Source organism: Halichoerus grypus, chromosome 7 (genome assembly GCF_964656455.1).
Source record: "Halichoerus grypus chromosome 7, mHalGry1.hap1.1, whole genome shotgun sequence".
Lineage (NCBI taxonomy): Eukaryota > Metazoa > Chordata > Mammalia > Carnivora > Phocidae > Halichoerus > Halichoerus grypus.
The window spans coordinates 13,402,532-13,524,427 of record NC_135718.1 but is presented as its reverse complement, the minus strand read 5'-3'; the positions used below and the strand labels follow the sequence as shown (position 1 = coordinate 13,524,427).

Genomic DNA, 121,896 nt, shown 5'->3' with positions numbered 1-121,896 from the left:
AGGGGAAAGAAGGGAAGGTACAACCGCCTTAGGGACTGGCCCCAGTAGTATAGGGTGCTAGAGTTTGTGCGACCCTGGACTAAGTGCTCTCCTTGCACGAACTCAATCACGTCTCTTTGGGCCCTACAGCAACCCCATCAGGTACTACTAGAAGAGGAAATGGAGGTTTACAGAGGTGAAGCAATGTGTCAGAGGGGCCAGCGGTGGGACTGGACTTCAAACCCAGGCCCGACTGATGCTCTTAACCGCTCCGTTATGGCTTCTTTTTACGGTCACCCAGCAGCTCTGTGTGATTTGGCCGAGATCGCACAATGTTTGGGGCTAGGGAAAGTGGACTGGGGTTTTCCACTCCAAAGTATTGGGGCTTCCTGACTGTCCCAAATGTTTTTCCATGGTGCCTCCAGGGCTTGTCCAAATGTCTATGTCAGACCCCGAGGAAAGGGAGGCCCAGGAGGCTTGCATCTTGGGGACTGGCCCGGATGGCCATGGCAGCCCTTTTGGAAGGGTAAGGCAGATTCGACAGCCCGCACGAGTGCAGCTCTGAACCAGCCCAGGGGATAACTCACATTTCCTGGGACCCTCCTTGCCTTTCCTCATGCAGCCTATACCCCTGACTTATTCTGCTCTCTCTAAACTGGCAGACGATCCTGGTCTCCCCCATCCCTTTTACTGTGTCCCTGGGAGCTGTTTTTAGTTCAAGGCAGCCTTCCAGTCCCCTCAGTCCAGTACCCATGTTGTCAGGGCCTTTTGCTCATAGATGGAAACCTAGCAACAGGGTGTGCACATCAAGGGTGGACCACGGTGGGTGGTGGTCAAGCACATTCTGACCTGGCCACCCAGAGCACAGTGTGACATGACTTAAAATAAAATTTGGGTGGACATGGGATGTTCTGGGGCCCAGAAACCTTTGCTGTGGGTTGTCTGTAGAATGAGCATAACCCAGAGGGAGTGTGTTTTTCTCCCTTATTTCATTAGGCATATGGTGTGGATTTCTACCCTTGCTGGAGACAGTTGGAGCCTAAGAGAGGCACCCCAGGACACGGGTCTGTCACAGGGCTGGATAGTCCTGGACCCGGAGGTAAGCAGTGACCAGGGCTGATTCATGGGTACATTTAGGCACCTCTGAAAACCTTGGAATTAGGAGGAAAAATGGAAATATTGATCCCAAATGTATTTTTTTAAAGATTTTATTTATTTATTTGACAGAGAGAGAGACATAGCGCGAGAGGAAACAAGCAGGGGGAGTGGGAAAGGGAGAAGCAGGCTTCCTGCAGAGCAGGGAGCCTGATGGGGGGCTCAATCCCAGGACCCTGGGACCATGACCCGAGCCAAAGGCAGACGCTTAACGACTGAGCCACCTAGGCGCCCCCCAAATATATTTTTAATAGAACTTATTTTTTAGAGCAATTTTAGGTTCACAGAGAAATTGAGTACAAAGTACAGAGAGTTCCCATTTTCCTCCTGTCCCCAGACACACAGAGCCTCCCCCACTAACAACCTCCCACACCAGAGTAGCACCTTTGTGACACTCAATGAGCCTACACTGACACATCATTGTCTCACCCAAAGTCCATAGTTTACTTTAGAGATCACTCTTGGTGCTGCGCATTCTATGGGTTTGGATAAATGTATAATACTATATTCTGTACAGTAATGTACAGAGTAGTTTTACTGCCCTAAAAAGCCTCTGGGCTCTGCTATTCATCCCTGCCTCTTTCCTCACCCCTGGCAACCACTGATCTTTTTGCTGTCTTCAGTAAATAGCAATAGTTTTGTTGTTTCTGGAACATGATATAGTTGGAATTATACAACATGTAGCTGTTTTTAAGATTGGCTTCCTTTACTTAGTAAAGCACATTTAAGTTTCCTCCATGCCTTTTCATGGCTTGATAGCTCATATCTTTTAGGGCTAAATAATATTCCATTATTTGGTATATAGTTTACCCATTCACCTACTGAAGAACAAACATCTTGATTGCTTCCAAGTTTTGGCAATTATGAATAAAGCTGCTATAAGTGTACATGTGCAGGATTTTGTGCAGACATAAGTTTTTAGCTCATTTGGATAAATACCAAGGAGTGTGATTGTTGGATAAGAATAAATTTAGTTCTGTAAGAAACTTCCAAACCATCTTCCAAAGTGGCTGTACCATTTTGCATTCCCAACAGCAACGAATGAGAGTTCCTGTTGCTCCACATCCTTGTCAGCATTTGGTATTGTCAGTTTTTTGGATTTTGTCCATTTCAATAGGTGTGTAATGGTGTCTCACTGTTGTTTTAACTTGCATTTCCTTGATGACATATGATGTGGAGCATAGTTTCATAATCTTTTTTACTATCTGTCCATCTTCTTTGGTGAGTTCTGTTCAGATCTTTTGCCAATTTAAAAATCAGCTTGTTTGTTTTCTTATTAAGTTTTAATACCTAAGTATATCTTAGATAACAGTCCTTTCTCAAATGTGTCTTTTGCAAAAATTTTATCCTAGTCTGTGGCTTGTCTTCTCATTCTCGACATTGTCTTTTGCAAAGCAGAAGTTTTAATTTTGATGAAGTCCAGCTTGCAATTTTTTTTTTTTTTTTGGTGGATCATGCCTTTGGTGTTGTATCTAAAAAGATGATGCCAACCTGAGGTCATCTATGTTTTCTCCTCTGTTATCTTCTAGCAGTTTTCTAGTTTTGCATTTATATTTAGATCTATGATCCATTTGAGGTTAGTTTTATATAAGGTCAGTGTCTAGATTCTTTTTTTGTATGTGGATGTCCAGTTGTTCCAGCACCATTTGTTGAAAAGACTGCCTTTTCTCCATCATCTCCATATCTCTTTGCTCCTTTGTCATAAAATTTATTTTTTGACTACTCCCATCTAGGTTCTGGGGATAAAGCAGAGAAGAAAACAGGGTTGGTCCCTGCTGTTTGGAGATGATATCTGTGCACATGACTTTATTTTTTTTTCTTTTCCTTCCTTCCTTTTTTTTTTTTTTTTTAGATAGAGAGAGCATGTATGTGAGCAGGGCAGGGGAGGGGCAGAGGGAGAGGGAGAGAGAGAATCTTAAACAGGCTCTACGCCAGGCACAAAGCTGATGCAGGGCTTGGTCTCATGACCCTGAGATCATGACCTGAGCCGAAATCAAGAGTCAGACGCTTAACCACCTGTGCCACCCAGGAGCCCCATGTACACTTTCCAAGCTGAAAGGTGCCTGAGCAGTGACACTGGGTATGTACGCCTATTACCACTTTTGTGTCCCAAGGCTGGTGAGGTTGATGTTATACCATAAGAAACCAGAGGCCTGGACTTTGGTTTTAGGGAGGGACTGATTTGCTGGGGTCTTCAGCTGACATTTGACCCAGATCCCAATGGCTGCTGGGTGAGCACAGGGACTTTCACACTGTCTATATGGGAAGTTCTGTGTTCTCAGAAAGAACGAACACCCAGGAGAAAAGCCTCTTCAGGAATTCTTGCCCACCATCCTGGGGAGTGGAAGAAGACACGCTGACTTCTGTTCTCCACATGTCAGGGGTTGAAGGCCAGGTTGGACTGGTTCAATGGTGAAACTCAGAGGGATGGGAAGCCCCTCTGCCTCCTCCAGTTAGTGATAGGTGGAGGGCCCCAGTGTCATCACCTGTCAGATGGCCAAGTGGGGCTGGACGACCTTTCGAGTCCATCCACCTCTATTGTTCTATGTTTCTAAAGGAAGCTGAGTTGGGGGCATGGCCCGAGTAGTCACATTTGGCTCACCTCATTCATGATGACAAGTGAGGTGGGCCGACTCAGTTCACCCTTGGAAGAGTGATTTAATGAAGTCCCAGATGCCAGATGGGAGTGGTCCTGGGGGAAGGGCAAGATTGCTTTTATCTTTAACCAAATAAAAATCCCTGCCCAAATTATAGCTTTGATTTTAGGAGGTGAGAAAGCATCGTGGAGGTAAGTGACAAGATTTATAGGGAGGCTGCACACTGTTGTAAGTTCACCGCCATCTCAAAGGAAACTTTAGAACCTGGCAGAGAGGATTTTATGGGAAGGCAACTACGGTGGCTATTGATGTGGTGGAGTGTTCAGTGTGTGGCATGGGTGGACTGGTAGGAGAGATAATGAGCCCAATGAGTTGAGAAAGACACAAAAGGACATGTAACTCTAGTGTGTGTGTGTGTGTGTGTGCGTGCATCCATGTGCCTGTGTGCGCACACGTGTGTGCATGTACATGTGTATGCTAAACCAAGTAATAAAGACACTGTCCCCCAGCCCACATACTGGATCGCCTCAAGAGTCCCCTGACTGGTCTCTTGGCTCCCAGTATACCCGCTGCACAGACTGATCAGCCTAAAGCACATTTTCATCCCACTACTCCCAGATCTTCTGGGACAAACTTCTTCCTGTGTGGGCCTCAGGCCTTCCCTACATGACCAAAGCCTCCCCATCATCTTTGTGGTTTTCTACTTCCCTCTCACCTGTACACACCCACATGCGTGCACGCGCACACACCCACACACTCAGGTTGCCAGGCTTTTGCTTATGTTTTTGCCCATCTGCAGTTCTCTCACCCTCCTGTCAATCTATCCACATTGTCTTCTTTCGGGGGGGGCCCTAGGGGGAGAGAGAGAGAGAATCCCAAGCAGACTCTCCGCTGAGCACGGAGCCCGACGCAGGGTTGATCTCATGACACTGAGATCATGACCTGAGCCGAAATCAAGAGTCAGACACTTAACCCACTGAACCACCCAGGCGCCCCTCCTCTGTCTTTTTTTTTTTTTAAACAGCTTTATTGAGATACAATTCACACACCACACAAATCATCTCTTTAAAGTGTAAGATTCAATGGTTTTTAGTATATTCACAGATACGTGCAACCTTTTCACAGTTAATTTTAGAACATTTTCCTCACCTCAAAAAGAAGACCCATGTCTTTTAGCTCTCACCTCCCAATCCCCTGGCTCCCTGCTACCAGACCTAAGAAATCAGTAATCTACTTTCTTTCTGTATAGATTTCCCTGTTCTCTTCACATGAACAGAATCCCACATGTGGTTTTTGTGTCTGGCTTCTTTCACTTAGCAGAATATTTTCAAGGTTCATCCATGTCATAGTGTGCATCAGTACTTCATTCCTTTTGATGGTCAAATAATAATCTAATTCTCCCTGTCTTTCAAGGTTCAGCTTGGTCCCCACCTCCTGCAGGAAGTTGTCTGTAACTCTGCGGGCATTCCTGACCTCTCCCTGGGATAGTCACAGCGTAGCATGGGATTGTTCCAGCGCCCCGTGAGAGCCTTCCTTCCCGATGGGCCTGCAGCAGGCCGGTTCCCTGGGAAGCAGGCTCTGAGATGGAGATCGGTGAGCAAGAATTTTACTGGGGGATGCTCTTGGGGTTAACCTCATGGGAGAGCGATGGCTGCAGGAGGGGCAGAGGGAGAAGGGGAGCTGCAGAGCGATCACAGCCAAGGTCCTCACCCCCAGGAGCTCTAACCTGGGAGGGCCCTCTGAGCGGGCCAAAGGCTGGCCTTCATAATCCCAGGTCAACAGTCATCAGAAGCTGCTGCTCCAGGAACAGGGCACGATGTTGGACTTTGCCCAGTCAAGGGCAAGTCCTGGAGAGGCACTCAGCCGACAGCTGCAGCTGGTGGTACTACCAGCAGCTGGAGGAAGGAGGGCACAGGGCATCCATGATGGAGCAGAGGCCCCTTGAGGTCGGGGCCATGTCATCCTTCCTGCTTGCTTCGCCCCTCTCCTGGCACCTGACTTTTGCTCGAAGTCAGGCCCTGTGGTCAGACAGAAACGGACTCAAATCCCAGCTCTGCCACATACTAGCTGAGGAGCCAGAGAAAGTCCCCAGCTCCCTTTAAACCGGAGTTTCCTCATCTGTGAAATGGTTATAATGATAATAACAGTCCCACCTTTAGAGTTATTGTGAATCCAAGTGAGTTGGTGTTTGTAAAGTATTTCAGTGTTGGTTCATACTAAGCTCCCCCAAATGTGAGCCATTGGTACTATAATGGTATTATCAGAAGGTGCTCAAAGCCATCTGATAATCGATTGACTTAAAGAGGTGGAGGCAGATATAAACTAAGAGGCAACAAATGAACTGGATGTCCGCATTGAGAGGTCAGTATTCTAAGGTAGAAAATTGTTTTTTTTTTTAATCAGGGAATATTTCAGACATCCAGAAAGGCACAGAGGTTTACTGAACATTCATGTTCCCACCATCGAACTTGATTTTCAAAATTACAGATATATGTGAAGACTATTGTGTACCCCTCCCCGGTATGCACCTGTCCCCAAGGTGAACCTTGATAGCTATGTTTATCATCCCAAGGAACGTCTTGGTGCTGTTGCTGTATATGTATGAATCTCCAGAAAATATCTCATCTCCAGATAATATCTCGTCTTCTGTATGTTTTAAAACTTTATGTAAATGACATCATAGCGTATCATCCTTCTGATTTTTTTACTCAACACAATGCTTGACATCAGACATGAGATTTGCCCATGTTTTTACAGGCAGCTCTGGTTTGTTTATTTTCCTTATGGAATAAAGCTGAAAATGCTACTTGCAAGGCATAAGAAGCAGTGGGGGAAGAAACTCTTTCCAGCTGACCCGCTTGGCCCCATCTTCTTTCCAGCCATCTGCATCTTCTGGAAAGGTAGCAGAGCCTAGAGTTTAATCTACTGGAGCCGGATTCTGCCATTTGCTAGCTGGGACATACCGGGTGAGCTACTTAACCACTCTGTGCCCCCGTTTGCTCATCTGTCACATGAGAACAATAATACCTACTTCATAGCCTTGCTTGTAAACACTTGCTGCGGGAGCTGGTGGGCTGTTTCTAAGCAGGCAGTATGGAACACAGCTCCACGAAGCAATGCCCCAGTCAGGAGGGCCTGATTCCTGCCAGGTGGGGAAGGGTTGCTACATAGCCTGGAATTTTCCACATTTGAGGAAGCTGTGAAGCTGACATTTGGAAAGCTAACTGTGATTGTTCCTTTCCATATTTTGCTGGTGGTTCCTGGCACAGTTGTGAAAAGAGAGCCCCTAGTTTCCCACCCCACACTGCCTTTGAACTGTCCAGCTCCCTCAAGGCCACTTTTTTTTTTTTTAAAGATTTTCTTTATTTATTTGACAGAGAGAGAATGCACAAGTAGGCAGACAGGCAGGCAGAGGGAGAGGGAGAAGCAGGCTCCCCGCTGAGCAGGGAGCCCGATGCGGGGCTCGATCCCAGGACCCTGGGATCATGACCTGAGCCGAAGGCAGCCGCTCAACCGACTGAGCCACCCAGGTGCCCCAAGGCCACTCTTATTATTCCTATCATATAGGTAAGTAAATGGGCTCAGAGCCTTGAGCTGCATTGGTGGCCCCCCAACTTCTCTTAGTCATCTTCAGCTTGTTTTCTTGCCTGAGGACAGTGGCGGGAGCCTAGAGGCTGAGAAAGGAAGAGAAATAGTTTTCAGGGCCATGCGCCCTGTCGAAGGTATGACCTTGTATCTTCAACAATCAGATGGCAGAAAGTCATTCTAGAACTCGAGGTTGTGTGGTGGTGTTTTCTCGGTCTTCCCTTAAGGGCTTTAGATGAACCGTCAAAATGTATTTTCCAAATTCTCTAAAAAGCTGAGTAGTCAGCAGGGTGGGTGTTAGGGGAATCTGTGGGTGGGTGAGGAGCATGGAAGCAGATGGTGGCCAGCCAGCGCGGATTGCGTTCATCCAGATAGACAAGTTTTGGCTTGCCTCACCTTGAAATGGAGTTTTTACAGAGGAAAATATGTCGAGGTAAACAGATTTTCTCCTTTATGAGATGTCATATGACTATTCTTGTATACAGTTATTTCTTCAAAATAATTTGTAATGGCATAGCTCAGTACCAGAATCAGTTTGTGTTTCCATTATAAATCCAATTTTGGAGGGTGACGGTGTCGGTCATTTCATCTTCCTCACGGTTTAAACTTTATATTTTTCTCTTAAAAAAAAAAAAGGAAGCAGTTTGTGTATATGGTTTAAGAAACTAGGGACCTGGGTTTTGGGGGAATGGCTTAGCAATAGGAATTTAGGCAAGAACAAAGAGAGCAAATAGGTTTCAACTCCTTCATCAATTTTGATCAATTTGTACTGGATGATATGAGTGTCATGTGGAGAAGGATTCTGAGACCATGTTCCGCACCAACAGAATAGAGCAGTGATTGATTAGTGATGTCTGTCATGAATCTCTGGAAAGAAAGAGAAGAGAGCCCAGAGGGAACCCTGCAAACATGCATTTAAAAAGTAGAGTGAGTTTGGCACAATTTCTCCGAACAGGAATCCCTTACATCTTGATAGCACTTGATAGTTTCAAAAGCATTTTTCATTTGCTTTATTTTCATTTAACCATTATATCAACTGTGTGAACTCAGAAGGGCAAATCTGTCTTCATATTGATTAATTTACCCATTAAATGCTTATTGAGCCATTACTGTACTAGCCTGTGGTAGATTATCTGTAAGGATGACCACCACTAGTTCCTTCCCTTTCTGTTCTGGCATGTTGCGCCTCATCCAGAAGTGGAATCCACTTCTCTTCCCCTTGAATCCGGGCAGTTCTTGGTGACTTGCTTGGCTCAGAGGATGCAGCTGAAATGATGTTCTGGGACTTCTAATGATAGGTCTCAAGAGCTATTCAGTTTCAGCCTACATCTTCTTGAAACATTTGCTTTTAGAACTTCGGTCTGCCACATAAGAAATGTAGCTACCCTGGGGTGCCTGGGTGGTTCAGTTGGTTAAGCAGCCGACTCTTGGTTTCAGCTCAGGTCATGATCTCAGGGTCGTGAGATCGAGCCCTGCATGGAGTCTGCTTGAGATTCTCTCCCTCTCCCTCCCCCGCAGGCCCTCCCCCTGTTCTCCCTCTCTAAAAAAAATAAATAAATAATAAAATCTTAAAAAAAAAAAAAAAAGAAATGTGGCTATCCTTCTAGAAAGACCACACGGAGAGGCCATGACACTAGACAGAGGGTGCTGGCTGAGCCCAGCTTTCCTTCCAGCTGTCCTACAAAGGCACCAATTATACAAGGAGCCATCTTGGACCCCTCTAGACCAGCCCAATTGCCAGCTGGATACTCCTGAGTCACACCAGTTGAGACTGTGTGCAACAGAAGAATCACCAAGCTGAGCCCTGCCTAAATTCTTGGCTCACAAAATCATGAGGTGAAATGGTCATTAAGTGACTAAATTTTGGGGTTTTTTGTTACATAGCAACAGGTAACCAGAATATTGACACGGGAGTTTCCAGAGATGAGGAAGGCCCAGTTTCAATCCACAGAGAATTCCAAGTCTCTTAGGAGAGGTGGACACACGGACAAACTAATTAGAATTCAGTAAGACCAAGCATGCACAAGATAAAGCGAGAGCCAAGAATGGAGATGGGTAACTCTATCTTAAAGGTGGTGGGAATGCTTCCAGAAGGGTGATGTCTTTTTGGGCTCTGGTCCCATTGCTCTTGCGATGCACAGCTTACAAGAAGTCACTTTTTTTCTGGGAACATTCCCAATACAGAGAGAGGGGTCCCCAGTGGCCAAGTCTATATTAGGTGACTCTGCTTTCCTGGCCATAGCTGATAGATCCAAGGGTAGACAAGTTCTCAAGGTGAGCCAATCAAGTTCTATCTCACAGTAAACTAAACACTAGAATGGAGAGTCTTACAGGCTGGGCATCATTGGAACTGAATCATGGTAATAGCAGTCCTCTAGAGCAGGGTTTCTCAATCTTGACACCATTGACATTTTGGGCTGATTAATTTTTTTTGCTGGGATGAAAGGAGCTGTCCTGTGCATTGTAGGGTCGTTAGCAGCAGCCCTGGCTCCATCCAGTGGATGCCTCTAGCACCCCATATCCCAGTCATGACAATCAAAAGTATCTCCAGATATTGTCAAATGTCCCCTGGGTGGCAAAATCACTCCAAATTGAGAACCACTTCTTTAGAGTGACAGTCCTTAAATCACGAGCTTTCTTATCCCTGTCCATTTTGAAATATGGTAGGTAAACTCTTTTTTTTTTTTTTGAATCTGCAAGGCATCCCAGAGCCTTCTAATCATTCAGTGTCCATTTCCATATCCTACAACCTGAAGAATGTTAGTTCCTATAGTATTGAAGGTTGGAATGGAGTTTGCTACACAGACAAGTCTTGGGAAGGCATTTTAGATAAAGGTACTCTTTGTATGGAGGCATGAAACAGCACTCTGGAAGCACTGGGTATGGCTAGAGCTGTTCATAGAAGGTGGGTTGTGAGGTTGGAGAGGCACAAGGGTCAGCCCATGCTTTGCAGGCCACACTCAAGCTTACAGATCATACAACTGTGGCTCTGGGAACCTCCATAATTTACCATTGGTCAGTGCTTTCCATTGAACCAAAGGCCTCCTACCATCTTCCATTATCTCTAGATGGAAGGAAGGTTGTTTAGTGGCTCTTAAAGGCTAGACCTTGGGGCTTCAGAGGATTGTGTTCCACTGAGAATATTTCTCCATGTTGAGGAACCAATTGCTCCTAGATTTTAACCCTGTCCATGTTTCACTAACAAACTAAAGTGAGGACTGAAGTCATTTTTTAAACTTCGCTGAATCCCACATGTCTTCTCAGTGTGAGGCAAAAGTGGACTCCTTTAGGCTTGAGTCAGTTGGATAAAAATGTCTCATTGTCCACTTGGCTAGGTGAGCATGTGTTTGGTGTGTGAATGAGGATCCTTTGGGTCACAGAGATCTGGAACAAATTCAGACAACCTCAAATTACAGGGCTCATTGTTCTCTGCATTCTTTCAAGCAGCCATGCTGCAAGAGCCTTCCTCTCTTCCTCAGAGACTCAGAGACTCTTCGCTTCAAGTTCCACTGTTCTTGCCAATAGTAACAAATTCTCTGCAAATCTCAAGTTCAGATTCCCCAGGAGAGAGTCTGGTTGGTTGGGCTCTGCTCTAGGACAAAGCTTTAGCTCCTGGCCAACCATAAACCCTGCCTCTGGGGGCTGTGATCATGCCCAAGTGAACTAGGGTACAAAGCATGGCAGAACCCTGTGGAAAAACAGTCTCAAAAGAGGCCTGAAGGAAGCAGGACCCTTCGGCTGTCCCAGGGTCAGGGTAAGTGTCCTTGTCGAGCACAATTATGAGTGCTGGAGTCAGGGCTGAGCTGTGCTACTGATCTCCCTTCACAAATTTCCAGTGGTGGCTCTGGACCCAGAATTCCCATTTCTAACCAATTGGCCAAATCCAGTAGCCCTGGACCAGGGGCACCCAGGGGAGGCCACTTTTGAGAAGTTAGCTTCCAGGAATTAATTCCCTTGGGAAACTTTGTGGGTAGCTTACATCTCAAGAACAGTACTCATTAGGAGCTTGGGGAGCTGTTAATTGCCCTGTCCAGCCAAGACACAGTGCTGCCACTTGATGAAAAATAATGAAGCCACTCGAAGTTCCAGCTTCCTCCCTGTCTGCCTAGGTTCCCTCCCGCTTCCTCTCCTGCCTCTCACCCCAGGCGCTAGGGTCCCCCCGCCCCCGTTGTCCTGCTGCCCAGAGGTCCTTGCTGTGGTGTTCAGGAACCTGTCCCTGGGGCAATCATATTCTCAGAAAAAACTTACAGAACCTGGCAAAGGGTTGTTTTCCTGAATTAGACATGTATTCGTCTGCAAGCTGTGTTTACAAAGGTATCAAGATTAAATTATATAGAGCTGCTACTCATCCCATCTCAGAAAGTTAGGACCCCTCAAGAAATTCATCCAATCTTGGAAGAGCTGTGACTCTCTGTGCCCATGGCAACACCCACCTCCTGGAGTAGCCCCATTGCAGGCTGGAGCATAGTGCAGTGGGGCAGAAAGACCTGGGAGGCCAATGTGCTAGTCCCCGCTCTGATACTAAGCAGCCACGTGAGCTTCGGAAACAGGAGTGCTGAACTACTGATGTCAGACGTCTTTTCTAGCAGTAACATTCCATGGTCAAGTATCCGAATGCAGAGGACTTTAGACCCTTTGACGGAGATTTAGTATGTGAAACTGCTTCGTACCAGGGGCATTCTTCCAGAGTGTGGGTTAAGCTGGGAGGCAGGGCCCCCAGATCGTTGGGGAAGGTGGAATGGGGCAGAGGCCTTCCCTCTGCTCTCACCAACCAGGGGGCAGCCCCGAACCTGTGCTCAAGCAGCTGGCTTTCTTCCCTGGGACTTGGAACCTGGAGAGTGATCCAAAGACGTGGGCTCAGGTAGAGGTTATTCACAGTGGCAGCAGCTGAGCTGCCAATGCAGAGGCCATGGGGGGAATGTCCAGTGGTGCCAACCAGAGTGCCTCAATCAAGCCTCTTCTGTGGCATGAATGTGACTGTGTTCTCTCCGTTAACTTCCATGGTCTCCCCTCCCTTCTCTGCCTCTCACTCGATTTTGTGAACAACCCAATACCTTCAGATTTGGTGTTCTCTCCTTAGCTGGCCAGAGTGGATTTCTATTGTGTGCCATCAGGAACCTTCAGTCAGAACCTTGGTGAACCCATTACCCTGCAGTTTGCTGTTTAGGATTTGAAACCATTTTAAGGTCTTACCAAATTCCAGAAGGTTTCCAAGGTTTCAAAAAGGATCAGCGATCCCTCAACCCGAGACCACCATTGACCTATCACCTCCCCTGCCACCTCTGCTCAATGGGCAGTGGTTACACGAGGCGCTGTGTTGAGGAGGATTCTAAGGTTCAGACTCATTCGTGGGGTCTGCCAATGGGGAGAGGGGAGAGAGGGGCAGTGCTCCTACCAAGTGGATGTTTTCCATGCCTAAACTCAAAGGGGGCATTTCAGGGGCTTGGGGAGATATATTTTGTGTCCCGGGTCCCCTCAACTCTCCTGCCTTGGTGGAAGGCAGCTGAACTTCCTTTGTCACCATCTTTTCGCAGGACGGCCTTTCTGAGAAAGCACAGTGCAAAACCAAAGGTAAGATCAGCATCCCTTATGAGACCCAGCACCGAGAGACGGGGTGTGAGCTGCCCCAATGACGGCAGCTGCAAAGCCCAGGGGCCGGCCTCTGGAGTCAGACTATCAGAGCTCCAAGGGCCTTCAGAGGCCATCCACTCCAATACTCCCATTTCACAGACAGGAAAACTGAGGCCCAGAAAGAAAAAGACTGACTTCTCCATGGCTCTGCTGTCAATTTAGTGGCAGTCTGTGGTTTCACACATCAGTTAGTTCTTGGCCAACATACTTCTCACCTCACTATCATCTCATATCTACTCAGCTCCTTATTAGTCACCCCACCTCTGGAATACCCCAGTGGCTATTGTAACACATTACCAAAAACTTAGTAGCTTACAACAACACAAATTTATCTTAGAATTCTATGGGTCAGAAGTCCAACACAGGTCTCACTGGGCCAAAGTCCAGGTGTCAGCAGGCTGCTTTTCCTGCTGGAGGGGAGAATAATTTCCTTGTCTTCTCTGGTTTCTAGAAGTTGCTCCCATTCCTTGGCTCATGGCTCCCTTTGTTCATTATCAAAGCCAACAATGGCCAGTGAGTCCTCATATCACTGTGACACTGACTGGTCTGCTTCCTTCTACTTTTATTGGTTCTTTTTTTTTTTTTTTTTCATTTTATTTATTTTGAGAGAGAGAGAGAGTGAGCAAGAGAGAAAGCACAAGCCAGGGGGAAAGGCAGAGGGAGAAGCCGACTCCAGGCTGAGCAGGGAGCCCGAAGTAGGGCTGGATCCCAGGACCCCGGGATCATGACCTGAGCCAAAGGCAAACGCTTAACCAACTGAGCCACCCAGGTGCCCCTTCCTTCTACTTTTAAAGACCCCTGGGATACGTTGGGCCCACCAGATAATCCAGGATAATTTCTCTACTTTAAGGTCAGCTGACTAACAACCTTAATTCTGTCTTCAACCTTAATTCCCCTTTGCTATTAAGAGAGCATATTCATAGTTTCCAGGGATGAGGACAGAAACATCTTTGGGGGCCATTATCTTACCCTCCACACCCATGTTCTAAGGTCAGGGTTTTTCATCCTAAAAAATGATTTTTGAACCTGTTACTTGCCCCCAGTGCCACCCAGTCCTCCTGTTAGATTCCATGCTAAACTCCTCAGAGGAGGGTCTATTCTCACCACTTCCTATCCATCATCAGCTGCTCCTTTTAAAAAAAATTGATATATTATTCACTTACCATAATAGTCACTTTTTTAAAGCATACAACTTAGGGTGGCTGGGTGACTCAGTTGGTTATATGTCTGACTCTTGGTTTCTGCTCAGGTCATGATCTCAGGGTCCTGAGATCGAGCCCTGCGTCGGGCTCTGTACTGGGTGTGGGGCCTCCTTAAGATTCTCTCTATCCCTCTCTTTCCCCTTCTCCCCCCACCCCTCATGCTCTCTAAAAAACAAAGTGTACAATTTGGAAGTTTTTAGTGTATTCACTAGGTATGCAACCACCAACACTATATAATTCCAGAACACTGTTGTCACCCTAAAAAGGAAGGCCATACTAATTAGCAGTCAGTCCCCATTCCTCCCTTCCTCAGCCTCTGTCAATCACGAAACTACTTTCTCTCTATATGGATTTACTAATCCATCCTAGACATTTCATGTAAATGTAATCACAGGATATGTGACCTTTCGTGTGTGGCTTCTTTCACTCAGCATCATGTTTTCAAGGTTCACTCACACTTAAACACCTCGCAGCCTGGCCTCCGCGGACCTGCCCCATGTTTCACCTGCTGAGCTCCCCCAGGCTTCCACTATGCAGTCCCCAAATTCCACAGCCCTTCTCAACCCTCAGTGGGTCACAGGTGGGATCTTCCTCCTCAGGACATCTCATCCTTGGCTTCCATCATGATGCCCCTTCTCAGTTATCCTTCTCCCTCTGTGCTCTTGCTTCTTCTCCTCTGGCCCTAGTCTCTCCTTGTCTTCTGAAAGGATCTGCACCCCAATGTTCAGTCCTAGGCTCTCTGCTGTTTCCTGTATCCTAGGGGATCTAGCAGCCCCGGGTGGGCTTTTTGATGGGCCCTCCCTAAGACCGTAGATGACACTTTATACACATCATAGCTTTTCGTCAGCTTCGCAAATGGGTCTATGAATAGTAAAGTGTTAAAAGTCATAGCTATGTAACCTTTCTGTCTTTGAGAGCTGAGTTAGCCAAGGCTCTTTGGGTTGCAAGAGACAGAAACCCAACTTAAGGTGAGTTGAACAAACAGGGAATTGAACAACTCACATGCCTAGAGTAGCTCAAAGAAGTGAAGGAAACACAGCAGCTTTGGAGGTTTTGGGGACTGGATTCAGGAACACATTGCTGTTAGGATTTTCCCTCTCTCGATTTCTCAATTCTGCTGGCTTCTGCTTGGCTTATTCTCTCCAGCACATTAGCTTTCATCCCATATCACAGAAGATGACACCTGGCAGCCCTCAATTTCTTCCCACTTGGGACTCAAAGACAAAGCTCTTCTCCAGTTCCAAATTAAAAATCCTGAAGAAGGACTCTGAACACCTTATGTTGGGTTGTACACTCACCATTGGCACAATCATGGAGCTGTGTGCTAGGATGGAGTAGACCCAGGCCTGCTGTCTACTCTTGTATGTTGTGGGGCAGAAAGCAGTGATGGCGGGCCTGCCAGATGCCCATGATGGGAGAGGAGGAGGAGCAGTTCTTCAAAGCAGTGTGTTTGTATATACTGGACAGTGAAAAATGGGAGATGTCTCCTACAAGACATCACCCACACCCACTGCTTCTATGAGTCCACCATGTGGATAACTTCTACAGTCCCCAACTGCCAGATGCCCATCGATGTCTACCTGGTTGGCCCACTGGCACCCCCGAACTAAGCTTCCCTGGTGTCCCAGTCTTTATCAGCGGCACCACCCCCAGCAAGTCTCCCAAGCTTTTCCTAGTTCCTTGCCCTCATGAATGGTTATTCCTGCTCTATCTGGATACTTGGCCAAGTCCCACCAATCTTAGCCCTTCACTGTCTTTCCCAGACATTGTTCCCATCCCTAGTGTCCTCGCTCTAGGTCAGACCCTCCCCATCTCTCCATGGCTCTCCCTGCCACAAGGCAGATTTAATCACCATCTGTGGGGCCTCCACTCTATGCCAGAGATGTGCTGAGTATTGGTTGTTTTTTTTTAATTCTCATAACATTTCCATGAGTGGAATACTGGTATCACTAGGAAAATGAGGCTCCTTAAACAAAGGGCTTGTGAAAGGAGGCAGGGGTGGTTGAAAGAAAATTTGAACTTGGGTCTCTAATTTTAAGGATAGTGTCAATTCTAGTTCCCTTCCACTGTCTTTTCAAATAGTTGCCAAATGAACTTATGAAAGATCGAATCATGCTGACTTCTTTCGGCTCAACAGCTGTTGTGAAACCTTTCCAGTTTACAAATAAGAGCCTTTAAGCAGCCCTGGGCCTTGCCCATCACTCACAAAGGGAAGTGCTGCTGAACTCACTCTGATATGGGGACTTCCCTGAAAGCTTGTGGGGCTCCTCTCTCCCACTGGGGGCCTGGGGGTTGAGGGAGGGTAGAAAGCCTGTTTCCAAAAAGAGTTCAGCAAAAGAATCCAGTGTTAAGCACTTAACACTGGGTACCTGATAACCAGCAAACATCTGATAAATTGGGGGTGGGAGTGGGGCTGCATTGTCCTGGCTACCCCACAGAGGGTGGGTGCAGGGTGGCCTCTTCTGTCTTTGTTGAATTGTTTACCTACTTGGCTTTTCAGTCTCTCCCCACTCCCCCAAAATAAGCTCCAAGGGAGAACCTTGCCTGTTTTCCTCTGAACCAGGGCTAGACCCATGAATAGGTGCTCAATAAATATTTGTTGTGGATGGATAGGTGGAAGGAGGGATCAGATGGAGGGATGAGAGAAAGAGTTTCTAGTTCAAGTCCTAGAATGAGATATTTCGAACTGTTTTTACATCTGGTTATTCTACTCAAGTTGTGCCCAGATGGCAACCCAGCAATGATGGGGCCTCTAAACACTTACTTTATGGGCTCCATGATAAATGCTCTGCCTTCCCCACCTCCCACAGTTAACCCAGCTGTAGAACTGGGTTGACCTTGAATGAAGTGGTGTTTCCAGCTGCAACTTCACAGCCATTGATCTGGAGTTGATTAAGCCAGCATTGTGAAAAGGAAAACTATAAGAATGGGAGGAAGAACCCCAAGTACTGAGAATTTCACACCATCCATTCACTCTCTTTGCTCCACGCATCTCGTGTGTGGGCGCTTTAAAAAAAAATAAACAATTAATGCACTGCCATGGAGAGAGAAGAGGAATGGGGTCCAACTTTGTCTCGGCAGAAGGGCGGACTGGCTGCCCAGGGCCCTGGAAGGGCATTCCTGGCCCTCCTCAGTTTTAACTGGATGGTCTGTCCATTCCCCCCAGAGTGGGCAGCTGAGCAGGGCTCAGGCAGCTGGGGCTTTGTGAGGGGTTGTAAACTCTTTGGATCTGCCTTTGGTTTGGTTTTGTTTTGTTTCTGTGGCAGTTCCAGCCCTTGGCAGGGCCCCCGGAAAGAGCAGAAAACTTGGGTTCTCCTCTTGGCTTTGCTTGGCTGAGCTTGACTGGGCAAATGACCTCACTTTTGGGGCCTCAGATCACTCATCTGTAAAATGAGGCGGTTGGACAAGAACAGAGGTTTCTAAACCTTCTATTATTTATTATTATTATTATTATTAATTTATTTTTTGCCCTGGAATTCTTTAAACAAAAACGAACTGGGTCACCTCTCTCCCTACAATATATTAAAACAAAGTTGGAAAAAAAAAAGATGGGGTAGGGAGAAGTAGCATGGTCCCATACTCCCCCATGCCAATCTCCAGTCTGAGAGGGGGTCCTCTGTGGAACCCCCAGCTTCTGCAGCACACAGTTTGAAAACTACTTCAGATTCCCATCTGGCTCTAATTGGAATTCTCTCTCATCTGAAGGAGTTTAATGTTTGCAGCACCTAAGAATTGTGAATGGCTGTTAGTAATGGGAACCTGACAAATAAGGAGAATAGGGGGCTGTTTATTTATTCACTTATTTGGTAACAAAGTTCATAGGGAGGCATTGCAGGGCTAATGTGGCAGCTCTAAGCATCATCTGGGAGAAGAGACCCAGGCTCCTTTTATCTTTCTGTTCTATCATTCTGAACTCATGGCTGCCCTTCTCAAATTTGACTCCTAGTCAAAACATGGCTGCAGAAGTGCCAGACATCACTTTTGTACCCTAAACAAGAAAAAGGAGGAAGGGGAGAAGGGCAGATAGGCACACACCAATTCTGTCTACTCCCTTTAAAAACCTTTCCTGGGAGCATCAGCTGGGATTCCAGCGGGTATCTCCTTGGCAAGAACTGTGTCATGTGACTACCTTGGGCTTCCGGGGAAGCCAGCAAAAGTTATCATCATTATTTTTTAAATTGAGGTATATTGGCACCCAGCATAAAACCAGGGCTCTGCTCATAATGATGATGAAGAGAACAGATACTGGCTAGGCCACAGGAAATACAGCCACCACAGCTCACATCTACTGAGCCCTTACCAAGTACCAGGCACCATGCTGAGAACTTTGTAGGCTTTATCTCTTTTAATTCTCATAACTTCCCAGGGAGGTCAATGCTCATCTTTCCCATTTTATAGCTGAGGATGTGGAGGCTCAGAAAATTAAGTGACTTGGCCAAGATCCCACAGCAAAAAGATGATGAAGCCAGGATATTAACCCAGGCACTCAGATGCTTGAGTCCAAACCCTTCATCACCAGATTATACTGCTATGGTGGAGACCAAGAATAAATTACACCCTAGGCCCTTCAATGCTGTTTCAGCATCTTTAAAAAACAGAGCTGCGGCGGGGCGGGGGGAGGGGACACAGAGCACTCTACACAGAGTGCTAGAGCCCCGCCTTTTCTGCTCCTCTCAGTGTCCCTGTTGTGTTCCTCCTGGTAAGGAAGGCAGCTGTGACACACTGAATTCGCTATGATGCATTTACCGGAAGGTAAGTATTTTACATACGGTTTGGAGGCAGTTCAGGGGAAACATTTTCAGGGATGTGACTTGCAGGCATGATTTATGGAGCAGGGTTAAAAGAGCTAAATATATATGGGCTGGCACAGTATGAGAAGTGAGAAGGGGAGGGAGGAGGGTGGCACAAAAGGAAAACACGGAGCCAGCCCCAGTGTTCCAGAAATTTAGGGGAGGGCTGCAGCAACACAGGGCAAAGGGGTCACAACTCAGATCCAGTTGAAAATGGAAAAACAACAAGCCCTTGGCTCCCTCAACCAGATGTTTCTTCAGCTCTGCGAGGGGAGGTGGTGGTATCTCCTGCTTCCTGGGAGTCAAGGGGCATGAACAGAAATGGAGCCGTTCGCTGTGGGATAATCGTAGAGGCAGAACTCAGAAACGGTCTCCCAAAAGGAATGGGCAAGGTCTTTAAGTCCAGTTTTGTATTTACAGACCACCTTGGCAACATTTTCCTCTTTTGATCATGGCAACAATATTATTCGCATTTTGCAGATGAGAAACCTAAAGCAGAGCTGGCTCGAGTGCCAAGTTCAGGTGATAGGACACACGTCCCGTCAAGGGCAGATCCAGGAATGGGGAGGGCGGCAAGAATGGCATCTTGACTCCGTACAGCTGCTGGTACCTACTAGGTGCACAGTAAATGCCATCTGTCAGCATCTAACACGGCTTATAACCAAATCCATGGACATATTCCCTTGTCAGGATTTCTCTTCAGGGAAGTTCAACTTCTGTTTCTGTCCATTCATCAGGAGAAATACTTACTGAACAGAAAGTGGAACATAGCCCTTTGAGACTAAGGAGTAATGCGGACTAATGTCTCACAAGCCAACACTGAATGAGAGAGTTACTAACCTGGGATTTTATTTAATAATGGACTCTTTCTTGTTATGAGGGGGGATTCCTGAGGTGTTGGTAACATTCTATATCTGGATCCATTTGTGAAATTCATTGAGCTTTATTATTTGCATGTTTTTAATTTTTATTTTTTAAAGATTTTATTTATTTGACAGAGAGAGAGAGCACGCACAAGCAAGGGGAGCAGGAGAGGGAGAAGCAGGCTCCCTACTGAGCAGGAAGCTGGACCCAGGGCTCAATCCTAAGACCTTGGGATCATGACCTGAACTGAAGGCAGACACTTAACCGATTGAGCCACCCAGGCGCCCCTATTTTCATACTTGTTAAAAATGTTTTATTTATTTATTTTAGAGAGAGAGAGCATGTGAGCAGGGGGAGGGGCAGAGTGGGGAGGGACAGGCGGAAAATCTCAAGCAGACTCCATGCTCAGTGTGGGACCCAATATGGGACTTTATCTCAAGACCCTCACATCATGACCTGAGCTGAAACCAAGAGTTGGATGCTTAACCTTAACTGACTGAGCCATCCAGGTGCCTCTTATTTGCATACTTTTTATTAAAGTATACTAAATATATAGAAAGATTATTTTTTTAAAAAAAAGGCATCTTCAATAATTTAAGGTCCTAAGTTGGCATTCTGGTTAAGACTATGACGAGGCAGGGACCACTTAATTTCACTCAGTTTCCTTTTTAGAAGGAGACTTTTAGATTTTTAACTGGGCACAGGGCCGGCTAGAATAAAAACTACAGCTTCCAGCTTCTTTTGTAACTGAGTATGGCCTTGTGACTAAGCCTGGCTAGTGGGATGTAAAAGAATGATCGCATGCAACTTTCAAGAAGTTGCTTAAGGCAGGTGAGATGCCCTTCTTTCCTTCTCTTCTCCTTCCTGCTGGCTCAGAGGTAGACAAGGTGGCTGGAGCTTGGCAGCTATCTTAGTCTGGGAGGAAAAACCCATGCTGCAAGCAGTGTCACTTTGGATGGCTGCTCCTTGAACATCATGGAGCTCTCACAGCAGCCCTGAGCTATTTTCCTCCAGATCTCTTTTTACAAAAGTGAATACACTTCTCCTTCATGTAAGCAACTGTTTTGTGGTTTCTGTTACTTGTAGCCAGACTTAATTTCAATGGATATGTATGGTGGGCACCAAATTCAGGTTACTTTGAGGAGGGGGAGGAGAGAGTGTGATGAGCTTCAACATTATTGGTTAAACCTTTGTTTCTTAAGCTAGCTGGTGGGCACATGGGTATTAATTAGGATATCTCATAACTTGGGGGGTTTATTGGAGTATCACAAATGAAATCTTTTTCAAAGGCACTGGCAGAAATGGTGTCAAAGCAAGACCATGAGACATGTAGAAAAGAGAATCAACTGGTGGCAACTTTTGGCTTCATCCAGGTGCTATGTCTGAATTAGTTTTGGTGTTAGGGTCTGAGTGCAGCCTCTGAATAAGCCTCATGAACAGAATAAACAAGACTTGAAGGGGCAAAGGTGAGTTCAGCCTGTGGATACCCAGTGTCTGGAAGCAAGAAGGGAAGGAAAAGAAGAAGATTGGGTACCACTCCCTCCCCCAAGCTGCCAAGACCCTATCTAAGTTAGGTCAACAGGAAGCTCTCATTGCCAACAAGGCCTGATAGGGTCTCTTAACCCCACCTACCTTCATTTTAAGGAAAATAAAGAAGTATTTCACAGAACACATTTTCTTTCTTCTTCTTCTTCTTTTTTTTTTTTCAAGTAAGCTCTATGCCCAACATGGGGATCAAATTCACAATCCTGAGATCAAGAGCTGCCAGCTCTACCGACTGAGGCAGCCAGGCGCCCCCACAGAACACATTCTCATTGCAACAAATTCAACCAGATGTGATTAAAGTAAAACATGAACATACTCGCCTACTCAGATTGTATCCTACCCCTCAGAGCTGGCCATGCTGAACAGTATGTGAGCACGTGGTTGTTGGCAAGGCCAAAGTAAAGGCTGGAACCCCAGGGAGACCAGGCAGGTATCTCCAGCACCTGGGGGGGACCTCTGCCTGGATACTGCTCACAGATACTGTAGGCTATGGGGGCTGGGGAAAGGGCTCTGCTCTTGAGAGGGTAGGCCTAGGAACTACTGGAATGTGTAACTCTGGTGCATGCCTGGGATCAGGATGTTCCAGAAGAGGCTGACCTACTTCTTGCCTTGACTGGTCCTCAGCCTATCAGCCACACCTCACCAGGACAGGCCCCAGAGGCCAGGAAGCCACTTTCTCCCACATTTGTGATTCTCCTTAAAAAAAAATGGCAGCAGCTCCAAGCATTCCTGAGTACCATGGTGATAGACATCACAGCAACACATGGATAGACAGGCATCTTTGCGGGATATCTTGAGCCTGATGAATCATGTGTCAGGAAACAGGCACCCTAGACCTCTGAGTATTCAAGTTTGCAGTGGCAAGAACAGCTTGTGCTGACATGTCTATCTGTGCTGTGCCCAGGTAACTGTACAGTGGATCATCCCTCATCTCTGTTTTGTTAGAGGATATAGAAAGTTATGTTCATTCCATTCCCTGGAAGAGGAAAGGCGACCACATTGCTTGAGATAGGAATTGAGAGAGCCTGGCAAAGGTTTTCTCTTGACTTTTACAATTATAAACATAGAAAGGCATTTAGTTTTACTACTGAGTTATCTTTACTGAGAAGTTGGGAATGTTCTAGTAATTCAGACTCCCCTTGTTTGACTCAATACTGAGTAGTAACACTTAAAGGCACCAATATTGTTGTTAAATGGATTTTTGCATATAGTATCTCATTAAATCCGTTGTCAAATCCAAAAAAGATAATAGGTAAAATTATCCCCAAATTACAGATGAACAAACTGAGGCTGAGGAGGCTTACATAATCATCAGAAGTCACAGAGTTAATTAATGATGGAGCGCATATCTGAACTCAGACAGGTTGACTTCAGTGCCAGACCCCGTAGGTTTCATCAATAAGGTGTTCTGTTCTCTCTGGAATCCTAAGGAAGGGCCATGTGGACATTCATCACTGAAAGATCAGAAAGGCATCATTATAAGGGCAATTGGTATCCAGAATACCTTGGTCTTTTTGTGTCATGTAAAGAATATCTTGTCAGAGTGCCTGGATGGCTCAGTTGGTTGAGTGTCTACTCTTGGTTTCAGCTCGGGTCATGATCTCAGGGTTGTGGGATTGAGCCCCATGTAGGGATCTGTGCTCACTGTGGAATCTGCTTAAGATTCTCTCCCTTTCCCTTTCCCTCCCCCTCTGCCCTTCTCCCCACTCACATGTGCATGCACTTCCTCTCCCTAATAAAATCTTTAAGAAAGAAAAAGAAAATCTCATCTTTTTGTGTCATCTAAAATGCTGTTTGCTAGTAAAACAACAAAACAACCAAAAAAACCAAAAATAAAATGATCTAACCAGTGATTTAACTAATAAGGGCCATTCATTATTTCATATAACCAGAAGTTCAGAGATGGAACAGCTCCAGGGTTGGTTAACTTAGCAGTTCAATATCAAATGCAACGGTTCAGTGGCAAATGCAAGATCCAGGTTCTCGCCATATTTTTGCTCTGCCATCCTCAGCATTCAGTAGCCCTGCTTTGTCCATGGGGGATAATTCAAGACCCCCAAGACCCCCAGTGGATCTCTGAAACCACAGACGGTGCTGAACACTATATATACTATGTTTTTCCCTATAAGCACATACTTATAATAAAGTTCATAAACTCGGACAGTAAGACAATAACATAACTAATAATACAATAGAATTATAACAATATACTATAATAAAAGTTATGTAAGTGTAGTCTGTCTCTCTCAAAGTACCTTATTGTACTATTTACCTTCTTCCTGTGAAGCTGCGATATGGTAAAACGCCTATGTGATGAGATGACGTGGAGTGGCATAGACATTGGAACGGCATTAGGCTACTATTGGCCTGCTGACAATATGTCAGAAGGAGGATCATCTGCTTCCAAACCGCGGTTAACTGTGGGTAACTGAAGCCACAGAAAGCAAAACTGCAGATAAGGGGGACTGCAGTATTGACCTTTGCAAGCTTGTCCCTTCACCATCACAAGATGGCTGCCATCAACCTCACACAACAATGTCCAAAGGCCACAAGGTCCAAAGACAACATCCTCACATCCCTTTTGAAGAATATGGAGCAGACCTCCTTCTTTTATGCCATAACCGCGCCATGTGTACATTCTTAAGTCAATCACCAGCAGAGAGAATGGAATTACTACCGTGATTGGTTTGGTGCTTAACAAAGGCTGCACATTAGAATCACCTGAAGAGTTAAAAGAAAAAAAAGTCCCTACATCCAGGTCCCAGTTCTAGAAACTCTGTTTGAACTGATCTCAGCTCCATTCAAGGGTATCTTTAAAATCTCCCCAGGCACTCTACTCTGCAGCCAGGGTTGAAAACCCTTCATTTAGACCAATCAGGATTCCCTGGGGCTGGGGCTAGAGCGGGGAGGGGGCGGCCTGCCAGGAGACACATGGTTGCCTGATTCCTGAACAGAGCTGGGCTTCTAGTTAGCAAGAAAGGAGGTGGATTGGTGGACCAGGGACAGGGTTGGCTCTTGAGTAGGCGGCCAACATCTGCCTGCCCCCTTCTTGGAGGCCGGGATTCCAGCAGAGTTACAGCACACTTAGATTTCTTCTTTCCTGGCCATCAGATGCTTTCACTGATACCCTCAGGTTTCTCAAAGTGTGGTCTGTGACCGCCAGGATACCTTAAAAGGCAGGTTCCTGGGCTTCACTCCAGACCGGTGGCACTAGAACATCTGAAGGTGGGACCTGGGGCCTAGCATTGCCACAGAGACCCCAAGCGATCTCCTGTACATGCTCATGCTTAAGAACAGTTGAATTAGATGCTGTGGAAACAAAGTACGAGGGGTCAAAGTTTTCCCTTTCTCCAGGAAGAAGCAGCTTGAATAGTAGTTTTCTTAGTATTTTCTTGTGGGTCCCAGTGGTTTGGGAAAATGAAAAATGCTTGCCTGAAAGTTGGCTCGTGGAGCCAAAAAGAATCAGCTCTGAAGCTGAATATGGGGATGGTTGCTGAGCCACCGGGAGGTATCCTCAGCGCCAGGCCCATCCTCCAGCCCGGGGGGCCCCTGTGTGCTGGGAAGAGAGGCAGCCTGGCATGGCCACTGAGGAGGCTACATGGCTGCTCTCTGGGGTTGATGTTGGCCGTTCTGTACTGGCTCTGTGTGTGTGTACGAATGGGGTTGGTCCTTCAAGGTTCTCATGAAATACTGGAAGTAATACTCATTAAGCCCTACTCCTTGATGAGTAGATTCTGATCCTCGAACAAGTAAAAGGGAAACAGGTGGCTGAACACAATGACTCTCCAGGGCCGGCCTGTCCCAGATGTGGCCCTCAAACTTCAAGGCCTCCAGCCTCCCCCTGGTCCCCGCTGTGCATGGGATGAATCTCATCATGCCATGTCCCCGTGTTCTGGGCTCCCCACCACCCAGAACAGCCTCAGGTCCTTCAATATCTGCCCCCTTCTACCTCTCCAGCCAGGTGCCCCTCGGCTTGCTCCTTGGCTTCCCCACACTGAACCTGGGGGGGTCTCTCCTCTGCTCTACCGCCCTGAATCCCCTGGGGTTCCCTGAATGCCTCCACATCATGGTTTCCACTCCCCCCCACCTTGCCTGGCAAGCTCTGATCTCATTCTCTAATTCATACAATGAGGAGCTGGTTCAGGAAGCCAGTCCTGATCTCCCTCCTCCCTCCCGCCAATGCAGAACTCCCACTCCTACGTTGGTGCCCCAGTGACAGCTCAGGAAGACTTCCCCAGAAGTGCTTGCAGCCCCTTATTGCATGGGGAGGAGCACATGTCTCTTCTGGGGCAGGAGAGCCCCTCGGGCAAGGCTTTACTCTGTAATCCTGAGCCTTCTGAGCAGCAGGAACCCATCAGGTGCTTGTTGATGGAATGAAGGACACCTTGTGTTGCAGAGAGTCCCTCCACCTTCCTGGCAGCCAGAGCCCCGGGGAAATGAGTCTTGCCCCATCACCACTATCCTTTGACTCTAACAAGTGCAAAAAGCTAAGCTTTGCTGGGCTGAGTCCTCTAAGAAGCTGGAGAAGCTTCCAGAGCAGGAGTTGGTCTGCTGGGAAGGCTGACGGCAGCCTCTTCCTTGAGGCAGCGTGGAGGAGAGAAGGCAGGAAGGAGGGCAGGAGGAATGGGGGAGAGCAGGTGGAGAGGGCTTTCCAGAAGCCAGGTGCTTCGTAATGCAGCATCTTCTCTTTCTTCCCCATGAAAGCACCTCAACATGGGTGTCACTATTCTCCCAGAGGCCACTAGAATGTGGTCAAGTGTGAACTTGCTCAAGATTTCATAGCAGGAAAAGGAGGCCAGTCTGTTTTTAAATACATAGCAGGTTGGGCTGCTGCAAAAAGCTGTAAACAAAAACACTAGGTAAAATGTGTGTGCTAGAAACTTCTAGAAAAGGTGTACCCCTGGACAGGAGTGATTTTGAAATCAGACAACTTACTCCTTCTTAGCTGAGTGACCTTGGGCAAATGACTTCACCCCGCTGGACCTCAATTTCCTCATCTGCAAAATGGAAATAACAATGGGTGTCCTGCGTTTAATTCAAGGATTAAATGTATGTGAAGTACTCAGCTAAGCACGCAGTGGATGAGCTATATTATTAATGTTGTCGGTGCTGCTACTAGCATGCATTTTTGTCTCCTCCAGGAATCCAGCTGTGGGCTAGGCCTGAAGAGGGCAGGAACTGTAGCTCTCCCTCTTCTCTGCATCTCCAGGGCCCAGATGTTGTCTGGCGTGAAGCTGGCACTTGGTAAAGGTCTGAGGGTTGAATTCAGAGACTTGTTATTCTTCTCTGTTCCATGGCACTTTGCCCTTCTTCGAATCCTCTGAATATATTCTTCCCTTTGAGCCTTGCCAGATGCCTCGGGGGCAGGCAGGGCAGGTGAGACTATCATTCCCATGTTAGAGCTGCACAAAATTGAGGCTTACAGAGATGATGCTTCCTACCCCAGGCACACTGCTGAGCTGAGCTGAGCTGAGCTGAGGTCAGGCTCTTCAGACTGTGGGTTTTGTGGTCACTGTTGGTGAAAACCATCCACAGGGAGCAGAAGGTGTTGCAATGAGCTGAGTTAGCAATCCCCGGGGAGACACCCCCTTCCTTAAATCCCGGGGCTTCTTGCCCATAGATTCAGAAAGGGTTTCAGAGAAGGCCCGAGCCCTGGTCATCTGGTCACACTGATCTTGGCCCCTCTTCCTGCCTAGGCTTAGCCCTGCCCTCTGTCCGAGGTGGACCCCAGCTGGACCATCATGGCCCACCAGACAGGACCTGGCAAGCTCTGTGGGTTTCGGGACACTTCAGGCAGGGACTGCCCGGGGCGCTCGGAGGAGGGGAAGCAAGAGGGCTTGCCCAGCTGCAAAGACACCCGAGGTCTGCATCCTGGCCTGGCCGACAGCCTCACTGACAGGTTTATGACCAGCTTTTATGACTTCCAAGCTTAGTCACTGCTTAAGTCAGCCTGCTCAGAAACAAACACTTCACAAAGCTGTGACCCAGATGGTTCGGCAGGGAAAGGCACACCCCACCCCTTGGCCTCCGGAGCCAAGTCTAGGGACGTGGGAGGCAAGGAGTCTGGGTCGTTGTGCATTTCAGTGACCCAAACAGTTGCCCTTTATTTTCTTCAAGTGTCCATGACTGAGTTTTCTGCGGGTAGGAAGCAGATGCCTAACTGCCACCAGAGATAGCCTGATACGTGTCAAGGGCATTGGATCCTATCCCCAGGCCTTCCCTGAGAACTGAGCCTGGAGGGGTGAAGGGGGCAGGGTTGGTACATCCTTTGGTAGGCAGTTCAACCCCCTTCCTGACTTTCAGTTTACACACTGAAGATGGAAGCCCTAACTCTGACCCAAAGCAAACCCCAGATTCCTATTCCTGATGTTTTTCCACCCTTATCATCAACCCAGCGTGGCCTCTTTTAAAACCAGAAGCCTCTCCAGAATCTCTCTAGCCTCCACCCAGGTCTGCAGGCCTTCACCCACCTGGAACGGGTGCAGGCCCAGGTGGAGGGGAACACCCCTGGGCCCAGCTTGCCCAGCCGAGCCCGGGGGGGGATGAGGAGCCCTCACCTGGGAGCCAGCCTTCTTGCTGTAAGGACACAGGCCTCTGCTGGTGGCTTTCCCTCCAGCTCAGTGAGGGCTGCCTCCACAGGCCAGAGAAGAGGCGAGGTGCCAAGTTAACTGGAAACTGGCTCAGACCCAGAGTTTGTGGCTCAGAGCTTTGGATGGGAGAAAAGAATTTGGAGGAGTCCACTGAACTTGAGTTGGCTTATTTGTCCATTTTCTTGGCCGTGTGGCTGTAGGGCACTTGGGTCATAGCATCTGCTCTCATTCTCTGGCTGCTCATTTAACTCCTATCCCCCTGGATCAAGTCACTGTCGCACATGTCTGATTAGAACTGCAGAGCTTCCTTACCGATGTCCCGCTTGGAGGGACAGCGCCATTCCAGCTTCTGTGATGAATAATAGCTATCATTTTTATTCTTTTCCTCCCTGGGATTTTTATCTTCTTAAATACGATCCTTCCTTCACTTCTCTTTCTTTCCCTCCACACATACACTGGAGTTTTATTCTAAAAATTGCTCTTGGATGCCTGAGTGGCTCAGTTGGTTAAGCGTCCGACTCTTGCTTTTGGCTCAGGACATGATCTCAGGGTCATGAGATCAAGCCCCATGTCAGGCTCTATGCTGGGTGTGGAGCCTGCCTAAGAGTCTCTCTCCCTCTCCCTCTGCCCCTTCACATCCCTGCTCACGTGCTTTCTCTCTCTAAAAAAATCTAATAATAAAATAAAATAAAAAATAAAAGTAAAATAAAAAAATAAAAATCGCTCTTGATCTCTAGCTAATTATAATACTGTAATGCTGTTAAAGGAGGAAAATTTCACACACATGAAATGCGGGGCAGCATCACGGATAAGTTTACAGAACCACCGGGATAAGCTTGTGCACCGGGCTGTTCCAGGCTCTCTTGGCCAATTGGCAGTTCCATCCCATCTGAACCTATGTAATCACAGGAGTGCATCCCTGCAGCGTTTACTGGAGCAGAGCCAAAACCTACATTTTGGACTTTAGCCCCAGATTCCTGGGCTGCCTCACTCAGCGGCTCCTGTCTAGCTAGTAAGGAAACCCCTCCTATTTGGTCCCTTTCTATTACCACTCCCTTCCTTATGCCCCCTAGGTCCTTCTGACTTAGGGTTGTGATTTGGTGAGGATGTACTAGGGAAGTCTCACTGTGATTAAAATACTGAAATCCTCTAATACAAAATGGTAAAATGTATCAGCTGATGAGACTCTATGCCGACAAATGACATTGGCCCTGGCAGCCCAGAAGAGGTTACCAGGGCAGAGGGGAACGCCGGAGAGGGTGCTGGCAGCCTTCGGTAGCATCAGGCAAACAGGGGCAGCAAGGGGGAGTGCCACTCCTGCCACCTCTCCAGAGCAGCCAGCTTGGCTAAGTGCCACGAAGCTGGGGGCAGGGCCAGCAGCCGCGTGGCCAATGCCGTCTGCATCCAGACCACGTGGTAGGTGTGTGTGTTCCCGGGCATGATGTGTGGGCAGGACGCCAGGCAGCCCAGTCTGTGACAGCACCCCAGGAACCAGGGACCTAGTGAGCGTCACTCTAACGGGGGTGCCCTTGGAAGAGGTTGAGGCAGACCCTGTAGGAAAGCGTGGCTCAGACAGGGGCCTCCTAGGCGGCAGCGGCCAGAACAAAGGAAAAAGATCACCCCACAGATGAGTTGGAATTCTTAGAAGGGTTGAATGAATGATTTGCAATACCATGTTTGTCCCCAAAGAGAGGTTTCAGCATAAATAGTTTTGTTTAGAGAATAGAAGGTAATTGCATTTACATATTAATTAATTGGTTGATTAATTATGGCCCAGGTTGTACATATTTTATATCTCCCCTCCATCTGGACCCTCCCCAGGCTCCTCTTCACTCGGCGCCACTTGGCTTTGCACATGCTCTGGCCTCAGGCTGGAGCAACTGTAGGACAATTAGGCTTTTTTCCTGGGTCAAAGGTGACTTCTCTCGCTTAGCCCTTAGGTGTTTTTATGCCATGTATCCTCTCCTTTTTTACCTTGAGCCCTATGATGGTTAATTTTATGTGTCAACCTGGCTGGGCTCAGATAGTTGGTCAAACATTATTCTGGGTGTTTCTGTGAGTATGGTTTTGGGTGAGATTAACATTTGAATCTGCAGACCGAGTAAAGCAGATTGCCCTCCCTCAGGTGGGTGGGCCTCATCCAATCAGTTGAAGGCCCGAATAGAACAAAATGCTCACCCTCCTGCAAGAAAGAGAAAATTCCTCCTGCTTTTTCCTGACCCAAACTGAAACATCAGCTCTCCTGGGGTCTAGAGCCTGCTGGCTTTTGGCCTGGAATATATAATTCAGGATTATATATATATATCTCCTGTTGGTTCTGTTTTTTCCAAAAGACACTAACAGAAGCCCCAATTCCTCAACTCCCTTTTGCTCTTCTACTTTGGGCATATCCTGGTGCCCAGCAAGGGCCCCGAGGAGAAAAACCTCCCCCTTTAGGAATCCATGGCCATTGGTATTATACCTCTTATTTCTGCTGCGTCCTTCCTCTCTGGCTGCCTCCCCATCATGTTGCTGAGCCCTGCTCCTGGGTGGGCAGAGTGATCCGCAAAATATGTGAAACTGGCCCAGAGGGGTCACTCCCTAAAAGCGCTACCTGAGTCATAGGGAGACATCCACGGGGGCCAGGCTTAGTGGGTGGTGGCTTATGTCACTTTTCCCAAAGACCAGAGGCTGCATGTCAGGGCTGCTAATCCACCTCCGAATGGCTCCTGGCTCAACCCACATGGAATTAAATCCAGAATTAAAATTCAGCACTTGCTCTGGACTTGAAGGGCAGACTTAGCTGTTTTCCCCAGGGAAAAAGCTGGCCTGGGAAGCATCACTGCGGCAGTTTGGAGTGGAGGGGCCGCCGGGCTGAGGGACTGTCTGCTGTGTTGAAAGAAGGCAGAGTCCCTGTCACCACAGCCTTTACAGATGCAACAAGGGAGCCTGGAGTGGGGCACAGGAGGCTAGCAGACCCTTAGACAGGAAACAGCTTCCTGCCCACCTGTTCCTCTCCCCACAGGCGGACGCGCCCATACCCCTGCCCTCAGTCAGAGCTGCCACCGCCCCCTTAGCCTAGCTTGGGGGGCTGTCTGGTTTTCTCCTCATTTTCTAGTAATCCTCTTCCTGAGGCTGTCCGTGGCCCTAGCAAGAGGAAGGTGGGACCCAGAGGGTTCCAGGCTGGCAGGCTGCTCTACTCCTTCTTATCCCTCAGGAAGTCTGCTTTTCACTCCCCTGAGCTGTGCCCTCAGCCCAGCACCCAGCCATGTTCCTCAGTTTGTTCCCTGGGTGCCCAGTGTATAATTCAAACCTGGGGGCCCAATGGGGGACCCCACTTAGGGGAGGAGGGGGCATCATGGAGTGGTTAATTCTGGAGGGACCGTCTGGATTCAAATCCAGACCTATCCCTCAGTAGCTGTATGACCCCATGTCAGTTCACGCCCATGTGCCTCACTTACTTCATCTGTAGAATGGGAAGGATAATGGTCCCTACCTTCGGGGTTATTCTAATTAATGTGATTAGCAGATTAAATGTGTTAAGACTATAGAGCATAGGGTCAGGTTTATCCTAGGTATTCAGTCATGTTGCTTAACCATTAATCATAGTTAATTACAAGAGAGCCACCATGACCTTCTTCACCTGTTAAATGAGATACTTGCAAAGTGTCTCCTGGTACCTGATTCCAAGCAGGTTCTCTGAATTCTCATTCCTTCCTTTTCTTTTTAGTGAATGTCCTTTACTCTCATGGTTGTCTGGAGACTCAGCACTAATCAATAAAGCCATAGAGATGTAATCAGGAGTGGAGACACCTTGCTCTAAAATGTTGCCTTGTCTTGAGAGGACTGGCAGCTGGGGGCAGGTCCTCCTTGATCCCAGGGTCGGGAGTGGTGATGGCTGCCCAGAGGTCTGGCCTTCTAATGGTGTAGGCCCTGTAGCCCCTACAAAGTTAGCCTCTCTTCATGTCACAGCTCCCACAGCTGCAGGACTCAGGAAAGCCCCAGCCTCAGAAACACCACCAGTCTGAGATGGGGCACTCAGTTTTTAGCTCTCCTGTGTTTCAGAGTGGGCACCACCGTAACCCTCTTGATTCGGAGATAATCTTTGTCTTTTTCTTTGAGTGCCTGCAATAGTTAATTTTATGTATCAAATAGACTGGGCCACAGGGTGCCCAGATATCTGGTCAAACATCATTCTGGGTGTTTCTGGGAGGATGCATTTGGATGATACTAACATATTTAAATCAGTAGCCTAAGTAAAGCAAAGACTGTTCTCCATCATGTGGGTGAGCCTTATCCAAACAGTTGAAGGCCCGAATAGAACAAAAAGGTTGACCCTCCCCTGAGTAAGAGAGAATTCGTCCTGCCTGACTGCCATCAAACTGGGACAGCCGTATTTTCCTGTCTTCAGACTCAAACTGAACCACTGGCTCTTCCTGGGTCTTGAGCCTGCCCGCCTTTGGACTGAAACACCATTGGTTCTCTTGGGTCTCAGGCCTTCCAGCTTGGACTGGAATTCCACCTTTGGCTTTTGTGGTCTCCAGCTTGCCCACTCAACTTGCAGATCTTGGGACTTGTCAGCCTCCATCATCCTGTGAGCCAACTCCTTATAATAATGAACCTCTCTCTCCAGGTACTTCCTATTGGTTCTGTTTCTAGAGAACCCTCATACAGTGCCCACTCTGCAGGGCAGGGCCCCTCTTTTCAGGCTCCACAGCCCTTCTACCACCTCCCCCAGGTGGCCAAGGAGCCCCCTGCAAGAGAGGCTCCTGCAGGATCCTAGCATCCCCAAAGGGGCCTGCCACTTGACACCCCCAGGGCCTGTGACCCCTCCTGGCCCAGAAATGCCTGCGTGCGCAGGGAGCTCCATTTGGCATCAGTGGGGGCACACTGCCAATCCCTTCCCCATCCTGGCTTCACTTACCAGGAGGGGACCAGAACATCGGATGAATAAAACCCAGCCGAGAGCTTGACCTGCATGCTGGTCAGAAGCCGGTGCAAGAAGGAGCAATGTGACAATTAAGTAAATGGATGACCTCAATTCGGAGGCGGTGTTTGTCGAATTGAATCTTCAGCGAGTTAACTTTCCTCATATGAGGAAAAATGATATTTGGGATTAAGTTTTCACTGCACTGAATGCATTACTGGATTTCTGCTTCTCGTCATTTAAAAAGAGGACGTAACCTTCACTGAGGCGGTCTGCGGGGACCGGGACAGCTGGTATAGCTTCCGAGTGCTGGCTGACCACGGGGGATTACGGCCGAACACAACTCATTTCACACTAACAATAAGCTGATTTGTTTTTGTTTTTAAATAAGCCTTATTAAACTGGCTGCCGCTGCTGTGGGATCTGCGGGAGCGAAGCAGGGCAAGGCTCGGCCATCGCTAGCTTGGTGGGCAGCAAAGCTACTCTCAGGCTCCTTCCTGCTGCAAATATGGGAATGACCGGGGTGGAGGGGCTGGTGCTGGAGGCTGCCCAGAGCCCCAGGGAAGGTCCCAAAGGTGTCCTCCCAGGGAGCAGTGGAGTGTGGGCAGCCTGGCATCCAGCGGCTGAGCGGCAGGGGACACTGCTCACAGGTCATGTGGGCATGGTTGTCTCTGCATCCATCAGCCTTTCTGGGACTCCTCAGGGGTCCTTCCTGATGGTGCATGACTCCCCATTGGGATAACCTCACCTCCCCCTTTCCCAGCCTCTCCACTGGCCCCACTAAAGACCCTACGTTAGTTCTAGAAGAGATCATAAATTCTCCAAGTGTGTCCTGGGAATGTTTGCAAGTCTGCAGGACCCTTTCAGGTGACCCACAAGGTCAAAACTATTTTCATACCAGAATATTGTGACATTATTTGCCTTTTCCCCTTTCATTCTCACAGTGTGTCATGGAGTTTTCCAGAAGCTCTAGGACATGTGACAACTCTGATGGCTGGAGGAATGTGTGCTTGTGTGTTCTAGTTTGTTAAATGTTTCTCAGTTCTCATTTTGACTGTGGAAAATATTGATAGGAGAGAAACCATATAAATATAAGTTCCTTGGGGTTCTTACTGCTTCAAGAGTGTAAAGGAATCTTGAAACCAAGAAGTGTGAGAACCTCCATTCTGGATCTTTCTTTTTCTCCTTCAAAGTGAGGTACTATATTTATTTAGCATTTACGTATTTTTTAACCATTGATATGTAAGACCATGCTACCATTTTTCTTAGGTTCCTATCTCTCTTTTAAATATGCAATTGACCAAATTTCTGAGTGTTAGGCCCCAATTTCACTTTTTTCCATGAACTTGGTAACTTTTATTATGTGATTTAAAAAGTTTTTTTTAATTGTGGTAAAATACACATCACAAAATTTAACATCTTAATTACTTTTAAGTGTATAATTCAGTGGCATTTAGTACATTCATGCTGTTGGGCAGCCCTCACCCACTGTACGTCTCCAGAACTCCTTCCATCTTGCAAAACTGAAGCTCTCACCTAAGAAACACTACCTCCCCACTCCTCCCACCCCTGACCCCCAGGAATAACCATTCTTTCTGTCTCTATGAATTTGACTCCTCTAGGGACCTCATATAAGTAGAATCATACAGTATTTCTCTTTCTAGAATCTTCTTGATTCCTCCCACCAGCAACACTATCTGGAGTCAGGGTTCTGTACAGTGGCCCAATGACTGGACTAAGAAGTTCCTGTCCTATAAAGACATATCATCTGTTCACATCATCCATGTTGAGACTGCCAGCCCTGGTAGCAGTGGTGTGTTGGACAGGGCACAGACATCAGACGGGCCTGGTTTTAAAACCTGCCTCCTCTGCGTTTAAAGCCATGTGGCCTTGGTAGGGGACTTCCATGCTCTGAGACTCAGTCTCCTCTCTGAAACTAGGATAAACCTTCCCTCTTCCCGGGGTGGTTGTGAGGATTAGAAAAGTTCATGGAGGAAAAGGCAGGGAGTTTAGTGGGTCTGTGGCTGTGCAAAGGCCCAGTGGTGAGGAATCAGCTGGCACATGGAGGGCCGGGGAGGTGGAAAAGGGTAGCAGCTCGCTTCTCCAAGTGCAGAGTGGGAGGTGAGCAGAGAGAAAGAGGCCCCGAGTTGCCACACCATGAAGGGTCTCACGGCTACTTGGAAAGATTGGGCTTTGTTCTGAGGGCCATGGGGAGCCATCGAAGGTTTCAGACAGAAAGGGGACAATCAGAGTTGCATTTCAGATCAGTCACTGTCAGTGTATGGAGAATGCATTGGAGGGGCACCGTGGGAGGCTAGGGAGGACACTGCCCCAGTCGCCCAGAAAGAAGCCAAGATGTCATGATACAGCAAGATGCTATAGAAATCCCCTTGAAACATCTTTGTTCTTTCCTTCAAGTTTCTCTTTCTTGCTTCACGTTTCCTCTTTTCCTAATCTACAGTCTCTCAAAATGTCTTCCTTATCTTGAGCAATCCTGCATCTGCTCTCCAGGCTTGCACCCCTGTCAATGTAAACCAAGTAGTGAGCAGGCTAGAAACTGCCCTCACCCCTCAGGGATGCTCCTTGGGCCACACCCCTCTCCACCCCTCCCTATGCAAGAACTGAAGAGTGTTCACTGGAAAGAAGCCGCTGTCTTGTGAGAGCATCTTTGCTAAGAGAATATGAGCTCTTACCTTCATTAAAATGTTTGGTTCTCCTGGTTCCTGTCATCCTGTGCCCGTGCCCCTCCCCCTCTCTGGGCCGTGGGACCATCATCACCCCAAGAGAGGACCATTGCGACACCATGCACAGAACAAGAGTGCAGGGTTTGAGAACCTGGGTTTGAGTACATAACAAAAGACCTGGAAGACTGTGCTCAATCCAAGCCCGTTCCCTGCCCCCAGGACAGGATATCCAGTGTGCCCGGATGAGGGCTGGGCAGAGAAGCTGGAGGGGAGCAAGTGGCCTTCTTACATGGGCACTGATGTCCTGTGTCTGTGATAAGCAGGGAGAGGGAGGGAAGGGGATACCATAGAACCTTAAAACATGCTTGGAGAGCTAAGAACAGAACTGGCTGTGTGTGCAGGAGAAAGACTCAGCAAAGGTGCAGGTGTGGGCCCAGAAAGGGGTTCGGATTCTATTCTTTTTTTTTTTTTTTAAGATTTTATTTATTTGAGAGAGAGAGAGAGAGAGAGCACAAGCAGGGGGAGCGGCAGGCAGAGCGAGAGGGAGAAGCAGGCTCCCCGCTGAGCAGGGAGCCCGATGCAGGGCTCGATCCCAGGACCCTGGGCTCATGACCTGAGCCGAAGGCAGTTGCCTAACAAACTGAGCCACCCAGGCACCCCTGGATTCTATTCTAATGGCATTGGGAAGCTAGCAGGGATGGAGCAGGGATGTGATTTAATCAGATTTATGTTTTTTTAAAGAACACTCTGCTCGGGGTAGAGAATGGATTAAAAGAGTGAACCTGTTTAGTGTGGGAAAGGGTGAACGTGTTTAGCTACTCACCACCTCCCCTTTCTAAGGAGGGTGGATCCCATCATCTGAAAGGCTCCTTTGTCTTGTCCTACTGCCGCAAAACGGGGGAGCAGAGGCTGGGGAGAACTGAATTTTGGTGTATTAGAAAAGGGAAAGGTTTATTATTATTTGGGGGCAGTTGTTTTTCTAAGAGCAAGCAGAAATAGGGGGAGAAAGAGATGGGTCAAGTAAAAATCAGAAGACCAGAGCCCCCATTTCAAAAATGTTTGGGGGAAGTTTTAGCAATAGGCATATTGAACTTTGCAATGTCATTACTATGTATCCTAAGATGTAAATCCTTCTGGTTCTCCCAAGGTTTCGGTAGTCTGTACACATACGAATAAGGGTGTGTGAGGGGTGTGTGTGTGTGTGCGCGTGCTATAGAAACAGCTCAGTCCTAATGTGACTAAATGAGGCATGGGACAGAACAGCATGCATGAGATTACAAAATGATCCCAAATAAAATGATTTCAGGGTTGCTCAGTGAGGAATTGGAGGTGACCCTAAAACTGCCATCTCCTCCCCGCTCCCTCCAAGAACTTCCAGGAAACCTGGCTGGGCCCTGACCTGGGAAAATCTGCAGAAGGGGGATGGGGAGCCCTATTACTGAGAATATATGGAGCAAGTCATCACTAGCTAGCACCTGAGCTGTAAATACCTTAGAGCTTACAAAGTAGTTTCACATGTCTTACCTAAAAGTGAAACGAAATCGAAAAAAAGGCTTTCCCTGAGAAATGATCACCCTTTGGTTTTGGGGTTGAAGATGATTCTGAAAGAGTGTGAATTGCAAGATCTTTTTGAGGCCATCTGGCAGTGCCCCCTGTACTTGAAACACACATTTCCTCTGGCTCAGCAAGCCACGGCCGGACTCCAGGGGGCAGTCAGACCCCAGGGGAGGGGCACCATGATCATCACCGTGACCATCATCTCATAACAGCAAAATCAAACCAAACCAAACCAACAGGACCAACTAAAGCCCACTTGGGAACAACCTAAATGTCCATCAACAGGAGACTGGTTAATAAAATCATGGTTAATCATTCATCATTACAGAAAGAACTGTTGTGTCCCCAAAACTCATTTGTTGAGTAATGGTATTTACTCAACAAATGTAATGGTATTTGGGGGTAGGGCTTTTGAGGGGTGACTACATCAGGACGGTGGGGCCCTCCCCACCAATGACACCATGATGTAATTAGCACTAATAAGGGGGCCGCCCGTATTAGTACTCATACTAACGGTATTAGTACTCTTATGAAAGAGACCACACAGAGCTCCATTGCCCCTTCTACCATGTGAGCTGACAGTGAGAAGCCAGGCACCTCTGAACACGGAAGCAGGGGTTCACCAGACACTGAACCTGCCAGCGCCTCGATCTTGGACTTCCCAGCCTCCAGAACTGTGAAAAATACATTCCTGTTGTTTATAAGCCACCCAGTCTATGTTACTTTTGTGAGAGCAGCCTGAGTGGATTAAAACAATGGTACATCCACACAATGGGATGCAATGCAGCTGTTAAAAAAAACACAAGTCAGGGCCCTATCTCATGAGCTGGAAAAATAGCCTGGATGTAGTGCTAAATTTTTTTAAAAAGCAAGTTTAGAAATATGTGTCCTAGTTTTGTCTGGGGAGAAAAAAGCCAGTAGATCAATAAAGGCATTAAAAAAAAATCAATGATACACATCTAAATAGTAATCCTCAGAAGAGAGGGATTGGAAGGAGAGAATTTAAATATACCTTTACCTATAGTACTTTATATATTATGTAATTTGGTTCTATATTTACCCAATAAAGTAGGGAAAAAAATCCTGACTTACTGCCATCCCAAGCAGTGGAGAATATGTCCTGTCTGGATGCCCGGTGTTTTTCTGGGGGTCAAAGCAGGACATTCCGATTCCTGATGCTCTGCCTCCATCCTTCAAGAAGTGCCTCCTGCACAAGTGTGTGTGTACGTGGAGGTGAATGGGAGGCAGGGAGAGGGATATAGCTCTAGCCAGTTCCTATAAACCCCTCATCCCACCCAGCTTCAACCACAAACCCTCCTGAATAACGAAGAAAGTTGAAAAAAGCCCATGGGGCTTGAGGACAGGATTTCTAAGATGGAGGCTGAGCTTCCACATGCAAAGGGAGTAGGTGGAAAATTTGACAAAACCTGGAAATGGCTGGCAGAGTCCCAGGAAAGCTTAAATTATCTCCAGGCTTGACTTTTTCCCGGTAGAGACTTCAATCCTCTCCGTCCCCTTGCATGGGGAGTCCAGCTGGCAAAGGAACGTTGAACAACATTGGCCCCTGCTGGCCACAGCCACTTCCCCCCGGCCAAGTCTCTCCACTTCCGGTCTCTCTATACCCTGCTCTCTGACCATTTCCGGTCTCCCCACTTCCTTTCTCAGTCTCCACTTCCTGCCTGTACTCTTCTTACCTGTGTCTGAACCTGCCACTCAATGTCCTGGGACTGGCCTGCAAGCCCAGACCCCTCTTGGTCTCAGCCCCTCCAGTGTTGGCCCCTTACACGGAGAACTGTGCCCAGGAGGGCCCCCTCGGGCCCCACAAAGCTGCATGGTTTGGAGTTGTATCGGCTGGTCTCCTTTCCTCATTTAGTTTTCTCTTTAACCCCTGATTTTAGCTCTGGGGTGAGGAGAAGCTAGGAGGCAGATGAGGCTTTGAGAAGCTTCTCTGCCGGGCCAGCTAGCTATGAGTTGGGCTGAAAGCAAGAGGCTGAGGAGGGGGTCCAAGCTCTGCACACTGGGCGGGCAGTGCACAGCAGACGCTCAAGTTCCTCAGACTTCCTCAGCCCCGAAGGTTTAACAAGAGGAGACCGGCCACTGGCTCCTACAACAGGGCCTGCCACGAAGGTCTCCAAAGCACACTCCCTCAGGGCCCTGGCCGGAGCCCCAGCAGACTGGGCGCTTGGGTCATTCGGCATGAAACATATTTAGTGAACAATGGCTCCTTGCATATAAGTGGCAACTTTCCACTGGGTAGAATTTATTTTCCACTTGAGAAGCTAATGAAAACCAGTCATGGTGAAAAACCCAGCCAAAGAAATAATTCAGGCTTTTCCTTTCTTCAGTAGGAGAATAACACCAGGCTCTGGGTGGTTCTTTGTGGAATCAAGATCTAGGGAGAAGAGGGGGCTGTGACACTTGGAGTCCCTCAGACTCCTGTTGGAACCTGAGCCTTGGGGTGGGATAGGCAGCTGAGTGGGGTTGGCAATGGGTGCGGGGCAGGAAACGTGCTCATTCTTGTGAGGGTGGGTATGTGGAGAATGCCTGGGCAGAGGAGAATTCTGGAACATCTAAATATAGTGGGAAAGTCAGAGCTGGAGAGCCTAAGAGAGACAGGAACTCAGCTCAATAAATCATACACTTGCTTAGCTGTTTCTCTTTCAGTTCCCAGTGCTGAAGTGGGTGCAGGGAAAATCTGGGCTGAATCGAAATGCTCCAGGTTTCATGTTCTCTGCTCATGGCTTCATTTAACAACTGTTTTTCCCTCTCAACCTGCTGCATTCACTGGGGTGGTGGGCCTACTTGGATCCTCCTTACCAACAGAAAGCCCTACCTCCAGGAACCTACTCAGTGCATGTTCTTCTCCCTCATCACCCAGGACGCTGACAGTATGACTCACCTGTACTGGCCCATGATCTTTTCAATGCTCTCTCCCCCTGCTTAACAATCTTCAGTGGCTCCCTACTGGTTCCTGAAGTTCCACTTTTTAGTTTGCCATTCAAAGCTCCTTATAATCTCGCCCCTGCCTCCCTTCACAGCTGAAGGCACTGCTACCTTGAAAGCCTCTTAGATTCCAGAATAAATACTTGACACACACCCCTTAACTGTACTCTTTCATACCCAGGTGCTTTTTGTACATGCTGTTTCTGCTCCAGGAGTATCTTTCCCTTTGGCTTTGCCTGCTGGAGATTCTCTGAGTCCTTCGAGAAACAGCACCAATACTGTTCTTCCTTCACTACAACCTGCACTGCTCTGGAAAGTCATTCCCAAGCTTCTACAACAGTGTGGGCAGGCTCTGGTTAGAGCACTTTGGACACTGAGTGGCAGTCACTTAGACCTTGGCCACGTGAATCTTCCAGAGCCTCAGGATCGTTGTCTGTAAAACGGGGCTAACAGGACTTTCTGCATGCGGTGGGAGGAGGATTATTCATGAAGTGAGGCACACAAAGTCCCCAGAAGCATTCAGTTAATTGTGGATGGGAATTATATTATCAGACATTATTGGACATTTTGAGGATGGGCACCATTCTTATTCATTTTTCTATCCCCAGCTCCTGAGACAGACACCAGTTGGGGAGTTTTACTGTGCTTGTTGAAGAGAAGGTTGGCTGCTTTGTGATCTGTTATCTGCCTCTCTCTCTGTGGACATGTGTCCAGCTAGGACTGCATCTTTCCTAAGGATACTGGTCCTCGTTCCCCCACTGTGCATGGCTTACCAGACATACTCAATAAACAGCAAGCCGGCAAATAGAGGCAGGAAGGGGAAAGAGACGACCGTTCGAGCCTGCCAGTCCTGTGGGGTAGGCACTGGAATCGTGCCCATTTTGCAGATGAGGAAACAGGCTCAAAGAAGTAGACTTGCCCAAGCTTGTGACTGGAGGGACTGGGAGTTGAGCACAGGCCCTTTGAATCCAGAACTTGGGCACACAGACGCCAGGTGCAGAGCAGGTGGCAGGCATTGTTAAACCAGGTGTGCATGTGCTCTGTAGGTAGTGAGCACTTTCTCCTGAGTTAGCCCATTCACCCAGTGGTAGCCCCAGGACGGTTCTCTCCAGTTTTGAGCTGAAGAAATGGAAGTTTGCACAAGGCTGGCCCACTGCATCCCAGCTGCCTCTAACCTCTCCCCTTGCTGGCCAGGCATGACCTCCCAGGCCCTGGTAAGCTTGTCTTTAGGAATCTAACCCCTACCACAGGGCCACTTACCCCTGGAGAGTGCTCACCTGCTCCCACCTCTCCAGGCTGAGCCCAAAGAACCAAGCTTCATGCACAAGACAGAGGGGTTTAGGAACCCTGAGGGTCCATCAGAGCTGCAAGCCAGCAGCCTTCCAGACTGTGGCTCCCACTGTGTGGTGGACCTCAGCCACCTGACTCCAGGCATCTCCTTCCTCATTAGATCCAAAGGCTCAGCTCCCTGAACAGGGGTCTGATCCTGAGCTGATTCTTCTTCAGGGGTCACAACACCCGGGCCCTGGAGTCCCCCCAGGGGAGCCCTGTCCAGCGGTGAGGACCAAGCTGAGCCCTGGCTAGGCAGGCACCTCCATTTGGCCCCCAGACTCTGTTATCAGAGTGGCTGCCCCTGGATGTGTCCTTAACATGGGATAGGGTGGGGTTCCTCTGGGTGCTGGTGGCTGGGTGGGAGCTTTACCTGTGGCCTCCCCTTGGAGGTTTGGGCGATGGGCCAAGTTTACTGCCATCAAAACATTCAAATATATGTCTTGTGTATGTGTGAGACAGGGGGTGGGAGGTATTGGGGTAATAAGAGAAGGCTGGACTGTTCTAAAATGCCTGAGTATCTTGGCAGAGTTCAGCATGTACAGGAAGAACATGAAGCCAGTTAGCTGCTCCGACCCAGCAGGGTGCTGCACCTGGACTCCCCGGGATGGGTGGGTGGGCTGAGGACCGGCTTGGGGGGAACCCTGCTCCCACAGCCCTCAGCCTCCACAGCCCCCTGCAGAGTAACCTGGGGCTAGGTGCAAAAGTCCCTGTTAGGGTTGGAACCCCAGGGCACATCTCAAGGTCACCTCGTCCCATTCTAGGGGCAGGAGCTGAGGCCCAGAGGCTCTCTCTCCTGCTCCGGTGTTCTCATTACACATATGTTACAGCTCCGTGGTTGTCCCACAGTCCCGGCATGTTCTGTTCTGGTTTTCCCGTCTCTGTTCCCTTTGCTTTTCAGTTGTGGAGGTTTCTAGTGACATGTCCTCAGACTCAGAGATTCTCCCCTCCCTCCCCGCCGCTGCATCATTTTTAACAGCTCTGCAAGTGACGGGGGAGGCAGGGGAAGGACTTGCTCAGGTTTATTATTATTTGCAACAACTGGTGGCCAGGTTACTTCCTCTGAACATCACGAATTCCTCCCTGTCCTTCAAGTTGTGTTAGCCTGCCAGGCTGCCATAGTAAGAGACCACGAACTACAGGGCTTCCACGATGGAAACATGTTGCCCACAGTTCCGGAAGTTAGAAGTCCGAGATGAAGGTGTTCTCAGGGTCAGTTCCTCCTTCCTTCTTCCTGTGAGGGAGAATCTGTTGCAGGCCTCTCTCCTGACCTGGGCTGGTTTGCTGGCCATCTTCAGCTTTCCTTGGCTTAGAGACTCATCATCCTGGTCTTCGCTTCCATGTCACACGGCATTTTCCTGTGAGCATTTGTCTTCGGACTTCCCATCTGTGTAAGGGCATCAGCTCTATTGATTAGGGGCCCATCCTACTCCAGTATGACTAAGGATATCTATAATAACTCTGTTTCCAAGTAGGGTCCCATTCTAAGGTACCAGGGGCTAGGACTTCAACATATGAATTTGGCGGGGGGACAGCATTCAATCCATAGCAAAGGCTCATCAGATATCTCACCTCCTCCAGGAAGCCTTCTGCACACACACAGGCTCATGCAAGGCCCCTTCTCTGGAACTCCTACAGCCCACAGTGTCAGAGGAACCCAGTGGCCTTGGGTATGTCTGGCCGCCTGGGGTGTTTATATTCTGTCTAAGGTTGGACTTGACTCCAGCTCGATAACATTTTCAGTTTTTGAAAACAAGCACAGCACAGCAGAAACCTTCTTATCTGATGTTATTAGGACGGGTGATTAGGTGGTCAGTTGAAAAGCCAAAAGGAATACCAGTGGAAGGCTTGCGAGCAACACAGGCCCAGCGTGCAGTGGGCCGCAGCTTCACGCAGGGACAGAGAGCAGAGGTTAGCCGCTGCATCGGTTAAACGGAACTTGGCTAGGAGAGATTCTCCCACGTACAAAACAGACAGCAGCCCTTAAACTCAAGATGAATGAAAACTGGATGCAAAGTTGTCTGACCTCCCCTTGAGAGTGCATTTTTTTTAAAAAAGGAAACATCAACACTCTGGGCCATTTAAGACTTCTATCTGTTTCAGATGTCAAGGGAAGGAGCCATGCAGAACCATTTAGGAGCATTAGAAGTGGAAAGGAATTCTGGGCCATAGTGAGCGGCCCCCATGGAAGCTGGATTCAGAGAAATAAAGTGCTCTTCTGAGAGTTAAACTATAAAACAAACAAAATAGGTCAGAGCAGAGAATTGCAAAGACCTTGTTTCACTTGATACACAGTATGAACATATCTAAGAGAGAATGTGGTCATCAAAATTGAGTGTGTGTGTGTGTGTGTGTGTGAGAGAGAGAGTGTATGTGTCGTGCATGATTCTGTGTGTATGTATGTGAGTGGGGTGAGTGTGAGCATGTGTGTGAGTGTATGAGCTTGTGTGATGGTGCATGATCGTGTGTGTGTGCATGTGTGTGTATCAGAGTGAAAGAGTACTGCTCCAGGTCAGCTTCCATGGAGAATCTACAACCTCTCTGGTCATCTCTGGAAGAAAATCTAGCATCTAGGAATTGCCTCCTCTCGTCCCCTCCAAAATGTGCATCCCAGGGTCTGAGCAATAGGATGAGGCTGTCCAAGGCTTGCACTCCCTGCCTTCTTTTTTATTTATTTTTTGTTATGTTCAGTTAGCCACTGTATCGTTAGTTTCTGATGTAATGTTCAATGATTCATTAGTTGCGGATAACACCCAGTGCTTACCACAACATGTGCCCTCCTTAATACCCATCACCCTGTTACCCCTTCCTCACACCCCCTCCCCTCTGAAACTCTTAGTTTGTTTCCCGGGGTCCATAGTCTCTCATGGTTCGTCTCCCTCTCTGATTTCTTCCCCTTCAGTTTTCCCTCCCTTCCCCTAGGGTCCTCCATGCTACTGCTTATGTTCCACATATGAGTGAAACCATATGATAATTATCTTTCTCTGCTTGACTTCACTTAGCATAATCCCCTCCAATTCCATCCATGTCGATGTAAATGGTAGATATTCATCCTTTCTGATGGCTGAATAATATTCCATGAACGTCTCAAACTCAACACTCAAAAAACAAATAACCCAGTCATAAAATGGGCAGAAGACATGAACAGACACTTCTCCAAAGAAGACATACAAATGGCTAATAGACACATGAAAAAATGCTCAACATCACTAGCCATCAGGGAAATACAAATCAAAACCACAATGAGATAGCACCTTACACCAGTTAGAATGGCAAGAATTGACAAAGCAGGAAACAACAAATGTTGGCGAGGATGTGGAGAAAGGGGAACCCTCTTACACTGGTGGTGGGAATGCAAGCTGGTACAGCCACTCTGGAAAACAGTACAGAGGTTCCTTAAGACGTTAAAAATAGAGCTGCGACCCAGCAATTGCACTACTAGGTATTTACCCCAAAGACACAGATGTAGTGAAAAGAAGGGGCACGTGCACCCCAATGTTCATAGCAGCAATGTCCGCAATAGCCAAACTGTGGAAGGAGCCGAGATGCCCTTCAACAGATGAATGGATAAAGAAGATGTGGTACTCCCTGCCTTCTTATCTCCCCTCTTCTTTTCTGAAACTCCGACACTCCTCAGCAGCCCTGCCTTTCTTTATGATTATAATGAGAACCCTCTGCTATTTGCCGACTGAATCAGTATGTGTTTCCCTGAAGAGCATGTTTTTATTTCAAGGGAGTTGTTAATGCCTGGCTCTCTGGCTGTGCTCTGTGCTCCTGGTGGGTATGGCTCCAGGCCCTGGCATGCACCCTCTGGCACTCAGGTGCCAATAGGATCCTCCAGACTTCCAGACAATCCCTGCCCCCTTCCTCCACTCTGTCTTCATCTGCTCAGATATGCAGACCTGGTGCCCAGGAATGCCCTCCCTTCATCCTCCCCATCTCTTACCTGCTCTGGAGAGAATACATACACAAGTCAATGACAAACAGAAAAACCCAATGACAGCCCAAGAAATCCTAAATTTTCCAAATTGCTGGCTACACTTCCTCTAACTTTATATCCCTGCATGCCTAAGCAAGCCTGCCCCTCCGGGCTCAGCCCCAGCAGCTGCAAGCAAGCGTCTGCTCATTCCAGATGCTTTGAGAATTGCTGGGGCTCCAGGGACCAACCTCTTCCGATCTCTTCCCAGAGTGGGGTGCAGCTAAGAAGCAGGGTCCCTGGGGGTGGGGGACAGAGAAGGAGACCAGAACTCTCTCAAATCCAACTTTTTCAAAGGCTTCTTTGGCTTCCTACAGGGAAAACCAACCAGCCAGCCAACCAATCAACCAAACAACCAATAAATAGACCCAGTGAACTTGCCACCAGAATCCCAGGGCAGATAAAGAACTCCCAGTCAGTAGGTTTGTGGCAAAGAGGTTGTATCCCCATCCCAAGCAGCTCTGTGCTGTATGTGGGAACTTATCAGAGGCGCAAAGAGGCCAGTGCTTTGCCTCCAATCCTTTTATTCTTTAGAGCAGAATCTTCCAGTTTGGGTGGGAGAAGCAAAGCCATTTAATAATTCACTTCTTAATGGGGTGCCTGGGTGGCTCAGTCGTTAAGCGTCTGCCTTCGGCTCAGGTCCTGATCCCAGGGTCTTGGGATCGAGCCCCACATCGGGCTCCCTGCTCCACGGGAAGCCTGCTTCTCCCTCTCCCACTCCCCTGCTTGTGTTCCCCTCTCGCTATGTATCTCTCTGTCAAATAAATAAAAAATCTTTAAAAAAAAAATTCATTTCTTAATGAAGCATTAATCATTTTTTAAAGCCTTCTGCCTCTTTTACCAGCTGACCCTATAATTAGACCAAACATGATCATTTCCTGCTGGCTCTCCAAAGCAAGATCTATTAGTCAGGGTCTATCAGGAAACAGATGGCATGCTCAAAATAGGATAATTTAACAAGTCCTTAAAAAAAAAAAAAAAAGAACTATTTACAAAAGGTACAGGGACACCAAGTGGGATAGTACAGGCTATGGGGCTAATATCTGATTGCGGGGCTCTTACCACCCCTGGGCCTGAATGGGTAAGGGGAGAGAGTATTATGAAAGTCTGGAAAGATACAGTCAAGAGGAGAGGATCATTTTGAGAGGAGCTGGGCCCGTCAGCCAGGGGTGGAGCCAGCCTGAATGACCCCACGAGAAGGAAGCCAGAGGAATAAATATTCCAGCCTCAGTCTCCTCCTTCCCTCGGCTCTTCTCCTGCGCCCCCACCCTATCCTCCCCCACACTCACGCAACCTGGTCAGAAGCCAGAGGGAAAAGAGCCTCTTAATGTAGGCAGGTCACTCTCGCGGGGCAGAGGGCAGAGCACAGAGGGTAATGAGCGCATCTGGGGGTGGGGAGCAGGAGGAGATGTGTGGCATTCATCCTGGAGCCCACCTCATTCCTTCCTTCTAAGGCTACAGCAACACAAACATCTTGTCATTTTGCTCTTGACCCATCTACTCTTGTGTCGTTATCATTATACATTGTCTAGATATCTTATCTCCCAAACCAGCTTGTAAACTTTGGAGAGAGGGATTGTGTCTTACCTCCCATCCCCACCTCCCCGCCCCCCCACCCCGGCCCTGGGTCCCTCTCTTGCACACAAAGGGACTCAGTAAGTGCGTGCATGTGCATGTGTGTGTGCATGCGGGCACATCAGTGAGGACCGGCTAGGTTATATTGCAGTAACAACCACCAGATCTTGGCGGCTTTGCACAGTACATGCTTTCTCTTGTTCTCACTACCTGTCCCATGCAGGTCAGCAAGGGATGCTCTGGATACTCTGGGACCCAGGCTCACTTCCTCTTGACATACACACGCACAATCACAACAGAAGAGGGAAGAAGATGGAGTGAATTATGTACTGGCTGAAGTTTCTGCCCAAAGTGTCACTCTGCACAAATTTCATTGGCCAGAGCAAGTCTCATGGCCATGTCTAACATTTACAGGCTGGGAAAGCAAAATCCTTACATCTTCAGAAAGCGGAAAGCTAGAAAGAGTTGGTGAACAGTCCCCACGGCAGGCAAGGATGGTCTCTCCACCAGGGAGCCATGGAGGAGCAATTCATGTTTTTTGTTTAATTTAATAGAATAGTAGGTGTCAATAAAAATTACATGGATAAACAAATCAGGTGCCTAGGAATTGCAGAATTCAAATGATTTTGAAATGGGCAGACTGGCTTATATTACAGTATTCTATTTCTGGCTGGTTTTAACAGAGCCTGTTCTGTTTGATATGAACTGTTCCTGAGATATGGATTCTTCATTTTCCCCCATCAGGTTATGTCATTATTTTCCAGATTCTCATGTCCTTGGCTATTCTTTAAGACTCCAGCAAATTGGTACGGCTATGCTTATTGATCTTGATGGTTTCTTTGGCTCCACTCTAAGAAGGCAGCCGCGGCCGCACTCCACTCCCGCTGTGGGTGGTGTGTCCCCGGAGTGCTCTGTGCTATCCCCAGGTCTCAGGGTCCATACTTGCCCGATCCTGGGCCCCCAGGAAATCCCTGAACCTTCCAGCAAGTCACTTTACCTCAAAACTAGGAAAGGATGAGTATAAATTTCCAGATCTGGGCAATCTCTCTACTGAATGAACATATTTTTATAATTTTAAACCAAGTTCTAAGCATTATTTTCAAAAGTAGAAAAGCATATTCAGTCATCTTCAGAAAATGTCCACACCTAAGAACTGTGAGGGTGGTGACCCTGGCCAGCTGGGGTTACCATCACTGTCTCATCTATTCATCTTTCCAAAGAGATTGCCTTGAAAACACATGAAGAGGCTGTGACCAAAGGTGTAAAAGATGGTTACATTAAAAAAACCCTAAAAATTAAGAACCAAAAACCAATGCTGTAGAGGCTGTAGCCTCTCTTCTCTGCTCCTTCCTACTTTTTTTTTTTTTTTTTTTTTGTAATCTTTTGCATGCTATGAGCCCTGAAAGCAAACACAAATACTGCTTCCTTAAAGTAAATTGTTAAAGGAGTTTTTATGGCTGGACTTAGGCAGATGGATGTTTTATTTCCAATGGCAAACCAGATCTCCTGGAATGAACATTAATTCATGAGCTCTCTAGGGTCCTCTGAGCAGTGAGAAGGATGAAATTGACCCTCATCACATGACATGCACAGGATAGAGGGATTGTAGCAGGAATCTCAGAAGCCAGCAAGAGTGATGGTTGGCACGGTCCTTACCTGTGTGCCCGAGGGAGTCTGGCTCAGGTCAGCTCTGGGACATTCCTGAGGATCTTTTTAGCCCTGCCTCTCGTCTTCAGCTTTTTCAGCAATTCAAATTCTGCTATAGCCTGCCAGGGAGGGAGTGAAAATGATCAGAAATAGTAGCTCCCACTTTGATAATTCTTTTATCTGATTATAAAAGTACTACATGCTCCCTGCAGAGAATTTGAAAAATATGAAAGATAGAAGAAAATAAAGAAAACCCTATTTCCCCAGCCAGGGAGAATCACCATCAATGTTCTGATACCATTCTCTCTCTCTCTCTTTAGCTTTTTGTTTTCTCTTTATTGATTTTTTTAATTGAAGAGTAATTGACACACAACATTGTATTAGTTTCAGGTGTCTAACGCATAGTGTTTTACTATTTATATACATTACAGAATAGTCACCACAATAAGTCTAGTTACCATCCGTCACTGTACAAAATTGTTACAATATTATCGACACTATTCCCTATACTGTACATTATATCCCGTGTCTTATTTATAACTGGAAGACACTACCTCTTTTTTTTTTTTTTTTTAAAGATTTTATTTATTTATTTGAGACAGAGAGAATGAGAGAGAGAGAGCACATGAGAGGGGAGAGGGTCAGAGGGAGAAGCAGGCTCCTTGCTGAGCAGGGAGCCCGATGCGGGACTCGATCCAGGGACTCCAGGATCATGACCTGAGCCGAAGGCAGTCGCTTAACCAACTGAGCCACCCAGGCGCCCTGGAAGACACTACCTCTTAATCCCCTTCACCTATTTCGTCTATCCTTCCAACCCTTTCCCCTGTGGCGACCATCAGTTTGTTCTCTGCATCTAAGAGACTGTTTCTATTTATTTTTTATTTTTTTTAGATTCCACATATATGTGAAATCATGTAATATTTATCTTTCTCTGCCTGATTTATTTCACTTAGCATAATACTCACTAGGTCCCTCCATGTTGTCACAAATGGCAAGGTTTCATTCTTTTTTATGGCTGAATAATATTCCATCGTGTGTGTACACACACACACACACACACACACACACACAAAACATCTTTATCCATTCATTGATCAATGGACATTTAGGTTGCTTCCATAGCTTGTAATAATGCTGTGATAGACACAGGGGTGCATAAGTCTTTTCAAATTAGTGTTTTCTTTATTGATTTTTAAGTTAAATATTTCCATTGTTCGTTCATCCTTATTTTTTGAGCATATGCTGTCGTCCTGTTCTCAGCATTAGTGATATAACGGTAGAATAAATAGACAAAGTTCTGTTCTCGTGAAGACAAAATAATATCAGTGAGTCGAAAAGCCAACAAGAAAATCTTCAGTGAGTCGAAAGCCAACAAGAAAATCTTCAAATACTTGGAAATTAAGCAGTATGCTTCTAAATAACTCATGGGTCAAAGAGAAATGTCCAAGGAAATTTAAAAATCATAGAACTTAAGTGAAAATTAAAACATAACATCAAAATATGTGGGGTGCAGCTAAAGCAGAACAGAGGGAAATTTATAACCCTAAATTTGTACAGTAGAAAAGAGAAAATGTCTCAAGTTAACAATCTAAGTTCTTACTTCAAGAAACTAGAGAAAGAAGACCAAACCTAAGCCCAAACTAAGCGGAAGGAAGGAAATAAAAAAGGTAAGAGCAAAAATCATTGAAATTGTAAACAGAAAAGCAATAGAGAAAGATCAAACGAAAAGCTGGTTCTTCAAAAACATCAATAAAACTTATAAACTTCCAGCAAGACTGATAAAGATAAAAAGACGACACAGATAATCATAAATGCAACCACTTAAAAGAAATGGAGCAATTCTTCAAATACCACAAACTATGAAAACTCAACCAAGATAGAAATAGACAGTCTGAGTAGCCATATAACCATTAAAGAAATTGAGTTTGTAATTTAAAAAGCTTCTGAAAAAGAAATCTTCAGTCTCAGATGATTTCACTGGAGAACTCTTCCAACATTTAAAGAAGTAACATCAATTTTATGTCATCATTTCTAGAAAGTAGAAACTCATTTTGTGAAGCTAGTCCTCTCCTGGGGTACCCCAGACCAGCCAAAGGCAAGAAGGCAAGGAGACTTTTGGTTTCCAATCTGGTAACTAAGGCGTTTAGAAGGGGCCAAATCATCCCGACAAATAAAAAGCTGAATGAACTGAAAAATGCACAACTCTTCCCAGATCCCCCTGAGAAGTGAGGTCAGGGGGCAAACTACTGCCCCCCACTTTGGACAAACAGACAGGAGCATACAGAGAACCAGAATTTGCCAGAGCAGAAACCCTCTGACAGAAACCTCTGGGGAAATCAGTGAGGGGGAGCAGGGAGGAAGCTCAGAGCTGTCATTGACAAAGAGTTGGAGGCTCAGCAAGTCTGTGACTAAAAAACCCCAGTGGGCCTGGTCATGGGGGCCCCCACGTTTCTGTGAGTTTTATCTCCAGGAACTCCACCAGGTTCTCACCGTGAACATTGGAGAAAAATTCCCCTTGTGCTTCTAGCAGGGGGATGGAAAAAAGGAACATTCTAAAGATAATTCTCCTCTTAACACTGCTTGCCTTCAAGAGAAGCTATCTCCTTGAGACTAACCTATTAGGGTTTTATCAGAGCCTAATCGACCTGCATGAGGAGAAACACTCAGCTTTAGTCTTTCATGTGAAGGAAAGGAAATACCAACTCCAGCCCCATCCAGCCATTCTTTCCCATCTAAGTTGAGGGCTGGGTGGGGACAGATGTACCCCTGAAGTTCACAGTCCAGGGGCATAGATTCACCAAAAGACAGACCTAGGGGTACCTGAGTGGCACAGTCGGTGAAGCTTCCAACTCTTGGTTTTGGCTCAGGTCATGATCTCAGGGTGGTGAGATCGAGCCCCAGTCAGACTCCATGCTCAGCACAGAGTCTGCTGAAGACGCACTCTCTCTCTCTCTCTCTCTTTCCTTCCGCTTCGCACCCCCCCAGCACTCACTCTCCTTTCTCTCTCTCTCAAATAAATAAATCAATCTTAAAAAATAAAAAAAGACTAAGACCTAATCGTAGGACTAAGAAATGGTTCCCCATACCCCCACCGCCACCCCAGCTTATCAGTATATCCCTAAAGGCCTATTTATAGCAGTTCCTCTTATTTGGTCCATTATCTTTGGATTTTTTAAAAAATTATAATGCATATTAAAAGGCAAAAACACAGTTTGAAGAGACTGAACAAGCATCAGAACCAGAGTCAGATATAGAAGGAATGTTTGAATTATCAGACCAGGAATTTAAAAACAAAACTATGAGTAATACACTAAGGGCTTTAATAGAAGAAGTTCTTCCAACAACAGCAGAATACATTCTTCTCAAGCTCACATAGAACACTCACCAAGATAGACCATATTCATAAAATACACTTTAACAAATTTAAAAGAAATCATACAATGTCTGCTTTCAGACCACAATGGAATTAAACTAAAAATCACTAACAGACATAGCGCTGGAAAATCCCCAAACACTGGGAGATTAAACAACACACTTGTAAATAACACATGGGTCAAGTGAGAAATCTCAAGAGAAATTTTAAAATATTTTGAACTAAATGAAAATGAAAATGCAACTTACCCAAATCTGTGGGCTGCAGTGAAAGCACAGTGCTTAGAAGAGAATTTATAGTATTAAATACATATATTAGAAAAGAAGAAATATCTAAAATCAATAATTTAAGCCTCCACATTAGGAAGCTAGAAAGAGAAGAGCAAATTAACATAGGAGAAAACCTAGGTGATCTTGGGTATGGAAATGACATTTTAGATACAACACTAAAGACACCATTCATGAAAGAAGTAACTGGTAACCTAGACTTCATTAAAATTACAAACTTCTGCTCTGCAATGCCAAGAGATGTCAAGAGAATGTCAAGAGAATGAGAAGACAAACTACAGACTGGGAGAAAATATTTGCATAAGACACATTTGATAAGTGACGACTACCCAAAGTATACAAAGAACTCTAAAAATCAACAATAAGAAAACAAACAACCTGATTTTTAAAACTGGTGAAAGATCTGAATGGACCTTCCCAAAGAAGATACATAGATGGCAAAAAAAAAAAAAAAAAAAAAGCTTCTGAAACTATCCTACACATTATATATCACCACATAAAAACAAATTAAAACAAGATACCACTACATACCTATTGGGATGACCCAAATTCAAATAACTGACAACACCAAATGCTGACAAGGATGCGGAGCAACAGGAACTCTCATTCACCGCGGGTGGGACTGCAGAATGGCACAGGCTCTTTGGAAGACAGAGTTGGTTTCTCCCAAAACTAAACATACCCTTCCCATATGACCCAGCAATTGCGCTTCTTGGTATTCAGTTCCCAGATGAACTGAAAACTTACATCCACACAAAAACTTGCACACAGATGTTTATAGCAGCTTTATTCATAACTGCATTTAGTAGATGAAACAATAAATCTAAAAATATTCAATGGAAGTAATTATTTTGCCATATTTGCGTCAGGTTTTTTCTTACAGAGAAATAAAATATTACAGATGTAGCTAAACATGTAGTTCCAAATCCCATTCTCCCGTCTCTCTCATTCTCTCTCTCACCAGGGACCTTTATCCTGAAGTTGTTAATGTTTATATTTCTGGTAAATGTTTTAATAATATTACTATTCAGTTATATGTTAAAAATATTTATACAGCATGATTTGTAATTTTAAGTAATTATAAATGGTGTTATACAGTATCTCCAGTATGTATCCCTTGGTATCCTACACACACACACACACACACACACAACACCTGGGAGTGCACTAAATATGTGCTCTTAGAAACTTGAACACCTTCTTTTGAAATTTTGACATCTTATGCTAGTTAACATTACATCCTGCTAGAATATATACCTCATGAGACTTCATTATTGTGCCCCCAGCACCTAGACCAGCACCCGGCACATAGTACGTACTCAGTAAACATCAGGGACCTGAAGGACAGATCCCTTTGGTCTCCTCAGCTACTCCATGAGATGGGTTTTGACCATTGGAGCAGCAGCTGGGAGACATTAAAGAATTCACCTCCAATCCCCGAGTTGGGAAGAGACAAACGTACAATTTAAAGCCACTCAATCGGCCCCCAAAGTTCAAACACTTCTGACCTCTGTACACTGGGCAATTGAGTTCAGTCATGACTTTGGGGTTCTAGGAAATGGTCATTTCCTTTGGCCAGGGCTGTGGTGGGTCTTACCCAACTCTGCACCCTCCACAGCAAGCTAGGGGAAGGGTGGGCTCCACTCCCAAGAAGAGGGGCGAGCAGCAAATGTTGCAGAAGGAAAGATAGTCAGGTACGTTTGCAGGCCTGAGGGAAGAGGAAGTCGGCCTGCTGTATGTTAATATGCCAAGAGGACATCAGCCTTCCAGGTCATAGGGTCTGAGGCAGAGCTGGTGGGGAAGGAAAGTGAGGGACCCTGATGAAAGCCTCATTTATCTCAGCAAACAGGTACCTAGGAAGCATGCTTGGGGCGTGTGGGTGGCTCAGTGGGCTAAGCATCCAACTCTTGATTTCGGCTTGGGTCATGATCTCGGGGTTGTGGGATTGAGCCCCACAACAGGCTCCCTGCTCAGCTTGGAGTCTGCTGGAGATTCTCTCTCTCCCTCTCCCTCTGCCCCTCCCCTGCTCACACTCGCTCTACATAAATAAATAAATAAATAAATAATAAAATCTTTAAAAAATTTAAAAAAAAATAAAGCATGCTTTTGGTACAAACTGATTTTTTTTGGAGGGGACGCCAAAGTAAATTAAATGAAATTTAATCTCTCAGTGAGTAGCTGCTCCATAATACACACACATACACCTACATACACACACTCACACACAACAAACACACCCTCACACCCTCACTCCCATGCACACACAGGCTACACACACACTCACATCACCTCCACACACAGGGTTGGACTTTATTTTCCCCACCTCATGTACTGAATGAATGAAGAAAATCAGCAGAGTGGCTTGTGTTTTTGAGAGCCTTTTCCGTACATCCTGGCATTGTGATGTTGCCGACGTGGCTTCTGCACACACCCCCAACCCGCCAGCACGTGGAAGCCCTCATCCCCACTGTGATGACATGTGCAGCCTTTGGGAGGTCATTAGGGTTAAACTGGGTCACGAGGATGGGGCTCTCCTGGGGGGATCAGTGGCCTTGTATGAAGAAGACAACAAGGAACTGAGGAAAGGCCACGCGAGCACAGTAAGCAAGTCGCCCTTCACAGCCCAAAAGGAGACCTTCACCAGAAACTGAACTGGCTGTCACCTCGATCTTGGACTCTCCAGCCTCTAGAACTGTAAGAAGTAAATGTCTGGGTTGCATAAGCCACCATGATATATTCTGACGGCAGCCTAAGCCGATCAAGACAGCCAATGGCCCACAAGACCCTGCACTATCCTGGCCCTTCTCCCCCGTTCTGATCACCTCTGACTCCTCTTCCCTGGCTCACTCTATTCAGCTATGCTGGCCTCCTGGCTACTCCCTGAATGCACAGAGCACCGTCCTACCCCAGGGCGTTTGTACTCCCAGCCATTCTGTCAGGTAAGCTTGTCTTCCATGGCAAAAGCTTTCCTTTCCTTCAATCCTTTATTCAAAAGTCACCTTCTCAATGAGGCTGACCCGGAAAACTATTTAAAATGGCAACTCACCTTCCCCACCCAGCACTTCCCATCCCCCTTACATCTTCTACTTTGTAATTTTTTTCCATGCACTGATCACTTTCTACCTTACTGAATTCTTTATTGTTTATCATCCACTGCAAGAACATAAGCTCCAGAAGAACAGAGATACTTGTCAGTTTTGTTCACCAATGAATCCAAGCGTCTAGAACTATGCCTGGCACAGTTTCCCCTCAATAAATATTTTTCAATTGAAGGGATGAACCTCTTCACCCCTGGTGAAATGGCCTGCCAGCCGGGGAGCATGTCATACCAGCACTGCCCAGCAGATGGCAGCCGATGAACGCTAGAGACAGCTGAAAGCCTACACTCTGAACTCAAGGTTCCGCCGGATTAAATCCAAGACAATGACCCAGGAGACAAAATCGGGTTCAGCTCACTCTTAATGCAGACTTGTATTTGTGAGAAAGAAGTTGTATGTAGAAGGTGAGCGGCTGAGCTGATAAAGCTTTTATCTAATAAAGGAGGCTGTTTACCCACATAATTCAGGGGGGGAAAAAAATGAAAACAGCTGTCTGAGAAGAACCAAGGTCAGAGTCCTCCCACGGCGGGGCGGTGGGAAGGGGGTGAAGCAGGTTCGTGGCCCCGGATCTACATCACTCCTCCAAAGGATGGAAAAGTGACATTTGACCACTGCAACTGAGAGAAAGAAGTAACACTACAAATTAATACATCACCGGAGGTGGGGGGCAGGTGTGGTGGAGGTTTCCTGCCTTCCTCGGAACATTCCAGAAGATGCTCTATTACAAGAATCTTGAGTCTCCCTCCGCAATACGGTCCTCTGGGCGCCCGCCAAGCCGCGCTCTTTCTGGGTGCTTCTGTTACTCGTGTAATCAGGGAAGTGAATTGCAGCTGTAACCAACCCTTCAGAAGCCAAGTCCGGGGGAAACTGCCTTCGATCGAAGTCAGCATTTGTGTGAGTCAGGTCAGGGGGAGGCCCCAAGGCAGACACTGCTGACCCAGAACTCTCCAAGCCAGCGGGTCAGCCTGGTTACTACCACGGCGACCACGACGGCGAGAGGGGCATTTACCCGGCACCTCCTGCGCGCTGCGCGTGCGCGGAGGGCACCGCCCACAGGAGCTCATTGGCCCTGCGAGCAGCTCTCTGACGTCACGCTGTTCTCGTCCCCATCTCACAGATGACGCGAGAGAGGGGACCTCTGCCCAGGGACCCGGCAAGTTGCACTCAAGCTCCCTCCCAACCACCGAGAGGGGGGAATCCGCTGAGGTGCGCCCCGGATCCTGACGAACTTCAGAGGACGTTTCTTCCAGCCCCTTCTGTTCACAGATGGAGACGCTGAAGCCCAGAGACGGGAAGGGACCAGCCCAAGTTCACTCGGAGAACTTGAGAAGCCCCCCCCCCCCCCAGGCACCAGGCACTGAGAATTACCCTGCACCTCACCGTTCCCTGCTGGTGTTGGGAGGCCCCCCCTCATAACCAAGCCACAGGCTTTTATTTTGCCGTCCTAGATTCCAAATTTCCTTCCATCCTCACGCACTAGACACTTGCGCAGAAGAGCTTGTCAAAACAACAGTACATCTCGTTTTAGGCATCTCATCAGATAGGAGACTGTCCGCCAGCATCACTGGCCTCTCCTGATGTGAATTCTGGCTTCAGTGGCTCATTAGCTGGTGTTCTTGGCCCAGTCCCTCAACCACTGAGCAGATTTGTTCATCAGTAAAATGGGAATAACAATATTCATGGAAGGGTTATATTATAGGCCGGTGCTAACACAAATCTAATAGGGGCCGCAAAAGCAAGTCACATATGTAATCTGAAATTTTCTTAGTAGCCACTTTTTAAAAAGGTAAAGGAATCAGGTGAACCCAAGTACCTGACGTGCATGCATCGTTTTTAATTTTTATAATTTGTTTCATTTAACCTAATATATTCAAAATATTATTTAAATATCAAATCAATATACAATTGCTAATGAGATACTTGGACATTTGATTTTCACTCCAAGTCCTCAAAATCTGGGGTGGATTTTGTACTTAGAGCTTATCTCGGTGTGGACTAACCACATTTCAAGCGCTCAATGGCCACATGTGGCCAGTGGCTACTGTATTGGATGGCACTGTTCTAGGCCTTGATAAGCGTTCTGAGCACATGGCTCTATGTTTTAAGTCTGTGCAGTTACACCTGGCCTGGGGCAGACCCTCTTCATGTAGCTGGAAGATAATCTGCTTGGAGCCCGATGGGCGTGGAGGGTCTGCCTTCGGGCTCAGCCATGGAGGTGATAAATCCCCAGTTCTTCCCTGCTCTGAGCTGGTCACTGGGTGCCTTTGAAAACTCTCCCTCCCCAGATGCATTTCCTCCAGGGTCACACGCAGAGCTTTGGCATGCTTTGCAAATATTTGTGTCCATCTTGTCCTTGGTGTGGCGGGAGTGTTCATAACAATTCACAATAGCCTGAAGTCCAATCAAGACCAAGAGTGGAGAGGAGGGTGAGGTGACAGGGAAGCTGGAGGAACGGTGCCCTCCCTTCCCTGGGGGACGTGGGGCCCCGGGCTCTGGTCACCATGGCACCTGGATGCTGTCCTTGCTTCCCAGTGTAGACCGTTGCCTCACTGCACATGGCTCGACTCCGTGGCCTGCACAGAGACGCTGTCTTTACAAGGGAGCTCCACCTGGGGGGCCAGTAGCTATGTTTGATCCTTTTTCGGGGTTAGGGGTGCAAATGTGCAGGGGCTGTGCTCAGAGACACAGCCAGGGTTCACCCACAGGGGGCTGAGATGGGAAAATGGGGCCACTGTCTGCCTGGGTTCTCCCAACAGCAGTGGTCCCTGGGGTTCAGGAGGAGGGCCAGGGGCCTGGGCTGGGCCACAGTGGGAAAAGTGGGTGGGAGAGCTTAGACACTGGGGCCCTGGGTTCCCAGAGAGCCTGGGGGTACTCTCCCACTCTCCCTTTACCTCCCACGCCCAGACAGTTCCTCACTTTCTTCTGGAAAGCAGTGGTTGAGGGCCCAGAGCTCTGCCCTCCAACGTCCCGCGCTCAGATTCTGACTGCCTCCTACAGAGTGACTTCAGCACGTTAGCAAGCTGTCAGCAGCAGTGTCCCCATCCACACGTGGGGTAAGAGCTCTCTTCCGGGGTCTCCTGAGGATTGAATGAGGCAACTCATAAGCACGGCACATACACACACACTGAAGAACTACTACACACATACCCTCAGCAGCCCAAACGCTGCACGCCCCCGCGCAAACAACTGAAGCGTTTCCCTCCAGGCCAGCCGACCATATCCCAACCCCCAAAGCATTTCACACCCACAAATACATGTACCCAACAGCCAATGTGCTTCACAAGCACACACACACACACCCCCCAAGAGTTTTCACCCCCCTGTCGACCAAAGCACTTCACACACACACACACCAACCAAAGCACTTTACACGTGTGCATGTGCACACACACCCCCCTCAATAATCAAAAGGGTTTCACATGGCCACCCAGTATCAAAGCATACACACACACCAATAACCGAAGAGCTTCACACACATACACACTCCAACAACCAAAGGGTTCACACATCCCACTCACACCTTCCCCAACAACCAGAGCACTTTACACACATACACACACACACACACACCCTCAAAGAGTTTTACTCTCCCAACCAAGGTGCTTCATACACTGCTCCCCACAACCAAAATGCTTTACTCATATCTCCAATAACCCAAGCTCTCTGTGTAGACACCCCCCGCAAAAGAACACCCCAAAGCACTTTGATTTGTTTGCTGCAGCAGCAGATACTTGAACACCAAGACGTTGGGCTGCGACTTTCTTTTCAGATTAATGAGCAGAGAAAGATCGAGGGGGGGCAGAGAATGGCGGGAGAGAGCAATTACACCCAAATCTTTTCTCTGTTGATTAGGGATTCCTTCTCCAGCCTGCTTTGGCTCCAGCTAAATCTTTTTCTAATGAGATGTGGCTTATCCAGATCAGAGCGCTGAGAAAAAAGTTGCAATTAACTTTAAGAAGAAAAGGAGTGAGTGAGAAAGGAGGGGGGCAGGGAAGGGGCTGGGCTGGCGGGCAGAAAGAGTGGGTGCAGGAAGGAGGCTCTCCTGCAGGGCCGAGGGGCCCAGGCCCAGCCCCATCTGGGCCATCCGCCATTTTGGATTCCAGAGCTTAGGAAAAATCCCTTGTGACCCCTGTGCCTGCCTGGGTCAGGCCTTTCAGCCACTCCAGACTCAGATCAAGGGTTGGGAGTGGTGGGCATCCTCAGGCCTGAGCCTCCTCCCCTCTGCACCCCAAACACCTGGTGGGGATGGTGGGGAGGGTGGACCCTCTCTCAGCTGCATCTCTTTCACACCTGAGCTCTTCCTTCTGCCCGCTTACCCCTGGGAAGACATGGGGCCCTCGGCTGCGTGCCAGGAACCTCCATGACCCCAGGTGTCAAGTCAGCACAAACTTCCAGAACCACGGGGTCAGCTCTCCCCCGGCAGCCGGAAGCATTGGTGCTGGAGTGAGGGTGCCACAGCTGGGGTTTCTCTAACTCACTCGTCATGCCCGTCTGGGAATCGGCCTCCAGTTATTTTCATGAGCCACTTCGAAGGGCAGAGAGGGTCTGGGATTGAAAGAGACATTTCATACAGAAATGGTGAAAATGCTGAAAGCTCCCAGAAGCAACACAGATTTACCTTCCTTTGCTTCTCTGTCCACAGATGCAGGCCTGGCCAAGCAGCAACCGTAGAAGCTGCTTCCTCTCCCTGACGCTCAATTTCTTCCTCTGTTGAGAAAAATAAAGACGACGGTGTGGGCAGCAGATCTCCAGGGGCTTTGCCGGTCCTGATGCCCCAAGATGGGTGGGAACATGGGCTGACTTGGCAAGTCCTGATCGGAGGGGTCACACCGGTCCCCTGGCACCCACGGGACATGTACTCATCCCTCCAAGTTCTTATCCACGCAGAGACTGGTTTCTGCCTGGTTTGGCGATCAGTATCCAGCAAAGCCTGAGGGCGGCTTTCGCCAAGCTTGAGACCTCTAACCCTGTGCTTGTGGTGGGGTCTCAGATAATAACTTGACATCCGTGTGCCAGCCGAGCTGGGGACCCCAAACTTGCATCAGAGGGAAATAGGAGAGGTGGGGTGGATGGAAGGGCAGGAGCAGGGCTGGAAGGAAGGGCCAGAGCAGGGCTCCATTCTCCACTCCCTTTAGTCAACACACAGCCATCTCTGCTCAAAGGGCCGAGGCGGATCATCCCAAACTGGATGCCTTCATTCCCTTATCCACAGCACATCCTCTCCCCACCCCACGAACCTCCCTGTGCAAATCAGAAAGGATTTTTATTGCACTGCTGGTGACTCAGTGGAAAAAAGTGAATCTGGGGCCTCTGAACCGCACCTCATCCAATGAGTTTGCTCGGTTCCCAAAGGAGAAGGGCCTCTGAGCATCAGTGGCCACCCAGAAACACGGTTCCCTCAGGAGGATATTTGGGTAACCTCTTACCTAATAAGCTGTCGAGATCACACCAGGCCAGGGGACAGATGAGCTAAGCCCATTTTTCCTGTGTCTAAGTTCCCGAGAGGCCAGCCTCTTCCACAGCCTTAAGACCCAGGAATTCCTTAGAGTCTGGTTCCCTGGGTGCCTGGTCAGCTCTCCTCTATGCCTCTTCCTTCCACCGTGTTCGCTGCTGGACACAGTCCTGGCTTTCTCCTATCTTTCTCTGGCTGTTGCCGATCTAATAAGCCAATGTGCTGGAAATACTAGCTGGAGTGCTAAGTTAGAAATGCTCTTAAACGTATAGTAAGGTCAGATGAAGGGGAAAAAAACAAAACAGAAAAAAAATCACAACTCAGGAAACAAAACACAAAACCCCGAAACAGGAATCGGACCCAGGAGGGCAGATGTAGACCGACCAGGAAGTGCTGGCCTGAGGCTTAAATGAAACAGCTGAAACAGCCGTCACCATTGTTCTAGGCTGAAAACGGCCTTTGCAAACTCCACGCGGCCCAGGCTCAGAAAGCAGATGTTAGTAATTACAGCACATGAAACGAAGGGCACAGGATTAGGCAAGTGACGAAAAAGAAATGGTACTAGTAGATTTATAACTCGCTCAGGCAAATCTGTTCGGGCTGGTGGGGGTGGGCAGGGCGGCCCCACTGCAGATGCCCCCACCCAATCCCCTTCCTAGTGTGGCATGTTGGCTTCTGGGATGTCTCTGAATCAGGGGATTGTTTAGATGGTTTTAGGGTGGTGGGCTGTGGAGGCCTTTTCCAGCTGCCTTTCCGGGGACCCCAGGCCTTCAGGCCACAGCCTATTGCCTCTGATGTAAAGGAAAGATAAAATGCCCAAAACCCAACCCAAGTACCAGAAGGGGATCTCTGGGCAGACGAATCCTGGCGTCGGACGGCTCGCTGGTGAACAAGGACGCGTGGACACAAAGCTGGGCATCCGTCCCTGGAGCTCTTGCTGTACCAAGGGGTTCACGTTTAAAATCCAGGAGCTCAAGTTCTTTGCAGCTGAAATTGATTCACACTTTCAAGTCAGCCAGCCCCCCAGCGCCTTGGAGGAGGCAACGGAGCGCTGGGAGAATGTTAGGGCAGTTGAAGAAAGTACGCAAAGCAAGTTTCTTGGGCTAATTACATTAAATAGAAAAGGCAGAGTCTTCACATGTTTTCTGAACATTCCTTGGTGCTTTTCCATGTGAGCCTGCGTTGTAAAAAGCAAAACAAAACACACACTCACATCCACCCCAAATCCTCCCATCCCGCCACCCCCCTGGAAAGGACGTCTCCAGGAAAGGTTAGAAAGAAGGTAAAGCATGTGTTTGCCATCTTTACGCCTGATATGGAAACCATATGCTTAAATACACTAGCAAACATACTTAATATAACACTCTCTTTTATTAAATGTGGTTTTATAAACGCTCTCCCCAGCCAGGGCACCTTTGCTGTGCTGGAGGCTGGAACTTGGCAAAATAATCTTCCTGCTGTTACATCTATTGATACACATTTTTGGAAAATGAGTCTCGGACCCTCGGAAAATAGACTGGTTCTGATTATTATTGCAAGTGGGAAGGGGCACATGAGGGCATCTTTTTTCCTCTGATAAATTAAAAGAACTGTAACGGGTGCTTTCTGCAACCTGTAAAGGGCAGAGCCATCTGTGATTCATTTAGCAGCTCCTTACAGAAGATTTATTTGATTAATTCGGTCAGAAGAGAGAGAATATGGATTTTCCCCCACTCTGAAAGGCACATACACACTCACACATGCACACATGCACCCACCCATGGGTAGACATCCCAGGAATGAAAAATGACTAATCGTGTTATTGGAACTGGCCAACTTGGGGCCCCGGTGGTGAGCTAGCAGGCTCCCACCCTGCCGATGGGAGGGCTGATTTCAGAGTAGATTTCATATCCTCCTGCCCAATGCCACCAAAGAGTGATCTTAGAGAAGAATCCCATGAATCACGGGTTGCTTTTATCAGGTATCGATTACTGGTACCGGGCTCCGTGCTGAGCGCTTGGCACGCACGACCTCGTTGCCTGGTTGCAAGGACCCCTCTGCTTTGCAGACAGGGAGATACCCCCTTCCTAGCAGTCCTTGTTCAAAATGACGTTCACTTTTTTCAGACGGTATTTGGCTTTCTTCGTCCTCCATGCCTAAACCGTGCAGACAGAGGCTACAAATCTACATTCGTTTCATAGTGCATAATCATGAAAGAGGCCATCCGCTTTGACTGTGCCCCATGCCCTGTGGGTTCCAGTTCAGTGTTGACAGAGAAAGACTCTTTGGGGGACTTATTTCCAGTCTCAGAAAGCTGGCCTCTTCTGGCCTTGCTTGCCCCTACCTTGCATGGCCTAACCCTACAAGCAGTTGTCTGAAGACCACTGTTGATGCCCACGGGGTGGGCACGGCCCTTGAAATAGGTCCTTGGAGAAGGCACAGAAAATAGCACAGTCAAGAGGAATCATAAAAACCTTACAAGTTCGGAGCCAAAGAAGACTTAGGAGATCAATGTCAGCAGTGGCAAATACATGGCAAGGAAATGACACCCTCCTTCCCATGGTCCTGGCAGACATTGCTAATCGATCCCAGTTCTTGCTTTCCCTCAAACTCTCAAAATCCTTCTGAGCACAGTTCTCCAGGCAGCCTCTACCAAAAGATCAGAATTAGGGCAGGAGTTGAAAGCTGTTTGCAGTCCCTTCCAGTCAAATGTTCCATTTTGTGGCAGGAGAGACAGGGGCCCAGAGACAAATCAGCTACAAAGCCAGTTAGGGAGACAGTTCCCTGACTTCCCTGCCCACTAGTCCTTGAGTCCACACCAGTGGGACTGCTGGAAGCCAAGGCACAATGGGTCATAAACCTGTGTTTTGCTGGGTACGCTCTCACCCCCCACCCCGCCACCCACAAAGAACGTCAGTGACGCTGCTCTGCAGACAGGATAAAATGTGTCCCCTAGAAGGCTGCAGAAGATTGAAATCTCTCTGGTACTTTAAAATAGTTAACTCCTGGGGCGCCTGGTGGCTCAGTTGGTTAAGCGGCTGCCTTCAGCTCAGGTCATGATCCCAGGGTCCTGGGATTGAGCCGCGCGTTGGGTTTCTTGCTCAGCAGGAAGTCTGCTTCTCCCTCTCCCCCTGCCTGCCGCTCCCCCTGCTTATGCTCGCTCTCTCTCTCTGTGTCAAATAAATAAATAAAATCTAAAAAAAAATAAAATAAAATAGTTAACTCCTAACCTGGGATAGGGTGGGGCATCCTGAACCCACAATATTTTACAGTCTGGAGAAAGAAGTAGAAGGTTTCACTCTGGAAACACTAGGGTCAGCGGACACCCCCCACTCCCAGGCTTTCCACTTCTCTCTGCTTGCTGGACCGCAGGAAATGCCTACCTCAAAGGCAACTAGCACTCAATAGGCTGAAGGCATAGACTGCCTGTCCCAGGTGATGGTCACACCTTCCTCAGACTTTTCAGTTAAGTGGAATTTCTCTGTGGGAAGAATAACAATTCTTGAAGGGGAGGAGGCATCTCCAAGTTTGGAGGTTCTCTCCAAAACCCCTTTCCTACTGGTCCTTTCGCAGACCCATCTTAAATGTTTCTCAGCCCAGTGTGGCCCAAGAGGGGATTTGGGCTCACTACCTTGTTCTGCTGAGTCTGATTTGATTTCCATCAAAGAAGCGAGGCTGAGGACCAGGACTAGTTCAGAGAATCAGAGGGAATTGGATACACCACATATTTTAAAGGGAGGCAGTCACAGTGTGTTGAATACTGAGTCTAGCCACTATCCCATTTAGCAAGGTTTCCTGTTGGATCTTTAGGGGACCTGCTTAAAGAATGGGTAACAGTTGTATGTGACTTACATCTCACCTATTGGGTGGCTCTTGGGTGTTTCTGCAATTTTTGAAAAGGTTTGAAAACACTTTGTTTAAACATGCCTCCTACCATCTTGTTTACACTATGAATTTGTGATTCATAGTGAAGAAAAGTTTGCTAACTGAATCATACTCTAGCCCAGCAGAGACTCTTGAAAAGATCACAGATATTGAATTAATGAGGTCCCGAATAATGAGGATTTAACAGGGCTCAAATGACAGCCCTTGAAGGGGTTTGTTGACCAAACGTCATTTGTTGAATAAAGGTATTTGTCGATATTGCAAAGTAGTTTTCTGGAATATTCCTGACTGAGGGAGTGATTGAACAGGCTGGAGAAGGAGCCAAGTTTGGGTGGGGGTCAGAGCAGAGGTGGGGGTGAGGAGTGGGGAAGTGGGCGGTGAGGAGGTGTGGCACTTGGAGCACCATTTTGGATTCCAGGAAGGGATAAATGAGCAGGCTGAGGTATGTATGAGTTGCCTCTGAAGACCCTAATAAAAAGAGGGATCAGATACCATTGGGAATTACAAACAAACTCAGTGGCCAAGCAGGGAGTCACTACCTGTGTGACTTTGGGCAAATTGGGTAATCTCTCTGCACTTTAGTTTCTTTCTTCATAAAATAAAGGTAATAACAGCACTTACCTCATAGTGTTGTTGTGAGGATTAAGTAAGATGAATCACTTAGAACACGGATTGACAGCTTAGTATCTAGAAAACTTTATCTCCCACACTGATGAATGGATAGACAAAATGTGGTATATCCATCCATACAATGGAATAGTATTCACTCCTAAAAAGAACTGTAACATTGATACATGCGACTGTGTGGATGGACCTAGAAAACATGATGCTGAGGGAAAGAAGTCGGACACAAAGGCCACACATGGCATGATCCCATTGATATGAAATGTCCAGAAGAGGCAAATCTATAGAGATGAGAAGTAGATTCCTGACAGCTTTGGGCTGGTCGGGGGGATAGAAAAGTAGTGACGTGATAGTTAAAAGGGTTCAGGGTTTCTTTATGAGGTGCTGAAAATGTTCTAAAACGGACCGTGGTGATGATTGCACATAGCTGCGAATATACTGAAAACCATCGAATTGTACGCCTTAGATGAGCAAATTGTACGGTATGTGACTTATATCTCAATAATGCTGCTGAGCAAAAAAACCTATCTGATGTGTTTGAGTGAGTGTAGTTGTAACAGAAAATGGTGGTGCCTCTGACAGCAGGGGTGTCCTTGCCCCAGGAGAGACATTCAGGTTAAAAAACCCAAAGCGTGTCTGGGGGCCAGACTTGACCTCAGCTTCCCCACCTGCTAGAAGAGATAGAAGCTCCCCCCTCAAATGGCTGTTGGAAGGAAAAATGAGGTAATTCATGTTTTGCGCTTAGCATGGAGCCTGGCATGTCCCAGGTGCTGAGGAGGCAGCAGTGGGCATTGCCACTATTCCATTAGAGTCTAGAATTCCATACTGGAAGGGGTGGGGGGGGGGGACAATCTGGTTGGAAGGGGAGGAGTGACTAGGGGTCATGTCCCGAAGCTGTAACATTTGCATGTCAAGCCTACTGCATCGGCTTTGGTTGTGGGCTACAATATCGAGACATTTGATTTGCACAGTTTTCTAAAGATGCTCATATTCACACTTTTCATAAGGTTGAGGGCATGTCTATATCAAATAATAACATTATTTTTTGTTAAATTTGAAGTGCATTTGAGGGGAGGCTGATGAAGATTATAGAGGAATTGGAATCTCCCTCATTCCTGCAAGCTACCCATAGGTGCCATCACCTCTCTTAGAATTAGGTATTTAAGACAAAGGCCATGTACAAAGAGCACTGAACAGAGTCCAGTGCTGGACTCTGGGACTGACTCAGCCAATCCCAACTGTTGGATTTAAGGAAAATAATTTGACTTCAGTTTTTTTCCATTATAAACTGAGAAGATAATGGGTTCAATTTCTGTCTTTCAAGCAAAAAACTTCAGCATCCGTAATAATGGCCCAGGCCTTATTGCTAGCTGGGTAAGCCACTCTGGCTGTTCCAAAAGTGTGGACACAGGTTCACTAGACTGGATCTTGTCCCTTCTAGTCCAAGGGTCTTGAGTTCTAGAATCCCGAGCTGAAGCTCACAGCACAGAGAAGAACCTCGCTATTACCTCCATCTTGATTCCTCCCTGACTGAAGCATCAGTGTGGTTCCTTCCTCACTGTCTGGAACTGGAGACACTGGGTTGGCCATTGTTTCCCCCCTCCAAAAAAGAAAAACAAACCAAAAACACTCATATCCATCCAAACCTGTGAATGCAACCTTATTTGAAAATAGGGTCTTTGGAGGGTTGCCTGGGTGGCTCAGTTGGTTGAGCATCTGACTCTTGATTTTGGCTCGGGTCATGATCTCAGGGTCGTGAGATTGAGTGCAGTGTCAGGCTCTGTGCTGGGTGTGGAATCTGTTTGAGATGCTCCCTCTCCCTTTGCTTCTCCTCCCTCCCCTCTTCCCCCTGCTCATGCTCTCTGTCTCTCAAGAAAGAAAGAAAGAAAGAAAGAGAAAAAGAGAGAAAGAAAGAAAGAAAATAGGGTCTTTGAAGGTATAATCAAGTTAGGACAAGGTCATATTGGACTAGGGTAGCCTTATAAGAAGAAGGAAATTTGGAAACAGAGACACCTACAGACATAGAGAGGTGAATGCCACGTGAAGCAGAGGCACACCCCCCACAAGCCAAGGGATGCCTGGGATTTCCGGCAGCTACTTGTGGCTAAGAGGGAAACATAGCACAGACTCTCCCTCAGAGCTTCCAGAAAGAACTGATCCTGATGACACCTCAATCTTGGACTTCTAGCTTCCTAAAAAGTGAGAGAATAAATTTCTCTTATGTTAAGGCATCCAGTTTGTGGTACTTTGTTACAGCAGCCCTGGGAATCTAATATAGGGCATGAAGTTTCTGCTCCCCCAAGTGCCAGCGCCATCTTGCTGAGGGAAAGACCCCTGGGAGGGAGGGAAGAAGAAGGCTGTCATGTGAGCGCCAGTCTCCTTGGTCTACCATAGAAGCTCATGAGGCTGCTATAGGAGACTCTGCCTCCCTGGCCCATGACGTTGAGCACGGAGTTAGGCAGCAATGGGCTGGGTACAGCGCACCCAGACTATTCAGGAAGGCTGCATTTGACCCCAGGTTTCCCCATGTAATTTTGACTCTGCTCAAGAGTAAGAAATACATTTTATGTTGCAACCTCGTACACACAGCCACAAAACGAATTTCATGAAATAATGCTTGTTCTTACTCACATTTTGATATTTTCTATTCTATATTTTTTAAATGCTGGTTGCTACCCACTACATTGACCCACTAGTTGATTATGACCTACAGTTTGAAAAACACTGAATTGGAGGAAATGTGAAAATAGTAAGTTCTGGTCCCTAGCTTATTGTCTTTCATATTTATAGACCTCAGAAAGAGAGTCTTACCATCAGAAACCTTATTCATTCAGCAACCAGCATCTCCTATAGCTCTGAAAATTGGGGCCTAAGAGAGAGCAGAGATACCAAGATAATAAGTAACATTTAGAAAGCCACTCTCCTGGGCCAGGCATTGTGCCCAGCATGTCGTGTGGATTTTCTCGGTTAAGAAAATTAACACTCAGTTCATGTGCCCAAAGTCGGGCAGTTAAGAAAACAGCAAGATCAGGATTTGAACTCAAGGCAGCTCAACGCCCGAGTCAATGGGCTCTCCAGAAACATACGGATAGTGGGAGGGGAGGCTCATTTGTGAACGTTTGAAAAAACACAGCAAAATTACACTTTTTTTCCTAGGCTCAACTACTGACAACAGTTTGAAAGATGTCTATTCAGAACTCTCTCCCTGTGTTTAGAACATGGATACAGTTGGAATAAGGGACGCCTGGGTGGCTCAGTTAGTTAAGCATCTGCCTTCGGCTCAGGTCATGATCCCAGGGTCCTGGGATCGAGCCCTGCATCGGGCTCTCTGCTCAGTGGGGAGCCTACTTCTCCCTCTCCCTCAGCTTCTCCCACTGCTTGTGCTCTCTCTCTGTGTGTGTCAAATAAATAAATAAAATCTTAAAAAAAAAAAAAGATCCCCTTTTGTGTTTGTGCTCATGGGAGGTGAAACATAAAAGGAGTCTGTGTTTTCCAGTGTCACTTACAGATGTATCTCTGATGTATTTTCTGTCCCTGCACACAGCACTGTCTGCGTTTCTCACCCTACCTGGCTACCCTGCAGGCAGGCCAGCTACTCCTATTTACATCTCCTGGCCCTGTTTCTAGATGTTGGGTTCGTTTCTAAATTTTCACTATTATAATGACTATTTCTGTATTTGTGTCTTTGTGCACGTGTCACCTCTTTTCCAGGGCCGATCACTGGAAGTGAGTACTGAGTGCGAGAAGAGGTGCTTTTTAAGAAACACGGCCAAATTCTTCTCCAAGGAGGCTGTGCGGTTAACATGGCGTTGTCGGTCCTGAGAGTGTGTGTTTCCCTGCAACTTCACCACAGTGGCTATTACCAGCTACTGCGGTTTATGTTATTTTCATGAATGCAACAATAATCTTTGTTGATTTGTGTTCCCTTGATTACATGAAGTTGAGCATTTCATCTGCGTGACGTCTGTGGACTCTGTCAGCCTGCCCACGTGGCCCCAGGGGTCTAGAGAAGGAAGAACTGCCTCCTTAGCTCTCCATAGTAGAGGGGGGATCTGCCTCTCCCCGTGGTAACTTGCAATGGGAAGAAGGCCGCTGTGCCCTGAGAGGTCAGCCCAGGGTCAGGAGGAATGGGGTTGGGATGCTGTGCGGGACAAACAATGACAAATGTCCACAACCCACCTCCATCCATTCAATGCCCCTTTCTTCACCTGTTAGTCAATGGATCATGCTCTTGGCCCATTTTCCTCTTAGCTTGTCTTTTGTCTTATTTATTTGTAGATTCCTTTATCCTCCATGCTACCTTTCCCAGATTCCTCTGCCATGAAGGCAGCTTTATTTCTGGGCATGGCAAGACCACCACTCTTCCTTTCTGTTTGCTCAGAAAAGCATAGTCTTCCCAAATGTAAGTGGCTTCTATCAGGATTGTCCTAGAGGACCTCTGAGCATATTTGGAAAAGGAGCCTCTTCCCCAAAACATGTTGCTTCTGTCTGTTGGAAAAGTGTTATGATATGCTGATTTTATTAGAATAGACACTTTATTGCAAGCCAGAGAAATAGAATACATTTACAAGTCTATGTTATCCAAGATGGGACTGGCACTCCTTTAGGGAGGCTGCCCTGATGCAGTGCACAACCCGCCCAACTGAATAGGTGGCTCTGATCCTAACTTCAGACAGCCCCTCCAGAGTACCCAGCTCCCATCTGCACCCTCTGGAGGAAGCCTGGTGTGAATAGGTTCCAGTCTTGGCCTCTCCACCCCCATCTTGCTCGTTCACTTCAGATTTGTCACCGTATCCTTCTGGTCTTCCATGCTGTTGCTCCGTCTTCCTCCTGAATAGGGCTCAAAGAGATACGAGCCTTTGAGGAGTCAAAAGTTACCTCGAAGAAGTGTTACGAATTCTAGGGAAGCACATTAAAGTTAACATAATGTAGCAGTGTTAATACACTTCCTTTACAGGCTGGGGGTTCTGTGCCCATTCAGCCATCCATCCAGAAGGGTCCCGTGTCCTCCTCGCTGTGGCTGCCCTGAGAGGGGCAGTCCCAGGGAGGCCTCTGTGTGCTGCCAGGCTTCTGCCCTTCACGGGTGTGGGGGCCAGACAACTCCCCAGAAGCCGTCCTGTTTTCCCTGTCGGCTCGGCCTCAGCGCTGAGCTTGCTCTGTGGGTCTCCGCAGTGGCCGGCAGCGGTAAGAAGGGATAGAGACGAAAGCTTGCCAGTCCCTCAGGCCCCAGCACCCCTGGCGGGAGTGAGGATGTACAGTCCGGTGACCCCAGGGCTCCAGGGTTAACCGAGATGTTTCCGTGGATTCCTGAGCATCTTTGCAATTTCTAAGAGCCTCGTGGAATAGTGTAGTGACTCCCAACAAGGTCACTTGGCCTGCTGGACACTTCAAATTCCTTGGCAGTGATCCAGAATGACATGAGCGAGACATAGAGAAGCTGATTCTCCCGCGGTGGTCAGAAGCTGCCCAACTGGCAGGACGGCAGCTAGAACGGACTTTTTAAGATAGGAAAGAAATTAGTACATCATAAAGTGCATTAATTTGGTAAACAGGCCATTTTCAAAATGTAGACCTGTAGGGAGGAGGAAAAATAATTGAGCCCTCACTGAATTTAATAAAAAATACCTTTGAACAGCGCAGCGTGTCAGGCCATGCCCTTGGGGCTGGGGATGGTGACTCTCCGGAAGAGAGGGTCCCCGCTCCCATGGAGCTGATGTGCTTACTACAGGACATGGACAGTGAGTAGGGAAACGAAAGGGACTTTCTTAGGGGCATAATTAATGGTAGTTATTAATAAGAAACAATTTAAACGTCCCACAAGAGGGGATTGGTTTAATACATTTTAATACACCCATGCTTTGAACTATTTTGTAGCCATTTCAAACACACAGAAAAGTACTCATGGTTCATTCATTCATTCAGCAAACACCCGTTGAGTATCTACTCTGCCAGGTTCTCTCCTGGGCTCTGCAGACTGAGCAGGGAGCCACTGAGGGAAAGCTCAGACAGGCTCCCTGTGGTCCTAGAACGTATATCCTATTCAGGGAGACAGTTCATAAACAAGTGGAAAAACATCCAGACAGGGAAAGGTCAGATGGAGACACCAAAGAGGGTGATAGTAGAGTCTGCTTGGGGGTGGGGAGGGGAATGCTGTAGGCTGGGTGATCAAGGAGGGCCTCTCAGAGGAGGTGACCCAGGATGAAGAACTGACCAAGAGGGGGCCAGTAGGTGAAGATGAGAAAGCCCTGCATGTGACTGTCTTTCAAGGGCAAGGTAAAGATGAGGATGCATTGAGAGATGCCCCAGCTTGGCAGGTCAGAGCTTTGTGGAAACTTTAGGACCAGCTAGCCTTTCTTTAGTGCCACAGATAGGGAGACGGAGTTGATGTAGTTTGTTCTGGAAGCTGGTGGCAAAGCTGGGGTAGAGCCCTGGGTATGGGCTCCCTGGACAGTGCTCTTCCCCAGCTGTGGACCACCCTGGCTCTCAGTAAAGGTCCCTTCTGAGAGCTTTTAGGGACCTAGGGCCACACAAAGGCTGTGTCTCTCCAGGAGTCAGCTCTCCAGGATTTCTGGAAGGCCTACAATGTGCATGGTGCTGTCCCTGCAGCCACAAGGGATCCACACCCACACAGGAAAATGAAGGCAGCTACCCGAGAGCCTGGATGTGGCCACAGCATCCTGGGCTGCCACGGACGGGCAGCACGCTGAGTGTAGCCAGGCAGGGAGACTGAACTCTCACCTGCTCACAGGCAACTTCTCAACCCCCAGGCCACTGGTTCCCCAGTCCCTGACGTGGGACCCCAAGGAAGAGAGGAGGCCTTTGTCTTGCACCCCAGTGGGGGGGTGTCCCAGGCCTTCAAAGAAGCCCCAGCCCGGTGATGCAGCCACAGGAATGATATGGGACCAGTCGCACCCCTGCTCATTTCTGTTCCTCACTGCCCTGCCACCCCCGCTGGCTTTGATCTCCGTCCCAGGGAGTTTAGCTTGGCTTTGGGGTCTCCTGCTGTGACGCCCCAGGCTGGTTCTCCAAGCTCGCAGGGACTCTCTCTGTCTGTCTGTATCACAGCCTGGATCTGGCCTCCTGTCTGCTGGGCTGTGGCAGCAGGATCCTTTGGGACCCAGGGGGACGTAACAAGGGGAAAACGTAAACTTGGGCCAGATTTTGGGGAGGGTTTTGCAGGCCAAGGACAGCTAGGTAGACGGACTTCGATGGGCAATGAGACCCAAGTCCTTCGTGACCCTCTGGGTGGTATGTAAGACTCAATGGGGGGTTGTGGGTAGTAGTCAGGGGTTTAGCCTGGGATGGGGGGTGGAGACCCATTCACACACCAGTCTAAGCCATTTCCTCCCTGGGTGACCATGGCTACGTTCCTTAACCACGGTGCCCCTCAGTTTGCTCATCTGTAAAATGGAGATGAGAAGATAAACCACTTCCTGTGGTTGTTCCAGGGAATGAATGAAGGAATGTATGTGACAGCAGGTGGCCCATGGCAAACACTCCACACGACCTGTCACAGATGTCTCCATCTCAGCTGACTTTGCGAGGAATCGGAGCCAGCCCTCTGGATGCACAGCTACACTGGTCCTCGGAGCCTCTTACCCTGCCTTCTGCAGGAGAAAAGTGTTAACTCCCCATTCTCGAATCCCTGTTGTCCCTTGTCCTCTGGCTCCTGGTCCAGGTTGGATGGAATGACCTCTGGGGGACTGGCCCACATTCTTCCTTCACCTTCCTGCACTCAGCCTCTCTCTGCCCAGGCTCCTCCTACTCCCAGCTGCCCAGAGGGTGGTCCAGCCCTGCTCCCAGTCCTCAGTCGCTCCCCGTGACTGCAGAGGGAAGAGCAGTCTGCTCAGCTCTCCGCAGCTCTTCAGACCCCTGGCCGTCTGACCCTTCCTGAACTTTTCGGCCAAAGGAGGATCTGGGCAGTGTAAGCCTGAGTTTGAATCCGCTCTCTCCTGCATCTGAGCTGTGAAACCTTGGGATGTGTATAATACCTCTCTGCCTCTTGATTTTCTTATCTATAAAATGGAAGTAATTACGCCTGCCTCCTCGACTTCACAAGGATGTTTGAGGCTCAGATGAGCGGCGTGTGTCCACCTGGAAAGCGACCCACTGTTTGGGGGCCTCACGGTGGTTTCCTTTCTCTGGGTCTTTGTTCTCGCCCTCCCCTCCACCCAGAATGCCTTGTCACCCCCGGTTAGCATCGTCCAAACGGGAGCATCTTCAGAGCCCAGGGCAAACGCCACGTCCCCTGTGAAGCTGCCCTAGCCACCCTAGCCACCCTGCCTGAGATGATCTCTTCCCCTCAGGTTTTCCATATGGAGTTGCTTACACCTCTCTCCGAGATCCGGGCCGGCCTCGCTCATCCCTGTCTTCCTGTGTCTGCCTTAGCTCCTCGGACCCTGAGTGCCTGGAGGGCAGGGCTGCCCTGCAATCAGCTCTGGTTTTCCCACAGCACCTCGCCCCCCACACAATAGGTGCTTGATGGGTGTTCATTGAGAGGACAGGTGACTATACGGACGAATGCATAAATTTGGGCAGAGCGATGGAGCCCTGAAGTCAGAGATGGGCCTCATCCCCCGTGCCACCCGCCATATGGCCCCAGATGGCTCTGTCTAACCCCAACAGCCATTTTCTACCTGTAGCCCAAATTTCCACCGCTAGAATGGACCCCGAGTGCCTATATAGGAAGGGCTTAGGGCAGCAATCTGATTGGCATTTGGGGCTGGCCGGGACTAGTCTGGAAAGCCGTCTTACGCAGAGCAAATATATAGAGAGATCTCCCCTTTCTTGACCATGCGGGTTAAGGGTGGGACTGGTCATACACCCAGACCAGGTGGTGGGGAAGTCAGCGCCATACCTCACTCCATCCTGTCCGAAGGGTTGGGGAGGGGTCCCTAAAAGTGCCTTTCTGGGAGGGAGTGGGGAACAGTGGGGTTGCGTGGGAGCTGGGGAAGTGGCTCCTGGTGACCTGAATTATGTGTCACCCACAGAAGCACCTGATTTATTAGCAGGGAGTGAAACGCAAGAAAGAACAAAGGGCCCTGGGGACATTTGTGACCCAGCTGCTCAGTCTCCAGGCTGAGCCCAGGCCCTGCACTGTCAGTAATGCTCAGAGGCCCTGTCTCCTCTTTGCATGAGCCCCTCCTCACCCGCCCCGCCCGCTCCACTGGTAGACTCTGGGCCACACATTCCTCAGGCAATGCTGAATCCTAAGTATTTTAATGCCTGATATCTATCTCCGTATGGATTTTTGTTTTATCATGAGGCCACTGGAAAGTTGTTTTTTTTTTCTAATATCTCTTTGAAACAGATGTCAGCAAAAGCTTCCAGCACAGATCAAGGGCAGGTTAAGGCCTTTGAGATGGGTCTGAATGTCCCTTTAACATCGTTCAATCTAATACCCGAATATACCTCGAGTCATTACCCTGTTTTTATAAGAAGCTCTGAACCATATGTTCGGGAACTAATTAAGCATACAAATCAAGCCCTGGGATCAGGTGGAGCTCTGTTTAAATATCTTAACCTTTTATGATTATCTTAATTTCGAGAAAATTCAAAACACATTCAGAAGTCTTAGAAAATGAACTAACTAGGAATTTACTGGCTGGTTTCTTTTCTTGATGTTGGGATCATATCTTTACAAGCCCAGCCCAGATTCCTGGGGAAATCCTCTGTGCTCATGACTTCCTGGGAAATGCAGACATTCCCGGGCCTGGAAAGCCCAGGAGGGGCCACACCTGACTACCTGCCCCCCCCCTGCAACCCCCCCCACACACAGCTTCTCCCAGCCTGAAAGCCCACCATTCCCCAGTTCCCAGCCCAGATGTCTCCTGGTCGCCAGAAGGAAGAGGAAGAAAAGAACAGACGCTGAACCTGAAGTTTTATCTTCTTTTTTAATAAAATAAATGAAGGATGAAGTGAGTTGGTGCGAAATATTCTTGCAGCCCACGTTATTCTGCGGGGAGCTCTGGAGGGGAGCTCAGGGCAGGGGCTGAGATGGACACTGCACAAATCTGGCTCCATATTGGCTGCAGGTGGCTGAGAGAGAAGACGGGAGCTTGGAGCCTGCCTTCCTTTTCGATTCCAGGTCTACTCTGGCGGTGGGGAGTGAGGGCTGGAGCGGCCCGTGGGTAAGCCTTCTCACCAGCTTCAGGTAAAGGAAATGCTTGATCCATAAAACATGTTTAAAATAGACATACTTACCAAAACTGACTTACAACAAGGGCTCACAGTCTTGTAGCTGCTCATTCAGTGCATCTTTATTGGGGACCCACTGGGTGGCAGGTTCTGTTCTAGGCACTGGGGATTCAGAGAGCAAGAAAGACACGGTCTTGGCAAGGATATTAAACCGCCTCTGATCCTGGTGCTTCTTTAGGGGACCAACACTGGATCATGTTTTAAAAACACTTTTTCTTAAGGTTCTTAGGACCATTAAATCTTTAGGATAGAGTTTCCAGATAAAACACAGAATGCTTAAATTTTAATTTCAGATAAACAACAAATACTTACTTACTGTAAGCATGTCCCAAATATTGCATGGACCATGCTTTTACTAAATAATTGTTTTTTACCTGAAGTTCAAATTCAACTGAGTATCCTGCATTTTTATTTGATAAATCTTACAACCCTACTTTAGAAAAAAAGATACAAATCGATGGGGGTAGCATCTCCAGCTTGCATGTTAAATACGGACTTTGGAGGAAGGCAGCCAGAACACAACCTCATACCAGGCCCCTTTACCTATGTTATTTCATCTAGACACCCCACCACAACTCCATGAAATAGGTTCTGTTATCATCCCCATTTTGCTTATGAATAGATGGAAGCTCAGAGAGGTTAAGTGACTTGCCCAAGGTTGCCCAGCCTGGGCTTTTTCCATGGCACCCCAATTCCAAGCCAATGGTTGTCTTCGCAGAGTTCTTATTTTCCTAGCTTGTCCTGGCTTCTCTCAACTTCTTCCCTTTTTTCCACAAACGTTCAAGGAAAGATTCACTCCCATCAGATCCATGTCAGTGCCCTAATGAAAACCACCGCCCAAGCCCATGAAGGACGAGATCTGTCGAACCCTAATGAGAATGGTTCCGATTATGCAAAAAGCAACCTCATGGTTATTCTAATGTTACAAGTAAATATAAAACATTTAGAAATACTTGGCTTGAGCTGTTTTTTTCAAGTACAGATGTCTGACTCCCTGCCAGTTTGTTATTAAAAATGCTATGGTGGTTTGGGTACAAAGATTGCTGTAAAAATAAAAGCTGATGCACTTCGAGCGCTTGTTTTGACTCTGCAGGGCAAGTCAGCGACGGCAGGGCTAAAGCAGATGGTGGCTAGTGGGGGCTTCTACGGCGGGTCCCCCAACATTCACAGCTGGGTCACTCCCCGGCTTAAAACCCTGCAGGAACTTCCCATGGCACCTCAAATCCCAGATCAGTTCCTGCCGCCCTCCAGCCCCAACTGCTCCCTCTCCCCTGGCTTACTGGCTTCTCCCAGCTCCACGCACTTGCACTTGCTGTGTCCTCTGCCTGTGTGTTTCCCCCCGGGGCTCCTCATCTCACTGGCTCCTTTTCAGCCTTCTTCCTTCAGGCCAACTTTGACCACCTTCGCTGACGTGGGGTGTGCTCCTTTAGCCTCCAGCGGCTCGGTCAATATCCTTTGTTTCCTCCTCACTCTGAAATCACTGTTCGCTTTTTGTGTTTCCCACCAGAAAAGTAAGCCCCATGAAGACAGGGACCGTGTCGGTTTCGTTGACACACTTTGTCCCGGGCAGACAGGGCAATGTTGGAGCACACAGTGGTTGCTCAATAAATGTTTGTGGAACAAAGTAATGAGTTTACCAAAGCTCCTGAAGTCTTCCATTGCAGAGTCCCCTCTGGGTCTATGGGCCGGAAGGAAAGGGGCAGCTTCTACACATTTTAATCAACTCATGGAAAAAACCGAAACTTGGGAGAATCCTAGACCTCCGTGAGCAATGGTTTTGAAGCCAGCAGGAATTTCCAGGGCGATGCTCTCAGTCTCAGGATTGGAAAACTTTAATTTGCTATAGCTATTGCTTACGTATAGCAGGAGACGTGTAAAAGAAACGGAAGATTGAGGGGGTTCAAATGCACCAACGTCAACATTGTCACCCTAATAATCTCGCTATTCCCGGTAAATGCACCGATGTGATGAGAATGATTTTGAGGCACCGGACAGGGAGCACTCTCTGGAGCCCTGGCACCCTAGCTTGGCATCAAGACTCCTCACACACTTACTTTAAACTCCTCCTTCAAGTTCTTCTCCTGCCTGTCTTTATGCAGCCTGCGTCCCATTGGTCCTGAATTACTTGTCATGCATACCATTCCCTGTGTGCTTTCCCTATGCCTGTCCCTTGACTCCCCAGGAGCCCTTGGCCTAGACTGCCCCTTCCCCACCTTGCAGATCCAAAACCTACTCACCGGTCAGGGCCTGGTTCAAAGATTATCTATTATCTTATCGGACTTTTATTATGTCTACCCCCACCTGGCAGTGATCTCTCCCTTCTCTGAACAACCTGGGCTTTTTTCTTTTTTTTCCTTTTCCTCATCATGTTCGGCTTGATATCAAGCCTGACTTCATGCTCCATCAGGGCAGGAGCTGTGCTTCATTTTTTCAACAAATGAGTTCATGACGTTTCCTGGGCACACACAGCCTCATGTCATTAGCTCTGCGCAAGAATGGGACTGCATCAGGGAGCTATGCTGAGCAGAATCCAAAACTTAATTTCCCCTTCCCCAAGGCCTGAGGGAGGAGTGATGTGGCTTATAGATTGGGGAATCTAAACCAGTGTCCACAGGACCCTACGTGTCCAAACGAAAGGTCCAGAAAACAGACTGAACTTTCCCCTTTCCACTCAGATGTTTTCCTGTTGGGTGGCCAAAAGCCTGAAACAGCTGAATTCCTGGGCGCCCTACAAACCTCTCCCATCCCCAGCTTTCCCAAATATTTTATTCCAAAACTCTGTCCAAATAAAAAATCCCTAAAGAAACGCAAGTGCTAACACTGAACACATGAGTCCCAGAACCAGAGATCCGAGTGGAAATAAATACCCTGTTTTTGCCAGGTACATGTTGTCAAATATAGGAACATGCAAATATATCTATCTCAAGTGGGTCGTAAACAAAGCATGCACCTCCTGTGGGGTCCAAGTTCACTTACAAAAAGATGGTAACTGGTTTTGGAGAATGTCACATGCATAAAGCCAAGGATCCTCCCTTTCTGCGTGATCCAGGAGATCTGGAAACGTGCTGAGAGCAATGTGGTTTTAAACTGAAGCCCAGTACAAGCTTTTGATCTATAGGAGGACAGTCTGTGTGCATGTGCAGCCCTCCTGCATTCGACAGGCTGAATGTAAACACTCCTTTCGCACACAGAATCTGGGTTTATTATTTTGCTTTGGGACACACATATCTTTTGCATTTTCTACATATGCAACACATGGAGAGGTGAGGCAGGAGTCCTGTGACTCACACCCAAGTGTGGCCTTGGCAGTTTTGGGGTCACTGTCATATTTTCAACAAGTGGTTGCCGTTAGATGGTAAGCTAGTAAAAATGTTCCCCTGAACTCATCGTGAATTGCAACAGGAGGAAACACTCCATCACTGAGAAGTGACACTAATGTATTCTATTAGATTTGCTTATCATGTTAAAGAGCATATTAAAAGGAAATGTTTGGAAAAGGGATGCCATTATGTTGTATGATGGATTGAGAATTCCTAATTTGGAAAAAATGTGCTAAGACAACATGATTGATGTGAGTGACCTACTTTATTTTATAAGAAAGTATGAGTGCCTCAGGCTCATTGGTACACATATTTGGAAAAAGTTGTTTTTTTTCCACATTAAGTTTTTATTAACATTTTCAAAAGAGCAGAAACACCATAGAAGGATGTAAGTTGTGACTTGTCAATGCAGATGTGTTTGTAGTCATTTGCTGCTTAGAAAAACTTATCCCCGTGCTGGAAGGGTTTCTGGATTAGGAGTCTCTTGCCAAGTGAACACCTGATGGGGAGAAATAGGACACCTTTTTCACTGATAAAAAATGACAGGGAAGGGGCATTTTTATTTAAAGCACAAATGGATCTTCTGCTAAGTAGCTAGTGATCTCTTAGAATGATTAACATTTCATGGAGCCCCCTGGCCACCTTCCGGCAGCAGAAAGCGAATGAAATCGAGGCTGAGTTAACCATTTTATTTCTCCTTTGGAAACTGGAGCCCAAAGCTGGGGTTCCCCATTATCAAATGAAGCTGCTTAGTCTGGAAATTGGGAATTCTTGGGTTTATCCCAGAAACGGAACTGCAGGGGCTCCGACAGAGGACTGGTGGCTGAAAAAACACTCTGTTACCATTAAAGTGACATTGCCAGTGAGATTAAGACTTCAGAAATGCCTGTGGTACCATGTTTACTGAAAAAAAGTGGGATCTGAAGAAGAAATAAGTATTGAAAAGTGGAGGTAGAAGAATAAATTGGTACAAGTTTTCTGGAGGGCAATTTGTCAACTTGTCACCAAAGCCTTAGATTTCTGCATGCCTGTGGACCCAGAATTCCACTCCGAGAAAGTTCTTCTCAAGAAATAATCATTAATACTCACAGAGCTTTAAGTAATGAGATGTTCACTTTAGACTTCTAATATTAAAAAATTGACTCTCTACATGTCTGCAGTTGGGGGTTGCTTAAATAAATTCATACATTTAATGCAGCTGTTGAAATGATAATGTAGAATAATAACATTGTGGGAAAAGGTTTGTGATAGTTTATTAAGTAGAAAAAGTGGGTTAGAAAATATTTTGCACAGTATGAGGCTATTTGAACAACTCTGTATACATATATTACTTACTTCTTAGACCTATACATTGTATACTTCAGTAGATATGTGTACAATGTCATATAAATTATACTATTTTATGTGTGTGTATATACATATAAATGTATATAACATATACAATATATGCGTATAATATATCTTTTGGGGGGTGGGACATTCATCAAAGTTTTAAGAATAACTTTTTCTAAAGAGTAGATTTTACAGGTACTATTTGTCCCTTTCCTTTTGTGTGTTTTCATGTTCTACAGTAGACATGTTTTCCTTTGATAATAAGTAAAGCAGTTATTAAGTGGAAAATCCAAGAGACTCAACAGATTACTTAATAGAAACAATAAGAGAGTTCACAAGGATTCCCAGACACAAACTAAATAGTTTTCTCATATAATAGAAATAGCAAGTTGAAAATATAAAAATTATTCCTTTTGCTACAGCAAAAACAGAACAAAAAAAGCATATATCACCATAAAGCTGAAAATACACCAATTCATGCAAGAAATATCTAAGACCTTTTAGAAGCAAGTTTGAATACACTGAAGAAAATCTAAATAAAATAAATTATTGTCTTTCTGCTTGGGATGTCTAAATATTGTTAAGATCTCAATTCTCCCCCCAAGTTAGTTTATAAATTTTATGTAAATTCAATAAAATTTCTGATTAAAAGAACTGGCAAGCTGACTCTCAGTATTATCCAGGAGGACAGATCCATGAGGATAGACAATTTCTGTAAAAGAAGAAAAATGAGATGGGGCTTGACCCATTGGATTTGAAAAGATATTACAAAAGTCAGAATAATTAAGCAGTACGCTAATGTTATAGAAATACCAAATAGATAAACAAAGTAGAATGTAGAATAGAATAAAATAGGCTAATGGAGTAAAATGTAAGTTATGTGATAAAGACTGTAATTTGTGTTTGTAGAGAAAGGCTACATTGGTGCAGTGACAATGCTGGAATAATCAGTTATCTCTTAAAGAGAGGGAAAAAAGTGGGTTTTGACCTCATGCCACATCCACAGAAAAAAAAATTCCAGATGTATTAAAGATGCACACATTTTTCTAAATGACAAAAGTTGCAAAAGAAACCAGGTAAAAATAATTCCATAATCTTGAGACTGTGAAAAGCCTTTCTTGAAAACAGATAAACCTCAGGATCCATAAAGGAAAAAAAGCTAACAATTTTACCTGCATAAATATTCAAATCTTTGGCATGGGAGATACACACTATAAACACATGACAAACTAGGGATGTAACATAACATATGACAAGCAATTGATTAAGAGCTTTGCTATATAAAGTGCTCCTTTCAGATAAGAAAAAGACCATCGTGCCAATAGAAAAATTGGAAGACGTAAGCAAGATTTTTACAGAAGAAGAAATATAAATAGCCACTAAACGTACAAGAAAAGATGCTGAACCTCACTAACGAGCAGTTTAAAATGAGAAGAAAATAATATTTTCCCTCATCATTCTCAAAGTCTTAAAAAGGAAGAGAACACTCAATGTATTGAGGATGTGGAGAAATATTTTTGATCCAGTAATTTCATGCCAGGGAATTTATCTTATGGAAATGTCACAAAATGGCCCAGTAGATGCTGGAACACTCTGCAGGTGGTTGAAGGAAGGAGGCAGACCTGCTTATACGATAGGAAAAAAAAAAAGGTCCAAGAGACAAGGTATCTTTGTGATCCCAGTTTCTGTTCAAGAAGCATATATAACTATTCCTGTACTGAGAAGAATTTCTCTAGTGGACTGTAAATGGTAGTGGAGTTGGGGGAGGCATCTTCACGGATTCTTCCCCCTCTGTCACATTTACATTTTTTATGATCATGTGTCACTTTTATAATTAAAAAAACAATGCGCATCTGACAGCGGTGCCCAGAGAGGTGAGGCGACTTGCCCAAGTTTGACAGCACTTGAGGACCAGAGGCGCTGGGTCCCCCGCTGACCCCAGAGTTCCTTCTCCCTGCTGAGGAAGAGCCTCTCCCACATGGCACCCAGGGAGCACCCTGAAAATGCCACTTATCGCCACCTGTTGGGCATACATGGCATTGATTTGATGGGTTTCAGTGTGGGGCCTGAGCCCGCAGTAGTAATGGGATGGCTCAGCCAGGGCCAGGGCCGGCTTGTCCACTTGCCTCCTAAGGGAAATCCTGGGAGGGCATCTGTGGGTTCTAGAAGGACCCCTTGAACCAACGAGCAGTGATCTGGCTAGGGATTCCTTCTGCCGCCCACATGAATGTTCTTGCATTCGCCACGTGGGGAAAGCTCACACAGCTGGTGGCAGAGGGCCTTCCTGGAGGGGGAGGAGGGGCTGGCCTCAAAGTATATGACAACATCTGCTTGTATTGTAAAGTGCTTTATAATTTACTTTTCTATCCATGACCTCATTTAATCTCCAGATCATCTTCTGAAAGAAGAAGAATCAGCGGGACTGTTATTATTCCCATTTCACAGAAGAAACAACTGAGACACGGGAGGTTGAGACACTGACCAGGTCACAGAGCTGGGAGGTGTGGAGAAGGAATGAGAGGTCCGCTTCATTCTCAGCTCCTGCCACACTTCTGGGAAAACACCTATCCACCCTCAGCACATGGAAGCAAGTTCCCCTTGCTGGAGATTGGCCTCGACCAAGGCCACTGTGGAGTTTTCTGCACCATCTAGGATGACATCTAGGATGACCCCCTCGCCCCTTCTGACCCAGTGTCTAGCATGCTTGGGTCTCCTCTGGCAGCTTTTTGCTCCTTGGCGGCTAAGACGGGTTGAACTGACTGTTTGAGGGGCTCCTGGAGAAAGGCACAGATCTGAATGATCTCCAACAGAGGGTATCAGCCTGCTCAGGAAAGGCTTCTAACATAGAGCCCGGTCTGGAAGCCCCAAGTGCCCTTGATTCATGCTTGTGCTCCGCACAGTGCCTGGCACAGAGCAAGTGCTCAATAAAGATCGGCTGAGCCAGTAGATTGGCTGTAAGGTCCTGGGTCTCCACTCCAGTTTTTCAGATCTCACCCTGGCCTCAGGCTATCCCTGTCCCCATGCTGAGACTCTTCTTCCCCCACTGTCACATGGATGTGGGCCCGTCTCTGGGACCTGAAGCCATACCTCATGGCTAGGGGCACTACCAGTTTACTTTCAGAACAAAGGGGTTGGAGGAGCAGAGCCCAACTTTATGTAAGAGACTTAGAGCAGGAGGCTGGAGAGAAGTGCAGGAGGGTCTCCAAATGGCTTCAGAGTCCACCTTTCTAGCAGTTCCATTGGCTTCAACTTCCCCAAGAATTTGACTCCACCAAGAGCAGCCCCTTAAAGCCAGAGACCTTGCTTTTCTGCTTCTGTTCGTCCTCAGCACATGGCAGGTGCATGTGAGTGAATGTGGCCCCTTGTAACAATTTGCCACAGTAGAAATGAGAAGTTTAGGGTTATAAATTATAGGCTACGCAGGCCAGTTGCCTCCATTGGAGACCCGGAAGATTTGCCCACAGTCCCAGAGAGAGAGAGAGAGAGAGAGGCAGTGGAAGAGATCTGGACAGGATGAATGAGCTGGTTTTCAGAGATCAGCCAAAGCCAAGGCCAGCTCACTTGGTTTGGGTTGGGAGCCAGGGGAACCTGATTGGGAGTCACCCAGCACATACCAGAACCCCCACATTGGCTCCAGCCAAAGCTCAATTACTGCTGGGAGAGGCATGATGCTCTCAAAATGAAGTCATATCTATCGAAAAGATCCTTGAGGCTACTTACCTGTGAAATAATTACATGTGCCTCAGAACTAGGAGATCAAGGATTTCTATCCAACGTCCCATGATGCTCTTAAAAAAGGTTTCACTGTAAACTGCAGGTGGGGTGGGGAGAGGCAAGATTTCAGAGCCAGGGCACCGTGTTTTAATTCCACCTTTTATGTTTTGGCTTCATCTCATCTATGTGTATATATCTCTCTATAGACAATTAAAACAACATTAAAGGAGATTAAAAGAGCAACGATTATCATCCATAATCATATTGCTATAACTCAATTGTACCCACATGCATACACCTTGTTTAATTACACAAGCCATATACCAATACACTCTTCTTGCCAGAAATGAAACAATCAAGAAGTATACATTGTATACTTGTATACATTAGAGTCAGTAAGCGTACCTGGTCCACACCATTCCCCCACCAGCGCCCCTTTGTTCCCTTGAATGTGGACTTGAAGTAGCACTGTTGTCACTTGTGTATCTTTCCAGAATTTTTCTCTAAGATCTCATTTAAGTGTATATACATGTCACTGAACATTAGCGTGTGAATAAACAAACAGGTAAGTGTTTTAAACATCAATGGGATCATATTATGTATTGTTCTGGAACTTGCTTTATTCTCCTTTAACAGGTCTTGGAGAGCTTCTTGTGATACTACATAGAGATAGCTACTCACATCTTTTTATTTTTTTTAACGATTTTATTTATTTATTTGACAGAGAGAGACACATCGAGAGCAGGAACACAAGCAGGGAGAGTGGGAGAGGGAGAAGCAGGCTCCCTGCTGAGCAGGGAGCCTGATGCGGGGCTCAATCCCAGGACCCTGGGATCATGACCTGAGCCGAAGGCAGATGCTTTTTTTTTTTTTTTTTTTTCCGAAGGCAGATGCTTAACGACTGAGCCACCCAGGCGCCCCTACTCTCATCTTTTTAATAGTGACACAATTTTCTCTAGTACAGAAGAAACACAATGTTTTACCAGTCCCGCATTAAAGGACACATGGTTTGTTTCTGATTTTTTTTCAATATTCTACACAGAGTGTGTATATATATATACACACTTTGGGCTTTGCTCTGCCTTAAGCTTCCTGCCTCTCTCACGTGGCTGATGAATCCTTTTATTAGTGTCAGCAGACTGTCCTATTGGGGAATGTCAGCTCCATGAGGGCAGAGATTTTGTCTGTTTTCTTTACTGCCATGTTCCCAGTGCCCATAGCAGTGCTTGCTCAGCATAAGTGCACAGTATATGTTTGTTGAATGAAAAACTGACCAGCAAGAGGACACAGCTGAAAACCATTTTAATGATTAATGCTTGTCTAATGCCCGAACTTGACAAAGGCATGTTTACTTCCTAATCATATTCTGCCCTCAGAACAATTGTGTGAGGTCAGTAGATCCTGCATTGTGATTACTCCTGACTTGCTGATACAACAGCATCAGGAGGGAAAAACAAAACAAAACATCGGGGATTTTATGTCTGGGCACATTAAATAATAGTTATCTAGTTCCCCAAATAATCCTTGAGGGCAAGGATCATGATCCACTAGATCTTTTAACCCTGTTAATTGCTGGTCAGTTGCAAATTTCCTTATAAATGGTAAATGCGCTATGTTGGTTGAATGACTACATGATCCCCAAATACTATAAGTATGTGATTTTTAAGTGGTGCTATACTTCTGGGGGCACAGTCTACTAACCCACTCTGCTTTCAAGAAGGCAACCAAGCTATCCTGGCCCATCTTCACCATCTGGTGGCTGGTGTGGGGAATGGCCTTTCTTTCTTCCCCAGTGTTGGGGGTTATGCTTTTTCCTCTCTCACCACTGGGCCAAATTTACCTCTGACAAGCTTTGTTCAAGGTTTATATACCTTCCAAATGTTCGTTCCTTTTCTCTTTGGAATTGTAAGTATTGCCCACTTCTACTCCCTTCAAATAATTTGAAAGTCAAAACCAACCAACCCCAAACATGACTGAGAAGTCCAACGGTCATGCTCTGCGGTGAAAAGGAAAGTCATAGGGACGCCTGGGTGGCTCAGCCAGTTAAGTCTGCCTTCGACTCAGGTCATGATCCCGGAGTCTCATCCAGCCCCATGTTGGGCTTCCTGCTCAGTGGGGAATCTGCTTCTCCCTCTCTCCCTGCTCCTCCCCCTGTTTGTGCTCTCTCTCTGTCTCAAATAAATACATAAAATCTTAAAAAAGAAAAAAGAAAAGGAAGACATACATTTTGAAGTAGAATCAGATCTCGGACCACTTCCCTTCAAAGTGCCCCAGGACCCTAGAGTCTCCACAGAGCTTCATCTAATTCCTTGTCCCAACAACTCCCCCTGCTTCAAAATGTGTTCTCCCCTGCCAACTAGCATTACTTCTATTTTTCTGTTTTCTTTAATTATGACCACCTCTATCACAATACCTATGAATTTTATTGCACTTATGTATTTACAAGGTCGTCTTTCTCTACTAGACAGTGAGCTGCTTGAGGGAAGAGATCATGAGATTTTTCATTTTTGAATCCCAAATGCTAACACAGTGTCTGGCAAATAACAGGTACATTTCTGGGGCGGAGGGGGGGGGGGTTGCTTTTCATGGCACTCTACCAGTATAATTAAACACACTTATATTCCTACCAAGCCTATAATTCTTTATCTTATGAGTAGACATTTAATAGGTTTTTGGGGGAGGAGAAACTTGAAAACTTGACCATTTTTAACACTGTCGCTGTGAGAGACAACATTCTGCATCCCAGACAGCGATGAAGAAAGAAATTTTTGGAACCTAACCTATTTGAAACTTAAGGCCTTCCAGCTTCCTTCCTGACTCAGCACAGATTCTTATTGGGCTCCAAGGCACACCCCGCCCCTACCAGGAAATGCAGTGTCTGACTAACATGGAGGAGTCACAGCATCGAAGAAGAGAGAGTCTGGTAGATGGTGGGCCCCCGCAGGAACTTACGATTGCATTCCCCTTTTAAGGATCCATTCCTCTTGGACTTAAGTGAGGGCCTGCAAAAGGGGGCTGCTGGGGGAGGCTGGTATAGGGGGCCAGGCCTGTATCCCTCTCTGTAAAGCTCTGGGTCTGTGTGTAGTTTGTCTTAGCTGAGCATCTTATGCTTTTTTTTCCTTCATCCCCCTCCCCAGCTTGGTCTTTGGCTATAATATTGCCCGATATTCTTCCTTTTCTTTCTTTTTCTTTATTGAGATATAAAAATTTATAGTCAAACCCACAAGTCTTAAGTTCAATGAATTTTGGCAATTGTACACATGTGTGTTACCATCACCCTAGTCAAGATAGAGGACATGTCTAGCACCCCAAAGAGTTCCCTTGTGCTCCTTTATAGCCAACCTCTGCCAGAGGCAACCACTCTTCTGACTTCTATATTCAGTTATGAATTTCATATAAACAGAACTACATAGCACGTTTCTTTCCTTTCTTTATTTACTAGAACAACAATAATGAAAATGTGTAGACATAATTGAATTTCTTTTCTTTTCCAAGGTGTCAAAAGTTAACATCTCCCAATGTTTGACAGTGGTGGCCTCTGGCTAGGGGAAATTCAAGTGACTGTTACTTACTTCTTCATACATTCTGGTCTAGTATGAAAATATACATATAATTTTATAATAATCAGACAAAAATAAGGCTTTTTCCTGGAATGGAAGGACAATGGCTCTTGTGGAGAAGTAAAGAAGTGAGGTTCAGATGGGCACAGAGATGGAGCCCTGGCTGTCTGAAGGCTCATGCCATTCCCTGGCAAGATCTCATCCTGATGGTAGGGTACTTGGTACATCCCCCCCGGTTAGAGACCTCTCCTGCCATTCCCTGTCTGGTTTCTTGGTTATGCTTTTGGATATGGGACCATTTGACCAAAGGATTCCTCCGACCTCAAACTCTTGCCCTTGCATCTTAGCAAATAGAAAACACTGTCTAAAGCAAGGGTTAAAAATTCCATGAAAATCATGAAAAATACGCGCACACGTAATTTTAAACTCTCGATGACACATTTGCATTTTGGTGATGGGCATAAAGCAAATGGTTATAGAGCAAAGTATACAAGTGTAGGTAAAATCCATACACTATGGTCTCTGAGTATCATTGAACAGAGATAAGGGGGAACTCCTTGTTTTGTTTCTTTGATGGCCCTGTGACACAGATGGGTGCATGGTGGAGAAGGAGTGAATATAGGAGGGGCATAAATGAAGAGAAAGTTTTGAATCCCCAAATATTTGCAGGAACACTTAAAGAGAAAACAACCTAGCAATTTCACAACAGAATTCAAGGCCCGACTCTGTTGGTTAAATGGTCCCATATGTGGTGTGTGGAGCTGGGAGGCTTGGAACGGGCTGGCCCGGGCCAGTGCCAGGGCTCTGCGTGAACTGGCTGGACAGGGAGCAAGTTGTTCAACCTCGCTGAGCCCATCTCTGCCTCTCTAACGGGGTAATAACAACAGTGTCCACCTCCCTGGGTGTGTGGGAACGTGGCCAAAGCAAGGTGTGAGCGGGCTCTCTGTAATCCATACATTCTACCCACGTGCTGGCTCTCTCTCATCTCTTCCAGACCTGGAATAAAGGCTCTGGAGAGAATGTGGGATCTAGGCTCTGTAGTCTGTGGTCATTGACTTTTGGGGGGACTCAGAGCAAAGTGTTATCTCTTTCCTCACACTGTGGGCCCTGGCTTCCTCGCTGGGGAAAAGGGGAGCATTCTGATAGGATACAGGAGGTGGGGGGAAGAGGACAAGTTGTTGGGGTCAGACAGACCTGGGTTGGAATCCAGACTTCTTCATTTACTCGCTGTGTGTGTGTGACCTTGGGGCGAATCCCTTTATTTCAGAGTCTTGGTTTTCACATCTGGAAGGTGGGAGTAGACTGAATACTTCAGTGGGTTTCCGAGAGGACTGGATAAGATAGAACCTTGTCACAGATGCTTAGCACAGTGTACAGGTGACATCAGTGATAGAAATGGACCGCCTCTCATGCAAGATGCCCCCGCAGCAGCTGAGCAATGAAATAGACCCTATCTTGTTCCCAGCACACCTGAGCAGCTGCCCCTTAAATCAGAATCAGCGGGGCTCAGAGCAAGGGGCAGAAATACGGCACTCTCCTGCTTCCACAATGAGAATCAAGTTTTCCACCACGCTGGGCAGAGGCAAGATGGATCACCTGGATGGAGGAAATACTACAGATGGGCGAGATGCACCAAAGCCCATCTGGGGGAGATCCACGTCCACATGGTTGGCACTGTGATCCATTCTTCATCTGGAAGGCTTGGCATCCTGTGCGTGTTCAGACGTCTCACCATGCAGCCAGGCCTGGAGACTGCAACCGCTGGGGAGGAGGAAGGTCGGGGTTGTTTTTTATTTTTAGCAACCCCAAGACTTTCTCCCACTTCCCGGTGGCCAAATCGGCCAAGGAGTCCCCTCAGGGACAGAGCAGGGAGGCCCCAACCTGCAGTCCTCCGCCCCTCCGAGGTCCGCAAAAACCTTTCCTCAAGGCTGGCGATTGGCCCCAGATGAGAGGTGGGCTCGGTCTCGCAGAGCTCAGGGTTTTACTGGAAGTGGGAAACCCAAACCTCTTGGTGAGGTGTTGTTTTTTGGTTTTTGGTTTTGTTTTGTTTTTTTTTCCTTGCAACTTTCACTGTTTTGTCCCACAAGACAGGTAGCCAATGGGGGGAGGAGGAGTTCTTTTTAAGAAATAGCCCTCCGCACCCTGGCAGTCTCTGAACCTCCGCCCCCTTCCCTGGGTCTTCCTGGCTCCCCCCACCCCAGCCCCTCCTCCGACTCCCAGGCCTCAGAGGGGGAAGGAGCCGCGCGTCCCGTTTCCCCGGCTGTAAAGTGAGGGCGTTTCTCTTTTCTAAAGCTGTCTTCAGTCATACCTGACTTCGACTGTCTTTTCCTTTTTCCTCCCCACCCTCCCCACTCTATCAACTGGATCTCTTGTGCGGTTCTTGCCTTTTACAGGGGCGAACGCCTGCGACCTATGAGATCCCCATTTGCTTTTCCTCGGGCCACACCTCCCGGGCCTTCCTGCGGGAGCGGGCGACTACCTGCTAATTTTAGCCCTTAACCCCGAGTAGAAGCGGATTGCAGTTGGCAACACCTGATCCGCAAGCGCTCCAAGCCCCGGGCACCTTCTCGGAGCGCGGGGCCGGGAGGCCGGAGGCCCGCACGCAGCAGAGGCCGGGACCGGCCGGAGCCCAGAGCGCGGCTGCACGGCCGCACCAGACGGCGAGGCCCGAGCCCGCCGCTCCGGAGTCTGGAGCCCAGAACCTCGGAAAGGCCTCCGCTGCCCGCCCAGACGCCTCAGCTGGGCAGATGCTGCACTCCCCAAATTCATTTTTAATTCATGACATCAGTTTAGGGGCCGTCGGAGCCTCTAAACAGCCTCTCTCCAAACCAAAACAACCACCACGACGCAAATGAAAAGGAGGCGGCCGCCAGGTCCAGAACGCGGTCTCCTCTGTTCCCAGGGACCGGGCATTTGGAAAAGCACTTTCCAGAGAGGGACCTGCTGTCCCTCCCGTCAGAGTTATCCCCGCCCCGCCTTTCCCTGGGGCCCAAATTGGACACCAGGGTATTTGCCATAAAGACAGAACTGGTGTCAACGTGGTTTCGATCAGGACTTTATAACTTTGCATTAAACAATCAAATATACACTTTCAGGGAGATTAAAGCCTCCCCCAAAGACTTTTGCACACACAACACATATATAATAAATATTTGTATATTATACATCCAAAACTGTATACAGTATACGATATATAACGTATAGTTAATTAAACATATTATATGTTAATAAGTAATATAATAATGTAATATAGGAACTAGATGTTAAATATATGTCAAACAGCATATAATATGATGAAACCATATAATACATGTTATATGTTAAATAATATATATAATATATAATACCGAATTATATATTGTATATAACAAATAATACAAATAATACATAATACAAACGGACCATACATAATATATTATAGGTCATATATATTAAACAGCATCTCCTCCTCTGAAATATCCAAGGAGCCAAGGGGACGGGTACCACGGAGCCCCAGGGAGCCTGAGGAGGAGGCAGGCGCACAATGGTCCCCAGATGCTGGTGGCACCACCCCAGTCCTCACTCCATCCCAGCTCCCCACCAGCCCACGTGTCTTGGGGTGGCCATAAATATTCCAAATGACTAGCTCCTCATTGGAGTAATGGAGTTAACAGATTATCTCTTACAGAGGTCAGTCTCCAATGAGGGGGGTGGGGGAGACACAAATTTCGTAAATGAGACCCTAGGGCATCCTTCTCCACGGTCACTGCAAGCCCTGAGCATTTGGCGTTTGGTTACCCCCCTCCCCCCAGTGTAAACCTAAGTGTTCTGTCTCAGACATATAAGACAACTTAAAGTGCCATTTTCCAATGTGGGCATTTAGAGGCAGTTTGGAAATTGAAACGAATCTTTATATGCAAGACTTGACGTTTCAGAGGCGCTTTAAAGCTGCGGTTAGAAAGGCAGTTACGAAACCCGTGGATGGGCTGCAAGGAGACGATTCAAAGCAAAGCGAAATGCAGTTAGAAATTTGATATTAACCGCGCACTTCCAAGTAATGCAGCTTAATGATAATTGCTGCGAGTGTTTACTCTTCTCATGCTGAAGAAATAGGAGAAACGTTTTGACAGAGAAGTTACCCTGAAGAGTTTCATCTTTTAAAAGGGGAAAATATCCCAGAGGCCGACGCTGGCTTCCTGGCAAGCTAAAACAGTGCGTGGGGGATTCAGTTTTTCTCCAGTTACCTAGAAGCGGGACCTCAAAATCAATCGTCTGGAAGACGGGAGTGTGTGTTAAGCGAGGGCTGTTTTCGATGGGAAGGCGCAGTGCCCGTCCTCGAGCGGGCTCGGGACCCAGACACCCTCTCCCGCAGCGCGGTTCCCCGGCCGGAGGCCCGCGCGCACGCCGCCCGGAGCGCCCTGCTGCCGGGACCGTCCGCCGCCCCGGGGCGCGCCGCCGCGCGAGCCGCTTCTGTTTGCAGTGCCTTTAACTTTCCGTTTCTGGTTCTCTTCCCTTCGAGCGCCCTGCCGCGGAGTGTTAGACAAGCTCTGTCGTCTGTGGGCTCTCACCTCAGAGTCAATATTATCTCAGATGGGCACAATAGACTGGAATGAAAAGCTAATATTGAACCAATGAGGTCCCTGCCCGCGCCGCCGCGATGCCACCCTTTGTTGCGCTGCTCCCGGCGAGCCGCGGGCGGCCGGCTAAGCGGAGGGCGGCTGCGGTCGGGCCTCTCCGGGTCCCCGCCCCGGTGGGGGAGACGGGCGGACCCGGCGCGGAGGCCTCGGAGGCCCGACCCGGAGGTCCCCGCGGGCCCCACTCGGCCTCTCCGCCAGCCGCGCGGAAGCTGGGCGCATGGCGTGTCCCCGCGCCCAGACGCGGAGCGGGGCCTGGTCCGTCCGACCCCCGGACTCTAGGAGCCCCGGAATGTGAGTGTGGTGGGCAGGGGTGCAGCTGCGGGGCCCCCACTGGAGGGACACCCCCCCCGCCCCGCCCCTCCCCGCTAGCCCTGGGGGCAGCCTGGCCGCTGCCGGTAAATAAAGGCCGCCAGGGCCCAGGCTTGGGGGGTGAGGTCTCGTCAGGCCGAAGTGGGGGGGGGGCGGGAAGACCCTCTCTGTGCGCCTCTTCGGAAGCTCCCTGTCCCTGGGCACACTTCCGTCTCCCCGCTAGGTCCGCGCAGGCTGGCCTAGGTAGCCGCGGAGGCAGAGGTAGCGGGACGCGGGGCCTTCGCGCCGCCCTGCTGCCTGGGAGGGGAGCTCGGGCCGCTCCGCTTTTCCCGTCCGCAGGCGCCGCCCCGCGGGTTCAGGGTCGCTCTGAGTCGCCCACGAGAGCAACGCCAGGGTTCGGGGCCACCGAGTCTCGGCCGCGGCCTCCGAGCGCCCCGGCCACCCGGCGTTGCCCTGTCGGCTCTTCAGCTCCCCGGCTGCAGTGAGGCCGCTGACGGCCCGCTTGTGCTTGAATCCGCAGGAGGGGACCAGGGAAGGAGAAAAGGGGCGCGGGGCGAGGCCTGTGGACGGAAAAGGTGGCCTGGAGGACAACGGTGGGGAAGCGGCTTCCAGGCAAGCGCCGGAGTTCCACTACGTGGGGCCGCCTGGACGAACCTCGCTGCTAGCGACGGTTTGGGCGCCCCCGTCCGCCTGCGGGGGGCTCTTCCGTTTCTTTTCTCATTGGCTTGAATGTAGGTATCTGGCAATACTGGCGGGGGGCGGGGCGGTCCCAGGGCCCCTCGTGGAATGCCCACGGCACGCACGGCCAGGAAGTGAGTGCTTTGTGTCACCTCTTGGAGCCTCAGTTTTCTTATCTGGAAAATGGGTATTATGACTCCTTCCACATCAGATTCTGAAGTTCACTGGGATCAGGAGTGTGAGCAAACGGGCTTTTAAATGCTACAATTTCTTCTAAACCTTCCAGGCACCCTCTCCAGGTTTCAAGGAGAGCTGCAGGCTCCAAGAGAAAGTCTCCAGTTTCTTTCTTCAAATGGCCAGGATCCCTTTCTAAGCCCTAGCCTGGCCCCCAGAGTCAAAAGAAGAAAAAAAAGAAAAAAAAGAAAAAAAAAAAGGGAAAGGTACTGAAAGAAGAAACAATTCCGTTCCTGAAAGAGGAGCTGGTGGGGCACCAGTGTTTCAGAAGCCATCCCCAGGTTTGACGGCTCATTAGTGCTGACAATCCCAAGGAGTTTCCTAAAAGGACTGAACCCCAATTTACAAGGTCAGTCACAGGTGACAAGAGTGGAGTCTCAAACGGAAAGATGCCAAAGAAGGCGGTAGAGGAGTCAGAAGGTGTGTCCCCCACCTTCCATGATGCCCCTGTGGTCTGCTAGACATCTTGCCCAGCCTCCCAGAGCACCTGGCAACAGTCACTGCCCTTGTGGCCCAGTGGAGCTGTAGTTTTAGTGTGGGTGGCGGGGAGGGTGACAACACTGCCTACACTTGGAGGGGCGAGTGCAGGAGAGACAGAACTATCTCCGCCCCTGCGGAGCGGTCGCCTGAGCAAGACCAGTGGTTCCTAATTCCTGCTTGCCTGTCTGTGTCCATCAGTCTGTCCCTCACTCATCTTTGCTTGGCCTTAGACTCACTTGAAGGCAGCTGAGGGAGAAGGAAACGGGGACCTGCTTTGATTCTGTTTCTTTGACTTTAGTAGTGAATCCAGACAGCCTGTGTGTTGAAGGATTGATGCGTTTCAGCGTGATGAAGGAGGTAAAACTCTAGGGTCAGGTCCTGCGTGTAGCTCCAACAGGTCAGTGCTGAGTTCCTGGGTCTGAAATGTTAGGTCTAAGATTGTCTAGATCTCCGGAGCCCCAGGAGTTCACAAGCTTCTGCTAACATCCAGAGAAGGACAGCACCAGTTACCTGCAGTCGCCTGGGACAGCAAAGGCCCAGACCAGCGTCCAGACACTCCTGGGACCGCTTGGCCCCCAGGTGGACGCTTTGAACAGTTACCTGGAGGATGCCGCCTGGATTTCCAGCGAACCCCGCGAGGATTCCACGACCTCACCTCACGGGAGAGGCTAGCCTGCCCCGAGGCAGATGGGGTCCGCGCGCTCCAGGAGGAAGGGGACGGTCACCCGGCATGTCCGCCGTGGCCGCCCAATCCGTCTGGGGACCAATCGCTACCTCTGCAATAACCACCAGGACCCCTGTCTCGAGCTATCACTGGCCGCCCACGAGGGGGCGCGAAGCTGGGAGAGCCGCGCCCGGTGACCCCAGCTCCCTCTGACTCCACGCCAGGTGGGGCCAGCGCTGGGTTACAGGGGTCCATTCTCTGAACCACCGTGGTTGGGCAGCGGGATCTGGGACCTCAGGCATGGATGTGTGGGTCCATTTGCGCGGTAGTTGGCCATCGGCCTGGCACAGGTGATCATGGCCGCCTCGTCATTTTTAGAACTGAAATCCTTCCCCCTTCCTTGCACTCTTCGGAAAGAAGCCCGACTCCTACTGGAGCTGGGATTCGAAGAGCTGGAGCTGATGGAGGGAGGAGGGGCGCATTTCCAAGTCGTCCTCTGTACTCTGTAGTCAGTGAACCTCCATAGACTTCCTCTGCCGGCCCAGACTGCGGTGACCGCGGGAGCTTGGCAGTGGGGCGCCACCCCCGCACTCCCCTGCGCACGGGGCTCGGGGGCTCCGCGGCTATGCCGCCCGCTCCGGCCCTCGCCACTAGGCGCCGCTGCGCGCACGCGGATCCCGGCCCAGGGAGCAGCCTCCAGGGAGGACGCCAGGAAGGGATTTTGCTCTAATAACAATTTTTTAAAAGAACATGTTTTAAAGGTATGAATTCTTTTCGTTTTCCCACCCTCTCTCTGCGCGTTCGGAGAGGCCTGGTGACTGGGAATCACAGTGGGTTGGAGGAATTCTTAACCGAGCCCTGAGGCCTCTCCCTCCCGGGACACCTTTCCTCGCGTTGGCATTGGGCTTGGGAAAGGGCTCGCCCTTCGCGGACGTCCACGCTTCCCACGCTTCCAGTGCGGGCTCACGGAACCGGTACCGACTCACTGGGAGGGTCCTGGATGTGGCGGAGTGCACCAGGTGGGCTGGACCACACCAGGCGGTGGCCTGACAATAATATTTGTTGAACGGGGACTATGCCAAACGTTAGCGCATTTAACTCCTCTCAACAACTGTTAAGATTTTGATATTTCCTTTTCACGGATAAGAAAACAGACTCAAGAAGGTGGTGGCAAAGGGAGTGACCCCAGGTAGCACCTGGGCATCTATCCCGAATTGCAGGAGGCGATGAATGCACTCCAGGCAGGAAACTCAAAGCAGATAATTATGAGAGATCCCCCCAAATTTCTGTCCTTTGATGCCTCCCACTAGCCAGGAATCCAGGCTTCTCTCACCCCAGCACCTGCCCAGGGAAGTTCCAGGCCTTTGGGGGGGAGCATGGAGAAACTAGTGGCAGGAACGTGAGACCAGCAATAGCTTATGTTTGCACAACTATGTTGGTTCAGTCTTGAAGCCCAGCAAGGAGCCCTGGAGGTGGGCAGGTAATAATAGCAACATCAGGGACAGGAGCTAACTTTTATTACAGTTCATTATGTGCTAATCACAGTCCAAGCACTTTGCTTGGCTTATCTACTTAAATAATCCCAAGGGCCAAGATACTATTATTTATCTCCAGTTCACAGGAAAGAAAGGCACCGAGAGGTCAGGCAATTTGCTCAAGGTCACCCAGACCTGACTGGTGTTTTTGGGTGGGGCAGGTTCATTACTGTATAACATACAGTGAAATTCACCCTTTGTAGTGTACAGTTCTATGAGTTTGGAAAAACGCTCATAGAGGTGTAATTACCACCATAATCAAGAAGTAGAAGGGTTCTATCACTCCTCAAAACAGGCCTGACTTCTACCCTCCACTGCCTTGCGGGCAGCATTGACCAGATTTTTATAGATGACAAGATGGAGGTGGGGAGATGTGGTGTTTGCCTAAGATCGCTCAGCCAGTAAATGACAGATCCCAGATTCAAACCTTCACCTTGGGTCGGCTAGTCCAGCTGTCTGTTTAATGTAGATTCCTGCTTCTACAGAACCCAACTTGAGGTAGTTTGGGGTAGGAAAGAGAGCCCTTTGCCCTAAGATGGAGCCTCAGAAATCCCCACTGCACGCTCCAGTACTTAACCAAACACCCATCCTTCTAGGGCAGCTAGGAAACAAAGAGGGGCCGGATTCTGCAAAGGCCTAAGCCACGAATAAAGTGAGGGGCAGCCTTGAGGTGCAAGGAGCAGGGGTCGAGTTGGCCCAGGGTCCGAGTCCAGACCAGAGTGCCCAGTGCCCTGGTGAGCCTCACCACCAGTCTGGTTAATGAGTTACTGTCTTAGTTAATTCTCCCGCACGTCAGGGGCGGCAGTTCGAACCTTCCCAAGTTCCTCAGGTCCCGGATTGCATGAATTAGCATAGATTATCTGGCTTCCAGGGCTTCTGCGTGGCCCAAACCCCTTTCTCCCTCGCGTGGGCCGGAGCGAGACTTGGGGCTGGCAGAACTTGGGGCAGAGGAAACGGACCCTGCTGCTCCCTCACCCTTGCCCACCTGCCAGCCACAAGAGACCCCGGGGCAAACCTCCGGGCACTTTGCAAGAGCTGGGTGGCCTGCAGCCAGCTGATATTGCAGGAAGGGAGACAAGGATCCGAGCAATCTGGGCCCTTTGCCCGGGCCAAATGTTCCTGCCTCTGGCAGGAAGAGGAGGGGATCTGGGCTCCAGACTGTGGCTCACTCCCTTGAGCACTCTGGACACTCCTAGCCAAAGGTAGGAAAGGGTTTAAGGGAGTACCAACAACACTTTAGCGCCCAGTCTCTGACTTTTAAAAAAGGTCGAACGCCCTTACATTTTAGACACCATGGCATACCTCACTCCACCTCCCAGACACTAACTGGATCCCCTTTGCCCTCAAGGTCATCTCCTCTCACGCCCCCAGCCAAGATCACTAATACTGGGAAATAAATGGTCATTCCCCACGCTGCAGCCAGGGCAGGGCTTCTAGTACCCCTAGTTTTGACCCTCCATCCTTCCTGGAGAGCCTTCCAAGGAGAAGGAGGACCTCTCCCTCTGGTTCCAGGATCCATGATCTAAGCCCACCTAAATCGGGTGTTTCTTTCTGGCTTTGGAAATGGACGTCTGACCTCTACCTCCACCCCAGGCTTGCTGGCCAGCAACAGCCAAACACCTTTCAGGGTGGCTTCAGGTTCCCTGCTGGCCTGGGCACGGTGGGGCTTGTGTCCCTACAACTTAACGGAGGGAGGGATTTCTGAACTGGAGACAGTATCTCTGGAGGTCGGTGGTTCAGGCCACAGGGAAGTACATCTCCAAATGCACCCCACCAGAAGAGGCTGGACTGAACACCCTGCATCCTTGGGCCTGCGGAAAAGGATGGGTGCGTGGGGGGGAGGGGCAATGCTGCAAAGCAAGACCACAAGAACCTGGGAAGGGTGAAAACCCAGCCACCACCCCAGCCCAGAGCTGGCGTCAGAGGTCTGAAGCTTGAGACAGGGTCAGGTTTCTCCGGGCATGAGGGCAAAGCCAAGGCCCACACCTGTCTTGTGTGTGAGTGTGTATATGTGTGCATGCTCTGGGAAAGTTGGGGGGGTGCGCGGCACACGTGATCTCTGTTAGCTAAGGTCAGGTGCTCAGACAACCCCAGAAAACACACCTCAAACTCTCTTGCCTGCGGAGTTTTCCTAAAGGGTTTCCCCTCCCCACCCCAAAACAAATTATGCCTGGAATAAAGAAGTCGAGAAATTGACCTAAACAGAAAAATACAGCAGATGAAACCAGAGAGGGTCAGGGGAGACCCTCAGGGCAGGGAGGTAGGTAGCTGGGCAAGCAGGGGAGTATGTCCAAAGACCCAGGCCCTCCCCTGATGAAGCTGGTGGTGGAAGCAATCTGGCTCTCAGGACTTTGCTCTTCTCCCCCACTCCCAGTCGACTTTTCTCGGGTCTCACGGCAACCTAGTCACCAAACACAGGCATTTCTTCCTCCTTTAGAGAAATGGCATGGACCTCTAAGTAATAGATTTAAAGGATGCCAGATTTTTTTTCTCATTAATTGTAAACGTGCAAAATACCTGCTGGTACTTCACTTTAGAAGAATGCAATTGGCAAGAAGAAAAAAAAGGAAAAAGAAGCGGCTGATGAATAGATAATAGATCTTTAACCACCAATAAACAGAGAGCAGCGCCAGCAGCCTGGGGGATGTGATCATAATTATGCCGCTGCGTGAGCCAATGGGGACGAGGGAACTCGGCCCTAAAATCATCCCAAAACCAAAGGCGAGCTCGAAAATGCGGACACGGCCTGGGACCGGAGACGCGATCTGCCGCCGTAGTTGCAAGCCCCGCACAGCAACCCGCCCCTGGCACGACAGATGGCGGAATAATAGTAGGAATAATAATAATAAAACAACAACAGCAGCAGCAATAGTAATGATGACAAAACTAACGCAAGTCATAACGACAGCGTAACGATAATAGTAACACCAAGTCCGCCTTTCCCCTGACCTTGGACCCCCCGGTCCCAGATACCACCCTTAGGAACGGTTTGGGCGAAGGAGGTGAGCACCCTCCCAGAAAGAAAAAGCCGGGAGCCTGTGGGGCTGGTGGGAAGCCCGTCGCCCGGGCAGGGTCTTGACTCGTGTCTCAACTTGCAAACGAACAAACCGGGTCAAGAATCGCGAACGCAGCGACCCTGGGACCTCGACGCTACGCGTGGTTGGAGGACTCCCCCCAACCCCCAGCCCAGGCTACATCCTCACCTGGGAAACAGCCGGGAGTTCTGCTGGGGGTGGGGACTGATGTAACCGAACCGCTCGGTTAGCCCTCGCCAGGAATCCACCCCTGCCTGCTTACCCTCGCGGTGCTCCGGGGGGCGATCCCAGCTTCGCGGACGCGGGGCCACCGGGGCCAGCAGCGGCCGAGAGCTAGGCGCGAGGGAATCTGCGTGTCCGTCCGTCGGTCTGTCCCACCAGCTCGGGATCCAGGGGGCCGCATCCGAGGCGGCGCGGGCCGGGGACTCTGCAGGGACCGGGGTGCCCCGGAGGGAGTGGTGGTGGTGAAGGAGGAGGCGGTGGCAGAGGGGGAGGAGGTGGGGAAAGAGGAGGAGGAAGAGGAGGAGGAGGAGAAGAAGGAGGAAGAGGAGGAGGAGGAGGAGGAGGAGAAGGAGGAGAGGAGGCCGAAGGAAGAGGAGGAGGCGAAAGAGGAGGAGGAGAAGCCGCAGCGGGCGCCGCGGGAGCGAGTGAGCTAGGAGCGCGGGGCGAAGGCGCGGCGAGGTCGGCGGCCTGGCGGGCGCAGGAGGCTCGGCCGAGGCAGCGGCGCCGACTCCGTTCCACACTCGGCCGGGATCCAGGCCTCCGGGTTCCCAGGCGCTCGCCTCCCTCTGACGCACTTTAAAGAGTCTCCCCCCTTCCACCTCAGGGCGAGTAATAGCGACCAATCATCAAGCCATTTACCAGGCTTCGGAGGAAGCTGTTTATGTGATCCCCGCACTAATTAGGCTCATGAACTAACAAATCGTTTGCACAACTTGTGAAGAAGCGAACACTTCCATGGATTGTCCTTGGACTTAGGGCGCCCTGCCCGCCTTTTGCAGAGGAGAGAAAACTTTTTTTTGCCTCCCCCGAGAAACTTTCCCCCCTCCTCCCTGCCTCCAACTCCGATCCCCCCACGCCATCTCGCCAAAAAAAAAAAAAAAAAAAAAAAAAAGAGAGAGAGAGAGAGAGAGAGAAAATTACCCCAATCCACGCCTGCAAATTCTTCTGGAAGGATTTTTCCCCCTCTCTCCAGGTTGGGCGCGTTTGGTGCAAGATTCTCGGGATCCTCGGCGTTGCCTCTCCCTCCCCCCTCCCCCCTCCTTTCCTTTTCCTTTCCTTTCTTTCTTCCTTTCCTCCCCCCACCCCCACCCCAAACAAACAAGTCCCCAATTCTTGTCTGTCCTCGCCTCGGGCAGCGGGCGGCGGAGGCAGCGTGCCGCGGTCGCCGGGAGCCGGGAGCCTCGGGCGCCCGCTCCTCGGCGCAGCATGTTCCAGCCGGCGCCCAAGCGCTGCTTCACCATCGAGTCGCTGGTGGCCAAGGACAGTCCCCTGCCCGCCTCGCGCTCTGAGGACCCCATCCGTCCCGCGGCGCTCAGCTACGCCAACTCCAGCCCCATAAACCCGTTCCTCAACGGCTTCCACTCGGCCGCCGCCGCCGCCGCCGCCGGCAGGGGCGTCTACTCCAACCCGGACTTGGTGTTCGCCGAGGCGGTCTCGCACCCGCCCAACCCCGCGGTGCCCGTGCACCCGGTGCCGCCGCCGCACGCCCTGGCCGCCCACCCCCTGCCCTCCTCGCACTCGCCACACCCCCTCTTCGCCTCGCAGCAGCGGGACCCGTCCACCTTCTACCCCTGGCTCATCCACCGCTACCGATATCTGGGCCACCGCTTCCAAGGTACGTGCCACGTCGCGGGGCTGCAGCGCGCAGCGTCCTGCACTGCCCTCGGCCTGCGCCCGGTGGGCGCTTGGCAAGGCCTGGGAGGAGGTTCCTCCAGCTCGCGGGCCCGCGCGCCCTGTTCGGAAACTGGGCGGCGAGGGGCCGGGCATGGTGCTGGTCCCCAGTCTTCGAAGCTGCGGCCGCTTTGGGGGCTGGCCTGGGGCCGCTGGACCCCTTAGAGGGGGGCGCAAACGGAGAAGTTGTCCCCGAGTGCTCTCGGGTGGAGACAGGCTGGGACAGCCTTCTCTGAGCGCTGGCCGCCCAGGAGTCCCGGAGCCCGCGGGGTACCCAGGCTCTCCGTCTCCGCCGCGGTGCCCTTGCTGTCCTAGCTCCGAGGGGCACGGCCACGGCCCGCCCGCCTGGTTCGCCTTCGCCTGCGTAAGACCCTGTTCGCCACCCACTCTTCGTCCCTCCAAGCCTAGCCCCGCGACTTCTCAGTTCCCGACCCTCTTCGGGCGGCGAGGAGACCCTCGCGCCCCCAGAGCGAAGCCTAAGGGTTTGTTTTTCCTTTTTTTGGAAGCCTGGGGAGGGGCCCGGAACCCTCGCGGGTAGTAACCTCCGAGGCTCGGCACTCTCTCCAAGACCTGCTCAAATGGGGGGCAGAGCGTCCTGGGCGGGAAGGCAGGTCCGGTCTGGTTTTTGTTTTTGTTTTAAAAGAAATGAACCGTATCAGGAGACGGGCTGGACGAAAAGATCTGTTTAAGTGTTTACACTTCTTGCTATTTTTTTTATTTGTTTGCTTTTTTTCTCTGGGTGAGGGTAGGAGGAAAGTTAAAACTCTAGTAAAGGGGACGAGTAATTAGTTTAGTGGTCGGAGCTGGGGGGAAAAGACCTGCCTCCCGCGACAGCCGATCAATACTCCGCGGCTTGTCCATTCATTAACCCTTTGCGTTCCTGCCAGAGCCTAGAATCCGGTAGATGTCACCGCCACCCCCAATTACAAACCAAACCAAACCAAACCAAACCAAACCAAACCAAACAAAAACAACCTTTCATCCTAATTCCGGGACCGGATTTGCCTCCATTCTCGCCTAAACTGTCGGTTTGTTTTTCTTTGTTTGGGTTTTTTAGTGAATCGATTTCCCACCCTCCTGAGTGAACCCGAAACTACTCTGGCTTTGCTCACAAAGTTTATGGGTCCTTTCCTCATTCTCTGCCAGCTACGCTCTTGGTGCCCCCACCAGGCCCGAAGTAGCCGGGATCTTCTGGGACCGCGGACAGTCCCATAGGGCGTCCGCAACTCGGCAGCCCCTGGGTTTCGATCCCTTCGCTTGCATCTTCTAGTTCTCTGGAGCGGGGCAGTGCTGAAGCCGGGTCCTCGGGAGGCAGTGGCTGCGGAAACCCGGCGCACCGGCCGGCGAAATTTCGGTCCCGGCCGGGCCGCAACCCCACGCCCGGCCTCTGCACTTTCCCGGAGGGGTAGAGACTTAAATAATTCAAAATTAAGTTCCCGAGAAAACTCTGGATCGCGGCCCGCCGCCTGTCTACCCCGGGGGTTAAAGTTACGCGAGGCTAGAAAAAAGAGAAAGTTTCTCTGGGTCTTGGGCGCCAATCCCGGGGCCTGGCTCTGCTGCCCCTCCTCTGCCCCGAGCGCCCGGGCGCGGAGGTGGTGAGGCCCGTGGCGCCAGGGTGGCTGCGAAGCCCGCCGGGGTCAGGAGCCTGGGGACTTGCCCCGCCCGGGCAGCGGCTGGGTGGGGGCCGCACAGGTACGGGCTCGGTGTTCCGGGGCGGGCGGCTGGGCCAGCGTCCTCTTCGCGCACGTCCGGAGGGCCCCGGGTCCCCACGGGCCGAGCCGCCCCGGCCGCGCAAAGGCCATGAGCGCTGTGCCCCGCCAGCCCGGCTCGGGAGAAGCGCGCGGACCCCGGCGGGCCAGGACGGTCCCCTCTAACGGGACTTCTGCTGTATCTCCGGCAGGGAACGACACAAGCCCGGAGAGCTTCCTTTTGCACAACGCGCTGGCCCGAAAGCCGAAGCGGATCCGAACCGCCTTTTCCCCGTCCCAGCTTCTGAGGCTGGAACACGCCTTCGAGAAGAACCACTACGTGGTGGGCGCCGAGAGGAAGCAGCTGGCGCACAGCCTCAGCCTCACAGAAACTCAGGTGAGCGGGGGGTGCACCCGGCGACCCCATCCCACATCTCTGGCCCCACGCAGCTAGCACACAAGTGTGGAGCTCCGAGAGGGCCTTTGGCAAGGAGCCCGGGAGCTGGTTCCACGCTTGGGTTCAGAATGTTTAAGTTTGGAGGTGCCTGGCTTCCTTGGGCTCCAGCAAGGGACTCTAAGCCGACCCACCCCAGGCTCTGCGGAGACCCGCTGAGTAGCTCCCTCCTGTCCAGCTGGGCATGACTTACAGTTCTTGGTTAAGACACCTGTGCACTTTTGCTGAGACTTTCGGTTAGAGTCTGGGGACCGGGCTGGGCTCCGATAGAAGGAGAGCCCAGAAGGGTGAGGGGCGAGGGTGGGGGGTGCATGAGGCTCAAATCTGGAGATGTCTGGGAATAGGTTAAATGCGAGTTCTGTGCCACTGCAGACCCAAGGTTCACACCGACGGCTCCAGTTACTCCCCTTGAGGGGATCGGAGAATCAGAAGGCAGAGGCCAGACATCCTAGGTGCGTCCCTAAATCAGCGAAAGAGGGCTGGAAGGCTGCAGAGAAGGGCTGCCTTGGGGGACAGACCCTGGCGGCTCAACAGGGCCGGAAGGCGGGCCTGGCTCTGGCCTGCTGGGGTCGGGGAGGAGGCCTAGGGCTACAGTAGGAGCTACTGTACGTGGAGCTGCAGGGCGGGGTCAAAGTTCCCGGCAAACAGTAACGTTTTGGGGCAGATTAAGTTGTAACACTTTTTCTGAGAGGCGCAAAGAGGTCGAGGCTTTTGTTTTTAAAACGTCCCCCTGGACAAAACCGAGGAGGGCCTCGCGGGTTGGTGCGGGGCCCGGCACAAGGCGCGGCCCGGCTGATTTCTCCTGGATAGCCGAGGCCGCGGTGGTCTTTGTCCGCCTCGCTGCCCACGCTGCCTGGAGTCTTTGTGTGCGTGTCAAGCCCCGAGCGCACCGACGCGCGCCTTGGGCGAGCGCCGGGGAGAAATGAACCGTCCTCCCCCTCAATTAGCAAACTCAAAGCAAATTAAACTCAGCCTTGTTCCAGCTCGGCTTTTTCATGGGGCGCTTTGGGGGGCTGGGGCATTGGGGAGAGCAAGCCGGGACCTGGGCTGGCCTTCTAAAAGGAGGGAGTGGGGCGGGCTTCAGGGGCCTGGGCTTCAGCTTTCGGGAAGGGACAGGCCTGGGGGCAGGAGAGGTGCCGTCACCAGCGTTTCCCTCACTGTACCTCACTGCTGGGAAGCTGGGACAATGTTGGTGTCTCGTCTGGTGGCTGAATGGGGACCCACTGCCCAGCTCCCCCAGAGGGTGATGGGGATGGCAGCCCAGCCCCACATCGTTGCTCCCTGGACCTCTAGCAGCTGCTCTGGGGAGATGAGGCCTCCAGCCCTGCTCTGATGGGAAGTGATGTGAGCAGGGTGTGAGCTTGGGCCTGGTGGGTCCTGGGGCTGGTCCGGAGGAGGGAAGGGAGGGAGCTCCATCTCCTCTCCTCTTTCTTAGTTTCTATCTCACTTCCTCTTTATCCCAAGGTCTTTCAGAAGCTTTCACTTTTGAGCTTCTTTCCTAGCTGGAAAGGTACAGCTGGGCTGGTCCCCAGGCCTCTGCATCCCACCATCCCCCAGGCTTCCTCCAGTACTCCCCTGCCCCCCAACTCGTGCTCACCTGCAAGAGTCCTGGGCAAGGAAGAGGAAGCTCAGGCAAATCCTGACTGCCTACCCAGGGCCGAGGCCTTGCAGAGGAGGTGCTATATTTAGGCAATGCTGCGGAAACAGACAAAATAGAAAGCACATTGGGCCTTGCACAGGAAAGCTGCTGCAGCCGGCCGGGAATAAGGTCTTCCCTGCACTGGCTAGGTAGAGGGAGTCAGGGACTTGTCTCTTTTTATTTTCCTTTACTTATTATTGTTGTAGGGGTTTCCCAGGGTTTGTAAGGCTTTTGCTCTCAGCAGGAGGTGGGTGTCCCCTTCAGAGCCAGGCGAGCGAGCAGGGGCACTGTGCCCTCTGGGCCACCTGGCCTGGGGCAAGCGCCCCGCCAGGGCCCAGACGGGTAGGGAGCCAGGCTTCCTGGCTGATAGCACTAGGAGCTCGGCTCCCAGAAGGGAGGCCTTGGGGAGGCCCGCCCTTTGGATGCGCAGCTTGGGGACTGGGCTCTCGCAGGCGCCACACGGAGGAGGAAGCGGTAGGAGGGCGCTGTGGAGGAACTAACGCGCCCCATCTGCCTCTCGTCCACAGGTAAAAGTATGGTTTCAGAACCGAAGGACGAAGTTCAAAAGACAGAAGCTGGAGGAAGAAGGCTCAGATTCGCAACAAAAGAAAAAAGGGACGCACCATATTAACCGGTGGAGAATCGCCACCAAGCAGGCGAGTCCCGAGGAAATAGACGTGACCTCAGATGATTAAAAACACAAACCGAACCCCACAGAAACGGACACCACGGAGCAAAACAGAGACAGGGAGAGGAGGGATAGAAGAAGAAAAAGAAGAAGAAGAAGAAGAAGAAGAAGAAGAAGAAGAAGAAGAAGAAGAAGAAAACAACCTACAAAACAAAAACAAACCGCACACACACATTCACCGAGAAGAGGAAGAGGGAGTCAGAGAGAGCTTCGGCGCGTCGCAGACTTTGGGCAGCGAGGGCGCAGGGTCCTGATCCCAGGCTGCGTGGAGATGGCAGAGGACGCAGGCTTCTTGATCAACATGCAACCCTTGTCTAAAGAGGCAGCTGAGTGAGAGAGAGAGAGAGAGAAAGAGAGTGAGAGAGAAAGAGAGAGAGTGAGAGAGAGAGATCCAAATGTGGCACAGCCGAGGGCGCTCTGAACAAGGGAAGCTGTCAGTCAAACGCCAACCCAGCGAGACAAGATGATTGGCAGGTATTCCGTTTATCGCAGTCCTGATTTTTAAAAAATAATGATAATAATAATGATGGTAAAAGAAAACCCCAACCAGGCACAGGACTTTTTCTTTTGCACTTCGCAGAGTTCCCCCCCAGTCTTTAAAAATAATTAGTAATACTAGCAATCGAAATTCCATATCCAGCCCCATCCCACACCTGTTCAAAAACTTGAATTGCATGTAGCAGTTGTTGGGCGAATGGTGTCTAAAGACAGAAAATGAATTGTAATTTTCTTTTCCTTTTAAAGACAGGTTCTGTGTGCTTTTTATTTTGATTTTTTTTCGAGAAATGTGCAGTCTGTAAACACTTTTTGATACCTTCTGACGTCAAAGTGATTGTGAAAGGTAAATGAAGTAGGCTCAGCGATAGTGGTCCTCTTACAGAGAAATGGGGAGCAGGATGGGGGGCTGGGGGTGGCGGGGGAGGGTGCCCACAAGAGGAGTCAGGACTTGTGCTGGCAAAGAAAAACCCTAAATTAATTCTATTTCTTGAACATTCCCTTTCCTAACATCCCGAAGGCTTAAAACCAAGAAGTAAACTCCTTTTGGTGGTTGGAGAGATTGGCCAAATTCAACCATTCGCTGTAAAGGCCATTCCCAAACTTTAAATCGATCTGTTGCAAAATCTGAAGGACTGTAGTTAGCGGGGATGATGTTAAGTGTGGCCAAGAACATGGCGGCAAGTTTTCAAGCACTGAGTTTCTATTCCAAGATCATAGACTTACTAAAGAGAGTGACAAATGCTTCCTTAATGTCTTCTATACCAGAATGTAAATATTTTTGTGTTTTGTGTTAATTTGTTAGAATTCTAACACACTATATACTTCCAAGAAGTATGTCAATGTCAATATTTTGTCAATAAAGATTTATCAATATGCCCTCAGAGTAGTCGTTTTGAGAAATTGAAGTGAGTTTTTTTTTTTTTTTAAAGTATCTATAATTTGAGTGTGGTCCTTCTCCAATGAGGCTCAAGAAACCCAGGCTCCTCACCCACAAAAGGGCCAGACTGATGGATTCTTGGGCATTTTAAAGAGAGATGAGGGTGGAAAAGGGAGAGGATTAGGAAAACTTAAGTCCTTCAGAAAAGGGATGGGAGAAAAGTTTCCAACCAGACCTCGGCCCATTGCAAGGCTCTCTGAGGGAGTTTGAATTCCAGGTTAAAAAATGCGTACTTCTCTTAACTTCTAGTTGTTGTCGTTGTTGTTTTAATCCGGACATACAGTTAAGCGTAGAAGAATATTCCCCTAGGATTGGAGGAAACACTTAGCAGGATCAGAATCCTGGGACTTTTAAACTGTGCTTCTGACTTCAAACCCCGAAATATAAGCTCCTCCCCCCACCGTCTTTTCCTTCCTTCCCTTCCTTCCGTTCCTCCCTCCTTCCCTTCCTTCCGTTCCCTTCCTTCCTTCCCTTTCTCCTTCCTTCCTTTTCTCCTTCCTTCCTTCCTTCCTTCCTTCCTTCCTTCCTTCCTTCCTTCCTTCCTTCCTTCCTTCCTCCCTCCCTCTCTGTCGGGCCCCAATCTGCTGAAGGTGAAGAGGCAAGCCCAAGGGCCTCAGCAGCCTTAAAAGGCAAGCATTCCGAGAAACCTTCAACTCTTAATTTTAACATTAAAGAGAAAGTTGTAACCAGTCTTGGAGGAAACTTAGCTTTTTTCACTCCTCCTTCCCCCTTCTGGGGGTACGAGGTTGTTTTTGCATGCTTCATTTGCTTCTTATCCTGATAGGCTGCATTAATCAGTTTTATTTCCATTGATAGAGAAACCTCGTCTGTTCTGTTCGAGCTACAAAGCGTCCTGCGAGCTTTTGTGAAAGTGCAAATCAGTTTAAGCAATTATCATACCAGGAATATGAAGGGGAAAGAGGAGGCCTTGCCCAGTGGTCTCCTTTAATCTCTTAATCCACGGATCCAGGGGGGCCGCCTGGACATAATTTAGGACAATCTCCCCACCCTTTACACTGTGATAAGGCCAAGTTACAATGCAGGGCAAAAATACAAGCTTTGTTAACACCCTGCCTTGAAAAGTTAAGATTAGACATTCCGTGCACGTGTGGGGACTATAGGGCACTATGGAAATTTTTCTTTCTTTTTTTTTTTCCTCCCCTCCTCTCTTCTAAAGTAGAATTCATTCTTGGTTTCTCTCCCTCTTTTTTTTTTTTTTCTTTATCTCTGCCTGTCTCTCCTTTTTTTCTCCATCTCGGTTCTTCTGGAGAACCCTGGCTGTCCACGGCACATTTTCACGCAGACTGCTCTGGGAAGGTGTGTGTGTTGTGGGGGACACTTAGCTGCAGGAGGATGCTGGGGTGAGGCGAGCTGCCTGGAGAGTTCCAGGCTTGCTTCTCAAAGGGACAGGTGCTACCCTGGATATCCTGGAAACTCAAGTGGGCTTTCCAGCTGCTTTGACAAGGAGACCTCCCTGTCGGATGGCTGTCCCCAGTGCTTTGCAGTCACCGCTACACAACGTCTTCCCCTTTTCTTAAACAAGTTACCTTCTCCTTCCACTCATTTCCCCAAACCCAGAATGCCTCAAACACGGAGCACAGACATGTCAAAATTCCGACTGGCCTTTCCAGAAAAAAAAAAATTTCCCATCTTAATAAAAGGCTTATTTCTGCAGAAACTATATACTTTTTTTAAGTACAAGAAAAGGTATAGGGTGACCAAGATTTTTTTCTTTTTTTCTTTTTGGTATACGTCCTATGTAGTGTAACAGCAATAAAATCATCAGAGAATACTATTAGCTCTGAAAAAAAAAAAAACCTAAAAGCTTTATTACAAACCAAGCTTTGAAAATAGGGGGGATTAGGCGGCTGAAAGGGTCCCACAATGGTAAGAAGAAAAGGTTTCATGCTAATGAGGTTAATGCCCTTTGTATCTCAGGCCTCCACATCTTCATTACGCGCTATCTCGGGCTGCACCGAGCGGCTCAGAGAGCCGCAATCCACTCCAACGCCCCCCTTCCCGGCCCAAAGAAGGATTTGATAGCAGCTCTGTTCAAACTAGATAATTATATCTTTTCAAGTCGGAATTAAGATAAAGAAAGTGAAGCAGAGGCGGCTCGCCTTGATCCACTGCAAACAAATTTGGCGCACTTTCGAGTCCTTCCCCCGCCTCAAAAAGGCAGGACAGTCAGCTTATTAGCCGCTCGTTTGCTTTATTAATTCATCTATTTAAAGTGGCAGGATTAGAGCGTCTAATGTGGACGCGGGCTGCCGTGGCGTTGAGGAATATAAATATTTGCGAGATGCCATCCCACGATGACTATCTGGGCGCAGGGCGCGGGGCAGGGTGCGGGGCGCGTGTGCCTTGCGGCTGCATGCCCTCCGCAGTGAGCGCATGAGAGACTGGAGCCCTTTGGGCAGGGATACGTGGGAGCTGGGTGCCCCAGGTCTGTGTGCTACTGCGTGGTATACGGGTGCCAGGCCTGCGGGCTCTACGGGCATCGAGGGGCAGGTCCTGCGTTCTTCCCTGCACATGGCGGAACTGCACGCGCGTTGCCTCGTGTCCCGCCTGTTACCCCAAATGGGGATGTAGGTTACATTTGATCCGCATCCTGCTCCCTTGTTGATTGCTGGTGGGCCTTTCCCGTGTAGCCCCCTGAGCCAAGTGGATTTGGGGTGGGTTCTCCGTTGCGTTACCCTGAGAAAGTCAAGCGGAGTGTATGGTGACCGTGTGCCCCTGCGAGGTTCTCCTGCCAGGTACACGCGGCCTCCGTGTGCGTTTCTCGCTTGGGGTCCTATTCCTCCGCAGCCAAGGGTCCGGTATGCAGGCGCGGGGCGGGCGGGGGTCGGAGTAGGGCTTTTCCGAGGCACCAGAAACTCCTGGGGTGGCAGAAGCCTTGGGACCTCCGGACGGTTCCCCCTTTCTGCCTTTCCTTCTGGGTGTGCGGTGCCCCCAGCTCCCTCTGACTCTGCTCCTGGAAGCCGAGCCGAGCCAGAGCGGGAGCGTTGGCGGCCGCCCGGAACCTGCCGGGCCACTTTTGTGCTAGGGGCGGATTGTGGCAGGCAGACGGCCACGCCAAGTGGGCCTGGCAGAAACGGGGCTCGGGCCTGCGCGCGGCCCTGGAAACCTCGGCTCCTCCCCGTCCCCGCCTCACAGTCGCAGGAAACAAAGTCTCCGGACGCGCGGGCCGACTGGGGAGGGACTCCGACGGCTCGGGCCCCGTCCCGCTCCGCGGTGGGGGCGTCTGGGCTGGGCTGCCCGCCTGTGGGCAGTTTCAAGTCGGAATAAGCGGGTGGAAGTAGCCAGAGTGAGAGGCTAGGCTCGTGTGTTGGTGTAGGTGGAGTGCCTGGGTTAGGTCCCTGAAACAGTTGTGTTCGCGTGGAGATGGAATTGTGTGTCTGAGCCAGGACTTAAGTCAGGATACGATGCGTAGGTGCTGAATGTGCTAATGGCGTGTTTGAGGCCGAAGAGGTCAGGGCTACCCTGTGGGTTGTGTGAGTGAGTCAAGGTGTCCAGCTTGCCTTGGGCATCGAGATTATATCGAGGTAGGGCGACAACGTGCAGCGGCGAGGCTCTAGTGTCCACAGAGGTGGAGAAATGCACTTCGTGTTCGGAATGTGTGTGCCGGAGTCCGGTCGCAGAGGGTGCCTCTGGGAGTCCGGCTCTAGTTGTGGATCTCAGGCAATGGGAAGGCCCTCAGCGTGTGTGTGAACCGCGGGAACATTTGTCTGTGTTTGGGCGGAGGTCCCCATGGGCTGGCGTCCCTGCCGGGCACTGGGGGCAGCTTTTGTACCTCTCGGGATCTAGGCGTGTGTGTGTCCAGCCAGAAGCCGGGGTTCACATATGGTTCCTACAGCGCACCACTCGCTCCGGAGTTTGGTAACAACAGCCGTTTTGGGGTAACTGCGCATTTTTCTAGGCCGGCCTTGATTATTCCCGCAGTCAGCCTTAGATTTACTTGGGTGCCGCCTCTGGGCAGCGGCGGGCCTGGCGGGAGAGGGAAAGGGGCCCGTGAGGTCGGGGTGCCGCGAGGCCGAGCTGCGGGGCCGCTGGTGTAGGCCCAGGGCTCGGCCGCCGGATTTACCTCCCCCAACCAAACCCGCAGCGAGGGGAAGTGGGAGTTTTGAGAACCCGCTGACCCCAGCCGTGACCCCGCTCGGGGAGGCGGCTTCTCCCGGCGCGACCCTGTACGCCAGGAAACCCGAGGCGGTGCCACGCTTGAAAGCGAAAGGTCCATTCATCAGCCGCGCCCCAGCGTCTAATTGGCCTTTTGTTCATTAGTGCCGATTGCCCAGCGGGAGTGGGAAGGGGGCTTGGGAGGGCCCCGGGGGCTGCAAGCAGGGGTGCTTGGCGCCCCGGGCCGGGGGTCCGGGTAGGGCATGGCGCGTCGCACTCCTCCGAGGGGGCGCCAGAGCGCGCCAAAGATCGCGCCCACGTGCAAGGATGCTCGGCGGGAGGCTGGTCTTCTAGCGTCCGGGCCGGATCCTCCGAGCGGCCGGAGGCCCACCGCCCCGTCCTTGCCTTCACTTCCACCCGCAGACCCAGCCCACGTCTTTCCTCCTCACCCTCGGGATTTCAGACCGGCCTTCCTGCCTCTCAAGTTCCCAGCTCAGGCGCTGGCCTTGGGGCTGGGCTGGGCTCACGGCCCGCCTTTCTTCAGGCTTCTAGAGTTCTTTCGCCCTGGTCTTGCCGCCTACCCCAGAGCGACTCTGGGTTCCCCTCCCTGGACACCAACAACAACACAGTCCTGTTGGGCCAGTGCCCTACTTCTCTGGGTGGGAAATTGAGAGCAAATTTTGGCCGGGCAGGGAGGTAGGAGTTGCCCCACTCTTCTGGGATCAGATGGAGGAGGAAGCCCAAGCCTCCAGTGCTCCAAGTTCTAGCTCTTTCTCCAAAGCACCTTACCTTCTTGCTCCCCATCTCCTACCCAGTGTCCACATCAAGTCTTAGACATTCCCCTCTCTACCCACACCTACTGCCCCTCCGCACATCGCGGGAGGAGTCGGAGAGAAAGCGCAGGGGTAAGGGCTCCTCCCAGCATAAGCCCAGAGGTCCGGACGCACCTGAAGGGCCCAGGAGGAGCCTGGAGTGGGGATGGGTTAGCTCTTGGAAAAGGGTCCAGGGCCCCCAGCCCCATGTCTTCCCTCTCTTTCCCTGGAAAGACGGGGTTTCCTGGCAGTGGTCTGGCTCCCCGGTATCTCCAGGCTCCCTGCCTCAGCCCGGGCCCAGGCCACCCCTGCCCCCAGCCCGTTTCAGGCCCTATATATAGCGCGGGTCTCCATAGCCCTCTGCTGGACCTGACGTCAGGAAGAACTTGATCTTGCCTGCTTCGCTCCTGCTTCTGAAACTGATCCTTGAAATGAGAGAACAGACTCTACACAATTCCCATGGCCTTGACATAAGGTACAGCGATAAATATACACCACTAATGAGCAATTACCATATAATCACCTTCCAATTAGCTCGCATAATGATGAATTAAACATTCTAGCAGGCGGGATTAGGTTTCTTACTTTGTATATTATTTACGAAGGCTATAGCTTCTGCAAAGAACCAAATATCAAATTAGATGGGGAATTTTCCTTGGGGGTAATTATGCATTCAGGCCAGCGGCTGTGTTCTGGTCACTTGTCAAATGAGGCCTGCAAGGTACTGACCAGTTCGTTTGGGCATTTATTTCCCCCCTTTCCTCTTCTCTCTTTAGGTGCAATTGCCTTTCCTTTCCCTTTTACCACCCTGGCCCGCAGGGTGGGAGGATGGGGGCCTGGGGGAGGGGGGAGGCGGGGTTTGGGGAGGGACCTCGGTCTCGCAGGGAGGATGCGGTGCAGGCTTGCGGCCCTCTCAGCGCCTGTCCTTCGCGCCTTGCCCCCTCTGGTCCCGGGTCCCCTTCCTCACCGGCGGGAAAGGACGCCCAGGGCGCATCCTGGGGCCTCGGAGCGGTCCGAGCTTTCGGAGAAGAATCGCGCCGGCTCGGCGCTACTGCGGAGCTCGCGGCCCGGGCGGCTGCCCTCCCAACCCCCCGCGGGCGACCTGCTGCTCCGGGGGCGCGGCGGCCGGACCTCCCCCAGGCCCCCTCGGGCCCTCAGTGCGGGCTAGTCGGCCTCCACCCCCACTGCCGCCCCAGCAGCGGCGGAGAAGGAGCGCGTGTGTCTCCGTGTGTCGGGCGGGGGGAGGGATACTGAAACAAACAACAAACCTCCACCCGCCCGCCCGCAGCCACCTCTCTTGTTCGGAAATGAATTTTGGCAAGAGATTAGCTCCTAATCTGATCTAACGCTGCTGACATTTGGGAAGAAGATGAAAATGGCAGCTCAATTTCATTCAGAAACGGGGTCACTTCGCGGGGCTCCGCTCTGCTCCCCAGAGAGTGTGGATGCTCCTCCCTCTCCCCCCTAAACCGGAGGAGCTAGCCTGGAGCTGGGGGGCAGGCAGGAGGCCGGGACTGCCCCCCGCCCCAACAGTCGGCTGGTGGTTCTGGGCTGGACCCTGTCCAGTCCCGGTTGAATGGTGGAGGTAGGAGGGCGGTGTTGGCTGGGGCATCGTCCTCCATCCTCCCTCCTCCCCCTGCCTCTCTTCAGGGTACCGTGCTTGGACAGAGGCCGGGGCTCCTGGGCCCCCATAAGGTCTCTTTAGGTCGGAGAGCCTCTTTCTTGCAGGGAGGCCGGTGGAAAGTAAGAAGTCAGGAGTCGCCACACAGTGAGGTCATTAAAGCCAGGTGTCTCAAGGCCTGCTTCCTGTTCCTCCCCTGGGCTCCCTGGGCCCACCTAGGGGCTGGGGGTGTGTGTGTGGTCAGACCTTGCAGCCTGGACAGAGGGTCTGGCTTATTGACCTGGACATAGCCTCCCCTCTGTTTGGCTCCAAGAGGCTGTGAGGTCCTGGGAGGTGGGACTCAGGGCTTCCTGGAGACAGTACCTCCCTTTCCCCTCCGGTACCCACACGCACCCACTGCAGGCAGACTCAAAAGGTGGGCAGGCCGTGTTCTTGGCCACCTAGAGGGCCCCACAAGGCCCAGCCTCTCCCCTCAGCTAAGACTGTGCATGCAGTGGCCTCATCCTAGTGCCAGGTAACAGGGGACAGGGGGAGTCACTTATGGGGGATCCTCATTGGGTCCTGTTCTTGAGCCAGGATTCCTGGGGGCCTGCCTGTGGGGTGCCAGGCCTGGGATGGGGGGTTGAGGACATCATCATCATCAGCCCAGGACAAGGACAAGCTGAAGGCTCTGTGCTTTAGTCCCCTGGAGTGAACGTAATAAGGAAGAGAGTTTTGTGCCTGAGTTTGGTTGTGTACCCAGCGTGCATGAGTGGCTGTACCCGAATGTGCTCACACAGCACGTGGGGCACACACATGGATGTGTAAGTGGGCACAAGGCCTTGGGGAACAGGGGCTGCTGCAGCCCATACTGTGTCTATGAAGCTGAGGAAAAGGCATCCCTTTTGTGCCCTCGAGAGTGAGGTGGGAGCTGGATTTCAGGGAGCATTTCCCCCCCACCCAGCACCCGGCCTTTTAGGCAGCGCACACTCTATTCCATACACTTGAGTTTGGGCAGGGTTTCTGTGTGTTGGCTCTGATATTATTGAAAGTGCCTTTATTATTGAGAATCAGCTTTGTTCTGAGCTGTCCTTCCGTCACTGGTGTGCACTGAGCGGGGGACCGCCACTTGCCCCCGCCCTTTACCCAGCCTTGGGGTTCTGGATGCCACCGCTCTGGGTCTCAGTCACTATGGAGTTACTGCACGTCACGCAGAGGGGTGGTAACCGCAAGTATGTTTGGGGGGGCGGATGCTGAGTAATTAATTGCAAAGGCACGTGTGCATGTGAATGTTTGGGAGTGCATGAGTGTGAACACTTTGTGTTTGTGGGTGAGAACCTGCAAGAGTGTGTGTGTGTGTGTAGGTGAGCATAGGGTGACCGTGGCAGGAAGGCATGACTACGTGTGTGGGTGGGGACCATGTAAGGGGCTGGGGGTGCAGCTGCCTTTGCCGCCCTGGTTCTCCTGGCCTCATTGGGCCCCCTTTGGTCGGCCTTGCAAAGGGCTCACTCCGCACCACTTCTTGTCCCCTGCTCTAAATGACTGTGCTTCTGTCTTCATGAGAAACAGAAGTGGTGAACAATGCTGCAGATCGGTTCAAGCGGAAGGCCACGGCTGGGGAAAAGGCACCATGTTGACTGAGACATCGTTTTCCGTACCTCTCCCTGGGGCAGCGCAGAGGGGACTTACTCAGCTCCAGGGACCTCCTGGCTATTTGTGTGTGTGTGTGGGGGGGTGATCAGTGCTGAAGTTTATGGAAAGCCAGAGCACTATCAAGGCCCTTCTCTGCCCACCACCCTGCCACCCACACAACCTGCTCCCCTCCCCCTCATCTTGAGTTTTCCCAGCTGAGAAGGAGATTTTCTTTAGCATGGACTACGGGCCAGACCCACGGGGCAGCCTCACGACGGTAGGAGTGGCTAGACCAGCCTGCACATGCGTGATCTGTGTGTGTGTAGGGCCACGACCGAGGTCTTCATTTGCTCACCATCCATCAGCTGTCTGAACGGGTTTCTTCCGAGCGAGTTCAGTGTAAACCTCAGAAAGAAGAGTCCAGAGAAGTTACTAGATTCCAGGCCCCAGGGAAGGGAACAGGCGAGGCCAGGAGCCTCTGGGAGTTTGCATCTGGCCCTGATGCTCATCTCAGGAGCTCTGACCCCTTCCCTGGCCCCTGGGCTAGATCGTAGGCCAAGTGTGAGCAGGGAGTGAGCAGCCATTGTTTTGGCTTTAAATACCTACTATGTGGGCCAGCACTTTAGAAGCACTCGGTCAACCTATGCCCTCCCTCTGCCATCGGTCAGGCTCTTGTTACTGGCCTCCTGCCCGTTGCTTTCTCTGGCCTCTCTTTCTAGTGCAGATGGATGCGGAGATGGAGGACAGCTGGGCCGGGAGAGGCTCTTGTGTCCTTCCCTCCCAGGTCCCGGACTCGCTCTCTCCTACCAGCCAAAGAGGCTAAGCCAGGGTGGTGCTGGGATCACCCAAAGAAATAGGAACTAAGATAGCCCATCCCGACCCTCTGCCCTTCCTGCTGCCCGTCTGATTGTGCTTTTCACCCATGTTTCCCTATCTGTCTCCAGGAAGGGTGGAGAGCCATTCCCTGGAGCCCAGCCCCATTCTCTAGGCATTTCTTCCCTCCCTGCCTCCCTCCCTTCTGCCCTCCCTCTTTTCCTCCCTGCCCCCTCCCTTTCTTCCTTTCTCCCTTTTACTTATATGGATTTATTCCACAGGTTTAATCATTCATTTGTGAAGTGATATGTGTATGAGATTAATTAGTATTGTTCACTACAGGGAAATATTTGAAGCAATCTAAATATCCATCAGTAGGGGATTGGTACAACAATTTACCCCAAAATAGGATTTATGCAGCAGCTAAAAAGAATGTTCTAAAATGGGAAGATCTCCAAGATATGTAAATATCCACTGATAAGAGCAAAAGGAGTGCGCATAGAATACCATTAGTTTAAAAGAATTACATAAAGGGTGTGTATATTTGTTTGAAGTTGCTTATAATCTTTCCAGGAGGATACAAAAGAAACTGGTAGATGTGGATCCCATAGTCTCTTTTGAATGCCATGGCATGCTTTCTCCCTCCCTGAGCACCTGGCTGCCCCACTCCAGATGTAAGGCTGTAGCTCTGAGATGCTTAACGTGTCCTTTGCAACGGGGTTCCTGGAACGGAGCACCCGGGTCCAAGTGGTTCCCTTCAGTCCCACGTAGAACAGGACTCTCTCATCCATGTTTGGCTGCTGTACTTCCATCCCTGTGGTCCAAGACAGCCTTGGCTTTTTTGGCAACCAAGAGTCAGAAGCCCAGCTTCCCCCCAGATAAGGAATCCTACGGAAGGCCCCACGGGTGGTCATGCAGCCTGGGCTTGGATGTTTCCAGAGTTGGGAAACTCACTACCATCAAAGTTGCCTTGTCTCTTCTGAAACGGACCTGAGTTTTAGGATTTTTCTCGGAGGCCTGGAGAATAAGTCTCATCTCCCTGGAGTTCATCTGGTGATGTGACAATTGTTTGGAGCATTGCCTCCCCGTGTGCCCCTTTCTCCCATTATTATGAAAAAAAAATGCAGATTGATAGAATGCAGAGTGAATGGTATAAGGTATACACCCTCCATCTTCAAAAATTTTGTTATGAGTTGAATTCTGTCCCCTCCAAGTTCATATGTTGATGTCCTAAGCCCCAGTACCTCAGAATGTGACCTTGTTTGGAGACAGGGTCTTTATCAAGTTAAAATGAGGTCATTAGGGTGGGCTGGTGTTCTTTTAAAATCCATCATGACTGGCATTCTTGTAAAAAGAGGGAATTTGTATGTGTGATCCAGATACACACAGAGGGAAGGCGATATGAAGGCACAGAGAGAAGATGCCATCAGGAGAGGGAGAAAGGCCTCCGAAGGAACCAACTCCGTGGACATCTTGATCTTGGAGTTCTAGCCTCCGGAAGTGAGACAATAAATTTCTGTTGTTTAAGGTACCCTGTTGGTGGCACTTGTTCCAGCAGCCTGAGCAGACTCATACCCATGGTAAACTCAAGGTCAGTCTTGTTCTAGCTTTCTTTCCCAGGCACTCCCCATCCCATTGCTATTTTGAAGCAAATTCCAGACCTCATACCTTTTCCCTAGTAAAAATTTTAGGATGTATCTCTAACAGGAGTCTTGTGAAAGCTTAACCACAACACTATGATTCCTTAATAACCCTACTCTCGATGCGGTCATGCACTGATTTGTGAGTAGATATGGGCCTACACCTATGCCCTCTTGGGGATGAGCTCCCCAGGGTTATGAGTAGGAGAGGCAGCCTATCTGGGACACAGGGAGGGCCCATCTGCACACGCTGATGCCCTCCTCCCGTTTGGAGAATTTCCTTCCAAGAAGATCCCTGTGTGTGCCTCTTGGGAGGAAACATGGGTGCCTCCCCCTTCCTTGGTAGGGCCCAAAGAGCTCGATATTGCCAGGCTAGTTACACTGCAGACATTAGCAGGGCTTGAGGGGTCTTAGGAAGGGGCTCTCTCCCTTATCGGGGGCCTTGGTGCCTGCCCAGGGTCACATGCCTGTCCCCCTTGGCAGCGTTAGGCCCCACTTTTCCTGCTGTGCCCTAGCACGGAGTACCCCTGGGAACCAGGCTCCAGCAGGGGCTACCAGGAGAGCTGAGCAGCACCTGGGCAGGGCTACTGTCACAGTCTAGAGCCGCCTCCTTGGAGGGACCGCTGGGGAGGGCTCCCCTGGAAGGGTCAGCCCTGCGGTGGGGCGGGGGGGGGACGCAGGGGTTCGCTCTCTGCACACCTCCAGATGGACCTTTCTGAGCTGTCTGGCTCCAAGCTTGCTTCCAGGGAATAGCTGGGCCAGGGCTGCTTTCCTCTTTTCCTCTCTTCTGGCCTGCCGGAGTCCGGGGCCCTGGCAGCGACGGCCACGGGGCCCGAGCCTCTCTGAGCAGAGCTGAGCCTGGCTTCTGACTTCCTCTGGCTGTAGCTGCATTGCTAAGTAGTGTCCTGGCGAGGCGTTCCACCCACAGCAGCTCAGTTGCACCCTAAGCAAATTAGGTGCTGCTCGGAAGGTGTAATTAAGCAACAGGGAGTGCAGTTGAGCAATGGCAAGTGCCCTTCCTCACCAGTGTAGCAATCAGTGGCCGAGAAGCTGAATAGCCGACTGGAAGACCTGTTGGACGCCTGTTTTGCTTCCCCAACCCTCCCTGTTCTAAGCCGAAGCAAAGCGATGCCTCGCAGCCAAGTTCTGTTTGATTTCTAAATATTGGGGAGAACCTTTGGATGTGTCAGGGTGCTAAACATAATTAGCATTCTTTAGGAACAAAATAGACAACAAGCTTGCTATTGTTTCCTTAATTATATGTCTTCTGGTATAAAACAATCCCTTGGTGTTGGTGATGTGTTAATTATCCCAAACGGTTCTTTTTGAAAGTTAGGAAATGGGTCTCCTGACCTCCTTCTCCATTTCAAGGGAGCCAACCTCTCGAGTTTCTTCAAGAGCTCCGTGGTTACCTGTGCTGAGAAGGTGGAGGAAAAATGGATATCTGGGCTGTGGTGGGGCCGGGCGGGCTTGGGGGTGCTCGGGGAGGCCTTGCAGGCCTCTCGGCCAGCAGAGCTGGGGGACTTTCTGGGTTGACCCCCTGGAGACGCATCTGCAGCCCTTCCGTGTGCCCCAGACAGGAGGCCCAAAGGGGGAGGGACACAGGATGGAGCCCTTGTGGTGTTTGTCTGGAGTCTCTGGACCCTCTAGGCAGGATGTCCTGGTGACTCGCTGAGCAGTGTCTTCCCACGGCCACCCCAATGTACCACCCCTCATGTTCTTCCATCCTCTTTTGTGTTTCAAGCCCTCCCAGCAGCCTCTGAGAAGCATGCCAAGGTGGCAGCAGGTACCAGGCCTGGCCTGAGAAGGTCCATGGGGCTGCCGCCAGGACAAGGGCCTGGGAGCTTTGTCAGGTGTGTGTGGATGACACCATGGGTGCTGAGGAGAGGGAGAGGCCCCTCCAGGGAGCCATGTGCCTTTACGGGTGTGTATGTGTATATGTGTATGGGGTGTATGAGGGTGTGTATGTGTGGGAAATGGGGGAAGGGTAGGGAGTTTTCCTGTGGGAGCTTCCTTTACGTTCCTCATCTCAATCTTTGCTCACAAGGGCCTAAAATGCCTCCCTCTGTCCCCTTACTGTCCCATTACACTTTCCTTGTGCTTCTAGGGCAGGTTCCAGGTCCTCCACCTTCAGGAAGTCTACTTGGATTCCCCAGCCAGCCCTCTGGGGCCTCTCCCGGACAAAGTCTGCCATCCTTTCTCCACCTTGCTGCCTCAAGTGCTTCCCTCTCTCTAAGCGCGTAAATCCAGACTCTGCAATGGGGCTCTAAGATGCAAGTGGGAGCAGGGTTGGGCCTCACCCGTCTCAGGCTCTGGCCTGAGTGCCTGACTCTAGCCAGACCTGCTCAGTCTTTCCCCCCACTAGTCCTCCTTCTGCTGTCTTCTCCTTTTTCCCTCTCTCCTTCCCTGTCACTTCTGCTGGTGTCCGTGGGTCTGTGTGTCTCATGACAAAAAATATTTGATGTGGCCCACAGGGAATATAATTGAGCTTAATTCATATACATATGAAGTACAAACAAATTATAATGTAAAAATAAAGCTCTAAAAAGTCAATACTGGGGAAGCCATAAATTAAGAGTCGAGACCAGGGGGACGTTAAAACATGGATGTGCTGTAAGATATTATTACGGTTTCTGTATTAGCAGGGATACTCATTAAATGTGCTCTGTGCTGGGCTCTGAACTTTATGTGCCTTATCTCATTTAATCCTCTCAATAATAACCTAAATGTGGGGACTCTCTTATCCCCATTTTACAGATGAGGACACCTGGGCTCAGAGTGGGTCAGAATCTTGCCCAAGGTCACACAGCCACACAGGACAGAGCAGGAATTTTTAGCTGAGGTGTTGTCTGACCTTGAAAGAGCCCATCTGCATCCTGTAAAGAGGAGGGACAGGCTTGGTCTGGAGGGGAGGGGGTAGTCAGGGGAGGCTTGGGGAGCAGGATGTTGGGGAGCGTGGAGAGGAAGGTGGGAGGAGGTTAACTCCGAATGACCCAGAAATGTCAGGAGGGAGATGAGGAGCAATGGGGGGAATAATGGAGTGGGGAGGGGGAGAAGAGAGCAAGCAGATCCAGCCAGAGGGTCCTCGGAGGTGAGATCCCACCTGGCAGGAGGAAGCAGAACCCCTTCCCCACTCCCCACAGGGGATGCTTCTTCCTGGAGAGGAAAACCAGCCTTGTCTTGGGGCACACCTGCTGCCCCCCAGGGCCAGGCATTGGGTTTCAAGAGCGCCTGATAACATGCCCGGGGCAGTCCCCTGGGGAGGGGGCTGTGTTCTGTTCTCTGTCTGTATCCAGTCCCCTTAACTGGCTGCCCACCAAAAAACTACTTACTTTCCTGAAAGCAGGTCCGTACACAGTACACCTGTGTGGTGTCGGGGGCGCTGGGACAAATGGCTGTGGAATTAAGTGGCTGGCCTGAACTGAGGATGGTGGGAAGATGGGGGCGGGGTCAGGGGCGCATAGGGAAGGGCCATTCAGAAGGAAAGAGGAGAAAGTGTCTTGTCTCAAGGGGCGAGTTGCAAGGCAGGGCTTACAAGCTAGAAACACGATCATTTCCCACCTCCTGTCTAGGACGGGAGTCTTGGAAAATCTCTTAGTGAGGTGGCTTCAAAAATCTTAGCTGCAATGAATGACTTGGGCAAGAGGAGAAGGGGCCAGGAGATATAGCTGCTTTTGACTCGGAGAGAGAGGGTTTGGACCCTGGGGATTTGCTGATGACCCATCTTAATGAGCCCTCCCTCACGCCAGCTGTGGAGGCATCTGAAGAACGGGCTACGGAGCGCAGCGTAGTCAGCGTGAGGAGACCAGCTTCTGACCGTGGCCCGGGGGTGCACGCCGCTCACCTAGCAGCTCTGAGGCCTGGGGCAAGTTTCTCAGCCTCAGTTTGCTCATCCATAAATGCGGGCAATAATAAAAATTATGACATGGAGTAGCCTGGTAAATTAAAGAGCCCAGCATGCAGTAAGGGGCAAGAGCTCTGTAAACGTTAACCACTCTTACAACTATTTATTTCCGTGGTTTGGGGATTGAGTGGCTGCCATTGATTACTCAAGAACTCAGCTTTCTTGTGACTGTGTCCTGCTCAAAAGAGTCAGATTATGCAGGAGGAGGACCCCTGGACTCAAACCAGGGGGCCCTGATTCTAGTTCCAGCTCTTTGCCTGAAGTCTGTGTGACTTTGGGCAAGTCGCTTCCCCTCTCTGGGCTTCAGTTTTCTCACCTGGGCAGTGAAGGAGTTGGACCAAGCGATCTCCTCAAGCTGATCGGGCTGTGATGTTCCCTGAACAGCATGTGTAGAGCACCTCGGGAGGAGCCTCTGAGCGAGTGGACCTCGCGGGAGGGATCCTCAGCTACAAAGAACAGTTCCAATGCGAAAGGGGATTGGAAAGTCCTGGTGAGTCTTCCCCTAGCCACCATGCTTTGTTCAGAGATTGGAGGAGACGGTTCCGCCCCCGTGAACAGGCTCATACCTGCCCACACACAGCACACACACCAGTACACACATAACACGCACACACACACAGCTGCTCACATGGTCTGTGTAGAAACCAGCCCCTTC

At 49.5% G+C, this 121,896-nt stretch overlaps 1 protein-coding gene and 2 long non-coding RNA genes across 14 annotated transcripts; 2 read left to right on the top strand and 1 right to left on the bottom strand.

Moving 5' to 3' along the window:
* Positions 1-2,132: 2,132 nt before the first annotated feature.
* LOC118544685 (uncharacterized) lies at positions 2,133-99,524 on the bottom strand. Of its 11 annotated transcripts, none has more exons than XR_013449600.1 (9): positions 99,190-99,524; positions 88,571-89,137; positions 83,823-84,016; positions 75,457-75,552; positions 69,462-70,748; positions 61,602-61,942; positions 59,932-60,020; positions 48,565-48,674; positions 2,133-2,870 (listed from the first exon to the last, which is right to left on the bottom strand). It is a non-coding gene; the product is annotated as an uncharacterized LOC118544685 (long non-coding RNA). The 11 variants fall into 11 exon arrangements; XR_013449596.1 differs by lacking the exons at positions 2,133-2,870; positions 48,565-48,674 and adding exons at positions 55,285-58,390; positions 59,630-59,858; XR_013449594.1 differs by lacking the exons at positions 2,133-2,870; positions 48,565-48,674 and adding exons at positions 55,285-57,922; positions 58,230-58,390.
* On the top strand, positions 91,837-95,117 carry LOC118544702 (uncharacterized). The gene is made up of 2 exons (XR_004921725.2): positions 91,837-92,283; positions 93,266-95,117. It is a non-coding gene; the product is annotated as an uncharacterized LOC118544702 (long non-coding RNA).
* A 214-nt stretch (positions 99,525-99,738) lies between the features above and the next one.
* EMX2 (empty spiracles homeobox 2) lies at positions 99,739-106,668 on the top strand. 2 transcript variants are annotated; one of them, XM_036106561.2, is made up of 3 exons: positions 99,739-100,764; positions 102,721-102,905; positions 105,129-106,668. In XM_036106561.2, the coding sequence occupies exons 1-3, from the start codon at positions 100,356-100,358 to the stop codon at positions 105,294-105,296; spliced, it is 762 nt and encodes a 253-aa protein (XP_035962454.1). In that variant the 5' UTR covers positions 99,739-100,355; the 3' UTR covers positions 105,297-106,668. The 2 variants fall into 2 exon arrangements, with proteins under 2 accessions (XP_035962454.1, XP_035962461.1); XM_036106568.2 differs by lacking the exon at positions 102,721-102,905.
* Positions 106,669-121,896: the final 15,228 nt, after the last annotated feature.

Excerpts from the sequence above, each read along its gene's own strand:
- EMX2 (XM_036106561.2), top strand. The coding sequence starts at position 100,356 with ATGTTCCAGCCGGCGCCCAAGCGCTGCTTCACCATCGAGTCGCTGGTG. Across the intron at positions 100,765-102,720 it reads TCTGGGCCACCGCTTCCAAG|GGAACGACACAAGCCCGGAG; the intron begins GTACGTGCCACG and ends TATCTCCGGCAG. Across the intron at positions 102,906-105,128 it reads TCAGCCTCACAGAAACTCAG|GTAAAAGTATGGTTTCAGAA; the intron begins GTGAGCGGGGGG and ends TCTCGTCCACAG.